The sequence below is a fragment of the Clarias gariepinus genome, chromosome 16 (assembly GCF_024256425.1).
Source record: "Clarias gariepinus isolate MV-2021 ecotype Netherlands chromosome 16, CGAR_prim_01v2, whole genome shotgun sequence".
Lineage (NCBI taxonomy): Eukaryota > Metazoa > Chordata > Actinopteri > Siluriformes > Clariidae > Clarias > Clarias gariepinus.
In genome coordinates this window covers 19,020,992-19,142,887 of record NC_071115.1, presented here as the reverse complement: position 1 = coordinate 19,142,887, position 121,896 = coordinate 19,020,992, and the positions used below count along the sequence as shown (strand labels likewise).

At 38.9% G+C, this 121,896-nt stretch overlaps 2 protein-coding genes across 7 annotated transcripts; both read left to right on the top strand.

Moving 5' to 3' along the window:
- Positions 1-3,773: 3,773 nt before the first annotated feature.
- LOC128544419 (BAH and coiled-coil domain-containing protein 1) lies at positions 3,774-72,374 on the top strand. Of its 6 annotated transcripts, none has more exons than XM_053514509.1 (29): positions 3,775-3,964; positions 6,506-6,838; positions 41,495-41,677; positions 50,518-50,640; positions 50,820-52,982; positions 53,286-53,412; positions 53,500-53,705; positions 53,988-54,146; positions 55,440-55,684; positions 56,180-56,528; positions 57,337-58,209; positions 58,801-58,970; positions 59,087-59,223; positions 59,359-59,469; positions 61,364-61,472; positions 61,618-61,819; positions 61,906-62,088; positions 63,077-63,250; positions 63,330-63,580; positions 64,224-64,301; positions 64,593-64,722; positions 65,183-65,300; positions 65,613-65,688; positions 67,749-67,857; positions 67,994-68,110; positions 68,252-68,404; positions 68,517-69,712; positions 69,845-70,081; positions 70,207-72,374. In XM_053514509.1, the coding sequence occupies exons 2-29, from the start codon at positions 6,667-6,669 to the stop codon at positions 70,414-70,416; spliced, it is 8,361 nt and encodes a 2,786-aa protein (XP_053370484.1). In that variant the 5' UTR covers positions 3,775-3,964; positions 6,506-6,666; the 3' UTR covers positions 70,417-72,374. The 6 variants fall into 6 exon arrangements, with proteins under 6 accessions (XP_053370483.1, XP_053370484.1, XP_053370478.1 ...); XM_053514503.1 differs by having other exon boundaries at positions 56,174-56,528; XM_053514506.1 differs by having other exon boundaries at positions 50,515-50,640.
- A 30,001-nt stretch (positions 72,375-102,375) lies between these two features.
- fscn2a (fascin actin-bundling protein 2a, retinal) lies at positions 102,376-107,547 on the top strand. Its single transcript, XM_053515044.1, has 5 exons — positions 102,376-103,437; positions 105,916-106,072; positions 106,636-106,757; positions 106,866-107,033; positions 107,190-107,547. The coding sequence occupies exons 1-5, from the start codon at positions 102,618-102,620 to the stop codon at positions 107,393-107,395; spliced, it is 1,473 nt and encodes a 490-aa protein (XP_053371019.1). The 5' UTR covers positions 102,376-102,617; the 3' UTR covers positions 107,396-107,547.
- Positions 107,548-121,896: the final 14,349 nt, after the last annotated feature.

Here is a 121,896-nt window from a genome sequence, read left to right as displayed (position 1 = left end):
ATACAGTACCACACCATTGAAAAAAAAAAGGTACAGAGTACTTTTTTTTTAATAAGTAGAGGGTGTAACAGCTGGACAACGGATTGTTGTATTAAAAAACCAAGGACCAAAATAAATTGAGGCAACAATTGCAAACTGATTATTACTTACTATCTTTGATATGTAAATTGATTATTTAAAAAATAGTTGATATGTAAATAACTACAAACTTTTTAAACTGATATTAATAATTTTGTATGTTAGCAAGGTGATTTGCCTGAAATGGGGATACTTTTAAAATAATTATTCGCTACATTATCACCATCATCCTTAAAAAGGTGGTCACATATTAAATCATTTGAAATCCTGCTGTTGTGATATCATCAAATATCAATATCATTTTAAATCTATATTTAAATCATAAGGTACCCAGTGAATGCCTAAGGCTGACACCCCTAGTGTATAAACACACACTAGTCAGTATAGTCTCAAATGCTACACACTGTATAATAATAATAATAATAATAATAATAATAATAATAGGGTAGTAATAATAATTATAATAATAGTAGTAATAATTATTATTATTATTTCGCCATGTTTTCACTGACTGGACTTTTGAGGCAGAAAAGCAAAAAAAGAAATTTCTTGACGTTGGTGGTGGACTACCGCCGGAAGCGTGTGTGTCAATCGGCCATGCTTTGCTGGCCAAGGACAAATCCTCATTGTCAGACTTGGTGTGTTTCAAAAGAAACATCCATCTCTCTGCAGCAGTTATTACTGTGTAGGGAAGAGCACCAGGTTACACAATCACAATGATTAGAAAATGTTTTTAAAAAGAGAGAGAGAGAGAGAGAGAGAGAAAAGAAAACAAGGCCTGTTTATGATTTCTGTGTGTTTTTAGCAAATACTCACTAGATATTTGTCTTTCTAATAATTTACTTATATAAACACTTTTTTTAGACTAGAGAAAATAAAATCAAAGTGCTACATTAGCCAGTGTGTGTAACGAAGCAGATCAGTATCCTTCACTGATTATTGTACATTTTTGACATCACAGTGATTAGGCACGGCAATACTGCTATTTACTAAATAAACCAGATATCCAAGTTAATGCAGTAATAAATTATGTATAAATATTGTATAATAATGTGTATTAAATATGATGTATTATTATTTTAGAATACGTTTTTTTTTTTACAACACAAGATGCATGCATTAAAAAATATTATTCTATTGTGATAATGCTGGACTAAACACAAGCATTTAGTTCAGTGGTCCTAAACGTCAGCATTTTAGCCTCTAAATATAAATAAAATGTTTTTTTTAGAACGCTAGTCAATATTTGAAATATAGAAAAAGAAAGAAAAAAATACTCTAGACTTAGAAGACAACCTGGAAGATTAGATTAGGTCCAGAAATGAACAGTAAACTAGACTGCAAGCCCAGCTTGTGTGTTTTCCGCACAGACCTTCCTAGTTGATCCAATTCTCCCATTTTTTTCCCCCTTAAGCATAAATGCTCGCGTTAATCCGCCTAGTGATTCGTAGTTGGCGTCCTGGTTCTCCCCCGAGTCGGTGCCATGCTATTACATTAACGACAATCCTACCATGTGTCGCTTTTTAACAATATAAATAGGACTATTTCCCCGGTTTTGCCGAGGCGGCTTCACTTCACGCCTGACACAAATGACTCCTGGGCCATAAGGGCCCGCCTTTCGGGGCGCCTTGAAACGCTCCTCTCTTATCTTTCTTCATCTAACTCCAGGACGCCTTGAAACCGTATAGCCAGTTATTGCTTTTTTTCTTTCAGACAGCCCAATGCGGACTGGACAGCAGCCAATCAGATCCTTGTTTACACTCTGTGAGTGACAATGCCTTGGCGCCGTGCCAGCCAATCAAATCCTGCTCTAAATGGTGCATTTTTTTTAAAGAATCAAAGAAAGAAACCAGCTCACCTAGCCTAGTCGTTTCCTGATGAAAATAGCAAAAAGTCTATTAAAAAGCCTATCTATGCAAATATTCAATTCAATATTTATTTATTTGATTGTTTCTTTAAATTGTTTATACATATATTTAATTTTTTTGTATATATATTTTGTATAAACAATTTAAAGAAACAATCAAGTAAGGAAATATTGAATTAAATATTTGCATAGATAGGCTTTTTGATAGACTTTTTGCTATATAGGGGAAAAGAAATAAATATTATATACATATATATATATATATATATATATATATATATATATATATATATACACAATATTATTTCTTATATATATATATATATATATATATATATATATATATATATATATATATATATATATTTATTTTCCCCTGAACATGATGATATGTTTAAAATAAGACAATTTGATTACCAAGTTTGAAATAACCATTTTGTTATAAAAATAAATCCATTCAGGTACCTCTGTAGTCCAACTAGGGACTGTGGAGGCCAATGTTGACCATTGTATTTATTCCCATTTTTATAACTGTGGTAGGATCTTTGGTCAATATTCACACGCTATGGGCAATTTTTTGGAACACAAATTACCTTAATCTGCATGTCTTTGGACTGTGGGAGAAAACCAGTGTACCCCAAAGAAACCCCATGGGGAGAACATGCAAGCTCCATGCACACATGCAGACCCTGAGGCCGGAATCGAACGCAGATCCTGGAGGTGCAAGGCAACAGTGCTAACCCCTAAGCTACCCTGCTGACAAAAATAAATATATTCATTACACTCACAATTTCACTCTCTCACTCACTCACCTTCTATCCCGCTTTATCCTGTAATCAGGGTGGCGGGGATTTGAAACTTATCCCAGGAGGCTTAGGGCGCGAGGCAGGGTACACCCTGGACAGAGTGCCAATCCATCGCAGGGCACACACACATAGACACTCACACACCCATTCACACACTATGAGCAATTTGGGAACGCCAGTTAACCTAACCTGCATATTTTTGGACTGTGGGAGGAAACCGGAGCACGGGGAGAACATGCAAACTCCATGCGCACAGAGATGGGAATCAAGCTTGGCTGGGAATTAAACTCGGACCCTGGAGGTGCAAGGCGACAGTGCTAACCACCCGCAATCTGCCCATCTAAAATATTACTTACTGTGAATATCGGAAACTTGATAGCGGTTTGAAATAATCTATAAAATAAATAATATTTGGTGGAATAATTGACTGTATAATAATAAACAATTATTTATTTATTATTGTATAATTTATAAATAAATCATCTATAAAAGTTTATTGATCAGGCCCGACTTTATAATTTGTATTAGATTTTATTTATTTATTTTTATTCATCCATTTAGTTTCAGTAACAAAATAGCCATTATGGGAATCATTTCAGCAGTACACGTAAGAAAAGAAGTGTGCTTAGAGTAAACCTGAATCATATGAAAGTGTTTCAGAGAGACCTTGTGCTCATGATCAGAACAGTCACCGGGTCAGTGTACACACTGTATTATGATTGAAAAAAAAAAAAAAACCCGTTAGTATAAAAGTATCTTGAATAAAACCTGTGTTTAGCTTAAATTTGGCGCTGCTCGACGTGCCTTCTACATCCTGCTTTTTCATTGGCAAAAAATGCGGACCAATCAGAGCTTCTAGTGTGTCTCGGAAAGCAGCACGCGCTCGCTGACACACACGGGTTTGACCAATAGGAGAGCGTGTTTACTCTCCGTGGGTTGCGAGGCACGAGCTGCGCTGGGGAGAGAGGATCGCCGCTCCGAGCCTCGGGTCTGAACTCAGCGGCCTGCACCGGCGCTTTGGCAGATCGAGACTCTGCAACACACACACGCAAGCACACACACACATATATATACGCACACGCGCGCGCCTGCGGAATACGAGGATTACCTTTGAAATGTGATTTTTGAAATATGATCAGCGACATTCTTGATCTATTTTTTTCTCTACTTCAAATTAATTGTATTTATTGTCATGCAAGGATTTAACAAACCAGTAAGTAACAGGATCTATACATTTTTATTTACAATGCCGTAAATTGCAAATGCATTTTAAAGAAAAGGAAAATTCTATGTTGCTTAATATTTTGGATTAGCAATGCTCATATAATTGTACATAAACTCGGAGCTGGAATTAAAAATTTGCTCATGTAAAAGAGAATTTAATATCCGTCTATGCGATTAAAAAAAATTCTTGTAACGTCTTATACAAATAACTTGCATTTATTTTTCCTCCCTAAAAGGTTTAATTTTTGATAATAGGTTGGTTTAAATATTTTATAACACATTGGACAACTAGAATAAATTTTTCAGTAGCTTCAATATTTTCAACCATTTAATTTTTTTTAAATATTTACACTCGAAAGCAATTTGCAATTCGGAAAGCTTAAAGAAATAAATAAAGAAAGAAATTGTTTCAACCTTATTTGTTCGTTTATTTTTAGATGGCTTGCTTTTTTAATCGCTCTTGATCATTTTGGTGTACTGAGTATTAATCCTGTACATAAGTCTGTAATCACATAAATTTTAATTCGTTCTACGTTTTTACGTGACGTCGGGTATTCTCAGCATAAATATTTAGTCTTTAACAATAGGATGTTTGTATATTAGCTGAGAATGTTTTATTTCCCCTGTGTGTGTTCTATGTAAGTCCCTGATCTTATGGGCGAGGCCGGGCTACAGACCGGAACCTTGTTCGCTCGGTGTCCGGACAGCGTGCGCTTCCACCCGGACAGCGTTTCCGCGGGCGCTCGCTCTATCGCGCTACTCGGTTAAAAGCCTATGGAACGGCTTTTTGTGTTTCTTCTGTTTCGTTTATCTGACTACACCTTAAATATATTTATTAAAAATGCTGGTGTTGGCATATTCTTCGTTTTTATTACAAAAAAACATATATCGTACATTTCGTATGAGCCATTGTTAGACGAAAAGACAAAACGGCTTCATTCGTTGCCTTGGAGTTAAACAGATCCCGTGCGCTCAGTATTCGCTCTATAAGAAAGATAACGAGTCTCTGGATTGTGGTGTGTTTTTCTGCCGAGGGTTGGTGTGTTTGTTAGGGGGATTTGTGCTCGGTACTGAGTAGTAATGTTAATGGCTGACAGACTGCATCGAGACAAAGGCAGCTCCTTCACAACGCCTGGAATATTGTAGATTCTCCTGAAATGACATCAAGCAAACACATTAACACAGCTACAGATTTACTTCGGGTTCCTCGAACAATGTTTTACATTTTGCGATTGCCACGTATGGAAATTTGACCTAATACATTGGATAAAAATATTGAATTCTGTCTCGTCCTGACTGGCATGTTGTCTCCTGCTGAAGGCTGGACATCTGTCTTATTAGTTTAAGCAAACAGAAATACCTATAAAAAAAAATCACGCGCTCCGTATATCACTGGTACATGTAAGAATTTAGAAATAAGGAGTCGTGTCAGATCTCTCTCTTTCTCACACACACACACACACACACACACACATTGTGTTGCCCGCTTTTACAGGCCTTGTATTCTGGCGATTGAAGCTGTTTTGCATGCATCGATCACGGAGATTTCGGTAAATCCTTTCCCCGTGCTGATGGGCTGTTTAATTTAAGACCAATTACAGCCTAATTAATCATCATTTTACGTCCATGGACTTTATGAGAAGCTAAACATGATTTATGCCTAAATGTCAGTTTTTTTGTCACTGAAACATTCACGAGCGTTTATTTTGCAATCCCCAAACACGACCACGTACAAAACCAGAATCCCGTCATGCACCACGTTAAGGGGTCGAGCCCTGGCTGCAGCTCTTACCCCGTCCATGCAAATGGCACAAGTGTGTGTGCGTGCGTGTGTTTTGAGTGAATTGTTGAATTAATTGCATTACTATGAAAAGTTGTAACGCGTAATTTTTGTGTGTGGTTTAAATAACAATGGACATTCAAATGCAGTTTAGAATAGAGCCCAGGATGCGTTGAACCGCCTTTGCATATCGTGCTGTGTATTGTATGTTGGAAGAAAAAAAATATTCCAGTGTGTGCTTGTTTCATTTTACGCTAAATAACCCATGTGTTGTTATGAGGCCTTTTGCACCGCAACATCTTATACTAATATATATATATATATATATATATATATATATATATATATATATATATGTGTGTGTGTGTGTGTGTGTGTGTGTATTAAAACTAATATATGTATCTTGATCATTGCTTCATTTTATATATAACACACACACACAATAAGTAATGTACAACACATACATTGTATATATACAATGAAACAATGAAGCAGTGATCAAAGATGACATGTAGAGGCGTCTGAACACATCTTGAGCATTACTGTGTTACTGTGTATCTGATGCCCATTGTTTCTCCCTTAGCTGTTGTACTGATATACATGTGAAAAAGTAAGCACGCAGTCATCTTGCACTGAATCCATGTGTACACGAGCTGATTCCCAGTGAACACTCCTGCACGCCAGTCAAACGTATCTTTTCCCCCCTTTTTTATTTATTTATTTTTGTCTTTTTTTTTGTTGTTGTTGCAGAAAACATGATCAGGATCCGCGCCGCCAGTCGGAGAGGCGAGACTTCCTCAGAAAGCGACACCGACTCCCAGCGAGAGGGATTATAAATATATGGCTTTGGTTTGATCGCCGTGGTCTCCTCCGCCGGAATATTTGGGATTATAACGCGCTACGCAGCGGTTATGGAAAGCCGGGATTTCGGCGCTCCGGCGCACCTCCTGTCCGAGCGGGGCGCTTTGGTTCACCGCGCCGCCTCGCGGATCACCCCGAGCGGCCACAGCTCCGTGCAGCACGCCGCTGCCTTCCCGCCGGGCAAATACTACCCCTCTCATCTGCCCATGGCCACACACTCAGGTCTGTCTCTGTCTGCTCGTCAGTCTATAGCATGCTTTACAGAAAGAAAAAAACAAAAACGAGTTATTATGGTGTTTATCAGTTCATGCAAGGACGATCAACGTCCAGTATTATAAACCCAGGAGCTGGATGCATCATGTGTACATGGATTTGTGTATGTTTACAAGCAGCCTGGGCATGCAGTTCAGCAACATGCTTTGTGCGTGGTAATGTACTAAGAAAAGCATTGCAGATTCATAAATTATATAGTTAAACAAACAAGCCAAAAAAAAATTAATAACATAATTTAATTTAAACATTTGAAAAATTAATTTACAGATGAATCTTTATATGCATACATATAGATACGGATAGATTCATAGATAGATACAATAGTAGATGGTTTCCTAACAAAATAATAATAATAAAAAAAAATATATATACACAGGCGCATCATACACAGAAACTTTAATTTAATAACACTGTGTATAATATAATATAAAAAATTTATAATAGATGTTTTAATATTTATTTATTTAATTGTTGTTGATAGGATATAACGCCTGACATGATATAATAAATTCCCTAGTACACATGAGTGTCATTATTTCACCCTGGTATTTTTGTGTAGTAGGCGTTTTGTCCAGAAGAACATGTCATAGTCATAAGTTGAAGCCTGCAAAAACTGAAAACCTCCTTTGCATTATGAGTATTTTGCATTACAACTATTAATGTAGAGTAGACATGTTGGGGGAAAATGTTTTGAAGCTGCTTCGGTTGTCCGTTAGATGTTCAGTCTTGGTGCGTGCTGCCAGGTCAATTTGCAATCATCTGACACTTAAGGAGGAATTATTGCTTCTGGGTAAACTGATTTGTCAGTGCATGTCCTATTGTGGATGTAGTGGGCGTCTGAATTTTACCATGCTAACTATTTACCAGCTTAGGACGGGTGATATGTAAAGAGAAACGTTTTTATATTCCAAGCAAATGCAGCTTGAGTGTGATAATCGGTTGTGCTGATGTGGTGTGTTCCATTCAGGAAATGGAAAATGTTTTTATGGTTTTATGACATTTAATAAAGCGAGCGCGTAGTCTGTTATATTTGATTTATTCTTTATAAATTAATTCACAGACATTGTTTTTTCATATGAAAATTTTTCTAACTGCAAATGAAAGATACACGCTCCACCAAATATTAGCGATGTTAAAACACTATACTTTATGCCATAGGTGACTGGGAGTGTTACAGCATGCTGCTGAATACATATGTAGTGTAATAATGCTGCAGTCTTGATTATAATCATGCAGAATATTCCATTTGGCGGATAGATAAACTTGGTTTTTATCGAGAGTGATAAATATAGAAGAATAAAAATAGCAAAAAAAAAGCTGAAAAAGCTGTAAGTTATTCGTTAATTAACCTAGAAACATCATTGTGTCATCATTATTAATGTGACACGCCAAGCATATCGATTACATGAATGATTAATGCAGACTCATTTTGCACTTGAGTAAAAATTGCATTACTACATTTTTAATGTTATTTCCACATTATTATTATTATTATTATTATTATTATTATTATCCATGCACACATTTATATATACATTTATTAAAAATAAATAAATAAATAAATAAAGTCAGATGCTGAGCATCAGATGCATGGGGAAACACACACACACACACACACACACAAAACAGAGATATATTTAGATTTAGCTGCTTGTCTTTGTTCTTGCAGATGTTGCGACAGAGAGCGTTTAGGATAATGCTAGCTAAAGGGTACAGGTGCGTCACTAACAGGATGTGTCATGTCTTTTGTAGGTCTCCCATGGCCCATGCCACCCCACACACACACACACACACACACACACACACACACACACACACACACACACACACACACACACACACACAAATACACATATACAGAAACACACAAAGAGAGATAAACACCTTACTTCACATGCTGTCTATGTTCATGGAGTGAAATAAATGGGGTACTGTTCTTGAGGATGAAACAATGCCTATGGCGGTACAGTACAGAATGTAAGTGATTGGTCAGCATTACAGATTCTGCTGATACAGTTGTGTTCTTCAGTACATTGGATCTGAAATAGGGGGAAAATGGTAGTGGGGTTGAATTGCACAATGTCAGCATTATTTCAAGGAAATTTGAATCGATATTGGTAAACTGTGTTTTTTTTTTAAATTATTATTATTACATACTGTATACACCAGGGATCTAAATATGTTGCATGTATGACCACAAGCTTAAATGTCCGGTGTAGACATTTGTGTCCAGTAGACTTTACCAGATTCTGGGTATCAGCTCTGTTCCACAAGGCCTGTAACATCACCAAGCTTTCACTCTATTCCTGCTCGAATGAATGATCTTTCTTCTCCCTTTTACACACCAGTGTAGTACGATTTCAATCCATCTGTAAAATCCTGCCCTTGAACTCTCAAAAGACATATTGGAGAGTTCTTCTTCTTATGCTCTGTGCTGGTTCTCCTGATCATACTGTTTTTTTTAATAATTTTTTTTTTCATGGCTTGATGATTTGCACTAACAATATCATTGATCCTTATGTTGCGACACATCAGCAGCTGACTCCAGTGGGGGAAAAAAAGAAGAAAAAAAACCCACCACGTCTCGGATCTATGCTAGATTTGAGAACTGGCGTATGAATCAGTTACGGCGAATAAAATCTGACTAGCCAATTTTCCAATTTTGGTGACCTAAAATGAATAGACTTTAAAAAGCAAGCTGTGATTCCTCCACGGTTTACCCAGTACAGATGTCAAATTAAAGCTCGGATTTTCCAACATGGCCTTTTATTTTTTCTTTGCAAAACCGATGTGCTGGATATTCCAGAGATATAATGGCACAAATTGTTCAATGATTTTTTTTTTTTTAGATCTAGGTCGCCAAGCCTTGTAGCTTATATGGAAGTGAATGGCAAATGTAGACCGTGACCCAAATCTGGGATATACAGACATTCAAATCATCGAGTCATATAAGCTGTTGTTCTTTCTTTTTAAACGTTGTGCATTGGGGGTACTCTTTAATACTTTTTGGCAATTGGTGTTTTTTTTTTTTTTTTTTTGCTGGGTTTCTTTTTTATTTGAGAAAAAAGAAGGGACAATACATATTAATGAACATTTTCACAAATGCGCTTTTTTGCGCTTCTGTATGAATCCATCCCATTCCAGGATTTTACCGCAACACACCCACTGGTTCAGTTAAATTGTTTGGAAACAACAAAAAAAAGACGCATATTACAGGACTGGATGTAGAAACCCCAATTCCTTAAATATCAAAGTTGCAAAGACAGAGGCTTCTCTGGCAGCAGCACGCTCATGTCTCCACCATGCCACTGTCGCCTCAGAGAATTATGAAATAGCAGCTCGTTTCTGGGGAAGTGGCTAGCTTTCACTTCTCCCAGCTGCGGTGTTTCTGTCGTTCCTCTCGGTGAAACATGCCTCGCCCAGCAGGCTGGGCCGCTCGCAGATGGACCGACGGCTTGCTGAGATTCCCTGACAGTTCCTCATAAATATCACGCTGCATATAATAGCCATTATCTACCTGCAGCAGCATGCCATCTGACATTTCATCCATGTGAAGGATGCCACCCGGGGGGTAGGTGGGCGGTGCAGGTGTCTTTGTGCTCATATGTACATGTACATGGGCACGTTTTAACAGAGGAAGCTGCACTCTAATGAGCGAAACTTTCTTTTATGATTTCAGATGACTCTCACTCTCGCAGATCTCTTAGACGAAAAAAAAATAATAATCATCTTTGTCTTTCAACAAGCTTCAATTATAGATTATAAGATACTTAGTAGGCTGAAGTTATGGTTATTGATCAGAGGGTTTTTCCTTACATTATGTGTTGTGCTTCTTCTAATTGTAGTACACGCCTGCTAATAGGTTTGCGTCATTAGAGGACGTGTGTATGCAGGCTTGTTTCGCCTGATCTAACAGACGTGCATGCACACACCTTTCATCAGGGAAGTCTGCATCATTATTAGCCAAGCCAGAGCCATTTCCTGTCATCTCCCCCTACCTTAGGGCCATTGTTACAGCTTTGTGTGTGTGTGTGTGTGTGTGTGTGTGCATGTGTTTTTATGGTATGCTGTTTAAAGATAAAAAAAAACAAAAAAAAAACACACCCTCCATCCTCTTTTATTGTGTCTGAGGTAAGACATCCCTTATTACTCCCCTGGTTTCCGTATCCTGCCTGGATAACCCAGCAGGCTTGTGACCCGCATGCTTTCCTTAAAAATTATCACATAAGTTTTTTTTTTTTTGTCAAAGTGAAATAAAAACCTTAACTCTGCACTTTGTATTGAATGGCTCTTTCCCTAGGGTTAAGTGTTATGCAAAAGCTGGTCATCAAAGACAAACCCAGGTGTTTGTTAACGTTTAAAAAAGTGTGTGTCCCGTTTTTTACGACCCGTTGTATTTGTTAGCTGTTTTACCACCGAAGTGCCATGCAATTTTTATAACCTTCATAGCTTTGCCTCGTTGCTGAGGTAGCGCCTATATATTTTTTAAATCCTATCCATGTGAAGTCACATTGTCTCATGATGTGCTGTTATTGGAAAATATTCAGCGTGACACAGTTTTTTTTTTTATTCCTTAATTATAGGAAACCTTTTTTTAAACTTTGAAACTGTTTCTTTGGTTTTATCCTCCATTCTTTATATGACGTTTCGAGCAGTGCATGCTCATTCCTACCCATTTGGTCTGCACATTTGTGCCATTTAGGAAAAAAATAAAAAAACATGTTCACACTTTGCGTGTTTGGCATGAAGTCCGTGCTGGCAGAGACGTTTGAGCCATACGAATAATCCGACGAGCAGTCGCTGGATAATGATGCGAGAGTTGGATAACGATTCTAGCATTTGTAGTTGGTTAACGACGACCCTCCTGTAGTACCTGGTGTGGCGTCTCCAAAATTGTGTTTTGCATATTAAAATCTTTACCTGGTTTTCTATTATAAGTAACATCCTGTTAAGTTTCGTAGAATTACCAGAAGCTTTTGTTTGTTCTACGTGTAGGAATCCGCTCAGAGATGGTGTGGATATCTGCCTGTCACTCAACCTGCTAGATTGGTAGAACTATTAAGATTGAAGGTTATACGTTGATGGTGTCAGCGGTGCATGGCATCATCGGGGGTGAGCGTCTGTCTGAGGTGTGTGTGTGAGCCGTTGATGCATATGTGCACTAAGCGAGTGCCAAGTGCCCTAGAGTCTATGAGCGTGGCTCACCCTTCCCACAATGTGGACCAGGCAGGTCAAACACAAAGGAGACGAGCAGGCCGGGCAACACCTTCCTGTATCGCATTACCAGTCTTTCATTTCAAAGCGCCACTGTCTATTTTTACACTTCAGCTGAGTAAGCGCCATTCAGCATAGAGAGAGAGCGAGAGAGAGAGATGCCAAGGCAACCAGAACAAAGAGATGTTTAGAAAACTTGGAAGCAGGTGAAGTGGATTCTTTCTTTTCTTCCTTTCGTTTCTTCTTTCTTGTTTTCTTTCTTTCTTTCTTTTCTTTCTTTCCTTCCATCCTTCCTTCCTTGCTTCCTTTCATTACTTCCTTTATTATTTTCTTTCTTTCTTCCATCCATCCATCCATTAGAGTGTAATTGCTAAAAGACCTGAGGCATTATATATAAAGTTCTGCAAGGATTTAAAACGATACAAAAAAAAAGAAAAGAAAATCACAATCCAAAAAAAAAAAAAAGAAAATAAACCACTGTTTCACTGTCTTGCTAGGAAATGAAATGGGGGGGGGGGGTGCATTTAAAGTAAACCATTCAAAAAGAAAAAAAATACATTGACTGTAAGATACAATACTGTGCAGAAGTCTCGAGACATCTCTCAATTCTTCCCCTCAATTCAATTAAGTAAAACGATATCGATTAAATTAAAGAAGCTGGAACAAATATTTTACTGCGACATGCTGCAAAGATCCTAAAGAATTGTTAAAACAATTGTCTATTATTTATGTAACAACATCAGCAGCAACCTCATTTCCCCTCTCGTCTGTTCCAACCATTTAGCATTTAGCATCACCAGTACACTAATCATCGGCCTGATCGTCTGTCATCATCTGCACCTGTTTCTCACTGTTTCATGCCTTAAGTTAGATGGTTTTACGCTCAAATGATTCATAGGTCACTCTGTGGCTTAACAAACAAAAACATTCTTTCGAAACTGGTCAGGTACAGGGAATGGGCTGGAAGTGAAGGAAAGACTTTTGCACAGTACTGTACATACATTGTTTGTTATATCCATCACAAACTATCACTCTATACAAAGAAATAAGAAATATAATGGCATATCTTTAAAACATTTCATGTGTTTAATTCCAAAATATTTGCACAAAATTCTCACTATTACACAAAGTAATTATGCTGTTTCCTCTTATGGCATACATTTCACATCTATTTTGAATCTAAGGAATACGCTGTTACATGAAAGAAGAGTCGTTGGCATCTGGGTGAGTCCAGGATGAGTCATTGTAAGCAAAAAAAGTCCAATTTAAATGAACATTTCCTGGACTAAAGCGCATGAAAGGGCATTTGATATCGTTGTTGTTTTTGTTGTTGTTTTACACAGGCAGTATAAAGAACTGAGTCTTATCTTACAAACCAGACAGCAAGCATGCACAACTCCAACCTGCAGTCTGTTTCCAATACTTTCCCTCAGAATGCAACATTCATCATTGATAAGAAGTGAAAATTCTTCTTCCTGCTGACATAAGCAAATTCAGTCCTTTATTGCATTGTAAAAGCATCCGGTTGCATGTATATCCTGATATTGCAATATTCAGATGGTTTCACTATTTTTGAAATGTCGTCAATCAACTTTTCGTATGGAAAAGCTGTAAGAAACGGACTTGCACAACCTTGTTTCAAACGATTATACATAAATCTTCTGGACATCTTTAGATAAGTTGGAGCGGTGTGTAGCTGCTAATAATTATTTACTTTATACTGTATATTCATGATGCAAAACTCAAATGTTTTTAATTATAGAAGATTTTTGAGAAACCATGGATTTTGTTTGATTGATTCTTACGAACTGGGTTCAACATCACAAAGCCTTAGTTTCATGGCATGTTTCGCCACAAGGTCCTTGTCCTTTCTGCTTCGAATGCTACTGAATACTTAGCATTATTTTGTGAGTTGCTTTATCTCGCTTTATCTGCCTTGTTTACACCTCATTACTCGTTTTCTGAACAATATTTACCTCAGAATTCTTCGATCTGCTTTGCCCGAAAGTGTTGATTAATATTTGGAACAGCGAATCTCCAAGTAAATCAAAATTTTAAGGTTTTTAGTTTGTATTAATCTGTTGCTGTTTCTATGGCAACATCTTATAACGCATTGTTGTGAGGATTTTATAAATGTGCTGTTTAATAATATTGTCACATTTTTCTTGAGAACAGTCTTATGTTCGATTATCTTTTTTTTAATTATTATTATTTTTTTGGAGGGAATCTCCAGGTTCAGCGCTGTAACAGTGGTGCAGCTGTAACTTTATGTTTTCTAGATGGAAGGTTATCCGGCCTCTCTGTAAGATGACAAGCTGCATATTTTTTTTTTTATTAGCTTCAAAAGAGAGAAAAAAGTGCCGATGACGGAGCAACCGTTTTAAAAGCTGCTTTAACAGGTGTGATAACAGGAACTACACTGACGACATTCCAGAACATCCGGTGATAAAAATGCCACATGTTAAGTTTGCATTCCTTCAACCTGTCATTGATTAATTTGCGATCACAGCAAGTGTCCCATTCCAGACATGTTTATATCATAGATATAGACAGGCATAGCAGGATATATATACAGTGGGGCAAAAAAGTATTTAGTCAGCCACCAATTGTGCAAGTTCTCCCACTTAAAAGGTTGAGAGAGGGCTGTAATATTCATCATAGGTATATCTCAACTGTGAGAGACAAAATAAGAAAAAAATCCAGAAAATAAGTATTTGGTTAATAACAAAATTTTATCTTTGTTATACTGTATACTCTTTGTTGGCAATGACAGAGGTCAAACGTTTTCACAAGGTTTTCACACACTGTTGCTGGTGTTTTGGCCCATTCCTCCATGCAGATCTCCTCTAGAGCAGTGATGTTTTGGGGTTGTCGCTGGGCAACACTGACTTTCAACTCCCGCCAAAGATTTTCTATGGGGTTGAGATCTGGAGACTGGCTAGGCCACTCCAGGACCTTAAAATGCTTCTTACGAAACCACTCCTTCGTTGCCCGGGTGGTGTGTTTGGGATCATTTGTCATGCTGAAAGACCCAGCCACGTTTCATCTTCAATGCTCTTGCTGATGGAAGGAGGTTTTCACTCAAAATCTCAAGATACATGGCCCCATTCCTTTACACAGATCAGTCGTCCTGTTTTTTTTTTTTTTTTTGCAGAAAAAACAACCCCAAAGCATGATGTTTCCACCCCCATGCTTCACAGTAGGTATGGTGTTTTTTTTGGATGCAACTCAGCATTATTTCTCCTCCAAACACGACAAATTCTATTTTGGTTTCAACTAACCATATGACATTCTCCCAATCTTCTTCTGGATCATTGAAATGCTCCCTAGCAAACTTCAGATGGGCCTGGACATGTACTGGCTTAAGCAGGGGGACACGTCTGGCACTGCAGGATTTGAGTTCTTGGCGGCGCAGTGTGTTACTGATGGTAGCCTTTGTTACTTTGGTCCCAGCTCTCTGCAGGTCATTCACTAGGTCCCCCTGTGTGGTTCTGGGATTTTTGCTCACAGTTCTTGTGATCATAATGACCCCACGGGGTGTGATCTTGCGTGGAGCCCCAGATCGAGGGAGATTATCAGTGGTCTTGTATGTCTTCCATTTTCTAATAATTGCTCCCACAGTTGATTTCTTCACACCAAGCTGCTTACCTGTTGCAGATTCAATCTTCCCAGTCTGGGGCAGGTCTACAATTTTGTTTCTGGTGTCCTTTGACAGCTCTTTTGTCTTAGCCATAGTGAAGTTTGGAGTGTGAAGTGTGGACAGGTGTCTTTTATACTGATAATGAGTTCAAACCGATGCCATTAATACAGGGAACGAGTGGAGGACAAAGGAGTCTCTTAAAGAAGTTGTTACAGCTCTGTGAGAGCCAGAAATCTTGCCTGTTTGTAGGTGATCAAATACTTATTTTACCGAGGAATTTACCAATTAATTCATGGTTACAGTAACACTTTGGCCTGTCAAATCTCAGGTGGAGTCATGGGTAGTTATGTATAGTAATATAGGTATAGCTATACACGCTCTACCAGCAGACTGTGGAGATTTTTCAAATGAAATGAAATGAGTTTCAGAGAGGCCCTCGTGGCAGTGAGGGGTTCTGGGAATCGAGTTTTTCGATTGCCGATGTTCAGGCGTGCACAGATCTGGTCGTTTCCTTTTGTGCGATGTATTATTTGAAAATCCATCTTGCTTTAACACCTTTGAGTTTTGATTTGTAATGGTTTTAAAATAAAAGGTTCTTCCTGCCTGTCTGTGTCGGTCTTTCTCGTCTCACAGCTTCCCATCAGGCTACCTATGTGCCTCCTGCTACATCGCACGTGACATCTGTTCATCGTTATTAACGTTGGAAGCACAAAAGATTACCAGATTACCTGTTTTAATTTCAGTTTTTATTATTGGATTCTCAGGGAGAGGGCCGTTGCAAGACAGGGCGGGGAGGCGTGCGGATGCAGACCTGTTTCTCTCTCTCTCTAGGGAACTTGTGGAGGATGTGTGATGATGATGGGGAAGCATTAACACTAGAAACCCTCTCACCCCTCACACCCCCCACTGTAGCTATAGCCTCTGGGGCCTAACAGGTGCAGACGCTGATTTCTTTCGTCTGCTCCACTGACTGCCCGGCTGCCCCTTGGGGTCTTCTCAGGTCCCAGCACACCTCAACTTAAAATGTTATATCAACAACAATAATGATAATAATATCCACAATATAAATAATTTAATAGGGACAAAATGTCAGTGAACTCGGTAGTGTTACTGCCTCACAGCACTTGCGTCCCTAGTTCAATCCTGAAACACACGCACATTGGTACACTAACAGGTAAGAATGTTATTTTGCCTGTAATGAGCATATGTGTGGCATGTGAGGTTAATTTCCTTGCCTTTTGCACATTGTTCCTGGGACAGGGTCCCAGCATTGATCAGGATAAAGTTCTTACTAAAATGAATGAAGAATAACTTCTAGCTTTCGCCAGAACAAAAACTTGGAGGCTTATTGTTCTCCCCCACTCCCTCTTTCACACATTCAAGCAAGTCATCAGAGCGGCATTGCCCAAGCCGCTAAACACACACTGAGCGTCACCATTAAATATACATGTGGCATGCTTCTTGAGGACAAGTTGCATTTTTTTTTGTGTGTGCAAAAACAAAGATTAGCATCAGGAATTCCATTTTAATCAGTCTCCAGGGATGTGGCATGCAGTCAGTGCATATCTTAAATGCAAAGGGACTTGTTGCTCTTAAAGCGTGCATGCGTGTGTGTGTGTGTGGTGCATTGTACAGATTCTGCTCCTGTCCTCTGACACTGATTAAAACAAATGGCTGAGCCTGCTCCTGCTTTATCTTGTTTCATGAGAATTGCTCTGTTATTATTGCATTATCATTATACATGTATGTGTTTAGCTCAAATTTGTTCCTCATAGTTTTCCTTTCTTTTCTTTCTCTTTCCCTGCTTCGGCCACTAGGCTACACTGCTTGTTGTCCGTCTCTCTCTCTCTCTCTCTCTCTCTCTCTCTCTCTGTGTGTGTATATGAATGACCATGTTCCTCCATTGTTCCTGCTCACACTGTTAAGGCTAAAGAAACATGAGCACTGTCCTTTCTATGCAATAAGGAACGCTACATTGCCAGGGTCACACAATCTTTGTTTCCATCAAGTGTTTATTTTTTTGTGGTACATATACACCGAGAACTCGCCTGGTTCTTAGCCCTAATGTTTTCTGTGTAAACTGAAGCAGTTTGCCATGAAAAATCGTGCCTGAGCATAGCACATCGCTTAGGGAGCAGGCAGTGGGGTGAGGGTGGCGGAGAGGGATTAGTGTTGTATAAAATCTATCCAGTATTAAAGAGACAGCGGAGGCCCAGGAGTTAATCCCCTGCTGCTGGGCGGCAGTGATGGAGGGACAAGGCTAACGGCTGGAGAAAGGAGGAGGGCTGGATTTATGGTTCTCAGGTACCAATTTTCAACCGACACAGCAGCGGTGCAGGAGCCAAAGCCATTATCGTCTGTAAACAGAACTGAGACATTGTAGGTAGTAGAGAATTACCTGCCAGATAACAGAAACATTTGTTTGTTTGTTTGTTTGTTTGTTTGTGTGTGTGTGGTCAGAATGTGTTTTGTGCTCGTTCATGCATTTACCTGCAAATTTTTATCAAAAGAAAGTCAATGAACTCATCATGGTGGCTAATCTGTGTCTCTCTGTGTATAATGAAATTGTTAACCCTAAATTGTTAATCTTTTTTTTATCATTTCATTCATTAATTGTTTAATTTATTCATTCATTCATTTTTCCATCCATCCATCCATCCATCCATCCATCCATCCATCCATCCAAGAATTACTTCAATTATTCTTCCATTCATTGATTTATTCATCCATCTATTTGTTCATCCATCCATCCATCCATCCATCCTCCAGTCATCTATCGATTAATTCTATATTTTATTCAACCTTTAATCCATTAATTATGCAAGGTTTTATCCATCCATCCATCCATCCATCCATCCATCTAATCATCCATCTTTTACTCAACCTTTTACGATTCATTCATTTAGCTACCCTTCACTTTTCCATCCATCCATCCATTCATCCATCCATATTTTATTCAACCTTATATGATTCATCCATTTAGCTACCCTTTCTTTAATTTATTTATTCACTAATTTAACTGTTTTCTTTGTCCAGAGCAACCATACTACTTCTAAATACACATCCACATTTAATCCAGTTGAATTTTTATTTACACTGGGCTCAACTTCTTTTTTTTTTTGGAAGCTGCCTTTATATGAAGCGTACTTATTTAGCTTTAAAGCTGAATGTAAGCGTCGCTACAGATTTACAGGTGGTTTGTTGGCTTCACTTATTTTTTCAGAAATAAAGCCTGCAAAGCATATTCCAGTAGGTGGTAGGAGGTAAATGAGTCGAAATGCCAGAATCCTGTTTCTTCTGTAGTTTAGCAAAACTACAAAGGCAAAAATAGCTGTTTAAAAGGTCGGCTTGGAGTGAATTATATGGACCTTTTAATTGGACGTTAAGAACGTTTAGCTGTTTTCGCAGTGCTGCCAGCAGCTCTTAATTGTTCGCTATAAAATAGTTTTTTTTAGTCCTTTCTTTTCTTCTGTCTCAAAGCAACTGCGTTGCCTGTACAAATAAACCATGTCTTGTAAAAGCCTTCATGTGCTAGTTTGATTTTTCGTTAAAACAGTAATTTCCATAGTTATTTTGGAACACGTTTCCATACACGTGTGTATAATCCCTTCTCAATTTCTCATCTTTTTTTTTTTTTTTTTGTCGATTGCTTAAGTAGTTCAAGTGAACCAGATTTAACGGTAGAACTCCATTATTGACGTGTAAATGCAAAAAAAAATGGTGCCAAATCAGTCATTAGAGCTGACACTGGAAAAACTGAGATGTCGGGGTGAGACATGGCAGGCAAAGAATAACACTGTGGCCTTCAGTGTCTGTATACACCAATCTGACTGTTGTTTTAGGAAGTCTGTGTGTGTGTAAAACACGTGCATGCGCGCCAAGCCAAATGAATGAATTCAGCTGTGTTTAAGGTGCGTGTACATGCAAAGGTGTTTCATCTGTAGAATAAGGTGGTTGGAGCGGGGCGAGATTAGTCGTAGTTCTTATCGTGTTTTGTGGTTAGTCGAGATTAGATGGAAATAGGAATGGGGAGGTTTAGCGTAGCTTCTGACTAATAGCCTCGAACGCTTTGAAGTGATACCCAAACATAGAACAAAAACAAAAAAAAAGGAAAAAAAGGCACAGGGGATTAAATTCGGTCTTCCTTTTTGTGTTTCTTCTCTCTCTCTCTCTCTCTCTCTCTCTCTCTCTCTCTCTCTTTTACTTTCTGTACAGGGACAGAGCTGCTGTTCTACCGTTAATAATTTAGTATTTTCTGCTTTTTAATCCTCAAATATGCATGGCATCGCAGTTAATTCTGTCCACATGTATTGCGTGCGCTGTGATTTATTAATAAAGAAGTCTGAGAAAAGTTAGCGCGTACAGTTTGTGGACTGTGTGTGAATATGTCTCTGTCACTGTGGATATGCAGTAGTTAGGTTTTTATGCAAGTGTGTGTGTTTATTAGCTCCTAGACAGTGCGATGCTTCCTCTGAGATGCATCTAATTACAGTGAGGTCAGGCTATGATTACATATTCACAAGCGACTCTCTCTCTTTCTCCTTAAGCATGTTTCAGAGATGTCCTTGTGTAACTGAGAACCTTTGGCTATACTGGCAGACAGAGGGCTTTGTGTAACGTAATCTGGACATATTACTGTGTCTATGGGTTTTGTGTGCATTTTAGAAAGAAAGGCGGACAAAGATAAGATAAGACGAGAGCAGACCGTGAGGTCTGTGGCTGTCACACCAGCTCATGCGGCTGCCTGTCTCTCGTTGACAATCTCGAACTGAAAACCCTAAACATGTTAATGTTGCTTTCACAAGGCAGCTCTCTCCAGGAAACTTTATGACGTTCCATCAAATTTAGTGATCCCTCGTTACGCCGTGTCCCACCTGCCAGCGTCGGAGAAATTTCCCCCACTTTTACACCACAGCCTGGAACTCTGATTTACATCATGGCCTGATAATCAAATCCTTCCTTCCTAAACCGACAGCAACATGCGATGGAAGCACATTTGGGAAAAGATTGTGAGTGCTACAAATTTGGCAAAAACATGATATTAGCCAACTATTTTGTACAAGTGCTCAGATCCTGCGCCACTAGTAGTGATGACGTACATAATGGGGTAATGGATCCCAGACCAGTGCTGGAATTGATGACCTCTGGTTTGTTAATGAGGGGAATGATAAACTTTAAGGTTTAGAATGAAAACAGAGTGGAAAGCTTGTTGAGTGATGCTACGAAGAAATTCAAAGAGACATTTGTTGTTGCTTGTACTAGCTAGTCCTGTACTAGCTCGTTTTTTTCTCATCAGTGCATGGACTAGACTTTTACGAAATCCATATACCAGGTTAAGATATTATATATAGGCCACAAGACGGTGTACAAACACTAACGCAGTCATTCACACACTACGTGCAATTTGGAAACACCAATCAGCGTAATCTGCATGTCTTTGAAAACTTTGTACAGGGTGGAAACTCACCCAGCGCTGGGGGAACGTGCAAACTCCACACGTACAGACCTGAGAAGCGACTCAAACCCTCTACCCTAGAGGTGTGAGACCATAGTGTTAACCACTCCGTTACCATGCTGGCTTTTGTCTAAAATATTATTGTAATTATACGAAGGGATTCTTGGACCCCATTCAGGATGTTTCCTGTCTTGTGCACACAGTTGGATTGGTTTCAGCTCCTACACAACACTACACAGGATATCAACAGTATTTGAAATGTATGGATTCTTCGATGTTTAACCATGTAGCATCTTGCATGCAAGACTCCCAACTTCTACTATGAGGGGCGCTCATAAATTTGGTATTCTTGCTAAGAGAAAATAATGTAATGAAAATGAATGTTGGTCGTGAGCTTAGTCCTTAGTCCGCACACACTTCTCCAAATGATGGATGAGCTGGTGGAGACTGTCTTTGAAAAAGCCTTTTTTTTGGCTCTTGAGGAAAAGTTCTTGGTAACCTTGACGTCGTCTGTGAAACACCTGCCATGAAGTGATTTCTTCAAGTGATGGACGAAGAAAAAGTCACTGGGTACCACTGGGTATGGGGGTCTAGCAGAATTTTGTACCCCAAGTGGCCTGCAAGTTTCACCCGTTTCATGAGCTGAATGGCCTGATGCATTGTCATGAGCCCATTTCATGAGCATTCCATGACGCTTTGTCTTGATTTTGGCTCTCAAGCGTCATCATGCGAAACTATCCCGCGGGTTTTTTAAACCAAGAAGAAATCTTCATGAACACACTTATTTCTGGCGGCATTGGACAAGTCGAAAAGAAAGTTTGCAAGTCCCACATCTCTCCTTTTTTTTTTTTTTTTATTTCCACTTCCTGCACCAGGATTGGCCGTTGATAATCAAATAATTAATTAATTAATTAATATGAAGTTTATGTAGTTTACCATGGATCCATATAGACAGAACTGTGTGTACACTACCTTCAGCAGATTGCTCTGATCGTTGTAATGTTCAGTACATATCAGGCTCTATATTTTCCACACTTTTCTGGTCAGAAGATTCAGGATCTTGAAGACTCTTCTGAACACTGACACTAAGGCTGTATATCCTGCCGGTTGAATATATTCTCACAATACACTTTTCTGAGATTTGATTTAATTTGGGAGCAGAATTAGACGAAATGAAAACTCCCCTATGTGGCACAATGAGCTTTTGGAAAACAACTGATTAATTGACATGACACCATAGCTATGAACTGGGAGTGTGAAGGTTACTACCTGTTTTCTCTGAGACATGTGAAGCTGGCCCAGACGTCTTATCAGACTGCTGCTCATATTCCATCCCAGGGCAACTCAACACACTTAAAGGAGTCAGCACTAACTGCCCTCTAAGCTTGCCCTGTGTTGCCTTTTTGAACCCCATGGCATTGATGGCTGTGATGTTCGATGCTGTAACATGGACATTATTTTTTTCAAATCCAATTTAAATTGTTGTAATTAGAAGCATCAGTCTTAAGTATTTACATTGGATGCTGATCAGATACGGTCAGAAAGGCATCTAGGACTTTTCTGACATATGCAAGCAAGTTTTATTTTGCAAAATAAAAAAAGATGTGAAAAAGTTTATTTGGAAAATTTAAGTCATTGAATGGACGATGATGACCATGGTGGACTCAAGGGAGCAATATTTGTGTTGGTGCTAGAGGACATCAAAAACTTGTTGACGCTAAACTTGGAAACCAACTCATACCAACATGTTTAGAAAGAATAGATTTATTCCAATAAGAGAAAAACGATCATATCAAGCTGTACTAATATTTTATTCTAGAATGGATTATTAAAGGTTTACACCACCACTTTGACTATTATACAAATTATAAGTGGACTTTTAGGGTCTGTGTACAGTAAATGCCACCAGTTTCTGCATCGTCTCCTTGTGAAAAATTTTCTGGTGGGAACCCATATATTAAAGTTTTGTGATTTTTTTTTTTTCACAGCAGTTTTTCTGCATGTTTGTTGAGCTCTGTGATTGGATACCCACCTGGTATCAACTGTTTCTATAAAAGTCTGTTCATTTCGGCCATGTTTAGTGATGGAACGCACTAGATTTTGACCAAGCCTGGTTTGCAAAATCAGGCCATGAATGACTAGCCTGCTTGTTTTCTGCCATAAAATATAGTAAGTCAAACATCCTGTCGGAGATTTCCTTATACAGGAGAAGCGTCTCCAACCTCATACTGTTGACACTTCCATTAAAAAAAAAAAAAAAAACCTGTGCAGCCGCTGGCGGTCTCGCAGAAACTAGGCCTGCCCAGTCCTGTTTGATTATGTGCCCGTAAACTGTAAGAGCAGTTGTTCTTGTGTGTGCTTGGATACGTAAGCGTATCAGAATGCGACAGGTGTCCCTCTCACACGTGTGACTGTTACTTCTCACTGTACGCGAGTGTTTTATATGATAGCATGTGCGAGAGTGTGTGTGTAGTCTTTAAAAGAGGCCAGTTTGAAGATGCACTGCTTTGAAGCGTGGCGTCGCTTTAATTCTTGACTGATTTTATGGGCTTGCCTTCGTGCCAGCTCACTGCCGCCCGGTGCGTCTGGACGCCATTCCTGCACATGCCATCTGCACAGGGTGTGTGTGTATGTATGTTCAAATCAGTGTGTTTACATAAGGGTGAGAGTGTGAGTGGTCTGTCAGTGTTTGTGTGTATATGACCATGTCTATTAATGCATTCGCATGGTATGTACTGTATGCTGTGAGACACATAGAATAGTGGTTAGGGTGCTGTGTTTGAGTGAGAAAGAGAGGGAGAGAGAGATAGTGAGACAGGGAGGCCTTGTCCTGCTCTTGGCTCTCTTGATTTATGAGCCTGGGAAGGAAATCTTTCATTTGTTGCCTTTCATCTCTTTCATCCATCCTCTCCCCCTCCCTTTTACTGCTTCAATAGAATCCAGCCTGGTCTCTATGTCCCACACATTGCCATAATGCAGTGACAATGGAACAGAAGAAAGAGAAAGAGAGAGACAGCGAGAGTGTGATAGAGAGAAATATGGCGAGAGAAAGAGAGGCCGACAGGAGTATGGGTAGATGAATGAGGACGATGAAGCGCTGTTTTCAGTGCCTTATTAAATTCTTCTACAGAAAGCTTGGTAGAGGTACAAGAGTGTGTGCGTTTGTGTGTGTGGACATGAGTCATTAAGCAGGCTATACCCTAATCTGTGAATAATTCACTGAACCCGTTGTTATGGCGCCTGCATGGTGTTGCTGCTCTCTGGATCGCTGTTTCTCTACGAATTAGAGCAGTAGAAAAAAAAAAAAAGGCAAAAAAAAAAAAAACGACAAAGCAGCGAGGAAGAGAAGAAGATAGAAAAGACGTATTCCGTTTCTCTCCTTCTCCTTTTGCCGACTCTCAGTTCAAACCGAGGTCAGGCCTCTGACAGAGTGCACTTAGGTGCTAACTGTAAATACACCTTAACTTTCACCACATGTAAACACTGCAGCGTTCACACAGGCAGGTCTGTGGACACACACTCACATACACACGACTGGCATAACCTGTCCGGCAGAAATGTGGACCCCGTTTAAGATGCGAAAACGGGAAACCGGCAGCCCGTTCAGCCAATACGCACACTTTCCCTGCTGTCTCACCGAGTCAGCGCTACATTCTTCACCTCCGTGTGAACCTTTGTGTCAAGTCGAAAATCCTTGAACTGAATCAAAACTGTTTTAATTGCAAATCTTAATGTTAAATGTTGTAAGATTTGTCAAAAATCTGATCACAGGTAATGGACTTGCATGCTCAATGCTAATGTGTAAAGCAGAAATGTGTTACTGGAGGGGGCGCTGTTCATATTACAGGCAAATCACAAGGCCATAAAGCGTTTAAATACATTTCTCCAGTGAAGGGCTAAGGTGAGGAGTCCGACACGCTTGCCCTGGTGACACCTTGATGTTTCATGCATCTTATAATAAGACGTATTTCGACTTAAATGAGATGTGCAGTCATTCAGATCGAATTCTCTTTGCTTGAAGTGAAACAATTCCATGCGGCAGTTTAATATCCTTAACAGCACATGTGACCGTGTTAAGAAATTTAAAAGGCTTTTTGTTGTTAATGTAGCTCGCAGAGAATGCATATAAACTTGTCTGTCATGGCTAAGACGCATCGTAAAATAAGAGGTGACAATAAATATGGTTGAGCTGTAGCTAAAATATTTTTCGCAATATTGGACAAAACTAGTCTCTGTTTTCTATGTCTTTTTCGGTGAAACAGCGATATCATAAGCCTTGGACTTGGGAGCCAATAGAAACCAATTGGAAGGAACTATAGATTCTTTGGCTTATTTTTAAATATATTTATATATACATATAAAAAGAGTTTCATCTTTCATCATATAGTCTCAGAAGCATATTGCTTGCACGGTCTGAAACTGTTTATCCATGTTAACTAGTGGTTACCCCAGACCTCACTCCTATAACGCTGGTTGGTGGTTTGAGTCAGTGGGTTTATGTGTTTGGTTTTTTTTGCAACATTTATTTATTCATTTTTTTGTATACGGGAAATACTTGATACTATGATACATTTCTTGTTGCCAAACGCTAGCTATGTTCACATAACATATTTACAAGTAACCTTTATCTGACTCTAACGTGGACGGTTTGTCCTCCGAAATGGCACGCACATTGATCCGTCTTTCCTCGCGCCATCTGGGTATGAAACACGTCATGAGTTTGTGCGACCGCTCATTCATTTCAAACAGTGGATGAAATTTCAGCAAAAATATGCTTGGATTTTGTTCTGAAGGATTGCAAGCAGTTAGTCGGCTGTATTTATTGAGGTCCAGCAGAAGGAGGAAAGCCAGACCCCTCGCTTTAGTTCTTTTATTTTTCTCTATTGCTAGAGAAATCCCCGCAATGCTGGACCTGACTGACGTCACCGAGCTACCCACGCATGGACAGAGGCCAAGAAAGAGTTCCGATCTGCCCGTTCTCGTTCAAGTCGCATGACCGTGTATCAGATATGTATCCGATCTGGACCGCATATGGAAGGGTCTCAGATCCAATCTGAAAAACACCAGATTTATGTGTTTACTTCATGCTGGTTATGTGGACGTAGCCATAAAATCAGTTTCCTTCCTTTTTTTTTTTATTTTAAAGACATTTTTGTTGCAGGATTAAAAAAAACCCCATCTCAATAATATTATTTTTTTTAAATATTATTTTAATCAAGCAAATAAGACTGGATGCTCATGATATACCAAGTGTTATTTATTTTTTACTTTTTGGTGTCTTTTCAGCTACTTCCATTAGGGTTTGCTACAGCAGGTGGTCCAGGTTTTATGGCAGATGCACTTCTTGATGCAATAAACAGTGCGATTTATCCAATTATGCGTTTTAAGCGATCTTTTGTTGATCAGTTTTTGACTGAGAAATGATTTACACTTTTAATAATATTTATGTAAACTTCCTAATGTTCAATGGTTTAAACCTGACAAAAAAATAAATAAAAAATAAATTAAAAAAAATATTTTATATATATATATATATATATATATATATATATATATATATAGCACAACTATATAAAATCATAATGCCCAAAAATGCAATTAAATCAACAGTTGACTTATGATTCACAGCTCTAGGATACAACCCACTCCGGTTCATCGGGGCTTGGGAACCCAGGAACCGGGGTTAGGATCCCTGACTCGGAATCGAACCGGGCCACGGAAGTTAAAACTCAGACTGCTATCCACAAGTGAACCAGGGAACCTAGTGCTGATGTTACGTACTGTATATGTATTCATTTCTGGATCTTAGCGAAAGAGATCTTGCACTGTGTCAGAGACGAAGAAAATCTCAGACTCATTACAGTCATCTGTTCATCATGGCCATTTCACATCTGCATAGCTGTTGACATTAGTGGTTTTTGCTGGTTATATTATGAAGTGTGACTCTAATTAACATAGTTTCTTTCCAAAAGAAACTCTTGATTGGGAGCTGGAAGCTTTATTTTTTGTGGGCTGAGAGGACTGACATGAGGAGGTGTTGAGGGGTCGAAGTCATGATTTAGAGGCATTTTTTAAAATCACCAATTTTATATATTTTTTCCACGTTATGTCTTCTTTTGCCATATTCCTAAGAGTGTTTTCTTGGTATGTCTCTTCACACATACACACTCCCACACACCCATACACTTTAATGTCATTCATATTCAATGTGAGCAAATATAAATATAAGAGGAACGTTCTGCTAGAGATTATAAAAGGCACAGTAACATGGTTTTAATAATAATAATAATAATAATAATAATAATATCTGTCTGTCTATCTTTCATGCTCTTGCTCTCTCACACACACACCCACTCTCACTGTGGCACTCTGGCATTCGGACACTGTCTCTCTCTGTCTCTTTCTTTCCCTTTTTCTCGTTCCCCGTGTAATCCATAAAGCATCCCCAAATCCACACTTGCACTAACCCCTACCTCCCACACATTACCCACCACAGCTGTGCTGACATGGTTTATAGCAGCTCAAGCTCCATATATACAGTTAAAAGGGGAAAAAAGACGGTACTTTACGAGTTTCGCCAGACCACGCCATCGCAAGTCAGTGGTTAATGGCTGTGGAGGGATAAAGAGTTTCCATTTTAGATAAAACTGTGCCAGTGACGTGGGAACTCATCTGGAAAAACTTTATTGGAGTATGTGTTGGTCTATGTGTGCAATGTTTTATACCCAGAGTGAGCGAATTAAAGAAACGGTTTCCGGTCCGAGCTAGCGCCTCTGAGTGTGACGGGGTGAAAGAAAAATGGGAGTCGGGCTAAGTGGGTGTGTGCTGGTCACTTTGAGGAGCATTCACATTATGACTATACCAACCGGCTATGTAGCTGCTGCTCCAGCCACTGTTTTATTCCAAGTCTGCCATAGAGCCCTGACCCTCCCTTTTCTATCCCTGTAATCAGATACCACAGGCTTTTGTGAGTGTGTGTTTGTGTGTGTGTGTGTGTGTGTGTGTGTGTGTGTGTGTGCGCGCGCGCAGTGCTTAGTGCCCTACAGCATTTGATGCCCTGATTGCAGTTTTAGCTGCTGGCCTAGAACGTAGATCCCAGCTGTAGTGCATCAGTGTACATGTTGACATCTCCCTGACTCCCTCTTTTTTCTCTATTTCACTGTCTCTCTCTTTATCCATTTTCTTCCTCTGTTCACTTACTAGACATAAAGCAGAAGCCCAGCAATGAATGCTTTACAAACACTGATAAATGTGCTGAAAAGAAGAACAAAGTCTAATACTAAACACAGCAATCCAGGTTAGATTGAGAGACCTATAGAGTGAAAGCGAGAGTGAGAGAGAAAGAGAGAGAGAGAAAATCCCAAGACAATCTTTCCTGCCTCTCTTTGACCTTGGGACTGTTCTGTTATTTCTTTTGGCATTTAAATTAGCCTAACTGAGAGTAAAAAAAAGCCCTCACGTCTGATGAGCCAACTCTCTTCATGTCTCACCTCATCTGCTCTTTTGCCCGTAAATCTGATCTTTCATGCCAGGGCCGGGTCATAGGAAATGCTCCCAATTTTACTCATCCAATCCCCCAGATGTTGAGCAGGCCGTGTCCCGGCATTCCTCGGATGACCAGCACTGGCGAATGGAAAGCATAACTCATGTTTAAGGCCCTGGATTTGCTGGACACGAAAACAGCAAGCTTGGGACTTATGGAGACGAGGAGGAGAGCAAGGAACCGTAGTACACAATATTTTCAGTCAGCTCCCCAATGGTTGTGAGCACATTCGGTCCCCATGCATCGTCAAATGTCTTATGAAGTCTTACTTTGTACTTGACTTTTGTTTTCTCAGGATTTCTTTACCACTGTCTTTGTCTGTTCTTCTCATAGAGATTGTTTACGCTGTAGTTCTAAAGTTGTACTTATAAAGATTGACCAGAATCATACGCTTGGTGTGTGCATTCATATCTGCATGTGTGTTTGCAGAGGACACAGTGGGATCTTGTAGAGGACATGAAGGACACATAAAAGCAGGACATTCCAGCTTTGTGCCAGTTGCATGCTGGGATGCTGATTTATGTGCCCTTTGGATAGAGGGAAGTGTGGGACTGTGCCTGGCTGTGAAAAGGTGGCCTTTGTTGGCATCTCTGACAAAATTCATGTAGAGAAATAGAGCCAGAAAGTACAGGAAAGAAGAAGAGAGGGGCAGCTTTGTATGTTGGTTGGAGGGTAGAGGGAGGACAAGAATATGGGACTGACTGAGAGATAGAGGGGAGAGATCGGATGAAGAGTGGGGGACTGAGCTGTGAAACTGAGAAGAAGAATGAGTGATTGAGACAGTGAACCAAAGTGGCAGAATGGATGGAGGGGGAAGGCAGACAGACTTTGTAGAGTAAATCAACCCTGAAGACTCCAAAGGCATACAGTGGATTTATGCACCGTTGCTCCGTGGATCATCCATTTTTCATAGAAAAGCTTCTCTGGAGATACTTAGTCTTGCTCCTAAGTCGTGTGGCTGTAAAGTTGCTTATGTAAATTCTTTAGTCCTGGCAGAGTGTTTTTGAAGTGTATCCTGTCGAGCCACATAGGCTGAGCTCAGTCATCTGGTTACCTGCATATTCACCATTATTAGCCTGGAAAAGACCACCCAGCTCTTGATTGCAGGGGGTTTACTTTGATGTGGAATGGCCGCATGTGGGGAGCATGAATACAAACCCCTCTTAAAACACACTCGTACACTTTAACAGGCTTCTGTGTGGCGTCGCCGTGCGTACTCAAAGACTTGTGTAACATACATCCACCCATGCACACCCAGTCTCTCAGTGTTCCTTACCCACGGCAGGCTCTCGTGGCCACCCAAATGCTAGTAGAATCTACAGATCATAGCATTCTCTAATTTCCTCTATTAAGTTTTAGACCTGTAAGAAAATGCAACATGTATACAGTTTCCACGGACTTACCATGATGCCTTCATGTTTTAGGATCGCATAACTGTTTGACCAAGACTTCCTGCCTATTTGGCTTTAACACGTAACATGTTTAATACTGCTGTTCAACTCTGTCTTCACTGGGAAACCACGTGGATTGGGCAACAGCAATCCTGAAACAAACCAGAGCTGTAAAATTCCCCGACTCCCCGCCAGTGGAACGAGCAAGCCATGTGAAATTGTGTTGGGGAGATATCAGAGCTGTGGGAGCCGCTTTGTTAGCTGCACTATGACTCAAGCCCAGCTCAGCTCAAACAGATGGCGGCTCTTAAAGATGGAGCAAAGCAAGAGCGTGGTGTTCTGGGAACAGCGGAGAACGGCCCACTCCGCCTACACTGGAGCTGATCTGCATGCTGTTTGATGAGTACCAGTTAGGTTAGACTTTTGAAGGAGCCGTTTGCGAATCCAGTACGATGTCCATCAACACCACAGGACATCAGTGGGACTGGTTCATCTGTTTAGTTAATGACAGACACCAATGGCTTTCATCACAGTGTCACATGCTTAACTTTTTCTATTTGCTAGCACATAAGAATAGTCTATGTATTATGCATTAATAAACTTATTTTATTCCAATAGACTGGTAAGATGGTCTTCCTGGTGGTGATCCTGATTTTCTTCAGTTACAAGAAAGAATTGATTGAGAAAGAAGTGCTTATTACACAGAAGGGCTTGTATCTTCTTTGCAAGTTGATGGGGATCTTAAGTTTCTAGCCTAGCCCACTCTGTCCTCCCTAGTGGGCTTTATGATGGTGGGAAAAAGGAGTGTGTCATTATTGAATAGGACCAAAACAATTTTTATGGCCCTGAACAGCACATATCAGCTCTGCTGTATGGGCCCCATGGGTGGCTAGATCAGATTTTCCCCTACTGTACAACTGGGAACAGCATGAGAACGCAAGCAGATTGGATGGACTGTAACTGTGTCAGAAATTAGACATAGTTTCAGCTAATTAGTGGCAGTGGTACAAGCTACAAAATCCAAAAAAGTTTGAGGTGATGGATGATAGTATTGAGTACCTAATATAGCCTGTTTATTATGATGGCTATCAAATTTTAAATGTCTTTTGGAAAATGTGCTATCTAGAGCTTTAAAAATAATAACAAAAAGAAATTATGCTGTATCCTGTAATATGACCCTAATAGCCTATGTTGTTTGACTTCAGAGCAGAGAAACGAAACATCATAGCATCTTAGCATCTTAGCTTCCCTTGTCCAAGCTAGCCTTCCATGCACGGAATGTCTTTCCTTACAAAGCAAAACGAAACAAAGTGTTGTTTTATACAGCTGCATTAATTCCATAAGTGAATTTAATGCAGAGGCACATGCTTGCATAGTGTACATCGTTAACTTCAATTTTATAATGAACTTGTTGAAATTATTTACCATTTGAACTTCAGTTTTGCAAACATTTATGAATTTGTTCGATTCCGGCCTCAGGTCTGTGTGTGTGTGTGTGTGTGGAGTTTACATTTTCTCCTCGTACTTGGTGGGTTTTCATGGCCACATTGACTTTTATCTGAAATTTGCGTTGCATTTGCTTTGTTTTGGGATCAGATTGGAATGGCTGGCCTTTTGTACCTGTGGACACGTGACCCTTGGGTGTCCATGCTTCTGTCCCCAGTTTACTGGTAAAAAAAAAAAAACAATAACCCGTGTTAATGTGTTAATTTTATGGCTAATTGGTGTTAACACATTGACAAATTCTTAAAAAATATAGCACAGAATAGAAATTGCTTTTATCTTCCCTAAATACTCACATTTTGCTGGTATTGTTTCTTCTTCTTTTTAAGTTTTATCAGTGGTTGGTGCGCCACCGCCACCTACTGGACTGGAGTGTGGAGCTGAAAAAATTGCAATGGAAAAAGATTAACATATTGTGTGAAACATGATATTTAAACAGCCAACAAGACAAATTACAGAGCATGTAAATGTGTATTAGATAACTTTAGTTGTTTTTGTACTCTTAAAATGTGTAAGAAATAGAGCTGCTTAAAACAAATAAATAAGACTTAAATAAACTTGCAAACAATGCTCCATAGTAAAGCAGAATCTGTTGAGACGAATCGAAAATCAAAAATCGTATCCAATCAAATCGACAGTCTACCTGTGAATTAGAGCTATAGATATAGGCCATAAAATTGGTGAAAATAAAGCAAAATCCAATCTAATTAAAATCAGACAGCCATTAGGATAGTAGGAGTTTAACAGTGACTCCTAATACGCTCCTAAATCATACCTAGCTTAGCAACTCCTATTTGTATCCCCGTTTTAAAATATACCTGCATGAAACTATACCTCAAGAAACTTGACTCTGTGCGTGTGTGTGTGTGTGTGTGTGTGTGTGCAAACATGGGCATTCATTCCACACTGAAATCCTATGCTTATAGGGGTTCTTCTGGTACGTATTCCTTAATGGGACTTTAGCTCGCTATTGCCAATATGTTTTACTGCTTTCATATTGCTTAAATTGAGTGCTTAATATCTTTCAGAGAATGTTCTTTCTTTGAGTGGCTTAATCAGCGTTGGAGTTATTAAGTAAATGTGCTGCTTGAGAATATTGTGATGTATATGTTAGGAAGAGCAGGATCACTGAGATCTCATGCAATAACTGTTTCCAGCCCTATGCCCCAATTTGAGATAGGTGCAGATGAAGCTGACGGAATGGGTTTGTTTTAAATCTCTATCAGCCAATCGCTTCTCTCCATTCAGTGAAAATCCTTTCATGTGAGCACCAAAAGGTGAAAAAAAGAGGCAGAACAGGAAAGAAAAAGGAGAATTTAATAAAGTGAGTGTGGGATGAAAGAACAACACAGGGTGTTTTTAGAGAAAACAGAGCTGACGGAGCTAGGTCCAAGCCAAACGGCAGTAGTCTGGAGTGTTATGGTCTTCCTGTGATGTGAGGTATGAAGTAGTGGTGGGAGCGCAAGAGCATGCTGTGATGACTTTCACTCACCATCTCTGAACATGTTTCCAGAAACTCGCCGTTGTTGCAGCGTTACGGTCCAATCTTGACTCACTATGGCATGTGTGTGTGGGGGTGTGTGTGCGGGGGGGTGTGTGCATGTGTGTGTGTGTGTGTGTATAACAGGACTAGAATTACACCACTGCTGTCCAGACTTTCTCCTGTCATTCTTTCCACCATGATCTTCCATCTCCTGACAACAGGCCGTGACTCAGCACTTGCTCGCTTTTGTTTCAACTCTGTCTTATGTCTCTTGCTTGTTCTGATTCTGTGGCTTTTTTTTTCTTCTGTGTCCCTCACACCACAGCTCAGACCCCCTTCAGGCAGCGTGTCCATGTGAAAGCATTCATTGTCCTTGAGACGCCATACTTCCTGCCTGTATCCTCCTTTGCAAATGTCTTTCCCTATCCAATTCTGATATTTACCGTGCCCATAAAATGTGTCTCCTGCAGCTCTCTGCCTCCAGACATCAGTCGGTTTGCCCAAGTCTGCCCCTGACTGCTGGCACAGAGAGCAGCGCTGGAGCCTCTGTCAATGAGAAAGCTGTTTCTAGAGACAGGCCCCTATAAATGATTAATCGCCGAAAAGCTTTGCTCGGTGTCCCTGGGGAACGAGGCTGGCGCAGTAGGTAGAGGCCTGCTGCATGTGTTCCCTTTGCTCTGCTCTTCAGTTCTACAGATGTGTCCCTCCTCCTTCGCTTGCATTTCACGCACAGGCGATAACTCTTGCACATTCGCATTCGTGTGTTCACACGCAGCTTGCATGAGCCTGTCTGGCTTGGCCGGCTCCATAGTTATTGGCATGATTAAGTTTTGAAGACCTAACTGTCTGGCTGGCTCTAGCCATTTCACAGTTACCTTAACTGCCACCAATAAAGCTTTAATTTGAGCCACTTGGTTTTAAAGAGGTTCCTGAATAGTTTTTGTCTTGATTTGTTGTGGTTGAAGAGGCTTATCTCTATTATGTCAACTTCAACTTATGTCATGTAAACAGCAAATGTGAGTAAAAAAAAAAAATCCTCTTTTGACCTTCTACTCCCATTTTATTTACATTAGACTGCAAAGTCGCAGAATGCTCTTCACCCCACCCTCTTTGATTTGAGCTGGAGTGGCTAACCACCAAGCCACTGCACAAACACTGGCTGCCAACCCTGAAGCGAATGGCCACAATTCTCCCTTTCTCTTTCTCTTTCACTCTGGCTTTTTTTATTCCCTCTCTCCACTTCGTCCTACCTACGGTTTCTAACACACCCTTCTTCCCACACATCTCCTCACCACCCCCAGACCAACCACATCTACCAAACTCACTCCACAAGCATGCACAGAGGCGAGTGTTGGAGGCGTGTGCTTGCCCTCCTTTGGTCTCTTCCTACTCAAGCCCTGGAAAAACTCCAACTCTGCTTACTCTGGTTCTGATCAGACCAAACCCGCCAGCCCCCACGATACACACACCCACACACAACCTCGAGGGGGTCCACCTACACTTAGCTGTCCTCCCACAGCGTCCTGAAAACAGCGTGTCCGTTTCCAGTTGCCTCTAGACCAGCAGGAATGTTTGGCTACCAATCCATTTAATGTTTTCAAGATGATTTTGACCGTTATAAGGAAATCCCCCCATTTGAGTAGCCATTTGAAATTCCTTCTGCTTTTTTACAGCACGGAAGTGTGCTCTGAGTCACTGGGTGAAAAGCGTAAGCTGGCTGTTCTGTCTAGTCTACAGAGCCTTAACTGGCGTACCAGTGAGTACAGTAGTGCCTGAGCTTCTCGTCTTCGGGCCAGGCATCGTCCTCTCAGGAGTGTAAAGTGCCGTGATTTTCCGATCCGTTTTTCAAACCATACATTTAGCACCTGTTTTTGTGGAAGAAAGCCAAGTGTGACAGAGGAGTCCTGTGCCCCTGACGACGCTACAGGGATGTTTTTGCTGGGTGAGTCTGTCAGCCTTGCTGTCATTTTGCTCTTCTTTTTTTTTGCCACCTCCTGAGTAGATTTCTCCCTGCGCTTCATTTCACCGGGAGCCTGTGTGGCTGGATTTGTGTGCCAGCCAAGATTGTGGAACCAAGACAATTGTTTCTCTTGGATCGTGCCAGCATGATGAGAGCTTCCCAAAGCCTCCACCACATGTTAGTGACTGAGAGCTGACGAGGCCATATGTACACATTTTCCTCTGTACTCACTATTTGAAAATCTTAAATTGCATGTCTTCTACGTCGGGGAGAGTTGTGTGAGACAAAGTGTGCCTGTGTGCTAGGAGTAGAGAGGAATTAACTGGCGGGTCCAACTGTCACATCTGTCGTTTATCTGCATAGCTGTTTGTGTGGCATTCTTACTGGCTCCTTCTGGTGCTCATTGATGCCAAGGTGGGTTTCCACTGGAGTAATCAAGGCTGATATTTAGTTCCCTGTATTAGACTATGTGCTTTTTAGCGAAGCAGGGACTAGGGTAGAGCCAACTACAGTGAACATTGCTGATTGTTTAAACACAAACTTGACAGAACAACAAACCCACTTACCCACACGCATTTAGCCAACAAGAGATTATTAAAAGTTGTCGAATTTTTGCAGGGGCGTGGCAGGACTGACAACGTGGACTAGTTCAGTCACCCATAAGTGCTGCCTGCCGGTGGCAGTTGTTTAGATAGCTACATGGATGTTAACCTCATATTTATACAACAAAGCAAAACTGTTTCAATAGTCACACTTTTGAAATCCACTATGTTCTCTTGAACTCTCATGAAATATGGCACAGATTATGATTACTAATTAAAATCTGAATTGTATTTTTCCTTTTAATGTCTGGTATGAATTTATTTACCACAGATGCGAACAGATGTATGATTCCCCACACACATGGTTTGTTACTGCTCCTTTAAGTTAACTGCTTATGCCTCACTCAGAAAGCATCTTGACGTTTAAAAAGATCTTAAAACTGGTCTCAGATCAGAATAAAATGGTGCCAATGGGACCAATATTGTGTTTTCAAATTTTTTCATGTGCTTGTTGATGTATTAGTCATTTTTTGTCCTTCCTGTCCTCTGACACTTTCGGCACGAAAACACGTGTGAGCCCAGCTGTGTTTATAGTAAACAAGAACATTTGAAAATGCATATTAATCGTAACTGTATACATTTGTGTATAGAGGTACGCAAAAGCAAATGCTAAACCCTTAATTATATAAAAAGATCTCAGTTGCAGGCACGTGATTCGCGTTTCCTAAGTGTCCACAGAAACGTTCTCTGGCACCGATGAGGGCCGTATGCCAAAGCTGAAAATAAATGCAGTCTGAGGGAGAGAACGCAGTGGAGGGGAAAAAACAGGCAGTTATGATCACTGGCTTAGCCACAGCGAGCTTGCCGGAGCCCATGTCATCCTTTTAATAAGCTGCTAAGCAAACAGTGGCGCGGGCCCCATTCGTGTTCTCGCACCCTAGACCTTCACTTCATTCGGCTGCTTTCCTTGGCAGCAGCCCCTAACCTGCTACTTTTGCTCCACTTTGGTCTGTGTGGGTGTGATCAAATTATTAAAGCAAGAGAACTAGCACAGGCAGGAAGGGGGAGAGTAATGTGGAGGGAGGACGTGATGATGTGGCTGCTTAGAACACCTGTTCACTGCAGGACACGCTCTAGGTTAAGTGTGTGCATGTTGGTGACTGGGGGAGAGGGAAAAGTGAGCCAGAGTAAAGCAGTTGCAGGGAAGACAAAAGGAAAAAGTTGAAGGTGGTTAAAAATAGTGTAAGAGAAGTTGCTGGACTGATTTTCACACTTGTCAAAAAAAACAAAAAAAACATGTTGGTATGTGCTAATGCCTGTGAAGTGAATGTCCTTGAAGAGGTGTACTCAATGAGGATGTTTTGGCAGTGATCCATCACTCCAGTCACAGTTATATAGCAGAAGGTGCTCTCAGAGTCATTCAGCCACAATAATTGCTCTCTGCAATTATATTCACATTGCAAAAAACACCATGCCGTTTTGGGTAAAATTTAAGTTCTTTAAATAAACAAAGACATCGAAATGATACAGTTTATGCCGAATGTTAAACTTTAGGCACAGAACTAGAATGCAACATTGCATGACAGTTCACCAAGCGGTTAGTGAAGGAAAAGCTTTGGTGCAATACCACAGTGTTTGTACATTGAAGGCAAAAAAAGCCACATTAGAACACTTTCGGTTGTACAAGCTGAACGATCGAGGGTCATATCGAGTCAACCAAAATAATGCTTTTTTCCTTTTTTCCCTCTTTTTTAAGGAAGTTATATACATGACCCTAAATTCTTCTATTTGTATAGTCACTTTTAACAACCATAATTATCCATACCAACCATAGTTTTATTTAAAAAATGGCAATATATTTAAAAGAAATGTAAGGAGAAAGATATAAATTATCATTATCAGTTTATTCCTGAAGAGCAAGATAGGGACGACGGTAGCAAAGGAAAAACTTCCTGAGATGACAATAAAAAGAATCCTTGAGATGAACCAGACTCAGCATGGAACCCATCCTCATTTTAGTGATACCAGAATATACAGTATATAGCAGGGATAGATTTGCAGTCCTACAGTGTGCTATGAGGCTGAAAGGCTACACAATAAATTTAGCTGCATGCAAATTTAAATCACGAGGTGTTTAAAGTTGCACATAAACTGTCTGTGAAATCTTGCTGTGAAGTCTTGGTAAAAAAAACATCTCTGTCTATTGCTTTCTTTAATCCAAGTACACTGTCTGGACAAAAAAAAAAAAGTTAAGGGAAGGCTGTGCATCAAGCAAAGAAAACGACTAAGGAGATTTGTGAGAACTGAAATCGGGTGAAGGACACACTATTAAAACCTTAAAGGATTGTGCTGGGCAATCAACTTTGAGCCAAAAAAAAAACACCAACCTGGGATTAGAGATCCATTAAACTCTTGGTGAAGTTGCATTAAAAAATAATCATCAGTAGAATTCAATGCTATATTAAATAGTCAAACTAAGGGCATTTCCATGTGCACATGTGACGAATATGATGAGAATTCATAAGATTTAGAAAAAAATAGTTTCTCTAAAAGAAGTCTAGTAGTTGGTGTGACTAATCTCAAAGAGGCATAAATTTGCTAGGGGGCATAAAGATTGGACTTTGGACATTGGAAAAAGGTCATGGGGTTTGAGTTTAGATTCACCCTATTTCCAGGGTGATTGGCACATCATTTCATTTCATTTTCTTACCTTGGAAATAGGGTTCATAGTGTTCACTGTACAAGCCCCTGAAGGCAGTGCTATGATCTGGGCTTGCTTCAGTTATATACGTTATATATCAGAACATTATATATCAGCTGACTACCTGAATGCAAGGCAATTATGGCCAAAATTGACCATTTTAGTCAATACTGAGATCACAAATATTTAATATCATAACTGTATGATGTGATGGATTTCGAACAAAAAATAATAACATTAGTGTAAAAAAGGAATGCAGCACGATGATCATTAAATCTCAGTTATCTTGTTTTCATAATCATAAGGAGCAAAGTGTGATTCAAATTGAAATTCAATTAATTGTTCAGCTCTACCTGAATGTACCGGATGACCAGATTATCACATCAGCATATTTTTCCAGGCATACAGTATTCCAGGACTCAAATTGTAAAAGCCTGGTTCTGGGAGCATGCGGAATCATTTTCACACATGAATTTCACACCACATTGCAGGCCATAATCAAAGCTAAAGGCGGTTGAATGAAATATTTGTGTGCAACATTTTTTTTTTCTTCTTCTTTTTTTTTTTTGGCAAAGCTATATACAATTAACCAGTAACAGATTGCTGTAGGAAAGAGGACTGTTCAGAGAACTGATTAAATCCATGGTTGAACATGTCTTAGTAAGGATCTTTAGCTCATTTTCTGCAAGAGAATAAAAAAGAAGAAGAAAAAAAAATCAGAACTACACATTATTGTCCTGTATGCATTGGGGCTATCTGTATGTAAGAAGCAGTTTAGCAATTTCTGCAAAAATTTTGAAAAAAAATGCCCTGTGACATGCTTTAAAAAAAGTGTCTTATTCATAATAGATTCCAGTTTTTTTGCTTTGAACAACTTCCAGGTTGGAAGGAAGAAAATAAGCTAAAAATACTTCTTTAAAATGTGCTAGAATAGAAATTACTACTTGCCGTGTTTTAAATCACAGCATTTTGAATAATAACCCTGTCCACTACTAAATGGCTGAATGCATTATGCTGTGAATGAGCGGATGCACAGTTTCAGCATCTGTTATTTATGTGTTCATAGTTTATGTACACACAGCACATACATGTTCATGCATATTCATGCACCACGTTAGGGATTTGGCATTGGGGAATAGATCCCAGGCATATTTGACAAAAGAGCCTACCAGGGTAAGGGGAGAACAGTTTAAGCCTTGCTTAATCGGAATGTGTGTGTGTGTTTTTTTTTGTTTTTTTTTTGGTCCTCATAATACATAATGGACAATCAGAGGGCAGTTTATAGAGGTGCTGTTCCGAATGGTCAATTACTCATCATTGTCTACTTAAACATACTGGAGTGGGTGTGGAACAGATTGCAGCACTGCTACATTTATTACAGGGCTGAGGCAAACAGAAACCCTTGGAGAGTGGAGTGAGTGCTCTCTGAGCCTCTGGGTAATGTAGTCTATACATCTTAGTGTCATTCCGTATAATTAAGACAAAGTGTTTACCTGCCCGAAATTGAGGCTGCATGATTACGTTTGTCTTGACTGCTGGTGTGCTGCTCAAAATGTTAGGTCAAAGCATGACAAGATTGTACCTGTCGAGTGTCAATCAGTTGCTTTGTTTTCTTAAAAGAATACTTTTGTTCATTAAATGTGCAGGGATGAGAAAGTGAGAAAGCGAGTGCTGGGGAGAGAGGAGTTGGATGGAAAATTCCAGAAGGACAACGAATGGCATGGCAGAGGAGAAGATAAGAAGTAGAGAAATGGAGCAGGGTTCAGGGAGAGATTGAGGGCGTGAGAATGAGAGATTGAAAAAAAAAAAACCAAGATAATGGACGGAGAGCAAGAGAGGGAGAGAAATGGGGGATTAGAAAGAGAACACAAGGGAGTATATGAGAGGGAAGGAGACCGAGAGTGTGCATTCAGCTGTAAGATGAGATGTCTGTCCAGTCGGGTGTGAGGAAACCAGGCTTGGCCAATATGTCTTTGATATAGCTATGTATACATATAATGTATTAATATGTATGTATATGTGCATTGAAATGTGTCATTTATGATCATTATCAAAATTATTTGAAATTTTTGCTAAAACATACCTGAATGAACACCAGAAACTGGGTCATTCATTCATTCATTCATTCATTCATTTATTCAGTGCAGTGGATCTGGAGCAAATCTTGAAAACACTAAGCATAATGCAGGAATGCATCCATGGCACCAAGCGCACAAATACCCACACATTCATTCACACCTAGAAGCAACGTAGTATAGCCAAGTCACCTGCTAGCATGTTCTTGGAGGTGGGAGAAAACTGGAAAACTGAGTGGGAATCAACATAAAATTTCACCCATGCAAAACCCTGAGCTCAGGATTTACCCAGGGACCTTGACGCTGTGAGACACCAGTGATACCAGTTGTGACATTGTGCCTCCTGTGCTGAAAACAAATTTTTAATATAAAAGATGCCATAGCATATACATATGTGTCCCAGTATCTTCTTAACATTTTGGTGGTGCTCTTTTGATCTTGCGCTACCCTTTTTTTAAATATTAGTATAACAAAAGTTAATGGAAGTATTTCCTAATTATTTAACCATTCTTTAGTAAGAGCCTAATCCTGGTCATGAGTATGGTGGATACCAAACCCTGCTGCATGGAAGTACAGTTTGTAAGAAAAATGAACACCATGATTGAATTGGTAGTCCATCACAGGGCACCACATAGCACACACCAGCTCATACATCACATCTAGTCTACCTGCTGGCACGTTTTTGAGAATTGGAAAAAAAGGGGAAAGCCAGAAATTCATAGGAAAAAAATGTAAAACTCCACCCACAGCTCATGATTTATCCCTAGACCCTGAGCTTAGCACTAACATTGCCGGCTGTGTCACTGCCCATCTCTTTTTAGCAAAATTCCCCTAAATTTTGCTAAATATCTGCATGGTTGGAGCAGTGTTAGTAGAATAAGTTAACCAGATGTTCCTGCAAGGTCTATAGTCAGCAAGAGAATTAGAGCAATATGCCAGGTGTTGTTGCAGATGGAAAACCAATCAGAAAATTAATCCATATGCCCAGACTTGTCCACCATTACTATAGCTGCCCAAATCTCATAGTCCTAAACCTTGTTTTTTTTCTGTCTCCTCCCCCCACTTTGCTTCATTTCCTATTTCCTTGTGTGGATGCAGGCAGCGGACTGATGGGCAACTCTTCTGCCTCGTTTATGGGGACATTTCTTGCCAGCAGCCTGGGTTCCTCTCCCTCACACCCACCTCACCCCTCCAGACCGCCGTCCTCCCCCTCTTCTCCCCCATGTCGTGGAGGGCCACACTCCACTGCCTCCCAGATCTGGTTCCCACACTCACATGAAGGTAAGCCGATCTGCTCCCCCTGTGCATGCATGTTTACCACTATATGTATGTTTATATGTTTGTGTGTGAAAGAGAATGAGACAGGGAGTTTATGTGTTTGGAAAAAGTGCATGCCTGCTGGTTTTCTCATTGAGTTTACAGTCCAAGTAGGACTTTCTGGTTCCCACTGTCTTCAAGGACCCACCCTAGTGGTTTTCCAGATTGTGACAAGAGGGCAAAAGTTCAGCTAAAGAATCTTGTGGTCGTTTGTACACGTCAGCAAGAATGCCATTTCTGCTCAAACACACACATATACAGACACACATGCAAACATACACACACCCCTCAGGCAGTAAAATGTTACACAGTCCACAGTGGTTGCAGCTGTCATCTGAATGATAGTCTGCCTTTTCCCATCATGCTATGTCTCCCACTCCTGACCCTAAGCTTTCCCAGCCAATGCTCTGCTAAACCTGCGATCCCTTTTCCCTTCACTTCACTCTGAGTTTGTCCACAGTTACTTGCAAAGACAGGTGACAGGAAAATCTACTGGAAGAACTGCCAAGAAAGATGAAGCATTTGTCCAGACAAACCGAGGAGCTGGTCAAACCTGGACTAGAGACAGACAGGGTGGAGTCAGCTGCATTACAGTGTGCAAAATGCTCATAAACTCATCCCTTTGTCATTAGTATAATTATGATCATCATAGTTGTCAAACCTTGGAGTTATGCTAACAACCTACTTGTATAAAAGCATCTCCATCAAGTAGAACTCCTTTTAGGAAGCTTAAAATTCATAACTATCCAAAGAACCATTGAGGTTTCACCAGTTTCCCAGTCAGAATGGTCATAGCTTACTGCAATTCTAGAAGTGAACACCAATAAAAAGAGTTTGCCTTCAGATTGGATAATGGACATTGGCTTTAGGGATATCGCTGTGTCAGCTAAAGTGTCGCAAGCATTGGAGACATCCTCTGTAAGAATTCTTTGTTAGTGTTTTAAAAAATGGTAGCATATCTCATTGGAAGACTTGTGGATGCCCTCAACTTGCTAGGACGACATGGGTAAAAAACAGTTGCCCTATCAGTGTCAGTCATCTTCTCTGAAGAAATGGCATGTTAATAAAAAAGGCGATGATAGTAGGGACGTTACTAAAAGTAATAAGGATGATTATGAGCAGGATTATTATGATGGGCTATTATCTCTATTGCAGTTTAATTGTGTAGAACACCGAGGGAGCATGATTGAATCCCAGCCCGTCATCAGCTGTGTTCGACTCTCTCCCTCTTTAAGTTAATTGCATATTGTCTTTTCTCCGGTTTCCATCGAAAGCGAGTCATCAAAACGAGGGGCACAATTACCCAGGCTGTCCTCTGCTCCATGGGTGCCTACAGTCTCCCGCCAGCAGCATTGGTGTATGAGTGTGTGTAATTGTCTTTGCCTATTGGCTTTGTAAGGTTTTTTTTTTTAGATGTGAAAGTTCCTTTAAATAGTCCTTTTCTTACATCAATCTTGAATCAGTTTTTTGCTTTTCTCACAAATCTAAAATTCAGTAATGATATACTAAATATACAAAATCTAATCTAATACCCCTATTTCACCTATGCGGTTTGACTCACTGTGAGATGCGGTGTCGAGCACCGTGAGCTGACGTTACGCTGATGTTCTGCAAAGTTCTGCAAGGTCCGCAAACTTCCGCAAGGACCGCCAAAAAAATTAAACATGTTTAATTTTTCATGCGGAAAGATGGAAACGTACTCACAGCGCCAAAAACTTGCGGTGAATCATAATGAACTTACTTACGGCCACCGCGTAAAACCGCATAGGTAAGATAGGGCTATAAGATGTATGTAGATAAAAACAATATGACACAAAAGGAAGTGCTGTTGTACTGAATATTAGCACAGTTAGTGACCGACTGGCAGCCAAAAGGTGAGGTGAGTAAACATGGAGGTGGTGGACAATCCTGAGGAACTACCAGATTCCCACTTGTTTTCCTTTAGGATATCAACTAACTTTGGGGGTTTGGGGCTTGAATATCATATAGAGTAAAATGGAAAGCTAGTGCGCTATGTAGGGTGTGCAATCTCCTGTTCCACACAGCAATTAGTGCCCTTGGAAAGAGGTTAGAGAGAAATTTGGGATTCGAACTTGTGTTACAAGCTGGATAACTTTGAAGCTGTGAACAAAACATGGATGGTTAAGAGGCATTTCGCAATGACTTAGAAGCAATTTGTAGGGAGACAAAGTCATGATAATTATAGCATGTGTTTTATTGCTGGAAATTATGTCGTGTCTGGTTTAGAATGTGGGTTTTGGCAGGCAGCTGCTCTCCCCGCTCTCCAGTACTGCGGCCCGAACCAACCTACCAGTTTTCCACCAATTCTGCAACCGACAGCTTGTGTAATTAACGATTGTTAGAACACCTGTGATGTGGAGTGCTACATACAACTAAACATCCCAGTGGTGTTACACTGTATATCACCCCTTGTGGAATCCCTTTCATCTAGTCAGATTACTTGGGCGGAGCTAAGTAATCTGATTAAATACTAGAAATATACCCTGCATATTTTTGAGCTAAGTGTTGTATATTAATAATAATGCTCATATCACCTAGACCAGTTATGCAGGTGCATGTCAAGCTCCAAATCTTGTGTATACATGGATCTGTTTGTGTGTTCCTGGTCCATGTCCTTGTTTAAATGGTGCATAATAATTTGAAAAGTGGAGTGTGCTCTATTAAGGAAACAAAAGATAGGATGGCTGGGAAAGTCTTGGATACAAGTATGAGTAAATTGCCTTTTGGTAAAATAGATGGGGTGATTTTCAAGCTATAGTTTTTTCATGCTCTCAGGCGGGGGCGTTATCAGCGTCCTATGACTAATAGTTGTAGTAGGTAGTTTAGCTTTTTCCCCTAAGTGTGAATGTATTTGGTCTGTCATGGACTGGGGGCGTTTCAGCTTTGTGGCAAGTGTTTCCATCATACGCTCCAGCACCACCATAATCCTGATTGGGATGTAACAGTTACTGGAAATTCATTTTGAGATTGTTAAGCAGTGACATTTTCTGTCTGTTCACATCTCATTCTCTGAGTTATAAATGACAGACTTTTTCATTTTGTAATTTATTAAGAAATGTATTTTTTTGTTGAAAAATGTTGTCCTTGGTTTATATGGTCAACATTTGGTTTACTAAATCATCATTTCCATGAGCCTTACTGGAAATTTCTCAGGAATTGTACTACGTCTGAACCTGCTAAAGCGATCCTTTACTGGCTTAAACTTACACTCCTACTGATACAATACCATGGAAGTCCCTGATACATGTGCATGCATTAAGAAGCTTTTTTTCAGCTAGTACAGCAATGCTGCTCTGTTCCTTTTCTTTTTACTGTCTTTTCCAAGTTGGCAGATTATGACTGTATTAACTTTACAGTAACACATGAAAAGAATGTTATAAATAGGCTTATGACATTGCCAGCATGAGGCCTGGCAAATACAGTCTATAAACACAGACTATATTTAATTTTTTCAAAAAGGGAGAAATGAAACTCTACCAAACGCAGGGAGAAACCTCAAGGCTGAAAGCCTGCTGGCTAGTGTCCAAATTATGACTTTAACTAAGCCTAACACAGGGCCTGTCATTTCTTCCATCTTGCGCTCAGCTCACTCAGTTTTCCCATCTTGCATTGCTCGCGCCCGGCTCTTGTCAGCTCCCTGCATATTTTCAGTGTCTCTTCCCTATGATTTGTCCCCACCCTTTTCTCTGTCTCCATTCCTTTCAATTAACAGTCGCTGGGAACAATATTTCACGTTTTTCTTCTGTGCCTCGCAAGTGTCGCTCTGTCACGTTTTCTCAATTAGTAGACTTGACAAGCAGCTCTGCGTGTCCCTCATCCCCCCTCCCCCCCACCCCGTCACTCTCCTTGCTATCTCTCTATTTCGTCTCAATTTACTCTAGCCTATTTACAGTTGAAAGCTTGTATTTGGTGGCATGTGCGGAGATTGGATAAGGCATAAGCTGTCCACTGGGGGAATAAGTGAATTGAATAAAAAAAAGAAAAAAAAAAAATCACACATATGTTATACTAGTGCCTGACCAGTATATCATTTAACAGATTGAAATTGGCCAATAATAAAGCAATACATACTGATAAGCATTACTGCTAATAAAGTACTAATAACATAATGAAGCATAAAAGGCACACAATAGTTTGCTGTGCACTGTAGTTTGCAGTTTTTCAAAAAATTGCGGTTAGGATAACTTGCCTTTTATGTTTAATTCTGTCTGTCTGTCTGTCTGTTTGTCTGTCTGTCCGTCTATCTATCTATCTATCTATCTATCTATCTATCTATCTATCTATTCTTATATGCAATATTGCGCAATACAGACAGTTGCCTGTTTTTGTCGTTCGCATGTTCTAGCACGTTGTCAGTTTAGTGATCAGAAAATTACATAAACCAGTCAAATTGAAACTAAAAAATGTTTTGTGGAACTTGGAGGCCACGTCAACACCTTGTTGTTTCTCAAATCATTCCTAAATGATTTTGCAGTGCGGCATTATCTGACCGAACAAGTTTATCGCCTTTAGGGAATACCACTGCTTGGAAGCGGTATAATTGGTCTGCAACAATGTTCAGCATCAAACATTCCACCGACATTCCACCTGTCCTGGAAGTTCTTTCAGTTAAACATTGTATAGATTACCAAAATGGTACTTGTCAAAGTAACTTAGACACTTACACTTGCCCATTTTTCCTGTTTCTAACACATCAATTTCAAAAACGAACTTGCTGCCTAATATATCGAACCCTTTGACAGCTGCCACTGTAGTGAGATAATTGTTATTTACTTTATTGTCAGTTTTAATATTATAGTTGATCAGCTTTTTTTGGCACTACATAAAAGTTTCTTCTTGGGTTTCCATTGTACTTGAATAATTTAGAGGTAAAATGCATACTGCTAACTGTAAACCTACTGGAAGCCTACTACTACTTCTCTTTCTTTGCTTTTGAAAACTTTATTAATAAATTGATGGTTATGTGAACTATTTCTGCTGTTTATTAGAGTTTATTGAGTAGTGGTACTTTTAGGCTCTTAAAATATATATTGGTGAGAAGAATGATATCAGTTAAACTCCTAAGTGCAAATATGCTCCACTTTGGATTATTAAAACTCCTGATTATTATCATATAGTATGACTGTCCATAGTATTTAATTCAGTAAATTCTCCTCTCTCCCCAGCTCTGGCAAGGTTTAATTTGTCTGTCGATTCTCTTTCTTGCTGACTGGTGTTGGGGCAAACAACCTTAGGATTCCGTAAATTTCCTCCACAGGTGCTGGGTAGTCTGAATAGGACAGCAAACCTGCTGAAGTCTTTTTTTACTGTCTTAAAAAAACCCTCTCTTCTTTAATCAAGCATGCCAGCTGGCATTGCATTACCAGAGTTAGTGTCAGCATCCGGCAGTAAATATATCCAGCATCAGGTGGACTGCAGCTTCCTTCTATTCTTGCAGCTCGATTAACAGTAAAAGGAGCCTTTTTGCCACCCCAAAGCAGCCCACACTTTCTATGCAGTGATGCCCCTGTCCAGCATTGAGCAGCTTCTTGCTATCATTCAGAGCCAGACTGCAGTGTGAAATTCAGATTACTACCCAAAGTAAGGGAGAAAACACATGCACACACTCAGCAGGGCATGCTACATTTTAGTATGCCTCTTGCGAAAACTTAATTGAAGTCATGTTTAAACAAATATAATCCCCCCCCCCCCTATATTTTTAAGTCCTAAACAAATTCTCATTAATGGCAGTGCTCTTTAATGTTGCCAGGCTTTGTGCGAGAAAAAAAAAAATCTAATCTAAATCTAATGATTATATGTGGCAGTTCCGTCTTCAACCCAGGACTAATTAGCACTGACGAATTCTTTAATGTATCTTTTTTTAATCTCTACTTAAGAAAATTAAACATCTAAAAAAATTCATCAATATAAGTCATGTCAGATGTCATGGATGGAGTGAGTCTGATTAATCCTGAATAAAGATCAGCTGTTTCTGAATATCTTCTTGACATTTTCTTGGTTTCCTCTAACCGCTGAGACCATGGTGCACAAAGAGATTAAAAAGCATGGACAGAATTTTATTGGGATTTAATCTGAAGGGTAACAATGTGGAGTGAAGTACAAACAAATTTCCAAATCATTAAATGTGCCATGGAACACCATAAAGGCCGTTATTACAACAACAACAAAAAAAACAGGGCTCCACAGTGACATTAGTAGGAATGGTAATGATTATCAAATAATGATGGAAGAACAAGATAAGAATTTATTAGAGCGGCTGCAAGAAAATCTACAGCAGTGTTAAAGGAGCTGCTTTATATAGGACAAGTACTTTTCACGCCCTATGTGCCAGTCCTCTCTTATGTCTTTAGACATTGCCTAGTCAAGACACGGGCAATCATCAGTAGCTCCAAATACCAACCTATTATGTTACAAAATCTAAATCTCTTTTTTATGCAGCTGAAAAAAAAATAAATCACTTTTCAACATCATAATGACCAAAAAAGCAACCTGACTTGAACATAGGAATGGCGTAAGATGTTGGTCAATGTTTTGTAACGTCCCAGTCGGATCCCAGATCTAAATCCTATTGAAAAACTGTAGAATAAATGAATGTGGGTTGCGTAAAGGAGAGCAAATGCAAATGTGATCAATCTGGAAAATTTTGCAAAAGAAAAGGGCAATAAAATTGCAAAAGACGAATCAAGATGTGGTAAGTTGGTAAACACCAAATGTCGTCTTGGAAGCAAAACTTGCTTTAACACAATATCAGCTAAGGGATGTGCATAGTTTCTTAACCAGGGTTTTGCAAAATAACACATTAACAACAAGGGGAAAATTACCTTATATTTGACTTTGTATTGCATTAAACTCTAGTAAGCTATTTCACGGTCTTCATCTCTGTACTTAGAGTCGGTATATATGGCTATTAGCTCTCAAACAGAAATAAGAAAAATGAATTATCCCAACTGGGTGTTCCTGTTTCTTTTCACAGCAATTGCTATCCAATAAAATGCCATTAAACAGAGAGATGCATTAATGAAAAACTGTATTGTAATAAGTATTTTTAATTATATGACATAATAGTGTATTTACTAATGTTTCTGGCAGGCGATCCGATCATGGCTTCGGCATACTGAGAAAACCTTCTACATTGATGGTATCCAAGCACTAGTGAAATGCAGGGATAAGTTTATTACTGTAGCAGGGGATTATAAAGAGAAATTACGGTATTTTTAACTCTGATAGCTGTATTCTATTATTCTGCACAATTAAAAGTCCCGCTTTGACTTGAACACCCCTTGTGTTCTGAATTATCAATGTTATGTTGGAGGATAAAGGTGTAATGAACATTCTTTCTGTTCTTTTTTCCCTCCACTTGGTATTCTTCATGCAATACTGTGAATATGAGGTACTGCTGTCTTGGCCAAAGCTATTTTTGGACCTAATGGGTGATGGAGATTTATGGCGGAATGGATTAACTGGGTTAATTATCTGCCTTTGTCACGCATCTGGTGAATTAGAAATCGTCTGCTTTTAAAATTCTGCCTCAGTTTGCAATATAATTGATCTAAGATACAGTAAAGATCAGATTGTACAGACTTCTCAAATTTTTCTACTTAAATGGTACCTGCAGAATGTGAACATTATTTTTTATTTGTGAATTATTAAATTGTTTTAAGAAGCCATATTTCTTTTTTCTTTAAATGTTTAACGATGCTTTAAAGGAGAGCTCGGTGCGATTTTGCTCTAAATATTGTATACATGGATTTGTTGTGGTACACGGGTTGAAAAACATGACCTACCTTGTTTAACTCTTTCTTTTGGCTTCTTAGAAAGCTGATGCATTCCCAAAGGCTGTTTTCATTGATTTATTTTTATTTTTTTTATTTAGCTTTCCTGGTTCTCTATTGTTTGTCTGAGTGCATTGAACAGAAGTAATTTTACTGAAGTCCAGCATCAAACAAGTGGTTCATTGTCCCACATTTTAAGCACAAGCAAAGTGAAAGCAAGCAGCGGTGTCGATGGTTTGTGTGCCTGGAGTTTGAATGTTCTTCCTGTGCTTAGTGGGTTACCTCCCATACTCCAAAGACATGCAGAGTGAGCTAACTGGCATTTAAAAATTTCCTGTATTGTGTGTGTGTGTGTGTGTGTGTGTTTGCCCTGCAATGGGTTGGCACTTCATCCAGGGTGTACCCTGCCTTGTGCCCCAAGTCCCCGGGGATAGATTCCAGGCCACCCCACCACCCTGTATGCAATAAGTGGTAGAGAAAATGATTGAGTGAGAATACAGAGTGAAAACAAAGACAGGAGAGACGGACACAAGCTTTATTAAATGACCAAAGATCATGGCGCTCAACACCGCAGGTTTTGCAAAGCTGTGATTAGATACTTGGCATAAATAGATTTAAACATTTTGTCTGTTGACAACATCATTATCTTCCCCATCAATAGTGAGTCAGAGAGAATAGCTCAGTGAGAAGTATGTGTTTAGGACATACTTCCAGTAAGACATGTTCTTATGTTTTTTTGCATTAAAAAACAAGGAATGGAAAATATGATATCCGATATTTGTAGGTAATTTTTGTATGAATCACACTTGCTGTAATAAATGAATGAAAGGATTCAATTATGACCAGAATTAAGCAACTAATGGAAAGCATACACTGTCTATTTTTTCCTTTTATGCCCAGTAATCTTTGTTTACATTTTCTTCCATGATTTGCTTGACTTACTCTTTATCTCTTTCTCTTGTCTCTTTTTGCTCTCGGTCCTTTCCACTCTTCTTACTTTTCTCTTAGCAGCCCCAGGGTACCCACGCTTTTCAGGAAGTCTGGCCCACACATTCCTTCCTATAAGTCATTTGGATCACCATGCCAACAGTGGGGTTCTCTATGGTCAACACCATTTCTATGAAACCCAAAAAGGTGTGTAAAGCATCTAATATACTTTTTATTGTAGCATATTCTTCATTTGTTGTTCATCTACCCTTCTGTTTTTACTTCCAAATGTATACATCAATTCTTAATCATCAGAACCAATGAAATACTATTTTAGCACTGTGATGCCCTGAATTATTAACTATCTTGTTTTATCATTCTCCTAGAAAACTTCTACTTAAGAAGCCTTCCATCCCAACCCCCACTTATTTCAGCCAATCACAGCATTCCACCTATGTCAAGGACAGAGCCAGGGAATACACAGGGCTCTTGCAGTATGGACACAAGAAGTGTTGTAAACTTACACAAGGGTCTTAAGGAAGCCAGTATAGACAAAGGAATGGTCTCAGGTACAAAGGACAAAGAAAGGCCCAGCAGTAAGCATGAATCTAAAGATCGCCACTCCCACCACCAACATCCGCAGCCCCAGCATCTCCACTCACACCAGCCTCAACACCATTCTCAGCACCCTGCCAGTATGGACAACATAAATGGCATGGAGAGGCATAAGGCATCCTTACTTATGGAGTACAAGGACCATTCTCAGAGCATGGGGAAGCCTCTAAGTGCCTGTCTACTCAATGGGAAGTTGCAGAATACAGACTCTCGGGCTGGAGTTGGCTCCAAAGGATCCATGGCCAGCTGTGGAGGAGAGAGCATGGGTAGGGGTACTGGAGATTCAACAAATGCACAAGCTAGGCACATGAGTAACAGCAGTACCGGGCGCTGCACAAAAGAAGCTGTGAGTGGGGAGATGAGGATTAGTGAGCAGCCTCCTCTCGATTGTGTGGAGAGGGGTCAGGTGCTACACCAGTCTTTATCTTACTCTGTGCCTCCTCCTTTGCCTGTGGGTTCAGCAACTAGTGGGGGACATCCAGGCAGCTTTCACTGTTTACAAATACATCCTAGCCATCCACATCACAACCAACACCCACACCACAGCCACCATTCCCACCATCACTCAGATTTTTTCTGCCCTCCCCCTGCTCAACCGATATCTAATTCTTCCTTACATGAAAAAAGAGTTGGCAGCGGTGGATCAAGAGAACCCAAAGCAACCAGACCCACATTTGTACCATCTGTAGGCCACCTTGGGGAGAAAGCTGGAGGCCTCTTTCAAATGGGAAATCCTGAATGCCAGGTGGTGACTGGTGGTGGAAACAGTACCAAAGAAAAGGCCATGGAAAAAGTAGGTGGGGGTCTGGGACATCCAGGGAACTGGCAAGGAACAGGAAAACAACAGGAGCACCAACAGCAACAGCAGCAACCTCCACCACAAAAGCAGCATCCCTACAGAAAAGCAGAAAAAGCCCCTGACTGGATGCACAACAGTGATCATCACTTACAACAACAGCAGCAACAGAATCATCCTCAGCAGCATCAGACTGTGCGATCTCATAGTGCAGACTGCATCAATGGCATGGACACAGAGGTCTTTAGATCTACTCTGACACAGGAGCCCAAAAATGGCCATCTGTTAACTCATCTTAGTAATGTTAACGCACAGTCCTATAGGGATTGCTCACATTCTGGGTCAACACCTAGCTCCTCACCCCTAGCTAAGACTGTGTCTCAGCAAGGGCCTGGTTCTGGAGGTGGGAGCTGCTCAATGCAGAGAGAAGGTCAAAAGGTTGCCCGTATCCGCCACCAGCAGCATGGTAGAACAGGTTCAGGTGGTCCCTCAGCAGAGCTGAGCCAGTCCAACAGCAGTCAAGAGATAAAGCGGAAAATGGACATGTCTCCATACGGTTATAATGGACATCACCATTCACATCAGCAATCACCTGTGCCACCATGGGCAATGCACCCCCATCATGTCCATCTGGAAGATGATCAGCACAGGGCTTATATGGAGTCTGTCAGTGGAACTGCCAGTGGTAGACAGCAGCCCCATCAACACCAGTCAGCTAGAATCGGCCCCCCACCGGCTCCTGCACAGAACCAGCAGGAGGTTTTGGGACCACAGGGAGAGGGTAGTGCCATGAAAAATCTTCTAAAGTATAGTAACCAGCAACAGCCTCTTCTTCTGTCCCAGAAAACCCCATTTGGAGGATTGGGAAGCCTCAAAACGGGACCAAACAGCAACAACTGCACCTTGCAGACTGGCAAAACAACCCTGCCTCCAAGGAAGGTCATAACGAATGAAAATGAACGACATGATTGTGGAGGACGGAGCAGGGAGATGGGGGAAGTGGCTCATGGGGAGGGGGAAGTGCGGCAACCACCGGTGGGTATCGCAGTTGCTGTGGCACGGCAGAAAGAACCAACCTGCAGACCTCCTGACAACCATCCAAGCAGCTGCCAGGGGCGGGTCCACTCTGGCATGAAGGGTAAGCACAACTTTTAACCTCTTAGACACTAAATAAACAAATAGAAAATAAAGCATTCCTGCTTGTTTGTGTGTGACCTCTGGAAGACCTTTCTGCTGAAAAATAAACAACATGCCTTTCAAGACTTAAAGTGGAAACAGTTTTTCCTGCTGCTTGTTGAAATGCTTGGACAGGGAAAGAGAACGCATACAGAGGCTGCTGTGCAGCTGTTACTTAACAGACTGTTTTGATTATTGAAAATACACCATCTCAGCTATCTCAGTTAGAGAAAGAGCCCTGAAATAAAATGTAAATTTTTTTTAGGTCCTTCACGACCCATGTATGTCCCAGACTCTTCCAGAGAGGATGACAGGAAGAGAATGAGTGGGGAGCACCTAGGGGTTAGTGGGGGTCATCCATGCCTGGACAGAGAGCGTGAAACATTTATTAGGTAAATTATCTAAGTTTTACACAAGGTCTCTTTCACACAATATAAATTTTTGAAATAAACACTTTTTCTGTTCATCTGTATTTTAAGGGACAACAAGGAAAGGGTAGAATTTGCAAGGATCCATCCCTCCAACAGTTGCCGCAGTGACCTCCCCTCCCATCTAATGGTGCCTGGTGGCACTTCCCTTCAATCGGGCCAGTTGGGAGACCCTGCTGCACATGCCCACTCTGCGCACCACCACTGGATGCCCCGCACAGCAAGTCCATCCCTCTGGATGACAGGTCATTCCTATGGTGTGTAATAGAAATAAGTAGTTGTAGGAATCAGGAAAGGAAATTAGGCATGAACTTCAATTAAAGTTTAAATTCTTCTTATTATTATTGTTCTTATTATTATGATTGCATTAATTGCAATTAATTGTAATGTTAATTCTGAGAGCTTCATAACAATAAGACATACAGTACATTGTGTACTGAGCTATATGGTGCCATGTCTGTATTTGACATTGTAAATAATAATAATGTAATTTAGCGTACTGAGTATTAAAATCTTTCTCCATTATTTCTATAACTCAGGTATAAGTCACTCCAGTCTCCACCAAAATCTTCCCCCAGGCTTCTCTGCAACTATGCCTGCACCCCTCCAGCCTGTACTACCCCTGCCCCAGGACCCTTCTGCCCAGTTGGTGGTGTTACCCACTGAGCATACTGCCCATCCAGCCACACATCACTTAGGTATGCTGAAGTTTGTCTGCATTGTACTAATTTTTCTCTGTTTCGCTTTATTCCCTGTTTTTCCACTATCATTTCTCTGTTTTATTTTTGGCTACTACACTGTAGTTTTTCTGGGCTCGGTCCAGTTAATCTTCCAACAGAGACTAATTTAGGTTTAAAGACACACAGAGACTGACTGTAGATAACTGTAATTCACAAAAAAAGTTAGCTATGTGGCCAATAGGCAAAACCATTGTGCATGATTCTCTAAAATCCAGCTATTTCCTATAGGCTTCCCACCCCCATCTGCACGGGGATGGCCTGCTGCTTTGTCAGGATGCTCTTCCTGTTCCCAGGTCTATACATAGAGACTGCTTCTGTGATAGCACACATAAAGTTTCTCTAGGCCTTCTAGTCCACATGTGCCCCTTTGCTACAAACAGGCTGTGAAATTTAATTAGCTCTTCATCCTTGACAGAGCTCGCTTCCTTCCTTTCTCTGTTGGAGTTTAAGCAAAGTCGGGAAGCGCATCCACAAAAGTCTTCCCTTGAGTAACATTAGCCAAGCCGGGTTAACATTTCAGAACAAGGTCCATGGTGCAACAGGGAGGGTGAGGATTGGGGGTGGAGGTCTTGAGCTGGAAGGGTTAGCCTGAATGTGTAAGATTTTATAAGATCTGTGTGAAATATGGGAAAGGAAGATCAACAACAGGCCTTGAGAGCTATAAAGTTTGTCTAAGTAAGCCATGCTCAGCTGTTGCTGACGCGCAGCATGCACACTAGCTAAGTTTCTCAGTCCTCAGCAGAACAGCAGAACTGCTCTAGCAGCAGTACAAACATGGGAACTGGGAGATTTTTTGCATTATATGCTTCCATAAAGGCCCACCATGGATCTTGGCAGGAGGATATTTTTAAGGAACACACCTGTTTTCTTAGGCTAGCCAAGTTAATGCTAAATCTCAGGCTGGTCCGAAGTTTTCCATGCTGTGCATCATCATCATCAGCAAAATTATCATCACAAAATAAAGTTTCTTAAAGATTCTAAAAACAGATTTGAAGCAAGGTGCATTACAGTATATATATGTGTCAGCATGTATGTGCGAGAGAATGTGGGAGTATTCTGTTTGGTTTAACAGTCTTGCTGCAGTGCCCTTAATGTAGGCTGTGGTACAATGAGAGAGCACTGTATTTGTGTTTGTGTTTCTGTGAGCAGGTACTTGTATAAGTGAATTTGACATTGTTGATTGATTTCTGTATATACCAAAATAAAATTATTGCTAAAAATTTTTCTCCCCCTTTCTTTCGTGTCTATTAGATGTGATGGAGCAGCCAGGTCTGTGGCCCCCAGTGTACAGGGCCCGGGGGCCTCCCTCCCACATGCAGCATCCTGCTGTGTACTCTCGCTCCCAGTTTCTACGGCAACAAGAACTGTATGCACTCCAGCAACATCAGCAGCTGCAGCATCAGCAACATCCTGGCCATCAGCAGCCGCCTCAACCATCGCAGCAACACAGAGGAGCACACAGTATAGAGCCTCAGCACAGAAATTCTCATAACCAGGCATGTTTTTACAGGTTTACCATGTATTGATATAAATGCGTAGCAAATGGGCAAAAGTGATACACAAAAGTCACATAATTTATTGAAAAATGGACTATTCATAAAAACTATGCTAATACAACATAGGATAAGTTCATCATACGCTGCAAATTGTGGGTAGGATACTGTGAAATGAACGTTTAAAAAATGCACAAATTTCCCAATAGGAAGAATGGTAAACTAGTTCAATAGACAACCAAGTACTATTGTATTACACTTAAAATCTAAAGAAACCTGTGTCAGATTCAGCAATGCATTTGTATTACACTTAAAATCTAAAGAAACCTGTGTCAGATTCAGCAATGCATACTGCTTTCATTAGCTGCCATCAGTACATTTCCAAGGCTTTTTGGTCAAATTGTCCGTATTTGTTTACCATTTGGATAGAGTGGTAGATCCAAAATCTGTTTATGGCTTCACTTTACCTTAATTTGCAACTGTTTATTTAAGATGCAGAAGAAACCTGAGGACCATGGAGCATGTGGCATGGAGTTGCAGGACATCCTGTCTGAGCCCAGGAACCCCAAAACTACCAAGTCTTATGCCTATGGTTCTTCAAATCGGGCTTCATCACCTCCCAGGGCCTCTACTGCGCACATGTCACCCTGCTGTCAGTCGCCATGTATGCATCCTCATCCGAAAAGCACACCCTCCACCCCCTGCCCTGTCCCGAGTCCTGCCGCTACTGTGCCCTGCTCCCCTGCTATCAGTCCAGCCCCATCACAATTACCCAATATTACAGAACCTCAGGACAACCGAGCAAAGGGGCAACCACCTCAAGACTACCCTCAGTCTATGGAACCAGGTAAGACAGTCTGAATTTCATATTGTTTCATCCATGTATACAACTTGAGACTATTGAACTTGACAAGTGAAGTTGACAGGATTCTGGCTTCAGAACCTTTTTTTGTGTGCATCTGTTGGGCCTGCCTAGACTAGAGATTGTGCTGACAAGTAGTTTTGCCTGACTTGATGTCAGCCTTAGAGACCTTTTGGAATTTGAATTGTTGAATTTTAAAGAAAACACGTCAAACCATCACACCAGTCTTTGTACGCCCACCTTCATGTCTTTTCTTCTGAAGCATAAGTGACTCCAGTCGTTCACTCTACAAATCAAGAACACCATATGCAGATCGTTATCCACACTGAGCTACTCAACACTCATGCAGGAACAATCTGGCTGCTTTTAGAATCTGTGGCTCTGTGTGGGTGGCTGCATTGGCAAGCGTACGATTGATGCAAGCTGCGGAAAATGGCCGGCAGCTCGTCTTCCAAGTCTTGCCACCTTAGTAATGATGAGAATCACTTTGTCCAGAGACCCTACTTCAACTACCCCCTCTTTGTCCACAACTTTTTCATTATCATTAACACCTCACTAAGTGCTTTAGTGTGTCAGATGATATTAACGTGCCAGAGCAGTTAAAGAAATGCAGCACGGCTCTACTTCAGAGGTTCTCCCCAGCAGCTCTGCAGATGCCTAGTGTGGCAATGATCAGCTCAGCAAATTTAAGCAGATGTCCTCCTTTCCTGGCTTCTTTCACAGCATTCAGCATGTATGATAAGCAGTGTACTCTGTTTAGAGTGATGAATTGTTGCATTTTTTTCCCCCACAGATCTTCCACCTGAATACACCTATCCTGCAGTCACCATGGGATACAGAGGGGGGCCTTCCCCACAGGATGTACAACTAGCTGAGCCAGCTGAGCTGGAAGCCATTCCAGTTGAGCCTGTTGAGCTTGCTCCAGGCCCTATGTCCAGTATTGGGGAGGGGCCTGAGTGCCATGCAATAGTAAGGCCCATTACCGAATCCCAGTTGCCAGTGGAGCAGAAGAATGAGGAAGATCTGGCACAAGAACAGGTACGAGGTGCACTGGAGCAGAGTGCAGATCCGGATCCAGTGGACTGCTGTCTGCCTGTGGAGCATGAACAAGCACAGGAAGAAGCCACAATGCTCATTTGCCACCCTGAAGAGGTGTCGACCTGTGAAGCAGCACCTTGTCCTAGTGTCTGGTTAGTAGAGGAACCAATACATAAGGACTCTACTATAATTTGTCAGGTGGAAGGTGGCCTTCTTGACCAGGACAGTATTGTTTCTGAGCTGAAACCCCCGACAGCACCAGTTTTAGAGCATCCATGTGGTTCAGATAATCCAGCTGACCTCCAAGCCAGCACAGCCCCTGAGGTAGTGGCAGAAGAAAACAAAAAAGAAGCTCAGGAGGAAGACTGTATGCAGATCCTCTCTTCTCCTTCATCTCCTATCAGTGCCGCTCCCTTCCCACAGCCAATTGTGCCAAGTTACTGGAGCCTGGAGCTCCTGATTGCTGCTGCCTTCTGCGGAGACTGCCCTCCCCCCTCCCCACCTGCTTCCACCACTTCTCAGGGCTGTTCTGGCCCCTTCTATGCCAGTACATATGGCATGGAGCTCCTTAGTGAGCTGGCTGATCTGAAACGCCAACAGGAACACCACAGTGCAGACAAAAGTGAAGGTGAGCTCTAGCAAACAAAAAGTCGAGCTATAAAACAAGCCAGTAAAGTACCTTACTAAAAGTCCAAAAATAAACCACCTGAGGAGAAGAGAAACAAGAGCGTTGTTTAGGAGGCAGGGTTACATTTCTTGTTCTTAAGGGCTTAAAGTCCCAGGAGAGAGCTGAAACAGGCTGGGTTACTGCTGCTACCTTTTGTCCTTAGGAAAAAACTTCTATGCCTTTTGTTTCTGCAAACTAATTTGATCCATAACACTTAAAAAAAAAAAATTAAGCAAATCTGTTCTTTGTTTCCCATTTCTGACATTGCTTAAACCTGCTAACATTGTTAAGGCTAATCAGCCAATTAGCAAATTGGTCTAAAATGCTTTAAAGCTATTGAAATACTTATTTAATCACTTGATTTAGATACAGACATATGCATAATACTCCTACTCTTGCAAATCAAACTTTAAATGTTACCATCTGCTGCTTCATTAAACAATAAAATGAACCCAGCTCCTGACTCGCATAGCAAACCCTATTGTTTGGAGGTTTAGGACCCCAGTTTCCTTAGAACTTAATAGTGAGTATCCTTTTCCGTTCCTGACACAGGACAAGAACAGCCAATATTTGACCTCCAGAGTTTCGCTACTTTGGCAGTGGCTCGAGCCCTGGAGTTTGACTCCAAGGCAAACAGTATGACAGATCCTGAGAAGCACTGTCCAGCTAAAAGGATCCTCAACCTCCGGCGGAAATGCAATTGGACCCCTCGCCATGAGCCCGTAATTAACATTGTCCTTATACCTGTTAATTCATGTTTGTTCACTTTTTTTTTAGCATTGATGCTTTATTTAGCATTCTGCAATTTAGTTAGTATTGATGTACTGCTGCTCTCTAGGTGTGCCCTGTGAAGGGTTCTATGGATGTCATAGACAGTCAGGAACTGGCGATGCGTGTGAGGCTGGCAGATTTGCAACGGCGCTATAAAGAGAAGCAGAAGGAGTTAGTCAAGCTGCAGAGGAAGCACGACCACCAGTAAGGATTCGCAGTCCAACAAATTCTCTTAAAGGAATTTACAGTCACATAACCAAGCAGTGTTCACATAGAATCCAGCCTTTTTTTGGTTGAATAAAATGCTTGACCACACATCGCCTTTGTCTTTTTCAATAGGAAAGAGGAAACTCCTCGAAGTCCTGCACGTCGGGGCCCTGGCCGACCAAGAAAGCGGAAGTCAACAGGTCTAGGGCCCGTGGCTCCCCCTGAGCCACAAAAGAAAGTAAGGTAAGCAATCTCTCATCCTACATCCATAGCATATGCCCACTTTTAGATAAGCCCCTCATCTTCTAGACCCCATCTCATACTGTAAACAGGAAACATCGGAGCTCATCTGACCTTTTGAGGAAGTCCATTTCAGTCTTATCATAGCCATTAAAGACTATGTTTCACATCATCAGCAGGCTGTCCTGCATGTTGTGGGTGTTTAAAGTAAATAAGTTAGCTTTTTGTCATTTGTTTTTTCCGATACATTTTTTTTTTTTACTCATGATAAGATTATAATAGAACCCTGGCTTTCTAAATTCAGCAATGTGGTGGACCCTGATCCTTAGCAACGTCCATGGATCCTGACTATATTACATGCACCTGGTTTCTGTTTACAGTGCATGTTCTAAAAGCAGAACTTCTCTTTAATCTGATGCAGATATTTCAAAATCCTTATATAGCTAGTAATGTGTAGATAGACTCTTGCTGCATGTTTTATTTATACCTGTGAACTGGAGATCATAAAAGGCCGTAGTGCCCATAGTGGAACCTTGTTTTTAGACATCCGCTGTGTCTGTGGCTCATTGGCTTACTAGCCATTCTGTCTCTCTTTCTCTCTCTCTCTCTCTCTCTTTCTCTCTCTCTCTCTCTTTCTCTCTAGCCCTTGCTCTTGGTCTTTCTTGCTCTTTCTCTCTGGACCTCTGGGCACTCTTCCATTGTGTTCCCAGCTGTCCTGCTGCTGTGTCACCTCCGTTCTGTTTCCGCACTTGTAGTCATGTCCCCACGCTGGCCGCGACATGATGCTGCATGACAGTGGCACTCAGATGCATGGGCAGCTAGCCAGAATCCCTTTAGCACATGCTAGGAAAGTGTGTGTGTGTGTGTGTGTGTGTGTGTGTGTATATGACTGGCATGTCTAGCTCCAGTCAACAGACAAACAGCCAGAATCTTTAACATGAAAATGCATTTGTAAAATTGTTTATGACACACACTGTTCCTTAATGTTATCACTTTTTTTAAATAAAATTCCTTTAAGGTGGTTACTTACATAATGATTATTTTTACCCTACCCATCTCCTGAACATAATACAAAATCTGATTTTGTATATTATGATACAGGAAAGTAGAGTATACGTAGAGAGTGTGTAGAAGCATCAGCTGCATCATCTGCATGTGTGTGTATGTTATTTCTTTCACCAACAGACACCTTCTCTCCAAAGATCTGTGTGTGTGTGTGTGTATGTGTTTGAGAGAGAGAGGAATGAGTGCAACTCCCTGATAATCAGTTCTGTTTAATTAGATGCTGGGAGAGCTCCCAATAGGGAGGGGCTCTGTCACATCATGTTTGTCATCGCGTTGTGCAGCAAAACTTGCCTCATGGGGAAAACGCACACCATTGCAGCTTCTGTCCCTAGCTTGTCAATCATGCTGCCCCAGGGCACAGTATCACATACGCAACATCGCATAGACACACATGCACAGACGTTTAGCACAAATGCGAATGGACACGCAGACAGTACGCTGCAAAAAAAAAAACACACTTGCTCTAATTCTGTTATGTAAGAAGCAGGACATGGGGGAGAAAAATGTCAATGAGGTTTCCCTCTTTTACACCAAGGGCTCCGCTTGCGCTTCACATTAAGCTCCCAGTAACAAATGGCACAGCCAAGGGAGGAGGGAGGTTAATCTCTTTGTTTGAGTGCAGCCTGCCACACGTTTGTGTGCTTCTTTGGGCATGTTGCCAGGGAAATGCAAGGGCATTCTCTCTCTGTAAGACAGAAGTGCCATGGCGCTGATATGGAAATGCAGCCCAGATGCTGTAATGCTCAGAGGCAGAATAGTACAATTGTCACATTTATTCACCCAGTGTGCAAATGTTGTGTTATTAAAACCTGTGGCATTGTTTAAATGACAGGACCGTGGGGGTGGTGCTGCTGACAGAGGATTCGGGAAGAGGAGGCGGGGATTTGATAAAGAAGAAGAGGCTGTCCAATCGGAGCTTTGGCCGCCTTGGAGCTGTTCAGGTTACTGTCCCTGTCTCAGTGGCTTCATCATGTCATTTATCCGTTACTGATCTTTATTCCTGCTTGCCTCAGGCACTTCTTTAAGTGAGTATGGCTCACTTAACATTATGTACCTGCATGTCTTTATTTTTTTTTTATCTTTCAGGTGAAAATGCAATCCGCTCAGAAGACCAGCCTACATGAGCACCATATGGCACAGCTAAAGTCCAAACCTGCTGTTGGTAGAACCATGCAGGACAGTGAAACCTTGGGGTCTGTTCACCTGTACACTTCTCAGCGCAGCCCAAAAGCAGATTCCAGACACTCTAACATGGCGGCTAACGAGTCTGAAGGCCAGAGTGACACAGGTCAAACACAGTCACTTTCGAAATGCTGCTTATACGCGTGAATTTGGTGATGGTTGCCATATTTCTCACTCAGTCGTTGTGTACAGGCAGTGGAGACAGCGGCCCTCAGGAGAGCTGGAAGGGCCTGAGGAATAGGAAGAAGAAGAAGAAGAAGAGTGAGGTGGCTTTAAATCGAGCATCAGCCAGTGTGCAGCAGCCCCGGGCCAGGGGACAGGATGCGACAGAGGACGGGGAAACGTTTGCAGAGGATACAGAGTCCTCAGAGCAAGGTGAGTCTGACCTATTTAAAAAAAAAAAAAAAAACGGGAACATCCTTTTTACACAAGCTGGTGTAAAAAAGTTTATATTTTATTCAATCTGATTGTTTTCTATGGCTCAGCACAGACATTAAAGCATTAATGATCTGAATTGTAAAAACCAAGTCTCAGTAATGTGCAGGCATTTACGAAATTCTCTGAGTTAGTGTGCCCCCGGTGGTCATGTGAGGAGACGTTAATTTGTTAATGCTGACAAGTGAAAGACAAGAGTGTGTGAGATTGTATGCGCAGAGGTGAGTGAGAGGGTGTTGATGAATGGCTTGTAAATGACAAGAGTGTCTGGGGGTGTGCGGACACCTGACACCTCTCACTCCAGCCTCTCGCTGGCAGACACGCAGCTACAGCTGCAGCCTGCTGTCTCATACGACAGTTCAGCAGCTGACTGAGCATTAACACCTACTGCTACACGCACACACACATCAACACATTTACAAACACAAACACACACACACACACACACACCCATACAGATAGCGCACAGACTACACATAATTAATGCGGAGAGGTTGATGACTCCTGTGTCAAAAAATGTCTGAAGCTCTGTGAAACTACAGTCTCATTGTGACTCACCTTCTGCTGCTATGGATCCCATATGGATGCACTAAAAATTGACACTTCATGGAAACTTTTCTGTAAAATGCATTGCTTAAATGGATCTCAACTGGTTAGTGTAGATTCGTACATTCTAAGAACTCCTGCTGCAATCATAAAGACAGTCCTATGCTCATCCCTGGATACTTATTCATTGTCGCATCTGGCTACCTTATAAAGGATTTCTGCCATGCTGCTTTGTGACAGGATCTACTATCACATTTGCCATAGAAATAAAATTCGACTGCATATGTCTAAATTAAGTTTGGAGCCATGTGAAAAATATGATGTATCATGTTTTTTTAAAACTGCTTGCAAATTCATACTTTCGTTGCTGTTTATTCTACAGAAGAGGAGGAAGCAGAGGGCAGTTACAACACCGATGCATGCCATACCATCAAAATCCCACCCTCCAAGGAGCTCCCATCTAGCTCCATTCTAAAAGACCCCTCCCCTTCCTCTGTTGTAAAACTCGAGGTCAATCAGAAGGCGAAGAATAAAAGAGAACGGCAGGAGCTGTACGGTGAGTGCAAAACCCCCCAAAAAACATAGTTTACTTATTCTTTGTATTTTGCGTTCCTCTAATTAGTGGGCTCCTGCAGGTTCCCAGCTACGGTCAAATACAGAAGGTGAGGTGAAAATCAAAAAGAAAAGGCCCCACTGCAGGTCAGCACCAAACAATTCAGCTAAGACCTTGGGTGTGAGGAGGAGACCAGGTCGTCCCAGACTGCAGGAAAAGCTGTGGGCTGGTCACTACCGTAAACCTGCAGGCCTCTTGTCTTTTTCCACCACCAGCGAGAGGCTGAGGAGAGCCACGCGGAAAAGCTCCATGCTCCGTGGAGTGCTTGGCAAGGTGAGCACAGAATAGGAAGTCCATTCGTGATGAAGTTACATATCGATGAGCCGTGTCTTTTATACACCATCAGTAATAGCGAATCAAAGTAGAGCCCAAGAGGTTCCAAGTAGAAAAAGAGTCCTTGTAGAAAACCAGAACCTGTACCCATAGAGTAACATGATTATTCTTTCCAAATGCATAAGGTATGCGGGTTAGTATTGTCCTGCCAATATACTTGGTAAAAAAAATGTACATAAAATAAAAAGCTCTCTAAAGCATGTTTTAAACATTGAATCATTTACTGGCTGATAATACTGTGTTTCTTCAAACTGTCTCTACTGTGAATCAAAGGCGTACACAAGCTTTTATAGAGCTAACATCTGCTCTTGGACATCAAACAGGTTTTCCATCACTATGAGCAAACAGTGATCCTATCTGTATCTGTTTATTGTTTCACATATCTGTATTAATATTCAAATTCTAGTGGAAGTGGCTAAGTGCTTTCCTTTTAAAGATATACGAAACCCATCGCTGTGCCGCTGGAAACACTGGAAAAGTTAGGAATAACTCGTATCTGTGCTAAAGAACTGTGATAAACAGGTTGCTTAACTTTAGGGACTGGGGTCTTTCTTTTTTTTCATCACTTTCTCTAATTCTGCAGGCGAAAAGTTGTTGGTCAGCTGTGGTCCAGTCTGCTCAGAGTGATGACAACTGTAAACGGAGGACCAGGTTTAGACAGGTACATACATACAGGAAATAATATTCCTAAATCCAAATGCTTCTCCCAGTGAAACAAGATTATTCTTTATTTATTGTGGTAAACGTACTGCTTTTTTTTTCAGTCATAGTGACTTACTGAAACCCAGGACAGCTCGTGTGCACACTAAAAACTGACATGAGACTCATTGTTATAATTATGATGCATTAATTTCAAAGATGTGAATTTGACATTGTCTGTTCCCCCTTAGTTTGTGGTTCACTGTATTTGTGTGTGTGGTTTTCTTTTTTTTCTTTGGTCTGTGGGGTGTAGTCTAAAGGGCGCGCAGTCAGTCGTCTATTGGAGAGCTTTGCAGCAGACGATGGTTTCCAGCTGGGTGGAGACAGCAGCTTCTCGGATGAGGATGAGGAGAACTCTTCATCAAGTACCAGAAGTTCTCCAGGTGACTTTTACCCTGCAAAAAAAGAAATAAATTGCACCAGTTAAACGCTTAAAAGACAGACTGGCTGATTTCCATCGATTAAACATATGTATGAGATTTGCTCAGGGCGTAGACACCAGGTGTTGGTACACACCTACAACATGGGAAGAAATCCCTCACAAAACAAAGAACAACATTTACTAATAGCTGCCTTATTGTATTTTTTTCACCATCTGTATACTGACAAATTCCTCCACCTGTGCTGGGATTGGGCGTCTTACTCAAAAGCAGTCTTCTTGGACAGTTAAAGACAGAAATTTCAACTTTTTTTTCTTTTTTCTTCTGTATTTAGATGTTGTAACAGTAGAATCATATCCTTGGTACCAGTAGATTGAATCCAGAATATACAGAATATACAATGACTATATTTTTTTAAATAGAAATGGCTGTTTGATAGTGTGTCTGCATCTTCTGCTTTCAGCTCCTCCAAACTGTCTACTGACTAAAGACCTGCTGACTGAAGGGCTCAAAATTCTCATCAGTAAAGAAGACGAACTCCTGTACGCCGCCCGCGTGAGAACTCTAGATCTGACAGACATGTAAGCACAACGCAAACACACTGTGTGTGTGTGAGAAATATTTTATTGTCCGATACTAAAACCTAATGTCAGCCCTCATGTATGAATATGTACATACTCTGTATCGAGATATTTCCGAATCCCCTTGAGCATAGTGGTTTCAGACTGGTTAAAAAAAAAAAAAAAAAAAAAAGGGCAGCATGCAGCAGAGGGTCAGTCACAGAAAGCGAGTGAGAGAAGTGGAGCCGGACACGGGAAGTCAAGCATTGCACACACACAGCTGAAAATAACTCCGTTGTACTCTCTCCTCCTCCCTCTTTCTGTTTCTCTCAGCTACAGCATTGTTATCGATGGAGAGAGAGGAAACCGCCCCAGAATCTACTCCCTGGAGCAGCTCTTGCAGGAAGCAGTGAGTTCTTGTTTAAATTGCAGCACAAGCCTGTCTGTTCTCTGGGCTTCAGCCTCTCAGGACTATCCTTTTACACACACATACACATGTGCTCACACCCTTTTCCTCCAGAGCTACCATTTAAATCACCCCCCCCCCCACACTACTTTCACCACATCCTACTTAATATCCCCTTCCATCAGAGCCCCACACTCAGCCGTATCCTCTTCCACAAAGGTCTCTCATCAGAAACCATTTCTCTCGTGTCGCCCACTTCACCCAACACCAGATCCCAGGAAAAGCCCTCTCTCAGCTCACACCTCCTCATTAAATGTAATATCCATTAGCCTAATGAGCACCTTCCTTCTCCTCTTCCTGTAATGACCATTATGAAACTGCTCCAGTCCAGTCTCTTTAGAGCCTCTTCCTCGTCATAAAACATGCCGCCCTTCCATTAGAACCGCATCCCTAAGAACCAGCACTTTCAGCCCACAGCTCACAGCTTAGCTATACTGTATTTGAGGAGCCCCACCCTTTTAAACCACCCCTGTCTCTTAGTCCTTATCAGTATACTGTACCCAGCAGCTTCTGTTCTCTTTCTGTTCCTATTCCTGGTCCAGTAAGCACGTTAGCATTTCACTTAGCTTCCTCTGGCTCGAAGTGTAAGATAGGGGAATGCGTCAAGTTCTTCTTCTTTGTATGTTCAGAGCTGAACTTATGAGGTTATGCTAACATTACTGTTTATCTAAGCCATCAATGAAATGGCCTCTAATGATACACTGTAAACCGCAGCGTGTTCTTGGCTAGCGTTCATTTTCCCCCCTCCCTCTTTGCGTCTCCTTGTTCCTTTGAGGGTGGGGGTGGGGGGGCTTTTTGCTGACTATTGTTTTGAATAATTATCGAATTCTGGTCACATGTCGTTGGCAAACGTTGTCGTAATCTCAGTACAATGGAAATTCATTTCTGAACTGCGAAGAACGTGTCAACAGCTAGACCTGACACGACTATTCGGAATGATTATGTAAACAGTTACATCATTCTGTCACGTTCCGTTTACTTACATATCTAATTCATGTAACCTTGAAAGTGCTTGTTCCCTAAAAACTATTTGAGTTTATACCTGCCACTACCAACAACACTTCAGAGGCATGACAAGACACGTTTAATTGTCTCTGATAGTCCGTTTAATTCTCTCTTACACCCATCTATAAAAACACGTGCAAAAGACACGCACACCCTTTGTTTGTTTATTTATTTATTTATTTATTTTTAACTCTTTAGGAAAAAAAAAAATACCACTTCATATATTTCTTTCATAAACTTCTACTTTTGGTTGGTTAAATCTAGTGCAGCTCCCACACACAAACACACATGCCATGCACACACACGCTCGCAGTCACTCATACAGTTGTTGTGCAGCTGCTCCACTGAGTAAACAGCAGTCTCCCAGCAGCTGGATCTAATTACACATACACTTCTGCTTTCCCTACCCTTCCATGACGCCAGTAGATTTTTACCTTTGACTTAACCTATTGCCTCCCACACACACACACACACCCACCACACGCGTGCGCACACGCACACGTGCACACACATGAATAGTGAGAGAAAAACTCAATCCTTCTCACTAGTCACAATCCAGCTTCACACCTCATCAGTGAAAAAATACCTGTAACCGTGGCAACCCTAATTTAAGGCAACTTGAAAAAGGGCCTTGGCAAATTGTAGATGCTGAGCCCTGTCTGCATTGTGGAAAAGGAGAAATGCTGGCAACCTGCAATCACAGCTCTCCCATTCACAGACTCTTTAGTATTACTCAGCAAGTTGGGGTTTACCACATCACAGCATCCGCTGCTTTCAGGCCTTGCTGGCATGCTGGCATGAGATAAGTGCTGCTTTCAGCACTGCCACAGTGACTGGTGTGTGTGTGTGTGTGTGTGTGTGTGTGTGTGTGTGTGTGTTAGTGCTTGTACTTGTTTGTAGCTGTCTGTTTTGCTATCTGACTTTTTCTCTAAGTCCAAACACTTCTTTGTCTTGGACTGGCACTGACTAACAGCGGTGTGTTTTTGTTCGGGTACCAGGTTTTGGATGTGCGTCCTGAAACAGAGGCAGTGCTGACCGAAGGAACAAGAGTATGCGCATACTGGAGTGAGCGCTCACGATGTCTTTACCCAGGCTATGTGCGCAGGGGTGAGAAACCTGAAATTTCTCTTATCTGAGGGCATTATTATGGGACCATGCCTTTACTGTTGTATGCTTGAGCACATGCTTTTAATATTGTGGATTCTTTGAATTTAAGGAGTTTTGTGTTTTTATTTTCTAATAGGTGGCTCCAATGATGAATGTAAGCCAGGTGGAGTGATGGTAGAGTTTGATGATGGGGACAAAGGATGGATCTCTCTCCGCAACATTCGTCTCCTTCCTCCTGGATACCAGATTCATTGTGAGTCCCTTTTATTCTCTCATAAGCCTCATGTTCAGTATGAAAACCACTCATTAAAAATGCTAACATGGCATTACATTATCTAATTAAATACTTAATGAAAAGTTGTAATGTTGTAATTGTCTTCCCCAACTCTGCTAGATGCTGAGTCCAGTCCAACTCTGGTCTCCAGTTGTCGATCAGACAAAATAGTTTCATGTCAAGAGGAAAGAAGCTCACAGATTGACAGATCATCTGAGAAAACAAGTAGCAGAGAGGAAGTTAAAAACAAGGAAAAGACAATGAGAAAACCAGGTATAGTTTTATCACAGAAGCATGTATATCCAGCAAATATATATTTAATGATAAAACATCCTCATATCTAAAGTAAAGCCATTGGTTGAAATATTTAATTATTATTTTTCAGGGAGACCTAAAGGTTCAGGACTGAAGAGGTTTATTTCAGATGGTGTCTCCAAAACCTCATCTCCACCAACCTGGCCATCAATAGCTCAGCCAAGAAAGAGAGCGCCAGTCAATTTGTTTCAACTTAATGGTACAACGGCCAAAAAGACCCTGAAGAACAGAGAGGCAGTGTTTCCTCATGCTTCCGTCTCTGTAACATCAGCTAAATGCATCTTCAATAGCAGATCCTTTGAGGTGGACTCATTTAGTAGTATTGCTAATGGCTACTCGTCTTTTTGCAGCCAGACCCCTGGCATGCCTGTAGAGGGCAGGAACAGCACCTACGGGCAGTGCAGAAAGTCAGACCAATCGGACGCGCCTCGGGGAAGGAAAAATGAATTTCTGATCAAACTCGATCATGAGGGAGTAATGAATCCCAAGAACAAGAGCAGCAAGGCTTTGCTAATGCTAGGAGGATCTGGGTTTGGTTCTAAAGGCATAGGTGCTCCACCCAAGCCTGAAGCATATTCTCACCCAGTTATGTTGGTAAAGGACAAAAGGAAAGGAGACAGTTCTCGGGCAGAGCTCCTTCCAGTCCAAAGAAAGCCATCCCCATCCCTGCTAATGGGCAAGCATGGAGACATGGGCCTTAGTTGCCACAGGGACTGCCACAGTTCTTATTCTGACATGGATGAGGAAGATGAAGAAGAAGAGGAAAGGAGGAGAACAAGTCAATCAGTTCTGGTCCCAGCCTCTGGTAACATGAGGATGGCTGGTCGTTTCCTATCTCACCTCTCTGTTTCCTCATCTTCTTCAGGATCATCTAGCTCTTCTAGCTCAGGCTCTATTTCTAGCTCCAGCATCTGCTCCTCTGACAATGACTCCTCTTATAGCTCTGAGGATGATGAGAACTCCACACTACTCCTACAGAGCTGCCTAACCCCCCACCACTCCCTACTTCATACCCATAAAGCTCCTACTGGACACCCACAACACTCATTTGTGGCCAAAGCTATGGCCGTCTCCAGTGCCAAAGGTGGGAATGTTGACAGTGCTGCCCGGAAGCCCCTGAAGAGAAAAGAGTGCCTCAGTTCTACTTCCAAACCTTCTAAAGATCTGGTGAAGAGGCAAAAAGTGATGGCTGACCATAGCAGACCTAAGGTATCTTCCTGCATGCCAGCAAGGCAACTGTGGAGATGGTCTGGGAATCCCACCCAGGTAAGCCTTTAATCGCTAAAACTTATCTTACTCCTGTATTTGGTCTGACCATCAGTTACCTTTAGTTATATCTCTTATCAAGATCATCATTTATGCCAAGTTATGCCAAAAATAATATTTCTTGTTCTTAAGAGACGTGGGCTAAAAGGGAAAGCTCGTAAGCTTTACTATAAGTCCATAGTCCGTGGCAGGGACACGGTGCAAGTAGGAGACTGTGCAGTGTTTCTGTCTGCTGGCCGTCCTCACCTACCCTACGTCGGCCGCATTGAGAGCTTCTGGGAGTCATGGACCAGCAACATGGTAGTGAAGGTCAAGTGGTTCTACCATCCTGAAGAAACCAATCTTGGCAAGAGACATCATGATGGCAAGGTAAGCATGATAAAGTTTCCTACATACCTCTCACCTGACATAAAGAAAAGTAGCTTAGTTTTCTATATAGATATGACGTTTGCAGATTTTCTGGTTATAAAAATTTCTTTCTTTCTCTCCCTCAGCATGCCCTCTATCAATCATGCCACGAGGATGAGAACGACGTGCAGACAATCTCTCATAAGTGCCAGGTTGTGAGCCGTAAGGAATATGAGCGCCTGAACCGCAACAAGAAACCTGGAAGCAACCTTCAAGACCTTTACTACTTGGCTGGCACCTATGACCCCACCACTGGCCAGCTTCTTACCGCAGATGGAGTGTCTATCCTCTGTTAGCTTTGGTCTGAGGGTAATGACAATCTAGCATTTTCCTAAGTAGGGATTTGACAAGATACTAACCGAGATTGGGTATTGCAAGAATCACAGCTGTAATTATCCTGAGTTGAAGAGAAATTAAGTTGTGGTGAGATGCAAGGCTACAAAGACCAGCCCCCAAAATCTCAGCCTCACAACCTGTGCTTGGTCTCCCAAAGACGAACTGCCGCCACAGGTAATTTGCCTTGTGGTCCGGCTTCTCTGTATAGTACATCCATGTATAATCTCACATCTTACAATTTAACGTCAAAAAACCAACATTGTATTTAAAGTCACCAAAGCAGAACCCTTTTTCGGTTTTGAAAGATGGCTGTCTTGTGAGAATTCTACAGCGTAGAGAAAAAAAAGAAAAAAGAAAAAAAAAAGCAGTTAAGAGTGGTGTGCTTTCTCCCACACCATGTGATGATTCCAGGGATATTTAAGTAAATAATATTTAGATTTAGTATATTAAGTTTATGTATGTGTATATTTAAGGAGCTATTTACTATCAAGCCATACACTTCAGTACCTCTTACCTGTCTTCTTATTCAGGTGTATAGTGTACAGGTGCATGTGTGATCTGTTTTTCATTATTATTTTTGGTCATTGTTGTGTATATGTATATACAAAGGTATTTTATATGGTTAATGTACTGTACATATGAGGTTTATTGTCCGATGCTTGGATTGATTTATTTTTCTATGAGAAGAGATGAACTGAAGATGTATGCATTGCACTGCACATTGCCTGCTGAGACAGAAAGAGAAGATGTTATGGATTTCAGTCATTGTTATGGCTGCACTTTGGGCATTTATTGTTATTTTTCTGTTTTGTTTTGTCTGCTCCTTTATTTCCATCTCCATTATGCTGTTTACCCAAAAAAGGAAATGAAAAAAAAAAAAAATATTAATTGATATTTAAATGAGAAAAACGTCTCTAAGAAGTTTATCGAAAAAAAAAAAGGATCAGAAGAAAAATTGTGGAAAAATACAAGTGCTACAAATACGTACTTAAGATGCAGGTATAAAATACCACAGCGGTCTTGACATTGCTAAATATATATCCCTTGGTGTTGTACATCCTTCTGCTATCAATGTATTTCTTAATATGTTGTGCTGACTGTTTCCTGTTTTGCTTTACTGACATTTCATACCATTTTTCCAACTTTCTACTCATCAGCGATGGTGGTAGCATATTGAGGCAGACTGTTATACCAAGGCCAAGGCATTGTGCCATCCATAACAAGAGCTCTTAGAGAAGCTGATGAGTCGTTTGTCTTTAGAGACAATCATGTTCATAAAAGAGAGCAAGCGTGGACTGTTTGACAGGCTCACACAATCACAAGATATTTTATTAGATTTTTTTTTTTTTTGTGTGTGTGTGTGTGTGTGTGTGTGTGTGTGCCAAAAACATCTTGTTTTTATTATGCAACCTTCACTGTATTCTCTAAGTATTGATTATTATTTTAAGTTTTTTTTATTACCTATTTATTGTCAGTGTTGCTGTTTCATCACCAAACCAAACAAAACTAAAAAATGTGACAGCGCTTATTTAGTTTGTGTTGAACATAGAGTCTCTTTAAATCAAAGTGCAATGGTCTGGCAAAGAGGACTTATACAGAGAGAACACTGGACTAGTTTGCTGGTTTGTGCCTTGAATTATAGTTAGACCCTTACCTTTTGGCCCCCATTAGCAACTTTTGCAGGGGAAGTGACGTCATTTAATGACCTCTCCCTGACCGTTTATTCTTATCCTCAGTGCGTTTAAGAACAGACACCAAAATTGCATTTGTCACAACACTCGGCCTATTTGTTAGCCTCTCACCAATGACTTGAAAGTAAAAAAGGACATTTGATGATGGATAGTTTCTCTGCACAATATCCAATCTTGATTTAATGGGCCCGTTATGTTACACATGAAATAAATAATTTAAAACTTGACTTGACTAGGCTATTTATTAACTCTCTGCGTGGGTCATTCTAATTGTATTATAAATGTTTGCCTTTGTTTTACTGTCTTGATAAAGGAGGGCACTGGACTGAGTAATATGAATGTACTTAGTAGAAGTTAAGCACGGATGTCTTCTGAAGACCTGACTGAGTGGCACAAAATTCTAATCTTTTATTGTGAAGGCCAAGATGTATTAGTTTCATTGTCCTGCTTAAAATAGGCAAAAAAAAAAAAAAAAAAGGAATACGTACTGTTCCATAGTCATAGGGATCAATTTCTCTTTGCAGAAGGATAGATATTAGAGATTTTTAGATGGTCTTGTCTAAGAAAGTGATCACCTATCATAATTTAAGAAAAGGTCATTTGCCCATTGATAAAAGTGCAATACTACTTTGACTCAACATTTGAATCATGGTCAGCAATTGTGGCGCTTCTAAGAAAGGCTAATGGGTAATAGGAAATGATCAGGAGGACGCAGGAACGTCTTTCCTACGAAACCGTTTTCTTTCCATTTCTACTTTGATTTGTACATGGTAAATATATGTGTACTTAATATTCTGCCTGTCACAGAATTTTTATGTTTTAACATTGATGAAAGCGAAATTAAGAATATTCTTTATTGTTGTTTGTTTTGTCAGTTTTATTTCTTTGTGCTGAAAACTGTTGTAAAGATTGTAAATGTGTAAAGTCTGGTTTGGGAAGTAAACATTTTACAGAAAAAAAAACACTTTATGAGTATCAAGCTGTAAATGTGTTTTAGTATTAAGATTTTTTTATAGAGGGACTATGAATAAATATCTCATGCTCAAAGAATTGTGCCCTTATTGTATGATTGTTTATCTTTAATTGGACGACCTCACCTGACCGGCTTTCTCAGTGGATTGTTGGATGTGTGTGTGTGTGTGTAGGGTCACCTTAATAATCAGCCCTTTAAAATCGAGTAAAATTAACAAGTCATGTGGAAGATTTTACCCTTTGATGCTCGGTCATTTTTGACAGCTTGAACTGTCCTCCTCGATACCTGAGAAAAAAATATTTCAAAAGGCATCAGCTGTTAATGTTGGGAATTTTGATATGAAGTTCACGTTATTACTAAGAATATTTATACCATATTTACAGCAGAGAAGATATAAATATATATACAATATACATAAGTCACTGTGTGTCATTATGATGTAGGGGTGCAAAAGATCACAAAATTACTGACCAGGTTGTGTCACTTTTTTGGTAACAGGTTGGATAATTTACTGGATTAGCAACAAAAGTATGTGTATGGGCGTGGGGGTGTATAGAACGTAAAAAAAAAACAATTAAAGCAAGGTACTTCTTAAATGAAAACGACATTTAAAATGTCATGTTAAAATTATTTTTTTTAATAAATTATTCAATACTCAGTTGTTAAAGTACACCATGAGGCATTTAATTTTTTTATATGATGCGGACATAGGCGTTTTGTTCAATATTCATTCAGTACTGACCTTTTCCCTTTAAATATGAATGAAATATTAATAATAATAATCATAATATTTTTTAGAATTACTCTTAGAAAGTCTCTCCGCAGAGACTGTGTAGAGTAGTGCTTGTGTGTTGACGCGCTCTTGTTGTTAGTCTGTTGTAATTTGATTAATGTCGGACGAGTATTTTTGTGTGAAAATGTTAACCATCCAAGAATGTGTTTTTCTCGTCAAGCATGTTTTTCAATCTGGCCATAAATACACAGGTTTAGTTTGTAAAAAAATGTAAGCAGCTTTCCTGGAAACAAGAATACCACATTGTAATATTGTGTGAGATTACATGATTAAGAATAATAATACATTTCATTAAACAATATTTTCCCATAACCTACTCTACGCGGCCACTGCGGGGGGACATTTTTTTAATCCTATTTATCATAATAAATAGGCCGGGTTTAAATTCAAGTTCAGACAGTATTCGCCACATATACATTATAGCAAAGTGAAATCCTTTATTCTCCGCATATCCCAGCTTCTTGTTAGTAGGCTGGGGTCAGAGCGAAGGGTCAGACATTATACTACGCCCCTGAAGCAGACGGGGATAAGGGTCTTGCTCAAGGGCCCAACAGCGGCAACCTGGGACTCGAACCGCCGACCTTCTGATCACTTACTCAGAGCTTTAACACATTGAGCCAGCACCACCCCTTTATATGTGTGTGTGTGTGCTGTTTTAAGGAAATACAGTTATAAATGCCAGACTCCAAAATAGGATTTTAAAATATAAAAATAATAAATACCAGACAAATATCATATTTTTACCAGAGAAATCAGCTTTTTTATGCAATTCTCCTAAAGTGTGTAAATGCAGTACATGTCAAGGTAATTGACATATTTTGTTCAAAAATAACATTTCCATAATTCTGGCCAACCATATTAAATATATTTAATTAAATAAAAATTAATTTAAACAGATTAATTTACTTATTTTAGGTTTAATTCTTTTATCTTGTTTTAAAATTCATGTTATTTCTAAAGATTGAAAATAAATGTACTTTATGCATGAAATTATGTATGAATCCTGTATACTGGTAATTTGATCTTTTTTGTTTGTACTGGAAAATATGATTGACGATTGACTAATACATACACACACACACACACACACACACACAGAGACACAGTATATTGTGTATGTTTCTCTCATTTGTTTCTTTCTCTGAGCTTGTATTTAACAATGCAATACAATGAGATGAAGCACACTGCCTTTCAGCAGGGCTGATAACCTGCTCTAACTGGAGGCAGAGCCTCTTTGAAGAAACACACACACACACACACACACATCGTGTGTCTCCCTCTGGTCATGCTGCTAGAGATCCATTAGGGCACTGTGGGGCTGCTGTGCAGCGAAGGTGCTCCTCAGCGCTGAAAGGTTACCTTGGGAAATTAAGGTGTACGAGTGTTTTTCCTCCTAGGATTTGTCACATAGGGGATGCCCTCTCGGCTAATGGGACTCCGAGATCTCCGGGAGTCTGCGTTTGTCCCTGGGTCTGTGTCTATCATATTAGCGTCTTTCACCTGTTAGAGCTCAATCTGCAGCCTGTAGTTGGTCGTAGCATGACAATGCCAGGACAGAGACTGACTGGCAAACAAACAAAGTCAGTTTCCTTTCCTTTTCCTCTTGATCAGTGGGACAGCTGGGCAAGCAGCTCAGTCAAATAAATAAGCCAACTGGATCCATTTGGCTGACTTCTGTCCTGGCCGTTCAGACACAAATCAGCAGCTACGGATTTCTCAGCAGCGCCGCTCAACCTAATGTTCTGTGCACTAAAGCGCAGCTAATCTGCTAATCAACGACATCATCCTCAGATTTCTGCTTTGTTCTGCTAGCGTTGGATGCAACCGAGTTGGCTGTACCACACATGGGGAACGTTTTTTTTCCCTGAAAGTTGGGGGGGTGTTTATGACTCGCAAAGCAGTAAAGCTCACTAAATTCTGTTCCTGTGTACATAGCATGCAGTCCCTGTTTACTCAGGTCTCAAAGGCTGTAAACTCAGTTTGTGTGTGTGTGTGTGTGTGTAGTGGCTATGAGTGCATTGTGGACCATATTGCTTTGAACTGATGTCACATTTCTTTCTAACAAAATTCGAAAATCAGCTATGCTGGGCTGTCCTGTCTACATTGTCGTCTCCTTTTCCTTCTTCTTTTGCAAAGCATCTGACCACTTTCCTAGAACACAGAAACATGTTTAAAGGCATCTTTCACAGCCTTCCTTAATGGCCCACCTGTTGTTCGAAAATACACTGTACTGAGTACTGTGCAGTATCGAGCATGAACTAATTAGCTGAATAGGTTTAATAAGCAAGGACTTCTTGCTGTGTACCCTTTGTGCCAGGTTTTACTGCCTATAGTGTGTGTGTGTGTGTGTGTGTGTGCGTGCGTATGTATGCTAGCAGCTGTTGCTGAGTCAGGAGGAAGGGGAACCTGAGCGAGAAGGTCACCAAGCCTCCCTAGAGACTCGAAAAACAGGGGACCTGCTATTAATCTCCAAACAATACACACTGCCTCCCTCAGGCTCAGCACGATGTGCATAGAAAAAGAACAGCAGTGCTACAAACTTCCCTTCATGTTCAGATTTTTATAAGCAAAGCACATCTGATGTCTGTGTGCCAGAAAAAAAGAAAAAAGAAAAAAAAAGACAGCTTTGTTTGGAGCAGTCAAGTGACTTCTCTTGTCGGAGGTAAGCAATGATGTCACATGGATCAGGGATACTGGCATCGAGTGTCTATACACAAGGGCCCTTTTACCATGCAGTCTTGGGGGCTAATCGCATTTAAGGATTTATAAAATGCGCCGAAATTCGTCCTATATGAATTCCATATCCTGATTCAGTGATGGGAGATTGGGCAGCTCTGTCACGCTGGGTCGCTCCACCCACACACATCTGCTGCTGAATGGAGGCAGTTATACACACTGAATAGCTCATTGTGAAGAGATTCATCGATCCCTCCCCTTCCCCTTTCCTCTTGCTTTTTCTCTTCCTCAATCTCATTCACTCTCTCCATCCCCTTTCATAGTCCGTATCTGACTTTCTTCTCTTCCTCTTAAGATTCTGTGCTAGTGACCGGAAGCTTTTGAGTTCAAGTCACATGACTGCAGGAGAGCCACTGTTGCGCCCTTGAGCAGCGCTGCGCTGTGCGTTTGAGGTCAGCATACAGCTGCTTCGCTTTGTAAGCTGTTTTGGTAATAAAGCTCTGCGCATCATCTGCCTTTGATATACAGTCGACTCCAGAATAATTGGCAGATTCAAGACAACAAAACAAAAGCATATTGACACTATCCGGTGTTAGCACAATATTTTCCCATAAAAGAGTTTGTTTTCTGTATTCCTAAAACAACTGATTCCAAAATGTCCTTTATGATGCATATTCAGTGCATTTCTATTATTATGCAATTTAAGCATTGATCAAATCTGGAGAATGAGATTCAGAAAACAATATATCAGTGTTTTGCAATGACCAGTAATCAGGTTTTTTAATGCTAGAACCTTCTTGTACTTAGTTGAATTCATGGTGCTATCAATCTTCACAAGACCGTCAACAGCCCCAAGGTAACAACAATCCACCACTATATTTTATAAGATTTTCTTTGCTTGCATGCAGACCCCATTTTTTGGCAAAACATGCCAGAGTCGTGCATGGACTAAAAACTATGACTGATTTACATCACTGATGATATTTACAGTATTCCAATACTTTTGAAGTAGATTTTATCTGCCATTAGTAATTACCATCAAATGACTAAATACACTTCATTCAAGTGAGAAAAAGTGTTTCTTTCTTTTAAAATCCTTGCAGGCCTTCAGATAATGATTGAAATAGTCCTGATGTTTTTATTTGGCAACTAGTTGTTAATCCAGACAGTCGCCAGTGGCAGCCGTTCCCCACCGTGTCTCAGCTGGACTGGCTCATTGCTCAGTCATTATTATAAGTTAATGCTAGCAATGCACAACTAACCCAGAGCTGCAGTTCAAATACCTACATGAGTTCACCTGCTTATGTTATGAAAAGAGTTCCTTGGCTCCAAGAAATTTGGCTCCTAAATGTTATGTTTGTCTGGAGCCTTGCCCTTGCGTTCAACCAGAAAATCCATACAGTACACACTTTTTTTTTTTTTTTTGGCGTATTCTACCAGGTTTTGATGCACCTGCTAGTAGATGGTAATTTCTTTATTTTTGCTATTTTCTACAATTTTAGAGTAATAATGAAGACATGTAAAATAGACTTCCATTAACATATGTGGAATCAGTGACCAAAAAAACTAACCAAAGCCATTTTTTAGTTGAATCATCTTCAGCAACTGCTTTGTCCAGGTAAACGTGGAGCTAAGGACAGTAGTGGGAATAATGAAATCAAGAAGGGAAAATTGTGAGGGAGGATTGTGACGATCCATGTACTTGCACATTCATATATGCATTTACACTTACAGGGTAAATTCTTGGACAAAGAATATGAAATTTCAGGACATCCACTCCCTAAGTCTCCTGGGATAGGTAGGCTCCAGGCCTTCACAACCCTGTATACAGGATAAAGCCGTATATGAATTGATGAGTGCTCCATGGCCAAATAACTATAAAATAAGCAGATGAATTTGATCTAAAATTTATTTTAAGTGCGATATGCAGTTGATGTTAACTCTCAATATGAAGAAAAAAAAATGCCAGAAACATTGGGTTTAAAAAAAAAAATCTAAACCCATCAGAAAGACATTATGCAAAAAACATTAAATGTAGCAATATCAGCTAATTGGTCCATTCATAAAATGAAAGACTATGAAGACCATACAACTATGGTGGATGATTGAAGAATGTTTTGCCCTTTACAACACTTGGTCAAATCAAGAACACCCTCCAGGAGGTAGGCTTAAAGTCAACAGTCAAGAGACTGTTGTCCAAATAATGGACCTGACTGTGTATACTTTACACATATAGGAACACAGTGTCTCTAATCAGCAAATCATGTAGCAGAACTGACCGCACTGGGTTCTGCTTCTGTCAGCCAAGAACAGGAATCTAGTCTATCATGCGCACAGACTCACCCAAACTTGTCATCAGCTAATCTCTTTCCAGTACTTGTCATCTGCCTGGTTATTAAATCCATTATTTACATTTGTCTTAGAAGATATTCAAAAATACATTTTAGTCATGACTTTCAGCCAGGGGAAAATGGAAATAGTTTGTGCCCAGATATTTGCCAGGCACAAGGTTGTGTAATGTGTATACACTGTCAGCAAGAAGCCACAAAGATCTGCTGATTTTTCAGAAACTGAATTGTAGAAATTTGTAGAGACATTTGAGATCAATTTTCTTTCAAACAAATCCTTAAATAGGGACTTCAAGTCTGTTCCACTGAGACTCGAGTAAGAATACAAAGTCAGGCCAATGAATACAACACAGCACTGGGAGAATATAGCAGACCAACAAGCAAAATAAAGGTCAACTGTAATCTATCTGGTGTGCACTGTATATACAACAACAGTTTGTCTTTCTCGGCACTCGGAGATGAAGTACTACCCATGTAGGTGTGTTCCTCCTGTGCAGGCATGACACCAGGATATTCCCTTACTTAATTCAGTAGAATATGTGAAGGATCTGCATAGATAAGGCAACATACTTACACCACACCTTTGTCAATGTCAGCATAAGAGTGAATTTGGTAGGCCATTTTTCTTCTTGGGCATTGTCTCTTTTCCTATGATTCACCACTTTGGGTAATCTGATCTGGAAGATCCGGCGCAGGTTTTGTGCCAGATGCTGTCCTCTCGCAACTCCCTCAATTTCTCTGGGTTTGGGACCAGCACTAAATCTCAGGGGTTTGGTATACATTTGAGCAGTTGTGGTTTAGGGCCTTGCTCAAGGACCCAACAGTGGTGGCCCAGTGGTGGAGGGAATCGAACCTGCAACCCTTCAAAATCAGCAACCCAGAGCTTCAACTGTCTGAGCATGAGCGATGGGCCGTAAGACGACTAATTCAATGGCTTAAATTGTGTTTCTGGAAAAAATAGCCAACTCATCCTATGTCATTCAGTCATTTGTTCAAGAAGCAGTAAAATACCCAAAACATGAAACTTCCACTAACACTGTTCTTTTTTTTCCTTTTATCTAGTGGAACGATGAACTACAGAGATTTACATGAGGGAAACAGTTTGCTTTAAATGATCTTACAAAATGTCACCTCATACCTCATTTAGAATGCACAGTATGATGTTATATTTGTTAAGCATGACTGGAAACATCATTTGAGAGCTATGTAAATCAAAAGGAAACAATTTTAATGTGTTTCATTCCAGTCTTTGAACTTTTATAGTAAGGCTCACTGCTGTGTATAAATGAAGCAAAAATGGTTGCATGAGATAAACGAGAATTACACACAATAATTAAAATTATCTACTAAATTCTTCTCACATTTTTTAAACAAAACAACAAAAAAATTAGGATCTTATGTGCAAAAAATATTTACACCCCTAAACATGCTAAAAACAGACAAAAACAAACAAACAAACAAACAAACAAACAAAATAACTGAGGCTAAAATCCCTTTATCTTTTAACACCACAGGGAAAATAAAAAAGGTTTTTAATAATCATAAAAAATAAATCCAGTAATCTGTAACATTTAAAAGCGGATGAACATGAGCATAACGGCACACTGCACGAGGAGGATACCGGTGAGGGATGATCACAGTTTCACAACTGCACAATTGTTAAATGACTTAACAAGAAAAAGTGGTTTGAAATTGCTGAAATAAAATATTATTAATTTATCATCTTTGGATAATGTCAGCATTACTGTGGATAGAACACACACTGAGAACACACCACAAAGGATGTCAAAATACAGCAACTAACTACATATCCTGCACAAGAGACAGTTCTGTTCATATTCATCACACTGGACCGGTAATGTTTGGTTTTTGGGTACCAGGAACAATGGGGTCATGACGCAGACTAGCTACATGTACATCCACACCTACAATAAAACTGTAAAGTTGGTATGTCTGTACATTGAAGATATTTGTGAAAAAATTGAATACTAATAGAAATAGGTTTTTAGAATTGTTTTCTGTCTGTTCATCTGTTTGCACACGCATCATGTAAAAACTACTGAAGGAATTTTAATGGGGTTTTTACAGTTAAACAGTATTTGGCAGTGCTTGAGGTACAGTAACATGTATTACTTGTTTCATCGCAATCAGCCTACAGGGAAAAAATATATGTTTATTTGAAATTTAAATAGAAACTAACATAAAAATGAATTGAATGCAATTGAAATCAATTTAATAAATGTGATCTCACACCTTCATCCTGGAATTAACTAAAATGTTTAGGGGTTACCGTGAATTGCACAGAATAAAGGTGTGAGATTGCATTTATTAAATTGCACACATAAGTGTGTATTAAACAAAATGAACTAATAATAATTTTTTTGTCAATAAAAAAACACATAACCTCTCTCTTTAAGTTTTAAAAGTAATTGGTTTGTTAATATTTATAATATTTATAATCTCCACACACACACACACACACACACACACACGTTGGGGAAGGTGTAATTTATGAGGAGCGCAGCTGTGAGGAACCTCCTCTGATTTAGTGTGTTGCTCACGGTCTTAACGATTTTAACCGTTTGAAGTTTAGAGGATTATGTAAGGTGATCTGCTGTCCCCCACTGGGTAACACACACCCAACCACCCCCACCCACCCACACATACACATTAGGTTAAACATGGGCTTCCACCACCTGTACTCTGTCTTACCCTGCTTTTAGAGCAATGCAAAGCCATTATGCTTTCTCCAATTACTCAACACCAATTTATTTATTTCATTATTTCTTTTTTGCTCGCTTGGCCCTCAAGGGGCACAGTGCCACCACCTGCCCATTCATGCCTACTGCTGAGGGGGAGAAAATTATTTCAATATTAATTTAATATTCTGGGTTAACTACAGGTAGGGCAATTGGATAGATATCTCTGTAGAATTTTATTTGCAGCATTTGTACATTCGTAGAAGAAAGGCTATCATAAGAGTTGTTAACAGTTGCAGCTTTTAAAGATACCCTCATATAACACAGATCCTCCCAAAACTTAAAGGCTCCAGATATAACGGCTTGAAGCTTCCAGACTTTAATGAGAGGGATACTATTTCCACACAGACCTCTTATAGATTAATAAACCTTGTACAGGGTGTACACACTTCAAACATTTTAGATTGATAATGGTTCTGGCTTTTCAAGAACATTCTACAGGCTGGTAAAAAGCAATTTGACTGGTGTGGTTAGGGTGGGACACAGGAGTAGCGTGGAATTAAGCAATCATTGTGAGAATCCTGTAAAATGTGCCAATTTAGAAATTTACTGGAGCATCGACCTGCTCTTGATCATCAGCGGAAAGTCATTTGATCATTCCACAAAGCATCATTTTCATCAACGTCAGAGTGGCTTTCGAATGTGTGCATTGGCCAGCATTATGGAAATCGCTGGAAAATAAGCATGTGCCCTAGAAAGTCATTTGCCTACTCTATAGCTGTGTGCATAGTTAAGTAATCTATCTGAAGAGTTTTCCTAAAACCAAGTTCACTAGGATGACATTAACTCTCCTCAATACACCGAACATTAGGAAAACATTCTATATTATGAAAACCACTTGGTTACTCATCTGATATTTGCAGATGACAGTGCCACATTCACAGAGGCTCCAGCAAAGGCCACAGACCTCCTTAACAACATTGCACATGTGACACAGGCTTGAAAATCACTTCAAACAAGGCCAAGACCAAGTCCTGGTAACTGATGGACTGAAAACCATCGTTTGCCCAAATGGAGTCCAAAATGAACAGAACAAGACATTTAAATATATAAGGTCCAGAAAAATTCACAGCAAACTAAGATTCACAGCAGGATCAGTGTTCACTTTCCTTACTGCACATGGAACAAAACATACATTGCCTTGCCAAAAGTTGCACATTGCAAGATTTCATCCGACCGCTTTGTTTTATTACAGTATGTGCAACATGGTGAACAAATCATGTGTGAAAATGATTCTCTCAGAACCACTCAATAAACTCTATTGATTGGATAAGCTGGTCATTCACTACATTCAGGTAGTCAGCCACCTTTATTTTATTGCATCACAGTATTTAAAAACCTAAACCTGCCCAGTTGGAGCAACCACAGATCATACTGTATCACTTTCTCCAAAGGCTTGTAGAGCGGGCACTATGCAGGATGGGTGCAAATGCAACAAGCTATTTGTTGTAGTCTTTTGCAAAGTTAACTTTCCAGTATTATCCTTCCAGGTTTGGATTATTTATCGAACAATTCTTAACTAATTTCAAATCTCTTTAGTTTAACCCTCCTGAAATGGCGAGTTTATTCTTTTTTTGACAAACACTCTAAATACTATTTAGATACTACTATATACTATATACAGTGAGGTCAATAAGCATATGGTCACCCTGTGATTTTTCATGTTCTCTTACTTAGAAATCATGGAGGGGTCGACAATTTTCATCATAGGTGCATTTCCACTGTGAGAGACAGAATCTAAAAAGCTAAATCCGGAAATCACATTGTATGATTTTTTAACAATTTATTTGTGAATTACTGTGTCAAATACGTATTTGATCACTTGCTTATCAGCAGGATCTCTGACCCTCAAAGACCTGTTATTTTGCTTTTAAATAGTCTACAAGGCAGCTTCTAGAGAAGATCTGTATGGAGGAGTGGGTCAAAACCCCTCCTGCAGTGTGTGCAAACCTGGTGAAGAACTACAGGAACCATTTGACCTCTGTAATTGTTAACAAAGGCTTTTGTACCAAATCTTTTGACTCAAGTGATCAAATACTTATTTGACACAGTAATTCACAAATAAATTGTTTAAAAATCATACAATGTGATTTCAGGATTTTCCTTTTTAGATTCTGTCTCTCACAGTGGAAATGCACCTATGCTGAAAATTGTAGACCCCTCCATAATTTCTAAGTAAGAGAACTTGCAAAATCACAGGGAGATTAAATACTTATTGACCTCACTGGATATATACTTATTTTTTGTAAATACTTAAGATCAGTGCTGCTTTATCAAGACATTGGCACTGCTCAAGTCAGACATGAATGCAGTTTTCCAAATGCAAATCCTGGGAGTTTCCCTTCAGAATCTCACTATGGAGGCGAAATCCGTCATAGTAAGTTCTCAACTTTTGCCACATGTGCAGTGTGAATGCCAAAATCTTAGCAACTCACATGGTGGAAAGAGCAGGAATCAGCATCAAAGAAGACATGGGCCAAGCAAGTTGAAAATGACCTAAGAGATCAGAGACTTGACCTCAAAGTAGCCAGGATTAATGCCTTTGATTGCCAAGCAAAAGACTGACTCTGATGACACTGACAAGGGACCAAAAAAGGGAAATGTTTTGGGTGGGCATAGCAAAGTAATACATAATGCTAGAGAAGCACAGCATGTAATATCTGAACAAAATATAAGATTCAGCAATAACCAACATCTGGATTACATAACTATCAAAGGCATAGGTATTATTTGATTACCACAGGATTAGAATACTGTAGTTGGCATATCTGTGTGTGTGTGTGTGTGTGTGTGTGTGTGTGTGTGTGTGTGTGTGTGTGTGTGTGTGTGTAAGTAAATGACAAAGTGTTGTTGAAGTCATTACACTCATGAGGCTTAACACTTCAGCACCGACCACTCAGGCCGCTGTATTCAGGAGTTCACACTATGCCAGCCATGTATTCCTGTCTTAGGGAACACCGGTCAAAGGTCACAGATTCCTGCACCCCCTCTCTCCCTCGTTCCATCCAGCATTCATCACACCTGCATAAACAACGGGAAGTGACGGATTCAATCAGTGCAGGGATTAAATATGCCCTTACTAACCTTTGACCCTTGGCCAGTCTACTTTTAACCCTTTATAGAAATGCCCTCAATGAATCCCAAGAGAAAACAGGAATATTGAATGATCTATTATACAGCAAGGTGCACTCTAAGTGGGCTTAAAATATTTTTTCTCCTCCATGCTAAAGATGTTTAGAGATAAGATGTAGAGAACAAGATGTTCGGTAAATGATGTGCAGCTCCATATTGTCCTGATATTCTCCGTTTCCCCCCTCAAGCTCCCAACACTACCAGTAGAACCAGTAACCAAAACGACATTACTATGGTCAATGCTAAAATTGAATCTAATTTGTTAGGGTTGCTGGAAAAAAAGTGTCCATTTTTGTCAAATGGAAGTCTATAGTTAAAATGTTCTATAAACACTGGTTGAATAAAAATCTTTTTAAAAAACTGAAATGATGTAACTATTGCAGCAGGACATGATTTCATGGAAAATGTGTTTTTTTTTAAATAGCAGTTACTGATTTCTTTTATTGTCTTTAGTCTCAATTTAATTAAAACATTTCCCTTAATTTCTTCATCCTGCAATGATCTTGATATCTATTACATGTGTTTGTATTTGCCATATGGTAAGATTAGGCATCTAGATAAACAGATCTATTTATGATAAAGCCTTCATGGGAATAATTTCTGAAATCTGCTGTAAGTAATAAGTAAGCAAGTAATTAAGGAAATAAATAAATGGGTAAATAGGCAAGCAAACAAACCAATAAATAAATAAATAAATAAATAAGGTTTGTTGCTTTCTGCATATTGGTCTCACTTCATATTTGTACTGGTCATATACTGGGTGCCAGTTGAATTGTCCCTGAATGAGAGTCTGGCTTATTGCAACCAATGACAGCCAGAATGATCTGCTAAATGACTTTTATGGGTCAAATGATGGATCCCAATAGGACATAAATTCGAATTATGCTGGCAAAGTTAGCATCAAGCATGCTCTGCCTCAGACATGCCAGACCAACTACAAAAGGAGGGCATGCCAAGAATGTTATGTAATTCCCACCAGATAGAGGGTGCTAAAGAAAATACATTTTCCTCTTAATGGATTTAATTTTTTGGTCAGGGGGACCTGGATCCTATGCCAGGAGACATTGGGCACAAGTCAGGGCACACACACTGCGGGCAACTTGGGCTAGTTAACCTAATCTGCATGTTTTTAAATGTGGGTGGAAACCCACCAAGCACGAGGAGAACAAACTCCATAAACACAAACCTAAGGCGTGAATCAAACCCTTGACACTGGAGGTGTGCAGCCACAGTGCTAACCGCTACGCTAAAATACAGCATTAAACTGGCAATGTCTGAAGGGCAGATAAAATTTTAAACAAACTACATGACTAAACAAACAAACAAACAAACAAACAAACAAACAAAAACAGGTATAAATTTGCATCCTTGTTTAATATTCTACCTAACCAGTGGCATGCTTTGGGTAAGGAATTCATGTCGTTCAGTGCATTTTTACATGACAGTGAAACATACTGGTGTGTGATTCTTTGAATTGGGTGACTTTTAAGTCCTTCAGATTTTCATAAAAGATTTTTAATGAAAGAAAAACCACAAAATAGACTTGGTGTCTTTGGATCATAATGCAAAACAAAACACTTTATTTTTTTTTCCAACAACAAAAAATAATTAAACAAATAATAAATTGTCTTTTAAACAATATTGATTGTTTTGTTTTTTCCCTGGACACATCATTCAATTTCTCCCCTTTAAAATAATGGCTCTGTCTTAGTGAGCTCAGACTTGAAGAAGTGATACCATGCAAGTGTTTAAAAAAAGGAATTAAAATAATTGTTTATCATATATTGAAAAATAGTTTTCCAAAATCTTACAATTTTATAATATATAATTTTATGCCATGTGGCGCTACTGTCTTATCTAAATATGGACGTGTAACTATTATCAACCTACTATACAGTATGCAACCATTTTTAATTGCAACATAGTTAATTGTGTGACAATATTGAATTGTATATTACAAACAATGTACATAATTTAATTTAAGCCTTTATTTTTTACATTCTGTGTATGTTACCATATAGTGTTCACCTATCCCAGGTAGAAAACTTGTGTCAGATCGCAGGGTCACTCATGACATAGAGGGTTACGGACCTTGCTCAAGATCCTAACAATGGCAACCTGGTGGAGCTGGGGATTGGACCACCAACCTTCTGATAAGTAACTTGGAGCTGAGCTACCGCTTCTGCAAAAGCAAGTGGAGATGCAGGGGATTAAACCCTAGATGCTCTTCCACTGACCGAGGCACATACCCTTCTTAGTAGATGGTACAATGTTAAAGTATTGATACTACTGATAACTGAAGGCGAAAGGAGGTCAAACACCGTATTAGTATGGTGTTCCTAATAATCCTTTAGGTGAGTGTATGTTACAGTAGAGTATGTGAGAGGAAAACTGAACACTTCTGAGGAATTAGATGTCTGTGTCTATACTTCAACCCCTGGTATTACAATAGTGCAAGGTGCAGTGTGTCTTGCCCGTTCACTGTTTACTCTCCTACAGTATGTGTAAATCTGTCCCTCTTTTACAGGCTCTGTGTGTGGGAATGCAATAAACCACATCACATGTCCAGCCTGGTTTAGATTGCAATACCATATATTAAACAGTGAATACAGAGAGGGGCTACAAACTACAAACACAGGCATGGAGACAAATTCTCTTGCAAGACGGTGGATTTATAAGAGTCAAGATGTGTTGAAAATATGAAAATATTTTCTATAGTGTGGCAATGCTATTAGCATGGAGAGAGATTTCCACGAGGTCACACAGTGCTTTTGTCTAGCTATTGTTTGTCATCTAATAGAAAGATAAAAAAATATGGAGAGGTGGAATGCATATTTATGGAAGGGGTATAAAGAGGTATAAAGTTTTTTTTTTTTCTAGAATTAAATAACCATTTAGTTTTTCTTATCCTATTTCCATCCACATTTCAATTTTACTTCAGCTTCCATCAAATCTGGGGTATCAGGGTCAGATGTTCTGGGAACTGAAACAGCACAAGTCAAATTGAGAATATACAGTACTTATATTCTTTTTTTTTTTTTTTTATAAAAAACATTAAAATAGGCAATCTGATTTAAATGATATTAGTCACGAAAAAATGGCTTGTTGTTTTAAAAATTAAACAATACAGAAAATTATATACTTTTATTATCTGAAAACATTAATTAAAATAAAATAATAATGAATAATAAATTATAGATTTTAATAAATTAAAATTTTAATAAATAAAATAAAAATAATCAAAATATTTTTCAGTGATCTTCAGTACTGTTTTATCTTCATCAGGGTCATGACGAATCCGAAGCCAATCTCAGAAACAAAGGTCGCATGGCAGTAAAATTCACCATAGATGAGATGCCACGCCATCACATGGCACTATGGACGCTTATATTCACATATATAATGAGTTGAGAATTAAGTAAGAAAAATTAATGTTAAAAATGTAATATTTTTGTGTGTTGTGTTAATTTTATCCAAGCAGTGTAGCTCTAATTGTTATAATACAGTCCTGTTCAAAAGTTAGTACCCCCCATTTAATTTATATGTTTTTGTGTAAAAACATGATAAAAAAAATCATCTAATCACAACTAGTCTTAGTATTACAGTAGGCATATACAACCTTCCATCAACATGAATTCTGTACCTCTCCATTTCGTATCTATATCAATTTCTGGGATCTTGATTTCCAAATGAAATGCTAAATTAACTTTCATCTGAAAAGAGAAATTTGAGCAATGGTCCAGTTATTTTTCTCATTAGTCCAGGTAAGACATTTCTAATTCAGGAGTAGCTTGAGGACTAGGATGCATCAGACCATTTCCTGAAGACATCTGTGTGTGGTGGCTCTTGATGCACTGACTCCAGCCTCACTCCACTCTTAAACTGAGTTCTCGAATTGACTTTGCTTGATAATCTTCTTAACGCAACAGCTACCGAAGTTGCTTGTGCACCTTTTCCTGCCACACTTTTCCCTTTGAGTCAACTTCAGTACAGCACTTTACAAACAGCCAGCTCTTTCAGCAATGACCTTGTGCATCTTACCCTTCTTGTGAAGGGTGTTACTTACCGTATTCTAGACAACTGTTAAGTCAGAAGTCTTCCCTATTATTGTGGTTGCGTGTACTGAACTACATCAAAAGATACACAGTATTTACACTACACTTTATAAATAGTAATTTACTCAAAGTTGAAATTAAATATTCTAATAGTTTGAGATATAAATTTTTTTAAAGATACAGTATTTAATTAAAGTTAAAACAAAAAAGGTTTAAAATATTTCACTTAATATGTAATGAATCTATATGCATTTCAGTTTTTGACCTCAATTACAAAAAACAATACGATAGTATTAGATAGAATGAACGTTCCTAAAAGTCAAAACACCATACACAATCTGATGATTTTTCTTGTTTCATAATAAGCTCTCACCACATGAAAATAAAAACAGGTTTCTGACCACACTATTAAAGAAGTGACATTTACTGCTTATTATAATGACTACTTAAACTCTGTGTATCAAAGGTCCCCATTATTCCACATAAACTATAACTGAGGTGCTTGTGTGTGTGTGTCTGTGAATAGATATGTGGATTTACAGGGTCAATAAGTGCAGACATGCTGATGAGAGAGAAATGCAGCCTCTGGTGCTGATGCGTGCACACCCTTAGTTACAAAAGCTGGTCAGAAGCTCGTGTTTTCCTCCATTTCACACAGGAGGGAATCTGTTCCATCAACCCCTTATGGAAAAATGAAAAATCATAAACATTCCATGTGGCAATACAGTACATTTTCTCATAATATTGAATGACTTTGACGCCAATCTCTGATGAGTATTGTGTGACAACAAGTTAAAGTGCATGTTTCACCATGCCATGCCCTAAAATATGTGACAAGCGATAAGTGATGTTATAATACATATTTTAAAAAAAATACTAATCATGTTAGAAACCACATGCAAACAAATCAATTAATCATTTAGACCATATTGTGTGAAAATGTAATAGTGGAAATATGCAAACCACAACATCATGATTTATATGAATATAATCAAGCAAAAAGGATCTCAAAACCAAATGTTACATGTAACATGACATGAAAGAAAAATGTTAGAAATGTGAACCAAAGCAGCCAAAGTGTCTAATTTTCAATAAAACAAATTTTACATGTGTCCTCATGTGAGTATTTCCATGTTTTTCTTAAGAACTGGATTCAAAACCTATTATTTAATATAGTTTTAATGTATTGTCACTGTGAAGTGATGCACCGATGTATCTGCCATGCGTTGGAATGGAACTGGACTTTTGGCAAATAAGATGGCATTTATCGATGCCAGCGACCGTTATTTATTTGTTGTGCCACATTGATTGCCAGCTGCATTTCCAGGAACAATCCATTGGTGTTACAATACTTCCCATAAGAGAGACAACATGCACACATAGTTGTTTTTATGAAAATGTTGGCTATGTGGAAGTATGTCACTTTATAGAAGAAAGATCAGTGATATGCAGTTGGTAAGGTATGTTTCAGTAACATTTAGTTCAGTCATGCGAAAGAAGGTTGTATTATAAGTTGTTGCCAAAAGTTACATGCGATTAAAGGTTTAAAGAGGTCAGTTCTTTTTATCTCATAAAAAAATATCTTTCACACGGTGGGGGGGGGGGGGGGCGTGGGCGTGGTTTGCTGTCAATAGGCTGTATGCAAGCAAACATTCATACTTACATGTATGTTTGATGGCCAGCATGTCATAATGTATGTCATGTCATTGTAATTGGAATAATTTGCATGACTTACAAATGTTATAGTTTAAATTGTTAAAACTTAGATTCAGGGCAAGACAACTTCATTTGTATTAAATAAACCAAAATACAATATGTGAAAAACAACAACGTAAGGCTAACTGGTATGCGATGGACCAAATTAAGTTATAATCAATAAATTGTGTCTTAAGCATGTCTTGTATAAGGTCTAAAAGAGAATATAAAGAGTGAAATTTATAGCCGTTTCAATGATAATGTAATTGAGTACAGATATTCATTTTCAAATACATTCAACTAATTCCAAATTCCTGGAAATAATAGCTTATAATATAAGTGCATAATCAGTTATGTTTAAATGATGGCAAAGTACTAATAAATGATAAAGGATTATTATCATCCAATGCATTTCTCTAAATCAGACTGGCTAAAGCATTTGTTTTTACCAGTATAATAAAAGCCATCTAGAGTTTGCAGTATCACACTGATATCCTTCTACTAGAGTCTAATTTTCTTAGGGGGTTATGAATCAACATAGAACGAGATTACAGAGTCCATGCGAGTGCCGGTGCTTTAATTTGTATAGTGCTTTTAACAATAGACGTTATCACTTAGAATATGCCCTCTTGTGAATTTAACAAGCTAATGGATGCAGTAGTAGGTGCTAATGGATGGCAAAACTGAAAAATGGCCTTATCTGAAAAGGTCTAAGACTGATAGAGCACATTCATCTATGTCCTGGCCAAAGGGAGAATCTTATAAAAACTGATCAGTTCTCTCTCTCTCTCTCTCTCTCTCTCTCTCTCTATCTCTCATCAGTTCCTTCAGCTGCAAACCTTGAGAATCAGACAAAGAGATAAAGAGAAAGATAGAGGCGGATGGACTGAAAGAAGAGCAAACCTGGATTATGAGATTTAAACACCTCAGATGACTTGGCTGGATGAGACATGAGACATAAAAGGACTTGAATTGGACACGCATATTTCGGAGTGTTTTAGTGAACATTAATGTTCCGATGCAGCCCTCAATCTCTGTGATGCCTTTGTATGTGAAATATAAATCTGGAATATCAGCAACAAACAAAGAAAGTAACATCTAAATAAATTTCATCAATCAAATAAGCAATTTCCACAAAAACATTAAACACACTCTTAAACTATGGAAATCAGAGCTTGAGCCATATATCAAGCTGATGGCAATGAGATGCTGTGGGCTGCCTTTGCTAATCGTCAAATATTCAGCGTCTGAATAAACAAGCCAAACTGTCATTTAAACAGCCACTGTCATCCACTGACATTTACGGCCATTGTTCAAGGTAGTGCCTAGCCCAGCAACATGACCACACCTGTCACTCAAAATAAGCTTCCTGTCAGCAGGGGCTACCGCTTCCTGTCTCTTCCATCAGTGGTATGGCTGAACGTGTTGATTACCGCAGTGGGGGGTTGATACTGAGCAGGATGGGCTTTAATGTGGATAATAAGCGTGTTAAAACAGTATGAGTTCAGCATGATATGAATAGAGGAAGGGTTACTTTTACAGATATGGATGTGAATGCCATTTCAGGAAACAACACTAGTTTGACACTGAGCTGAGAATTTAGGAGAACTGGCGCATTTATTCTTAGAGGCTGTGTTTGTTGAAATGAAAGGCATTTATGATTTATGAAAGGCATTTACTTCAGATTAGGCTGATTGGCATTCCCAAATTGTCCGTAGTGTGTGAATGAGCATGTGACTGTATGTGCCCTGCGATGGATTGGCACCCAGTCCAGGTGTACCCCGCCTCGTACCCTTAGTCTCCTGGGATAGGATACAGACCCATCCCCTGTATACAGGAAGAAGCGGTAATGGCCAATAAGGGAGTGAGCTTAAGTCGATGCATCATCTATATCTTTTTTTCATCGCCAAATGTTTTTGGTAACTTAATCTTTTATTTTTGGTCTGCCTTGCCTTTCAATCAAAGCTTTGAACCTTTTAGTACCAAATATACTGTAGTCTCTGCTGCCACCAAGCGATACTAAGAGCTTATTTATGACAGTTAAATGGCTCCATCTGCTGATCATTAGAGGGAAGAGAGTTTTCTCAGTTATTTTCAAGAGCTGCTTCATCCTAGTCAGAGTTATTACAGTATTAATCTAAAAAACAACAAGCAATAGATGAAAATACACTCTGGATTATATACCATGAACACACACATTTACACTCACACTCATTCACACCTAAGAGGCATTTTATTCATTTCAGCCAATCCATCAACTGCTATGTATTTTGCTATGTATTTTTCTATAAATTCAGTTACCTGAAATACTAGAATGACTTGACCAATCAGAGGTTACTGTTGGATAGCTTTAAAATGTATTAACATATTAATACTACAATAACAAGCTGTGATATTGATAATTATAATTATTATTCAGTAATAGCATTTTTGGTGGATTATTGTCATCTGTTATATAATAGCTCTATGTACAAACTGCTAAGCCAAAAAAAAAAAAAAAACCTTATCATGATGATCAAAAGACACAACCATACTTAAGGGACAACACAAACAGGACTTTTATTAATACCATTCTTACAGATAAGAGGTATAGAGTGATTCCCAGGCTGGCCAGAACTCTAAATTTGCTTTGTGACAATGTCCTCTGTTAAAAGGCAATATAAAGCAAATTAACTGATTTGAATTCAAATAATACCCTTGAAACATTTCAATAGTTCTTCTTCTTCTTCTTCTTCTTCACAATAATAATAATAATAATAATAATAATAATAATAATAATAATAATAATAATAAGCAAAAGAAGAATAAGAATAAGAATGTGGTGCATATTGTTTCAGTAGTAAGCACAGGTGCACTGCACCTCCAGGATTAGGGTTTGTCTGCGGGTCTCTGTGCATGTAGTTTGCATGTTCTCCCCCTTCCTGGTTTTCTTCACGTCCTCTAAATTCCTCCCACAGTCCAAAGACATGTTGAAGCTAAATTGTGTTTTTAAATTGCCCACAGTGTGCGATTGTGTATGCGCTTCCATGCCCTAAGAAGGGTTGGCACCCCGTTTAAGAGGTCCCTCGCTTTGTGCCCTGAGATCCCTGAGATCCCCTGTGCCCCTTCACGGAAAAATTTAAATGTCTGATGGAAATGGTATGGAAAAATGAATGATGACAATGACAACAACAACAATAAGAATAAAAATAAGAATAATATCACATCTCTGCAGCAACCCAGACTCTTCAAATAGGAAAAGCAATTGAAGGATTTGCATGAGCAACATCAAGCCAATCACGTTAAGAAGATGCTGTGGCTTGCCTGTTAATCATGTTGCTTGTGAATTCAGGAAGCTCTGCCTCTTGAATTAGTATTCAGGTACTCTAGGCTAAGTATACTCAAAGGGAACACTAAAGGAAGAGGCCTTTAGCTTACATCACCATAATCTCTGACTGCAAATATATTTTAATATACATGCATATATATATATATATATATATATAATCCATTATTACTATCTTAAGCTTAATTAGTTTATTTTATTTTGTCCGTTCTTATTAAAAATATATGGACACTGTGTATATAATGTAATTATGGTTCAGAAGTCATTCTCTGTTTAATTACTGTGTCTTTGACAGTTAATGTTTGGCTGACATTCTTTACTTTTATTTCTATTATGGATTATAGACTATATTTTCATGTTACACCCATTTTACTTCCTGCTTTGAGCAAATATTCTGAACAACCAAATTTTCCCATAATCCCAAGATGGCTTCTGTGGCAGCTGACAGGATCCAAGCAGTGTAAATATAATAAATATATAATAAACAGGACAATTTTTGAGCCTTTGGTGGGGCCATAATTGATATCTACGGGACTTCAACCTACCCCAGCCATATTGTTTAATATTGTTTATTAATGCATTGTTATCTTAAAAGAGTGAAAAATTTAATAAAAAGCCTTTTTAGGCATATTTTGTTTGTTCTACTTGTATATACGGAGCCAGGCAATAAATGTATGCACATTTCAGAAAAAAGCAAAAACTATATATATATATATATATATATATAAAATACAAAATGTATTAAACATTTGGAAGATATGGAAGCTTGGGAGATATAGTTCAAGACTATACAAATCTGCTTATTGTAGCACTAAAATACTTTCTAGCTTTTCATTTTAGCTATAATTATAATATTAATTTATCATATTAAGTAAATTACATTTGTCTTAAAATGTAGGATCATTAGGCTGCTTAGTGTAGTAAAAGGTAAAAGTTGGTTGTGATTGAGTTCCTGTATTAGGAGTGTTTGACAGCAGAATTAGAACTCCATTTTTGCCATTTTGAAAAACTGGTATGAGAACTATTGTAAACTGGAAGATAATATTTTGTATAATTTGCTTTTTTTTTAGGTGAGAACAGTGTTAATAAAAATATTTAGTTTAAAGAAAAATCAAACAGCAAATGTATTTATTTTTTGTGGTAAGACAGGCACATTCATCCATCACAAGCGAGCAGAAGGGGAGATGAACAGGACTGGGCAGGAGTAGGCCAGTGGAGTAGGAGTGGAAATAATAAAATACATCAGAAGCATGTAAACTAATATTTTTATATGAGTATGTTATGCTTGCTTTTTTGTCACATGTAAAAATATATTACTATTCTACATTACTAACAGATGTTTACAAAAAAAGTAAACAGTAAAAAGTATTTGTTTTTTAAAAAAAGAAAGTCATCCCTTTCCTCCCATGCACCATCCACCAGCTCAAAACCAGTTGTGAGTGTGGAATTAAAACCTCTAGATTGTGCGGTGCTGTAGACTTATAACCGATCTGGGAAGCAGAATCTCTAGGATCTCTATACACGATAAGTGCAAATCGAGGTTTGTGGGAGCGCCTTACAATGCTGATTAGTGCGAGGCTGTGTAGACAGCGTTAGTCAAGTAATTTTGGTACAAGGAGACCCTAAATTTTTTAAAACAAGCCCTAAAAAACGCAACTCGCAACCCGTCATTTTTTCAAGCAACTTCAAATAAATAGAAGCCCAAAGTTGCAGATTATAGGCAGAATTGGCAACTATGGTGAGAGGATGCAGGCAAAACATAAGAACAGAAGTCGTTAAGACTTAAAGTCTTCAAGACTTTAATGACAAAAACACAAAACTGACAAACAAACAAAACTGGAAAGAACTGTGGTAAAAAAAAAAAAAGGAAAACAAAAAAGAACAGATCAGAACAGCATCATTTAGATCAAGTCAGATGTGAGACAAAGAATGACGCAACTCATGGACTATATACTATATACTGTACAATACACCAGACTAAACAAGCTAACGGTGATGACACTCAAAGCCAAAAGCCAATGTGAAAGGTGCATTCCTGGAAATAAAATGCAACCATGAGCTGAGTCTCTGGACGCAATGCACCCTCCAGGGGTTATCCCTGACAGACAATCACAAGAAGAAATAATCATCGACACCCTCCACAGGAAGGGTAAGCCACAGAAGGTAGTCTCTGAAACGGTGGGAGAGCTTCACAAGTAAACCTGGAATAAGAGCATAAAGAGCCACAAGAGAGAAAATGGGCTACAACTGTTGCATTCCATGTATGAAGCCTCTCCTAAACCAGAGACAGAATGTCAAAAGCATCATACCTGGGCCAAAGAGAAAAAGAACTGGACCATTGCTGAGTGGTCCAAAGTTGTCTTTTCAGAGAGACAGGGGTAGCTGCAGATCGGAGTAATGGGCGTGTCGAAAGGTTGGGGCGTGCCAAAAGGTCTTTATAATTGGTTGCGCAAGTTGCCTGTTTCACACAAAGGCTAATATTAAACACTATTGTTCTTTATAATGCATTTAAGTAATGCAGCCAACATAATCTTCTATATTCAAATTCCATTCTTTTCCTGTAAAATATCGATATTTTGGCACGCCTATTGCTCCAGCCTGCAGTTATCCCTACTTGTTTTCAGATGGCAGTAATTTTTGCAATTTATTTAGAAATCGAGGTCCCAGAGTCTAGAAGAAGACTGGAGAGCACAGAAACCAGGTTGGTTGAGGTCCAGTGTAAAGTTTCCACAGTCGGTGACTGCGTTTTTTTTTTTTTTTTTTTGTCAAGTCAAATTCAATGCAACCAGGAATTATTTTTAAACCCTTTATACTTCTATCAGCTGACAGGAGTTTACGGAGATGCTGAATACATTTTCAAGCAGGAATTAGCACCTGCCCACAGTGCCAAAGCATCACTAACTCGTTGGCTGACCACAATTTTCTGCGCTCGTTTGGCTAGCTAAATCACCTGACTAGAACTCCATACAGAATCTGTGGGGTATTATCAATAGGAAGATGACAAACACTCAACCCAAAAATACAGACAAGCGTCTGTTCTTCACTGGCTGATCACAGGCTGATCATCTTCATGCCATGCCGCATTCATGCAGTAATTTGTGCCAAAGAAGCCACAACCAAAAACTAAGTGCTGAAATAAACACAATGTTTTAAAATGTCTGTATTGTAAATCCTTTTTTGATTGACTTTAGTATATATTTTAATAATGTAAGATATTGAACTTTTGATTTTCATGAGCTGTAAGCAGTAATCATTGAAATGAAAACAAAAAAGTCTAAAATATTTTACTGTATGTGTAATGAATGAAGAATATACAGTATGTGAGTTTCATTTGTAAAATTAATTTCCGAAAATAAAAGTGAGTATATTTTTTAAGTGGTATGGGTATTTAAACATTCACCAAAATAAATCACCGTTACTCAAAAATGACTATTTAAGAAGGTAATTACTGGATACTGTACTGTACATGGTAATGATGGATGAGGATCTTGGTAAAAAAAAATCGTACATTTAAACCTTGTGAAGTGGCAATATTAAGTCAAGTTTTAGGATTAGGCAAAGTTTCTACTTAAGAAATATAACCGAGACTCTAAAGCAGAGCCTGCTACTTTGCAATTCAATTAGCTCTGTCTGCACTAACTCCCCACTCCTTTCCTCACTTGTGTCCTGTTCGAATATTACACACACATACCCACACCCACACACATACTCTATAGTTTCAAACACATAAATCACTATAATTTACACATAACATAATATATCATTTTTTGTGACTGTGAAGAAAACCAGGTATTTCTAAGCATTTACTTAAAATCAGTTACTGAACACAGCATGAAGACAATGTGTCACTCCTTAGACTTTTAGAGTTACTGTGAAATGCCAAACTTCTTTCCATATGTTTAACCATGCAGGTCGAATCTGCAAGCACAAAACAGTTATAGACAGGTCATGTGCAGGAAAACACTTGACAGGTCAAGTACCTGCCCCTTTGCCCCTTGACGATTTTCCTTTGATATATTCTGTAATAATTTAGCTCTGAATAGCGTCACTCTGAATATCGTTTTCTATTGTTTTTTAGGGTAAGTTTGTTATTGACTAGGTGCAAGAGGTTAATGCAAGAAAATAGAAAATTATGCCATCTTAGTGGAAAATTGGTGTTAGGTCAGGTGAGGAGAAGGAGATGGGCTGGAGTGAAAGAGGGAGAAATTGGGCTACAGCCAGCAGAAAGAGTGTAGCAACCCATTAGACAGAGACAAAGGCTGGAGTGAAAGAGGGGCGTGGAGTCAAAGAGGTTACATATTTTTTTTATATGAGTTCTTATAATTTAACAGTTTATGCTGTAAATTATGATGGTGTATAGTTTTAACATTTCATGTTTTCATATTTTGTTCCATGTGGCATTTTTGTTCAGCTTTGAACATCTGCCCCTCTAAATATCTCTGCATGGCCCTGATAATCAATGTTACTCAATTCACCTGGAGGTGGTGTTAATGTTATTGATGAAATGTTATGATGAATGTAAAGCAGAGCATTTTAGCAGGACACCAGGGCTTTGTGGTTATAATTTGCACTTTCATTCTCTATATCTGGGGCAACACGGAGGAGATCGAAATCTGCCCCACACAGACTCTCTAATGGTGTCCCACAGGGCTAAGTACTTGGTCCTCTCATGTTTTCCTTCTACACCTGGTCTCTTGGTAAGGTCATATCTTCACACAGCTTTTCACATCATTGCTATGAAGATGACATGCAACTTATTCTTTCCTTTCCTCCCTTTGATACACAGGTTCCCTCTGGATCTTAGCATGTCTGGCAGTCATCTCATCCTGGAAGACAGCTCATCAGCTGAAGCTCAATCTCAGTAAAACCGAACGGCTGTTCATCCTTGGTGATTCATCCCCCGGTCAAGACCTTGTGATGTCGCTTTCTCATTGGTGAAAGAAGCTTTTGCGTTGGCCAATAAGCCGTAATCCTAGTTATATGTAAGTACCTTTAGTTTAGTGTGGAAGAACATGACGGCGATAAGGCCTAGTGTGTTTAGTCAATACAAATAAATTTTTTCCTTTATTTTCGTAATTTAATTGTTCGTTTAATTTTTTTAGCCCCTCCTGCAATTTTGGTTTAACTCTGTACAATCTGAACTTCCTCTAGATGTCTGTACAGCTGAGTCTATGGCAATATTTAAAAAGCGACTTAAGAAATATCTGTTTCTTCAGTACTTGGGATAATTTGTGCCCCCCAAAAAACAAACAAACAAAAAAAAACATTCACAACAGTGTTTGACTGATGGAACTTAGTTAGTAACCTAGTAACACAATGTAAGGATCTTTCCAATGATGGAAACTTTTATAAGTCACTCTGGATAAAACCTCCTGCAAAAAGCCTAAATAAAATGTAAATCTCTTATCGTATACAGGCTCATAGTCGGGCCTGGAGCCTATCCTAGGAGACTCTGGGATATAGGCAGAGTACACCCTGGATAGTGGACACCCAGTGCATCACAAGGCACAAGCATGGACACACACGCATATTCACTATGGACAATTTAGCATAATCTGCATGTTTTTGACTGTGGAAAGAAACCCACCATGAACAAGGAGAACATGCAAAAGGCACGCACACAGATTTGAAGGTGGTATTGGAGGTGCAAGGCTACACTGATAATCATTACACCACTGTGTCGCCAGTTACTGTATAATTTACATTTAAACTTATATTTTTGGAACGTGGAATTCCTATAATCAAAACAAAAATAAAAAGCTAGTTCTTATATCTTTTACAAGTTCAGGTCAACAGGTCTACATTGTTGGATTAGGTGTTTGGAGCGTACAGTACATTCCCTGACCAAAAGTCATTGCTGGGATTTAGTTAAACAAATAAAATGTAGATGTAGAATAAGATAAATTTAAAAAAGGTACTGTGTTTCAGAAGGGCATTGTTGGCTTGAATCAAGTAAAAACAAAACTAAGGAGATTGCTGAAATTACAGAAATTAAGAACTGCCTTACACATTATTAAAACCTGAAAGTATAGCTTTAAATTCAGCAAAACAGATGTGGTCAGAAAAACAGTCATGAATAAGAGGTCACTTAAATGCTGGTTCAAGTTGCATCATAAATCTGAGTAGAAACCGCAGTTATGTTAATAACACAACGAGGCAAATAAATAAATGATTGTGACCAAATAGCTGTGTGGCCATAAGAAAAGTATTTGCTTCTCAGGCTAATCTTCTTAGAGATGGACTGAAAGAGTGGTCCTGGCAGCATGATCAAACAGATGTGTTTTCACATATAAATTGGCCAACGTCGAGTCCTGACCCTAACCTCATTGCATGTTTTTGGCCTGTGCTGGAAAAGGCTTCATGAAGTGATTCCACTGTTGCAGCAACAATAATAATAGATCTCAGACAAACATTTATGTAGGTCTGGATGGAAATAAAATTTTGCCTAAGGATGTCAGAACTAATACAACTGAAAATGCACACAAAATCATAGCTAAAGGTGGTCCAGCAACATATTTGAAAGGTCAGCCAGTGTATATGAAGAGCATTTATATTAACATTATGCACAGCTTGTCATCTTGTCCTAAAAATATTAATATATGGTAAAAAAACAACGTATTCTTTACTAATTGAAAATAATAAATGTGTGCTATTATACTGACAAAAACTAGGTTAACGTAGCAGTGAACTGGTGCTAAGTTACAAAAACCTCATCAAACTATATCATTAAACACATATGAGGTTCCTTAAAAGCTTTTTGAAGTTTACAGTCGCAAAAGATTTATAAAAGCATTTTTCTTTTAGCCCAAGTGTCACTTCAAGATGCAAACAACATAGATGCTTTGTAAATAAGGATGCAAATTTGAGCTTTTTTGAATCTCAGCAGTGGGGCTCAGTGAGCATCCGCAGTCAGCAGATTTGCCTGAATTTGTTCATCACCAGTCCTTTTAAAGTCCCATAATATTAAAGGATTTATTGACCTCATATGCCACGTCCATATGCCATTAGTGCTCAGGATGGAGGAAAGCTTGCTTAGGCATACAGGGCTAGATATTGTTAGGCTAAAATGGTGTCTTTTGCATTGTTAAGAATCTGTGTGAGACCTTTTGCTCTGTTTCACTTTAATACCAAGCTGAGAAGCTGTTGAGCTGGGGATAAGCAGGGTGATCTACTGTAACACAACTCAAAACATACATAACTAGAATAAAAGTTTTATTTTAAGGAAAAACTGGCTTATTAAATAATTACTTGTGTTTATTTTGCAAATGCCTTTATCTAAAGCAACTTACAAATAGGAAAGAATGCATAGGTAGAATGAAAGAGGCTATGCTCAATTAGTGCAATAGAGCCTCCGGCAGATGTAGAAATTTAATTTGATCATTATGATTTTAGAAAAAAAGATTTTTGCAGCAGTTTTACCCATACTAACCAGCAGGGGCCATAAGAATCCTCTATATACCTACTTGTGTAAGGGCAAACAGGCTGATGTTTGATGATGCACATCAGAATTTTACTTCTGATTTTTATGTCACTCTCTTTCTCCCTACAAAAAGCAATGTATGTATTAATACTACAGATTAATAATAAATGAAAGTGAAGAATTAAGTAAGTAAAAGTTCAAGTTCAAAGCTAAAACCTGGTTTGCTGGGTTGTAAAGGCAGAGAGTTTTCCTAAGTGGAACATAAATTTGTTTTGGCCCTTGTGTCAATATTGGAGATTAAGAAGAAATCACAATCAAACTGAAGTACTTATCAATCAGATGTTGGCTAAGAAAACCCAAAGTGTTTTTAAAACTTCTTAAGGTAAGAATTGCTACTAATTAATCAATTACTTAATGTTTTATCTACAGACAAGGCCTAGGGATCATCCTAGGAGGGGAATTACTGTGGTAGTCTTTTCTCAGGCAGGATACTGACATATATGGAAGAAAAAGTTGATGCTTTGAAAAAAAAAAAACCCTACAGGCAGTCAAACCAGATGTAAATCGACGAAATTTACATACTAACAAACTTATAGGAGAAAAGCATGACTCATCCTTTATTTGTAACGAAACTCTTACCAAACGGACAAATTCACACACCCCACAAACACTTGTTCTACATAATAAATATCCGCCCAATGAAATCAGAGAGCAAATGGACAAAAAAAAGTCAGAAAAATGTTTCTCCTGAGAAATTATGTAATTGATTAGGATCCTGTCCCACTCACTCCCTGTCCCACCCATCAAATCTAACATGGGTGAGCAGCCTGTTAAAACAACCTGTCAGGGAAAACATGAATATGAAAAGTATAATCAAAAAGTGGCATAGTTGCATACAGTAGGAAATTTCTGCAAAAGAAGACTAAATAAATACAGACAAAGGGGTGGAGTCAAAGCTTTGCTGTGTGATGTCAGAAGCCTGAGGTGTGTTGTCCTGCTGAGACTAATCCAGGCTGATAAGAGAAACAAAGCAGGCACCTCTACAACTTGGGTAACAGTGGGTATAGCGAGACACCAAAGGCAAGAACATTATCAGCAACAACAAAACAAAACCCATTGCCGAATGACAGTAAGGAACAAGAAGGACAGAAGGAGTACATTCATCCACAGGATTATTTCAACCAAAGGAATTTGAAAAGGACTTAAATTTGCTTGTTGTAGCCTTAACAAGAAGCACCCAATTGCCCTTTTATTTTAATAACCCAAAAAAACAAACTGTAGTTATCTGGTCAAAATGTCCAATGGAATGAACAAATCTTTAAGGGTCCAATTTGGACTCATCAACTACGACAATCGCTACCTCACAGCGGAGACTTTTGGCTTCACAGTAAACGCATCTGGTACAACTATGAAGAAAAAACAACTCTGGAGCCTGGAGCAGTCTGAACAGGATGGCCAAGTGGTTTTCCTTCGCAGTCACCTTGGGCGCTACCTGTCCACAGATAAAGATGGCAAAGTATATTGTGAAACTGAAGTTCCAGACTCTAATTGTCGCTTTCTGATTATGGCTCAGGCAGATGGCCGTTGGGCGATACAGTCTGAACCTTATCAGAGATACTTTGGGGGCACTGAAGATTTCCTCACCTGCTTCGGCCAGACTATAGGAGAAACAGAGTTGTGGGCCGTCCACCTGGCCCTTCACCCACAGGTTAACCTGTTCAGCATAGCCCGCAAACGCTATGCACGCTTGTCTGATTCAGAGAGTGAGATTACTTTTGACAGTGACATCCCATGGGGAGTAGACTCCCTGATAACCCTGCTGTACAAGGAAGGAAAGTACAGTGTAAAAACCTGTGACAACCGCTTTCTAAGTAGCAATGGAAAGCTGGTAAATGATTTTGATCCTGAAACAGCTTTCACTTTGGATCTCACTACTGGTAAGCTGGCTTTCAAAGACAACAATGGAAAGTTCTTAGCCCCAGCAGGTCCTACGGGTACCTTGAAGTCTGGAAGAAGTACAAAGCCTATTAAAGATGAGCTTTTTGACCTGGAGGACAGCAATCCACAGGTGGTTTTCAAGGCAGTCAACAACAGATACCTATCTATTCGTCAAGGTAACCCCTATGCTTTAAGTATTACATATTTTATTATGTCCAATATACTTGGACCTTAGGAGACCCCTGCTGTGTATAATTAATTACCTAGGAAATTAGCTAGCTAAAGATTAAGTCTCAGGATTAACCTATCTAGATAGCATGCCAGTTTCAGATAGGAGGTTATTTTGTTGCATTAAACTTTGCAAAAACATGCAGACATTTGGAACAAACTAGCTTTTTTTTTAGACAAATATATATTAGTAGACCAAGTTCACAAAGGTCTGCTGTGCTATTTTGAATGATAAGCCAGCAACACTCATATTACTTTAATAACAGTAATGGGATAATGGACTAGAATTGTAACCCTTTAGGGCAAAATAAGCTTCTAAATGGCATTTTGTAGGATACCAGTGACTAAGAATGGAAAAGAAAGAGGTCAGTTTGAGGTTTGATGAATAAACAGAAAGGGGAAATAAGGATTCTTATTAGTTATCTCATTACATTTCTATATTTGATTAAGTTATGCTTAATTTGTGGAATTACTAAATGGTCAAAATATGTTCCAAGAAACATTTTATTGTACAGAATATTGGGCCATGCAGCACATAAAGCTATCATTTATACAGTCTAAACCAAGATATTTATAGTTCTTGTAGGAAGCATTAATTTGGCTATAAAATTCTCACTGGATAGACACTGTATATTTATATACAGTAGAAGGGTTCGAAAGGTTATCTTGATTCAGGGGGATGGCAGGCAGTAGAAACCGATCCAAGATGCAAAACTTTATCCAGGCATAATGTTTTCATACATTTGACAGGAACTACAGATGAAGAGCCAGATTGATTGCTTTTAATCTCTGTCATATTGCTGGAACAGCTCCAGCAGTAAGTGATATCAGTAACGTTGCATTATGCTTTGCATACAAGTATTAGTAGTATTAGTAATAGAACGATTACAATAAGTCTTTAATTGTGTTAGATAAAAGTGTTCAATAAGCAAAAATAGCACACATGACAACTAATGGTTGCCTCTTCAGAATCTATCTGCTCTCAACCAGTGGAAAAGGAAATACTGTACAGAATGTCATACTAAGAAAGTGAGAAAGCAATTTATATTTTCAAGAACTGCAAGTTAAGAAAAGGTTTTTAAAACCTTTAAACAGGTAAGAAGGGGTAAAGAACATTTCTTTACATTGTATTACGTTTACTTTAGCTCCCCACTGCTTCATGCTGGTTGGAGTAAGGCACATAAAGCACCTTAGTTGGCTCTTTATTGCACATTTGCATTGCACAAAGGATATATCTCCTGCAGCAAGAAAATGAACAAGTGGCGAGGATGGTGGAGGTGCAGGATTATTCTAGTAACAGGCTTACAGTAAGACTTAGTTAGTAATTCTTAGACCTGTCATGATGTGTGTTTATGTGCTGTCTTTTTTCTTATCTTAATGCATTTAAACATAAAGCATTTAGCATTAGCATTTGGCACATTGTTTATCAAAATAAAGAGTTTATAATTTTAGATTTATTTAGTAAAGTAATAAAGTAGTTTTGATAATGATTTTTCTATAAACAAAATGGTTAAAGACACAGGATATTTATTTATCACAGAGTAAAGGATTATTCTCCTATTACTATGGTTGCTAATAATGAAGAAGCCAGCAGTGGGCACAAATATACAGTAAGCTCATGCTACAGTAACTAGTCTGCTAGTCACAGTTTTCTCTGTCCTGGGTTAATAAATAAAAATCAGTTGCTTATTCATGCCATGAAATTCCCTGAAATCTAAAAATAAACATTACCACACTAGAAGGCTAGAAGGGTTATTGGCTTGCATCAAGCAAAGAAGCAGCTAAGGCTAGTTCTAGAATTACTGGAATTGGGTTGAGAACTATCAAACTAATTATTAATACCTGAATGTACAGTATAGTGGTAAAATGACTAGTTTGTTTAAAAAAAAACTCACAGGATTAGAACTAAACAGATTACACACTTGGCCATATGAGAACTATATGTTAATGAGGCTATTTGGAAAAAAAATGTATTAGGGAGCATAAACACCATTTGTCCAGATTTACCCTTAAGCAGAGCCATGGGTGCATCAGGGTGAGATGGAAAGTGCATGAAGTGATGCATCCATCTTACATAGTGCCCACTGTATACAGTAAGCCTCAGGAGGCAGTGTTATGATTTGTGGGTTGCTTAAATTGGTCTAAACCTAGCACTGTTATGTGGCAATGAAGTATTTCCTTCCCTGATGGCACAGGCATATTCCAGGATGCAAATTGTAGATGAGTGCTTCCTGAAGCATAAGAGATAATTTTCATACATGTGCACTTTAAAAAAAAAAAAATTTTAGGATGCTCTCAAATGCTCTAATTTTACTTTGCCTCCTGGGGCTTAACAAATTTAAAGGGTGACTATGGAAGAAGCCTTTTTTCCCCCAGTCATTTAAACCACTGAACACCTTCACAAATACATACTGTCCTTTTTCCAGGTGTCAGCATCTCAGCCAATCAGGATGAGGAAACAGATCTGGAGACATTTCAGATGGAAATTGACCAAGCAACAAAGAAATGCATGTTCAGAACTAATGCAGGGACTTATTGGACTCTCGTGGTTCATGCTGGCATCCATACCACAGCCACAGAAATGTAAGGCAACGTTTGTATGTTTTTAACCGTTTCTGAAATCTGGCTTCCAATACTGTACAGTACAGTATACACCGAAATATACAGTACTGAAATTAAAATATTACCTTGTTGTCATCTGTAAGGTTTTTTGTGTAAAAGAAACGAATATACCCATTATTGGTGTGTTGATTTACCCTTTTTGTATTAAATACTGTATTTGTATTCAAATGTCATATTTTTTGGGTAAATCAGCAGGAACTAAAAGAGCATTCCAAGATTACTCAATTCTTTACAGAGAAAATATGAGCCACACTTTCTTAAATATAATTTTTTCTAATATTACTATAGCAAATTACAAAAAAAAAGTGCTGTTTATAAGTGAAGACCGTATTATTAAACCTAATTTTCAGTGATTTGGTGAGATTATAACTATTCATACAACCATATAGTGGCAATATACCATGCCTAGACTCTATTTAAATTTCACTTTTCTCATTTTAATTTGAATGTATTTATTGAATCTTTACATTCATGTATAGTATATATGCTTAGAATTCATATGTTGCCTATTCACTCTCCAACAGTGATCCCAACACAATGTTTGACATTGAATGGTTTGAGGGAAGAGTGGCTCTAAAAGCCAATAATGGAAAATATGTCTGCAACAGAAAGAATGGACAGCTTGCTGCAGTCAGTGATACAATTGGTGAGTGTGTACAAGTAATAAGATAATATTTCATCAAATGCCTTTGTTGCTATCATGCTTTCAAAGCAGAACAAAGAATAAGCTTTCTCTCTTCTTGTGTGCCTTTAGGCACTGACGAGCAGTTCTTGATGAAGCTGATCAACCGTCCAATCTTAATCTTGCGAGGGGTGAACGGCTTCATTTGCCATCACAAGATCTCTAACACACTGGATGTCAACCGCTCCAATTATGACATCTTCTCATTGCTTTACAACGATGGTGCATACTACATAAAATGTAAGTTTATACATTAAATTTATGTATAGTGCTGTGTAGTCTCTTTAAATTTGGCAAACATTATACTATTTTGCAGACATTATACTATTTTGTAGACATTATACTATATGAATTTTTCTTCATCAGCTGTGTCCAACTGTTTGGATTCCTTTATAGGTGGAAGTGGACAGTTCTGGTATGTCACTAGCAGTGACTTGGTGTGTTCGGATGGTGAAGAGCCAGAGAACTTCTTTCTAGAGTTCCTGGAACCAGGGAAAATGGCCATAAAAAGCAAAAATAGCAAATATCTGCGTGCTGACCAAGGAGGCACTCTCAAATGCGATGTTACAACTATGGAAAGCTGCTGTCTCTGGGAGTACTGAGCCATTAAAGGATGCTTTAGCACCAGCAGAGCTGCACAGGCGGATGAATAAGTTAACTGATAACAAAAAAAAATCTCTTGTGTTAATGGTTGACTTATTTTATTCTTGTACAGTGGTACTTTAGCCTACAAATTTATTTCATTCTGGGGGCGAGTTTTTAAGGTGAAATTTCATACTGCAAAACGTTTCCAAAACTATTAAACGTATTTCCAAAACTATAATCATATTTTTGCATATATTCTTGCAAATCAAAATATTAAGAAAAGACATGTAAATTAAGTAAAATCTGAAATAAATAGACATTTAACCTCACCGGCTGCTTATCAGAACTGAAAGTGGTTCCATTTTCTTCTTGCTACCGCCCCTGCTAAGATTCTTGGGGCCCATGGTGCTACAGTACGTCGTCACTAAATCTTGCACAAAATGCAAAAAAAAAAAAAAAATGTAAACCTGCTTTGTTTGTCTTTCCACTGACACAAACAAGTTTTGAGTGGCTCCCGGACTTAGTTTGTTTTTATGCTTTGTATACCGAGAAAATTTTCTTGCAAAATTTCAATTCTTAAGGCATGGCGTTCGTATGCCAAGGTACCACTCTATCTCTTAAATATTGTCAAAGCATATGCTCAGGCTAATTCTGTAGTGCTGTCATTCTCTTTTTATTTTTTACTATTATACATTGTTATAGCTTAGCTTAACTAGCACCCGTTTTTTTTTTTTTTTATTGTTGTTTGAATGGGCATTTTCCTTTTACACTAACTTACCTTTTTTTTATTTATATATACATAAATTACTCGAAAAAAATTATATGGTACTCTAAAAGTGCCGTTGGTGTGTTCTATCAATATGTAGGACCTTAAACAGTTCTAGGACTTCTTTTTTGACCCTTCACTGCTTCAACGATCAGTAGATTTTGTTTTGGGTGGCAGTGAGTGTGTATTGACTTAGTAGTAGCATCTGAAAAAAAAACTGTATTTTGAATTTAATCTTTTGCATCTGCTTTATTAAATTTATAAATAAATTATATAATTATAAATTAATTCAATGAAATTGCCAATGTTACTTTCCAATGCTAAGTGGGGATAAATTAAATTAAGCTTAAGATAATTTCACATTCAGTGGTGCAATTAATAGATATATAATTTTTTAAATATAATATATATTTCTATTGCTGTGTAAAAATAAGAAGAACAAATTTGTAAATTAAAAACTTAATATACAAGCCTGTTAAATGGGTCAGTTGGTATGCGAATGGAAATGGATTGGACTTTGGTCTCATTCGTTTATGTAAGTAAAAAAAAAAAAAAAAGCAGCCTTCAGAATTAAAGATGCTTTCACCCCAGAAACATTGTCAGTGGAAAGATTTTTCATTCAGTGATGCCACAAATGTCAAAGATGTGTCCACGATTGACTCAGCAATAAAGGATTTGTGAGTCTTACCTGGAGTTCATTGTGAGTAGGAGAGCATTGTGGCTTGAGCCTTTGAAAGATGTTTTGTGATCGAGCACTGGTGAGGCCTTTGAAGGAGCTCTAATCATGCAGTGCAGATTGTTTGATGCTGATGAAAGGTGATGCAGCATATTTCAATTTGTCTTTGTGAGCATTTTGCAGGTTGCTATGTCCATGAATTTCATTATCATTACCTGATAAAGTTTAGCTGGCTTCATATCTTGCAACGCCACCAGCCATCCAACGGAGATGAAAGAAAGTGTTTTGTTTACTGTTAAAAAAAAAAAGTGTGCACAAACAAAATCATAGATATAAGATACTTATGTATAGCATTAGTTGATTTTACACCATTGGGAGAGGTGAGCATTTCTCTCACTGTGATCTTAAATGGGAGAAATACAGGCCTCCTTTTCCTGGCTCATACGGTTATTAATCTAAAATAGGGAGCTTTTCCCTTTTATGCATGAGGGAGAGAAGACAAAGGCTGGTAAAGTCTTTTTGATGGTTCACGAGAGTGATGTATACCAGTTGCTAAATTAGTACTATAATAAATGTGGCCCCACCATCTGTGGATGCGCAGTACCTAAAAAGGAAGGAAGAAAAGGAGGTTAGCAGGGTATGAATGGGAGCTTGGTCTCAGGAACAGGAGAGCCTGATCCTATCAGTTCTACTGCATCTGATACTGCATGACCTGTGCTAGTCCCCTATGACTGTATGAATTCCAGGCATCAGCAATTGTATAAGACAAGACAGCTGGTAGCTCAAGAGTGTCAAATGACTAGAAGATTGAGAATGCATTTGGGTTTTGCTTTAAACCTATTACCATGTTATTTAAAAGGGAAAAAAGAAAACAAGCTAGCTAAGGCTTGGCTGCTTTGCAACTGTCCCAACACTTGACTTTCAGCTTACATTTAACGAATTACACAACAGCTTAACTCACTAAAGCTTCTTTCAGACATGCATTCTGGTCCATAAAGCTAAAGGCACCTGAATGACTGATCGAGTCACATCCTTTTAAACATTGTGAGGTAAATCTTCTTAGATCTGACCTAGTAACGTTTCCAGATCAAGTCTGAACTGATCGGTTTAACAGATAGGTATGCACTTAAGGATAGGGAAAATATACTGTAGACTTTATATATAAATACAAAGGAGTATATATCGCTTTATCCTTTATACAGGGTCGCGGACAGACTAGAGCCTATCCTGGAGCCAGGTACACTCTGGATAGGGTGCCAGTCCATCGCAGGGCACACATACACACGCAATCACACACTCATTCATACACTATGGGAACACCAAGAAACTTGCATGTCTTTGAAATGTGTGGGAGCACTCTAAAAAGAAATGTTTAGATTTAACAAAAAAAATTAACGCAACGTTTTGCATTAGTCTTTTTGAGTTATGACAACTTCATTTGAAATTATTTTGAACCAACAAGCTTCTTTGCGTTGGGGGAATTAGCTTTTCCTCTTCAGTCAAAGATTATTTTAATTACCCCTTACTTATTAACTGTTAGACAAAAGGCAAGTTTTTAAGTTGATAACTTGTATAAATTATGTTGCTCCAAATGGCTTTACCATATTGTTTTAAAGCAATTTTATATGTTGTTTAACAAAATTTCAAATAGCAACCATTTAAAAAATTAAGTGACTCCAAATAGATTTTTTTTCAGGTTTCTTTTTATGTAGGGTTTTTTGGTTTTTGTTAATGTAGTAGATAAAAAAAAAGACATTAGTTTAACCATTATTTTTGTGCAATTAGCTTTTATTTTCAACTGCAGTTGAGTATGTGAACAAATTATATATAAATCTTGCACAAAATGCAAATAAAAAACTCAAAATTCAACTGGTCCTCATTAAGAATAACTAAGCATAATAAATTATGCTATCACAAAAAAGTTAGGCAAATCTCTATAAATATAACAGTCAAAAGCCAAGTAGCATGTCATAGAACATTCCAAAAGACTAAGCTCTGAATGACACCAGTCATTTCCAATGAGAGAGATAAATTTACAGTTTGCACTCACAGCACATTTTTTAAAACAATATTGACAAACTTAACAACACACTAATCTAATTAGATTGATAATGTCTATTGAATAACTATTGATGCAAAATATTAATTTCAGGTGGACACATACACCTCAGTGATACTGTCAGAATCACAATGCCAACATTTTACATACCCTTTAATGTTATGAAAAATACCACAAAACCCAGACAAATATTACCTTTAAATTGTATTACTAAAGTAACTAAAATACAAGCAAACTAAAATAAAAGTAACACTCTGCTTTTACTTCTTTGCTACTACAATTTGCCGACAGTGGAAGCACACAGCCATCTATGTGAATGAACAAAAGACTTTTAAAAACTGTGGCTGTGACTGAAATTAGTTAACATTATGTAGCCTACAGTCAAATGGTCAAATTAGCTAAACTTGAATAATATTTTTCCAAACAGCTCTCTTGCTGAGCAGATATCTCAATGAAACAAGTACAAATTCATTACTTTAGTAGAACTATTAGATGTAAATTGAAGTGTTACTCACCATGAAATTTTGTTTATATTGAGTTTGGTTAGCCCATAAGTCTGCTAACACACAATCTTACCACTGGAACACGTCCAGGCATATGGGGTAGGATATAACTTAAAAAAATTTACTTATTATGCCAACTTTTTAAAGTTAAGACAACTTAAATTTTGTTTTCAACCCATTAACAATTAAATTTGAGTTTAAATTACATGCAAAATTAAGTTAATATAATTACCAGCATTATTATTTGATCACAACTTATAAAAATAAAGTTTGCAACTTAGAAAGTTCATCTAAATTAATTAATTAGAATGTTTAACTTGCATCCATGTATTAAATCAAGTAGTGGTAAAAGGTCCTCTGAGTTAGTTTTTAGAGTGAGGAATCCAGAGTACCCAGAGGAAACCCATTAAGCATAAGGGAGAACATGCAAACTTCATGCACATAGACCCAAGGCCGGAATCAAACCCTTGACCGTGGAGGTCACTACACCACCGGTTGTCCATAAGTTGATTGATCAACAATTACTTCTGCCACAACATCTGCCCTGCTTTTCATGGGCACTTAACGTAACGTAATGTAACGTAACATAAAGTTCCCATAGCAAATTAAAATAATGAAACATATGCATTTGCAGCTATTTTTATTAATATGCTCCAACCCACAGACTATTCAGCTGAATGCTAGTATTAGAAGACAAGACTACTTTTATTATACTATTATAGACTACTAGTATAATTCACATTCAAGGCATTCTCTCAGCTGGACATATCTTTCTAGTGCACCTGGGTGGTGATGGCGCCGGTGCTTGGACACTAATGTCAACTAATCGTTGCAGCCCTAATTATATTGCGTGCAACTTGCCAAATATGAGGAAAGTATCGCATGGAAAAATTCGCAAACATACAGGTAATATATGTATGTTCACTATGTAACTTCCTCTAATCTCTGATCACCTCTCATCTCATGTTTCACAGTGTGCCAAACAGAGTGAGGGTTGCTTTGTTAGGAGAGTGTGTGCATGTAAAAGAGAAAGAAGAGAGAGAGAAAGAGAGAGCCAGCAAAAAACAACAACAACAACAACAACAACAGTCTTTCGCTTTAAAATGAGGCACAAGCAACAGCATATATTACCTGTATGTTTGTGAATTAATCCATACTATAGTTTCCACATATTTGGCAGGTTGAGCACAATACTAGTCATAGTCATACTAGTGCTGAACAGATCAAAAATAGAATAAAATATTTAATAAAACATGCATTGCATTTACAGACTGCAGACAAGTACCAGCTGGAGCATTAAAAGAGTGAGTAAGGGTAATGACAGTATTATTATCAAAAAAGCCAAATACATGTGAGTACTTACAGTAGCTTCAAGAATTGCCAGGGAGTTTAATCAAACACAAAAACAACAGCGATTTTTTTTTCACAAAAGCACTTAAAGGCTAACAACAACGATCGAGCGAGAATCATGTGTGCCCAAGAGAGAGAGGGGCCTTTTCTCTAGGAGGTAATGTTTTTACAAGTAAGTGTTGTAGACATCTGGTATGGGATTGGGAATGGATTGGACTGTGGTCTCATTAGTTTATGTATGTGAATAAATAGACTTGTTTTGGTTTATAGATCAACTAACTAATTGTGCAGACAGTTTCTTATGTTGAAGCGGTATGTTTTTATTTTTATTTACAGAAATGGCAAAATATGATCATCATGTAGGCCATTTTTTTTTGCACCATGTTTGATGTCCAGAGCTTACTGATATTTATGTGATGTATTATGCATCAGGATAAGAATTTGTACATGTTGGAGGCTGACTGTTTTGCATTTAATAAAGCTGAGCGGTTTATAAACATAAATATTAGTTTCAATCCAGAGAAATAAATCATTAAAATTTTGTTTAGTGTAATTTATTTATTTATTTATTTATTTAAGGAAATAAATGAGACTATTTAAAAAGTATAAATTATTATTATCAAGACTTTTCTATACAACAATTTATAATATCTTGATTTGACTCAACCCATCCTTATTTGGGTGATAACAGACAGCAGGGATTGATCTGCAGTTATATTGTGTGTTAGCAGGCTGGAAGCAATAAAACAGTTAATGTCTTTAAGTTAAAATTGAGTCCAGATTGTTATTTGAGACTCAGGTAGACTGTAGGAAAGACCAGTCCTGAACTATTAAGTGACTGCAGTCACAAGTCCTCAGGGAACAGCTTTGACCGATGCTACAGTAGGAGGAAAGGAGAGAGGAGAAGAGTAAGTTTACATGTGCCTTACAGCATGGAGAAATTATTATTTTTTTGCATATCCCAGTTAGGAATCTGGGGTCAGAGCACAGGGTCAGCCAGAAATAAAGTGCCCTTGGGGCAGATTGGGTTAAAAGCCTTGCTTAAAGGCTCAACAGTGGCAACTTGGCAGTACTGGGGCTTGAACACACAACCTTAATTTGATGGCAGAGGTGAGAGTTGCCCAATATACAGTATAAACATTGGGTCAGTCCCAACAGTCAGAGGGCAGACATACGGTACATACACAGCAATCACATTGTGCTACATAGTCAATGGTTTAAATAGAAAATGGTTTGTAAACACCCTTGCAACAAAGTTGGAGTGTATGAAATGATTGGTGGAGCCATAGTGCAGTTTGTCAATATATATATTTTCAATAAGCAAGTCAACACCATAAATATAGTGAAAAAAATGACTGAATATTGATATGAATACAAAGTACAGTAGTGTAGTTTAAAGGCCTAAATTCCAATCAAGCAGGTACCAATCAGGTACCTGCTTGATTGGAATAAAAACTAGCCATACTGAACACACAATGCACAAATAGCCTTTTTATTTTTACTATTTAAAAAAACTATATTTAATAAAAAGGCTTACACTGTAAAGTAAAATCACTGTCGTTGTTTTTATTTACATAGCAGTACATTTTTAAGATGTGCAACTTTCTGACACCTTTCTATTGTAATCTCTATTGACTCTGTGTTGGGAAATTATGCTTGGTATATAATTTTGGTTAAAAACATTGTCTGTATTTACCACATGTTTAACACATGATGATGTTTTACCTTTGACAGCAATATTTTAATAAGCAAATTCATTTATACAGTGCATATATTCTACCTGCACCCACATCTTTCCCATACAGTAGTTAATTCTCTTACAGAGCTTGGCATGCAATTGCTACTTTCACTACCTGCATTTTTAGATATACTGTACAACCTGCTGGGGGTATATGTTGGACATATTTTATTAAGCTGGAGAATAACATGATTTTTTAAACTCCTATTTGTCAGTATGCAAACAGCCACAAAAATGCTGAAGTTAGTGAACACTTAGTCAACTTAACTATAGCTCTCACTACAGAACTCAACATAACCTCTTCCAACAAATCTACACCTTGATTATCTATCAAACTCGATAATGATGAGTTGGTGGTGTGTAGGCAAATGAAAATGATAATTATGTTATTGCTGTCAGAAAAGAACTGTGTGTGACTGTAATGGCCAACTGATTATTTATTTTACTAAAATCTCTTCAGCTGCTGCTACTTATTGGACGTGTGCATTGCAGCCTATGTATAACAAATAAATGACATTACAGAAGCTTGGTATACCCAAAGAAATAAAGTCATAATCGAAAAAAAAAAAAGAAGATAAAAAATATATATATATATATTCATCCATATAAATAAAAGAAAAGTTTTGTTTGTAAAATTCGATAATATCTTTTTACGTTTCATACATCGGAGGACCAGAATCCAGTCTCATGTCCGTTCTGTATATTTGTCCAGACAAATTTTGTCACAGTATTACAAAAAAAATGTCTGGACAGAATGAAACTTTGGCAGTACTAAGATATCTGTCTAAAGTTAAACCTTTACTATAAGTGAAATGAAATATGTTGAGTAAAAGCAGTTTTATGAACAATTATGTGCCAGATTTAATAATCTATCAATAAGTTACTTGCTCAATGTAAACAAACATCTGCACCAATAGACATTAATTAGAAAAGCTAAACTGAATATTACTTACATTGTTTACAGCTGAAATAATGGCGCTAAAGTGGTATAAGTAAATTTTAAGGTATTAAACATAAGATATTGAACCTAAACCTAAGATACTCACCCTTTACATTAATAGTTAGTCAGAGAGTTCTGTCGTACAGAAGGGCAACCAGACGTACGTGGGCTTCAAACTGAAATAATAATATCACTGATTACATTAAAGCTGGTCTTTCTTTCTACAAACACTTTTCACATCAACAACAGGTACTTATGCTGGTTATAAATATTTAACTTATATGATATTTTACATGATAAAGGATTTTAGAAAATGTACACATTTCATTTCTCATCTTAATGCAGTACAACCATACTATATATTTTCTGAATTCCAATGAGCACAGTTTTTTTTACGATATTTATTAGCTCAGCCAAGTGTAATAACGATAGAGGTTCCTCTGGGCGCTGTTTAGGAACCTGTGCTGTTTTAGCTATCTCACAGGACATCAGTATGGTGACTAGGAGAGCAATAGTTCTCCAAACTGGATTCAAGCTGAGACATTCAAATTATCAAGAAAATAGGTAGAAACTAGTTGGCATTAAAAATAAAAATTGAAAGAGTCATAAAGCTGCCTGAATGTAATAAACATTAGCACTCATTTATATGCTTAATCTTAAATTCCTTTCCTGAAATTAGTTTCACAATAAAGTATTGAATATTTAATATTTACATTTACTATGAAGATGGTCTTGGACTCGTCTAATGCAGACAGTTGTCCTCTGATGGCTTGTGACTGCAGTCACTCAATATTCAGGACTGAAAGTCGTACAAACAGTTTTAAACCCGAGCCTTCAATTACAAAAGTGTACTCCATATTAACTTGAACACCTCATGTGCTATCCTGAATTTCCAGCTGACTAATTCCCTGTATGACTGTGCATTAATTCCTGCTATCCGTTATCACCCAAATGAGGATGGGTTCCCTGTTGCGTCTGGTTCCTCTCAAGGTTTTCCCTATTGCCATATCAGGGAGTTTTTTCTCGCCACCGTCACCCTCGGCTTGTGATCTGATCATTCTGATTTATACATATTTTCTTACACATTTCATACTAATTTCCCTTTTTTTTTATTCTGTAAAGCTGCTTTGCAACTGTGACCATGGTTAAAAGTGATATATAAATAATTTCAATATTGTATTTAAGAACTCTAACAGAAGAATATGCCAATAGTAATATCATTATGGGAGTTTGATGGAATAATTAAGCTTTGATAGTTCACTTGGGAATTGGCTTTGCAAGACAAAAAGATAAAATATTTATCAATTTAGGTGTGATGGCAGGGAAGATTTAGAACACTGTGTTTATATGTAAGACCTATGTCACAAGATATGATGTTTAAATGTGCATTACCTTTCATTTTTACCTGTAAATTTAAGAATGACTCTATTATTGTCAAAACAGGCATTCATTCATTCTTCTTTAACCGCTTAACCCTGTTCAGGGTCATGATAGATCAATTAACACCCCATTCAAGGTGGAAGAATTTATCACAGGGCATCATGCACACACCTTCACACACTCATTCACACCAATTTACAGATACATCTGGGCATTTTTGAAACCAGACAACCCAGATAAACATCAAAGGGACATAAAGAGAATGGGAACTTACACCCAGTGCCAACATGATGCCCCAAAGTAGATACGGCTTTTACAGTACATGTCTTGATATAAAGCTTCTCAAATATATTCATTCTCATGCAAACCACATATATAATTACATGTATATATGATGTTTTAATGCATTTATCATGGAACTGGTTTTATACCCAATTAAACTGTCCTCAAGTCTATTTTAATTCATATTAATTTTATTGTTAATAAAATACTCAAGTCCCACTAGTTGTATCTGAATTCATATTATAAAATGTATCTACGGGCAGACCCCCCCCCCCCCCATCAGCATAAAACTAAATTCTGTGAAACATGGTAATTAAACCACAAATTTGAAAAATAGTTTTAAAGTTTAAAGATTTTTTTTTAAATAAACTGCATAATGATGTCATATACAGTAACAGATTAGGAAAAATAGTTTCTTTTACACTTGTCTAAGCAACAGTGTGATTTTGCATCATAGGCAGTTATTATTAAACATAATAAAAAATGCTGTCTGGAACAAAACAGCAATGATGCTTTTCAGATAAAAAATGGAAGAGACGTTTAGTAATTCCTACTTCAACAGCCATAATTGTTTCTAATTCTCTGGGAAATACTGTATTGTATTAAAAACATGACTGTTTGTTTTGCAACCTGGAACTTTAACAATGAATGAACACTGACCAGCGAAATTTTAATATTTATGCCATTTGAAATATACCTTACATCATAATCTTTACTGTCTCTTTAGAATTACTTTGAGTTGATATACAAAATATTGTATATATGTTTCCTAGATAGCGCTTGTTGTTTCTTTTGCATTAGCATGTACATGTATGTACATTATTAAGTAAAAAAAAAATACCATAGAGAAGCTTTTACTGTAAAACTGGAATATTTTCCTAGAAATAGTTGATGTCGCTTGTCTATTTGCAGGTTTTAAAATATATTATGCTCCTTTGTGCATCAATGTATAATTGGCCAAAAAGAGAATTTATGCATGAAATAAAACAAGCAGTGATGTAAAAAGCTGGCATAGTTTTTCCAAACTTTTTGGAACTAAAGCTTATAACCTTTTTAAAATAAGGCCATTAGAAAATACCATTGCACTGAAGTGGTGTATTAGTCTGTTCCTTGTGGAGAAGATACATTTTCCAGAGACACTTACAAAGGAAACGAATTGTGGCACGTATAGATTTTTTTCTCTTAGAGAAGGGATTTGAGTTATACTATTTTTTGCTTAATGAGCGATCAAGTCTCTAGCACCAATGAGCACCTACATGAATTCAGAACCCCAGCATTTCCTATCAGCTGAACTCAAATGAAACTGCAATGGAAACAGGTAATGGTGTCCAGAAATTTGGATTATCAGGATATGACTGTGGTGAGTTGCTCTATGCCACTTGATTTTTTTTTATTCTGCACACTTCTAGAAATGTTTGTGCATCGTTTCAAAACTAAATTGAATCTAACAGAGAGGATGAACAAAGGGTATTACACATTCCGTAATGGGCAGAAAATTAAAGTGCTTAATCAATAAAGCTGTTATCCTTTCGGCTGCTCCTGATCAGGCTTACGACCAGCTCCTGATGGGGGGTCGCCACACTGGACCAAAATAGAGTTATACTATTTTACACACAACAACTTGACACAGGTTTTACACTGCATGCCCTTTCTGACAAAACCCTCCCGTTTTATCCAGGCTTACGACCGGCACTGCATCCAGGGACTGGGAATCAAACCTGGGCCTTCCGCATGGTAGGCAAGGAACCAACCACTGAGCCACCAGCGCCCCAACCCTTAAATCAACAAAGTAGTCGACATTAACATATTTGAGCATATTTTAGCATGGCGTTGACATAAAAAAATATATATAACATGTCCGACATAGCAGATGTGGACTTGAATAAATCGAGTGGTGGCAAATTAAAGGTGAAAAAAAGTGTCTTAAGTAAGGTGAACAGAACATTGTTACTTCATCAATAAAGATAGTCAGAAGTCTCTGGAACTGTAATGAATAGATGGAGGCTATTCTTCTAAAAGACCTACAGTACGCTCTATTAGGGTATTTGATAATATTTGTGGCAACAAAATGTTAGATTAGGATATACAGTATTAAAAGCACGGTTCTTAATGTTGATGTCTTGCAATCAGAAAATATGTCAAGCATAAAGATCTAAGAAAACTACAGTAGGTTAGATTAATGGCATTGACGTAGAAGCAGTGTGACACTCTGGACAAGGATCTGCTGGGTCTAGCAATCATGTAGATGTCTTTTTAATCACATGCCACCTAGTTCAACCACTCACACCTTTGGAATGAGATATTATGGTTTCAGCAACCACAAATTGTGATTCTCTGTATAACAAAAAGCTTCAAATCTTCAAAACTCTTTTGTAAGTCGCTCTGGAATAGGGCATCTGCTAAATGTAAATGTAAATGTAAACAAGGAAAGATGGCTTTTAAGGCACAAATTAGGCCTGCACAGAGAATGCAAAGAAAAACAAAATCTAATTTGCTAATCCAGTCCATTTATGGGCATCAAGGTACATAAGTCAATGTAACATTTTTTTTTATTTGTAGATGTTTATGAAAGTAAAAGACTATTTAAAACTGATATGATATTTACTATTTAAGAAATCCTTTATCTCATAAGTATGATTGAAGTTTATATTGCTTAAATTTAAAACAACATTCTTTGATTAACATACACCATCATCATTTATCTAAGAACCTCGGTAGTCCAGCTAGGGACCATAGAGGCAAATGGTGTCCATTGTAATTACTCCCTTTTTTACAACCATGGTAGGACCTCTGGTCAACATTTGGGAATTTGGGAATTTTTTGCATGTCTTTAGACTGTGGGAAGAAACCAGCATACCGGGAGGAAACCCATCAATTCCCGAGGCAGGAATCAAATTTGGAGCCTGGAGGTGCATACACAGGTAATAAGAATATGGAAAAAAGAATATCAGCCTTTTCTGAACACTTCTTGATAACCATTCTATAATCAATAATTGATTTGAATAGACTAATCTATGATCAATAAATAAGGAGTCGCACACTCTAATGCTATTTGCACTTGTGTTCCCTGAAAATCAATTACACCACCATTTACGGGATTGTCAGACACGGGATTGTCCTTATCTTGAGCTACTTGTATTTTTACTTTATTATGCATTTGAAATGTTGAGGTTTTAGAACCTTGTTTGAACCTGGGACTTTGCAATCAGTAGCCCAGTGCCTTAACCACCAACAATTTTCCTTTGTTGTTGGTTTATTTGTTTCATTTTTCCTAAAACCAAAGAAGCGGTCCAGGAGTGGCCTTTTCCCCAGGAAAATTGTGTAACAGGTCACTGTGAAATGCATTGTTCGCCATTTTGCACAACACATGTTTGTGCTACATAGCAGTTACCCGGATGTGCAGAAAAAAAATCATGCCGCATACTGTGTTTTAGGAATTTTAACAATTAAGATCCATTGCCTTTTTTTCATAATCAATTACTTGAAATGCACAGGAAATCAAAGCAGTTGATTCAAATCAAATTAGAAATCATCAGTCTTCAACAATCAGTTGATTTCCTATGCATTTCAAGTGATCGTCCCATTAGTACTGTAGTTATTAGATACCTTTTGCTGAACATTGCAAAACATCCAAGTTCAATGGATAGGAGCTGCTAAAATGGGATGCCAGAATGTTTTGAGTAAACCAGTATGGCCTGTTATATTGTTATGAAATCTCCAAAGTATGACCTGGTCTCTGTTTTGAAACACCTATGATCCTATATTGGCTAGAGGCGCTAAATTGGAAAGTCAATTTCCTCGCTGCGCAGCTCTCTAACTCATGAACCCATTAAGAGCCATATTAGAAAGTGCACACTGGAAAGCGATAACTTATACTTTGCTGACTTCTTCTCCAAGTCAGCAAAGTAAAGGTTTTATGCAATTAGAATTGGGTTTTGTCTGGCAGAAGTGCACCGTCATAAAAGAATGATTGAGTTTTGAGTTGCAATCAGAGGTCAGAGAGCACATAATGGGATCTGCTTCACACTTTACTGCGGTTGCAAGTAAACACCTGTCATGGAAGCCTGTTTTACACAGTGATTTTGATAGCCTTTTAAGATTATTACTTGTCACACTATAAAACATGATTCCAATAAAACTTCAAAGACACAAAGTCACCAAATGTTCTGTTTATGTTTGTTTTGCTAACAGAAGTAGATTCTAAGGAAGTCACTGTCAGTCTATAGCATGTTAGATAGCTTGCTTCTTTAGCATGCACATTCTCCTTATAGGTGTTTTGAAGTGAAAAAAGTTTCATTAATTTTGTTTAAGTGGTTTTAAATATATTTACATTTGGGCATTTAGCAGACGCTCTTACCCAGAGCGACTTACATTTTTTAAATTTATCTTATTACACATCTGAGCAGTTGAGGGTTAAGGGCCTTGCTCAAGGGCCCAACAGGGGCAACTTGGTGGTTGTGGGGTTTGAACCTGGGATCTTCCGAACCATAGTCCAATGCCTTAACCCCTGAGCTACCCCTGATCTTTTTAAATAGGGGTGGTATGGTGGCTTAGTGGTTAGTCGCCTTTTTCCAGGGTACTTCCAGGGTCCGCTTCCAGGGGCCGCATTCGATTCCTGGCCAGGTTCAATCCTCAGGTTCAGGTTCTCGTCTCTGTGTGCATGGAGTTTGCATGTTCTCCCCCCGTGCTTGGTGGGTTTTCTCTGGGTACTCCGGTTTTCTCCCACAGCCCAAAGACATGCAGGTTAAGCTAATTGGTGTTTTTTAAATTGCCCGTAGTGTGTGGATGAGTGTGAGTGTGTGTATGTGTGTGCCCTGTGAAGGA

What these genes read in the sequence shown, in the direction of transcription:
- fscn2a (XM_053515044.1), top strand. Translation starts at nt 102,618, where the DNA reads ATGTCCAATGGAATGAACAAATCTTTAAGGGTCCAATTTGGACTCATC. An exon ending in ATACCTATCTATTCGTCAAG is followed by an intron (nt 103,438 to 105,915) that starts GTAACCCCTATG and finishes TCCTTTTTCCAG; the next exon opens with GTGTCAGCATCTCAGCCAAT. An exon ending in TGGTGCATACTACATAAAAT is followed by an intron (nt 107,034 to 107,189) that starts GTAAGTTTATAC and finishes ATTCCTTTATAG; the next exon opens with GTGGAAGTGGACAGTTCTGG.
- LOC128544419 (XM_053514502.1), top strand. Translation starts at nt 6,667, where the DNA reads ATGGAAAGCCGGGATTTCGGCGCTCCGGCGCACCTCCTGTCCGAGCGG. An exon ending in GGACCCCTCGCCATGAGCCC is followed by an intron (nt 58,971 to 59,086) that starts GTAATTAACATT and finishes GCTGCTCTCTAG; the next exon opens with GTGTGCCCTGTGAAGGGTTC. An exon ending in GGTCTGGGAATCCCACCCAG is followed by an intron (nt 69,713 to 69,844) that starts GTAAGCCTTTAA and finishes CTTGTTCTTAAG; the next exon opens with AGACGTGGGCTAAAAGGGAA.